Source organism: Hypomesus nipponensis, chromosome 19 (assembly GCF_054491055.1).
Source record: "Hypomesus nipponensis isolate SF chromosome 19, ASM5449105v1, whole genome shotgun sequence".
Classification (NCBI taxonomy): Eukaryota; Metazoa; Chordata; class Actinopteri; order Osmeriformes; family Osmeridae; genus Hypomesus; species Hypomesus nipponensis.
The window spans coordinates 20,627,501-20,746,590 of record NC_140379.1 but is presented as its reverse complement, the minus strand read 5'-3'; the positions used below and the strand labels follow the sequence as shown (position 1 = coordinate 20,746,590).

At 52.5% G+C, this 119,090-nt stretch overlaps 1 long non-coding RNA gene, 74 other non-coding genes and 2 pseudogenes across 75 annotated transcripts; 1 reads left to right on the top strand and 76 right to left on the bottom strand.

The window, feature by feature from the left end:
• Positions 1 to 15,411: 15,411 nt before the first annotated feature.
• Positions 15,412 to 15,602, bottom strand: LOC146250765 (U2 spliceosomal RNA). The gene has a single exon (XR_014734341.1). It is a non-coding gene; the product is annotated as a U2 spliceosomal RNA (small nuclear RNA).
• A 601-nt stretch (positions 15,603 to 16,203) lies between these two features.
• On the bottom strand, positions 16,204 to 16,322 carry LOC146250764 (U5 spliceosomal RNA). The gene has a single exon (XR_014734299.1). It is a non-coding gene; the product is annotated as a U5 spliceosomal RNA (small nuclear RNA).
• A 585-nt stretch (positions 16,323 to 16,907) lies between these two features.
• Positions 16,908 to 17,098, bottom strand: LOC146250763 (U2 spliceosomal RNA). The gene has a single exon (XR_014734340.1). It is a non-coding gene; the product is annotated as a U2 spliceosomal RNA (small nuclear RNA).
• Positions 17,099 to 17,736: 638 nt separating this feature from the next.
• On the bottom strand, positions 17,737 to 17,855 carry LOC146250762 (U5 spliceosomal RNA). Its single transcript, XR_014734298.1, has one exon. It is a non-coding gene; the product is annotated as a U5 spliceosomal RNA (small nuclear RNA).
• Positions 17,856 to 18,429: 574 nt separating this feature from the next.
• Positions 18,430 to 18,620, bottom strand: LOC146250761 (U2 spliceosomal RNA). Its single transcript, XR_014734338.1, has one exon. It is a non-coding gene; the product is annotated as a U2 spliceosomal RNA (small nuclear RNA).
• A 651-nt stretch (positions 18,621 to 19,271) lies between these two features.
• On the bottom strand, positions 19,272 to 19,390 carry LOC146250760 (U5 spliceosomal RNA). The gene has a single exon (XR_014734297.1). It is a non-coding gene; the product is annotated as a U5 spliceosomal RNA (small nuclear RNA).
• A 571-nt stretch (positions 19,391 to 19,961) lies between these two features.
• LOC146250759 (U2 spliceosomal RNA) lies at positions 19,962 to 20,152 on the bottom strand. The gene has a single exon (XR_014734337.1). It is a non-coding gene; the product is annotated as a U2 spliceosomal RNA (small nuclear RNA).
• A 634-nt stretch (positions 20,153 to 20,786) lies between these two features.
• Positions 20,787 to 20,905, bottom strand: LOC146250758 (U5 spliceosomal RNA). Its single transcript, XR_014734296.1, has one exon. It is a non-coding gene; the product is annotated as a U5 spliceosomal RNA (small nuclear RNA).
• A 550-nt stretch (positions 20,906 to 21,455) lies between these two features.
• LOC146250757 (U2 spliceosomal RNA) lies at positions 21,456 to 21,646 on the bottom strand. Its single transcript, XR_014734336.1, has one exon. It is a non-coding gene; the product is annotated as a U2 spliceosomal RNA (small nuclear RNA).
• A 655-nt stretch (positions 21,647 to 22,301) lies between these two features.
• Positions 22,302 to 22,420, bottom strand: LOC146250756 (U5 spliceosomal RNA). The gene has a single exon (XR_014734295.1). It is a non-coding gene; the product is annotated as a U5 spliceosomal RNA (small nuclear RNA).
• Positions 22,421 to 23,017: 597 nt separating this feature from the next.
• On the bottom strand, positions 23,018 to 23,208 carry LOC146250755 (U2 spliceosomal RNA). The gene has a single exon (XR_014734335.1). It is a non-coding gene; the product is annotated as a U2 spliceosomal RNA (small nuclear RNA).
• Positions 23,209 to 23,872: 664 nt separating this feature from the next.
• On the bottom strand, positions 23,873 to 23,991 carry LOC146250754 (U5 spliceosomal RNA). Its single transcript, XR_014734293.1, has one exon. It is a non-coding gene; the product is annotated as a U5 spliceosomal RNA (small nuclear RNA).
• Positions 23,992 to 24,565: 574 nt separating this feature from the next.
• On the bottom strand, positions 24,566 to 24,756 carry LOC146250753 (U2 spliceosomal RNA). Its single transcript, XR_014734334.1, has one exon. It is a non-coding gene; the product is annotated as a U2 spliceosomal RNA (small nuclear RNA).
• Positions 24,757 to 25,129: 373 nt separating this feature from the next.
• LOC146250752 (U2 spliceosomal RNA) lies at positions 25,130 to 25,320 on the bottom strand. Its single transcript, XR_014734333.1, has one exon. It is a non-coding gene; the product is annotated as a U2 spliceosomal RNA (small nuclear RNA).
• Positions 25,321 to 25,992: 672 nt separating this feature from the next.
• Positions 25,993 to 26,111, bottom strand: LOC146250751 (U5 spliceosomal RNA). Its single transcript, XR_014734292.1, has one exon. It is a non-coding gene; the product is annotated as a U5 spliceosomal RNA (small nuclear RNA).
• Positions 26,112 to 26,691: 580 nt separating this feature from the next.
• On the bottom strand, positions 26,692 to 26,882 carry LOC146250750 (U2 spliceosomal RNA). Its single transcript, XR_014734332.1, has one exon. It is a non-coding gene; the product is annotated as a U2 spliceosomal RNA (small nuclear RNA).
• Positions 26,883 to 27,504: 622 nt separating this feature from the next.
• Positions 27,505 to 27,623, bottom strand: LOC146250749 (U5 spliceosomal RNA). Its single transcript, XR_014734291.1, has one exon. It is a non-coding gene; the product is annotated as a U5 spliceosomal RNA (small nuclear RNA).
• Positions 27,624 to 28,208: 585 nt separating this feature from the next.
• Positions 28,209 to 28,399, bottom strand: LOC146250748 (U2 spliceosomal RNA). Its single transcript, XR_014734331.1, has one exon. It is a non-coding gene; the product is annotated as a U2 spliceosomal RNA (small nuclear RNA).
• A 672-nt stretch (positions 28,400 to 29,071) lies between these two features.
• Positions 29,072 to 29,190, bottom strand: LOC146250747 (U5 spliceosomal RNA). Its single transcript, XR_014734290.1, has one exon. It is a non-coding gene; the product is annotated as a U5 spliceosomal RNA (small nuclear RNA).
• A 586-nt stretch (positions 29,191 to 29,776) lies between these two features.
• On the bottom strand, positions 29,777 to 29,967 carry LOC146250746 (U2 spliceosomal RNA). Its single transcript, XR_014734330.1, has one exon. It is a non-coding gene; the product is annotated as a U2 spliceosomal RNA (small nuclear RNA).
• A 638-nt stretch (positions 29,968 to 30,605) lies between these two features.
• On the bottom strand, positions 30,606 to 30,724 carry LOC146250745 (U5 spliceosomal RNA). Its single transcript, XR_014734288.1, has one exon. It is a non-coding gene; the product is annotated as a U5 spliceosomal RNA (small nuclear RNA).
• Positions 30,725 to 31,313: 589 nt separating this feature from the next.
• LOC146250744 (U2 spliceosomal RNA) lies at positions 31,314 to 31,504 on the bottom strand. The gene has a single exon (XR_014734329.1). It is a non-coding gene; the product is annotated as a U2 spliceosomal RNA (small nuclear RNA).
• A 634-nt stretch (positions 31,505 to 32,138) lies between these two features.
• LOC146250743 (U5 spliceosomal RNA) lies at positions 32,139 to 32,257 on the bottom strand. Its single transcript, XR_014734287.1, has one exon. It is a non-coding gene; the product is annotated as a U5 spliceosomal RNA (small nuclear RNA).
• A 577-nt stretch (positions 32,258 to 32,834) lies between these two features.
• Positions 32,835 to 33,025, bottom strand: LOC146250742 (U2 spliceosomal RNA). Its single transcript, XR_014734327.1, has one exon. It is a non-coding gene; the product is annotated as a U2 spliceosomal RNA (small nuclear RNA).
• Positions 33,026 to 33,689: 664 nt separating this feature from the next.
• LOC146250741 (U5 spliceosomal RNA) lies at positions 33,690 to 33,808 on the bottom strand. Its single transcript, XR_014734286.1, has one exon. It is a non-coding gene; the product is annotated as a U5 spliceosomal RNA (small nuclear RNA).
• Positions 33,809 to 34,385: 577 nt separating this feature from the next.
• Positions 34,386 to 34,576, bottom strand: LOC146250740 (U2 spliceosomal RNA). The gene has a single exon (XR_014734326.1). It is a non-coding gene; the product is annotated as a U2 spliceosomal RNA (small nuclear RNA).
• Positions 34,577 to 35,210: 634 nt separating this feature from the next.
• LOC146250739 (U5 spliceosomal RNA) lies at positions 35,211 to 35,329 on the bottom strand. Its single transcript, XR_014734285.1, has one exon. It is a non-coding gene; the product is annotated as a U5 spliceosomal RNA (small nuclear RNA).
• A 577-nt stretch (positions 35,330 to 35,906) lies between these two features.
• LOC146250738 (U2 spliceosomal RNA) lies at positions 35,907 to 36,097 on the bottom strand. Its single transcript, XR_014734325.1, has one exon. It is a non-coding gene; the product is annotated as a U2 spliceosomal RNA (small nuclear RNA).
• Positions 36,098 to 36,714: 617 nt separating this feature from the next.
• On the bottom strand, positions 36,715 to 36,833 carry LOC146250737 (U5 spliceosomal RNA). Its single transcript, XR_014734284.1, has one exon. It is a non-coding gene; the product is annotated as a U5 spliceosomal RNA (small nuclear RNA).
• Positions 36,834 to 37,409: 576 nt separating this feature from the next.
• LOC146250736 (U2 spliceosomal RNA) lies at positions 37,410 to 37,600 on the bottom strand. Its single transcript, XR_014734324.1, has one exon. It is a non-coding gene; the product is annotated as a U2 spliceosomal RNA (small nuclear RNA).
• Positions 37,601 to 38,234: 634 nt separating this feature from the next.
• LOC146250735 (U5 spliceosomal RNA) lies at positions 38,235 to 38,353 on the bottom strand. Its single transcript, XR_014734283.1, has one exon. It is a non-coding gene; the product is annotated as a U5 spliceosomal RNA (small nuclear RNA).
• Positions 38,354 to 38,930: 577 nt separating this feature from the next.
• On the bottom strand, positions 38,931 to 39,121 carry LOC146250734 (U2 spliceosomal RNA). Its single transcript, XR_014734323.1, has one exon. It is a non-coding gene; the product is annotated as a U2 spliceosomal RNA (small nuclear RNA).
• Positions 39,122 to 39,738: 617 nt separating this feature from the next.
• On the bottom strand, positions 39,739 to 39,857 carry LOC146250733 (U5 spliceosomal RNA). Its single transcript, XR_014734281.1, has one exon. It is a non-coding gene; the product is annotated as a U5 spliceosomal RNA (small nuclear RNA).
• Positions 39,858 to 40,428: 571 nt separating this feature from the next.
• On the bottom strand, positions 40,429 to 40,619 carry LOC146250732 (U2 spliceosomal RNA). Its single transcript, XR_014734322.1, has one exon. It is a non-coding gene; the product is annotated as a U2 spliceosomal RNA (small nuclear RNA).
• A 613-nt stretch (positions 40,620 to 41,232) lies between these two features.
• Positions 41,233 to 41,351, bottom strand: LOC146250731 (U5 spliceosomal RNA). The gene has a single exon (XR_014734280.1). It is a non-coding gene; the product is annotated as a U5 spliceosomal RNA (small nuclear RNA).
• A 577-nt stretch (positions 41,352 to 41,928) lies between these two features.
• Positions 41,929 to 42,119, bottom strand: LOC146250730 (U2 spliceosomal RNA). Its single transcript, XR_014734321.1, has one exon. It is a non-coding gene; the product is annotated as a U2 spliceosomal RNA (small nuclear RNA).
• Positions 42,120 to 42,770: 651 nt separating this feature from the next.
• On the bottom strand, positions 42,771 to 42,889 carry LOC146250729 (U5 spliceosomal RNA). The gene has a single exon (XR_014734279.1). It is a non-coding gene; the product is annotated as a U5 spliceosomal RNA (small nuclear RNA).
• A 573-nt stretch (positions 42,890 to 43,462) lies between these two features.
• On the bottom strand, positions 43,463 to 43,639 carry LOC146250728 (U2 spliceosomal RNA; annotated as a pseudogene).
• A 6,274-nt stretch (positions 43,640 to 49,913) lies between these two features.
• Positions 49,914 to 50,044, bottom strand: LOC146250727 (U2 spliceosomal RNA; annotated as a pseudogene).
• Positions 50,045 to 50,649: 605 nt separating this feature from the next.
• On the bottom strand, positions 50,650 to 50,768 carry LOC146250726 (U5 spliceosomal RNA). Its single transcript, XR_014734278.1, has one exon. It is a non-coding gene; the product is annotated as a U5 spliceosomal RNA (small nuclear RNA).
• Positions 50,769 to 51,357: 589 nt separating this feature from the next.
• Positions 51,358 to 51,548, bottom strand: LOC146250725 (U2 spliceosomal RNA). Its single transcript, XR_014734320.1, has one exon. It is a non-coding gene; the product is annotated as a U2 spliceosomal RNA (small nuclear RNA).
• A 638-nt stretch (positions 51,549 to 52,186) lies between these two features.
• LOC146250724 (U5 spliceosomal RNA) lies at positions 52,187 to 52,305 on the bottom strand. Its single transcript, XR_014734277.1, has one exon. It is a non-coding gene; the product is annotated as a U5 spliceosomal RNA (small nuclear RNA).
• Positions 52,306 to 52,877: 572 nt separating this feature from the next.
• LOC146250723 (U2 spliceosomal RNA) lies at positions 52,878 to 53,068 on the bottom strand. Its single transcript, XR_014734319.1, has one exon. It is a non-coding gene; the product is annotated as a U2 spliceosomal RNA (small nuclear RNA).
• A 621-nt stretch (positions 53,069 to 53,689) lies between these two features.
• On the bottom strand, positions 53,690 to 53,808 carry LOC146250722 (U5 spliceosomal RNA). Its single transcript, XR_014734276.1, has one exon. It is a non-coding gene; the product is annotated as a U5 spliceosomal RNA (small nuclear RNA).
• Positions 53,809 to 54,405: 597 nt separating this feature from the next.
• LOC146250721 (U2 spliceosomal RNA) lies at positions 54,406 to 54,596 on the bottom strand. Its single transcript, XR_014734318.1, has one exon. It is a non-coding gene; the product is annotated as a U2 spliceosomal RNA (small nuclear RNA).
• A 668-nt stretch (positions 54,597 to 55,264) lies between these two features.
• LOC146250720 (U5 spliceosomal RNA) lies at positions 55,265 to 55,383 on the bottom strand. The gene has a single exon (XR_014734275.1). It is a non-coding gene; the product is annotated as a U5 spliceosomal RNA (small nuclear RNA).
• A 578-nt stretch (positions 55,384 to 55,961) lies between these two features.
• On the bottom strand, positions 55,962 to 56,152 carry LOC146250719 (U2 spliceosomal RNA). Its single transcript, XR_014734316.1, has one exon. It is a non-coding gene; the product is annotated as a U2 spliceosomal RNA (small nuclear RNA).
• Positions 56,153 to 56,791: 639 nt separating this feature from the next.
• Positions 56,792 to 56,910, bottom strand: LOC146250718 (U5 spliceosomal RNA). Its single transcript, XR_014734274.1, has one exon. It is a non-coding gene; the product is annotated as a U5 spliceosomal RNA (small nuclear RNA).
• A 589-nt stretch (positions 56,911 to 57,499) lies between these two features.
• Positions 57,500 to 57,690, bottom strand: LOC146250717 (U2 spliceosomal RNA). Its single transcript, XR_014734315.1, has one exon. It is a non-coding gene; the product is annotated as a U2 spliceosomal RNA (small nuclear RNA).
• A 656-nt stretch (positions 57,691 to 58,346) lies between these two features.
• LOC146250716 (U5 spliceosomal RNA) lies at positions 58,347 to 58,465 on the bottom strand. The gene has a single exon (XR_014734273.1). It is a non-coding gene; the product is annotated as a U5 spliceosomal RNA (small nuclear RNA).
• A 593-nt stretch (positions 58,466 to 59,058) lies between these two features.
• Positions 59,059 to 59,249, bottom strand: LOC146250715 (U2 spliceosomal RNA). Its single transcript, XR_014734314.1, has one exon. It is a non-coding gene; the product is annotated as a U2 spliceosomal RNA (small nuclear RNA).
• A 639-nt stretch (positions 59,250 to 59,888) lies between these two features.
• On the bottom strand, positions 59,889 to 60,007 carry LOC146250714 (U5 spliceosomal RNA). The gene has a single exon (XR_014734272.1). It is a non-coding gene; the product is annotated as a U5 spliceosomal RNA (small nuclear RNA).
• A 591-nt stretch (positions 60,008 to 60,598) lies between these two features.
• Positions 60,599 to 60,789, bottom strand: LOC146250713 (U2 spliceosomal RNA). The gene has a single exon (XR_014734313.1). It is a non-coding gene; the product is annotated as a U2 spliceosomal RNA (small nuclear RNA).
• Positions 60,790 to 61,445: 656 nt separating this feature from the next.
• LOC146250712 (U5 spliceosomal RNA) lies at positions 61,446 to 61,564 on the bottom strand. Its single transcript, XR_014734270.1, has one exon. It is a non-coding gene; the product is annotated as a U5 spliceosomal RNA (small nuclear RNA).
• A 590-nt stretch (positions 61,565 to 62,154) lies between these two features.
• LOC146250711 (U2 spliceosomal RNA) lies at positions 62,155 to 62,345 on the bottom strand. Its single transcript, XR_014734312.1, has one exon. It is a non-coding gene; the product is annotated as a U2 spliceosomal RNA (small nuclear RNA).
• Positions 62,346 to 62,996: 651 nt separating this feature from the next.
• On the bottom strand, positions 62,997 to 63,115 carry LOC146250710 (U5 spliceosomal RNA). Its single transcript, XR_014734269.1, has one exon. It is a non-coding gene; the product is annotated as a U5 spliceosomal RNA (small nuclear RNA).
• A 575-nt stretch (positions 63,116 to 63,690) lies between these two features.
• LOC146250709 (U2 spliceosomal RNA) lies at positions 63,691 to 63,881 on the bottom strand. Its single transcript, XR_014734311.1, has one exon. It is a non-coding gene; the product is annotated as a U2 spliceosomal RNA (small nuclear RNA).
• A 639-nt stretch (positions 63,882 to 64,520) lies between these two features.
• LOC146250708 (U5 spliceosomal RNA) lies at positions 64,521 to 64,639 on the bottom strand. The gene has a single exon (XR_014734268.1). It is a non-coding gene; the product is annotated as a U5 spliceosomal RNA (small nuclear RNA).
• A 593-nt stretch (positions 64,640 to 65,232) lies between these two features.
• On the bottom strand, positions 65,233 to 65,423 carry LOC146250707 (U2 spliceosomal RNA). The gene has a single exon (XR_014734310.1). It is a non-coding gene; the product is annotated as a U2 spliceosomal RNA (small nuclear RNA).
• Positions 65,424 to 66,078: 655 nt separating this feature from the next.
• LOC146250706 (U5 spliceosomal RNA) lies at positions 66,079 to 66,197 on the bottom strand. The gene has a single exon (XR_014734267.1). It is a non-coding gene; the product is annotated as a U5 spliceosomal RNA (small nuclear RNA).
• Positions 66,198 to 66,677: 480 nt separating this feature from the next.
• On the bottom strand, positions 66,678 to 66,868 carry LOC146250705 (U2 spliceosomal RNA). Its single transcript, XR_014734309.1, has one exon. It is a non-coding gene; the product is annotated as a U2 spliceosomal RNA (small nuclear RNA).
• Positions 66,869 to 67,523: 655 nt separating this feature from the next.
• LOC146250704 (U5 spliceosomal RNA) lies at positions 67,524 to 67,642 on the bottom strand. Its single transcript, XR_014734266.1, has one exon. It is a non-coding gene; the product is annotated as a U5 spliceosomal RNA (small nuclear RNA).
• Positions 67,643 to 68,237: 595 nt separating this feature from the next.
• On the bottom strand, positions 68,238 to 68,428 carry LOC146250703 (U2 spliceosomal RNA). The gene has a single exon (XR_014734308.1). It is a non-coding gene; the product is annotated as a U2 spliceosomal RNA (small nuclear RNA).
• Positions 68,429 to 69,046: 618 nt separating this feature from the next.
• On the bottom strand, positions 69,047 to 69,165 carry LOC146250702 (U5 spliceosomal RNA). Its single transcript, XR_014734265.1, has one exon. It is a non-coding gene; the product is annotated as a U5 spliceosomal RNA (small nuclear RNA).
• A 573-nt stretch (positions 69,166 to 69,738) lies between these two features.
• Positions 69,739 to 69,929, bottom strand: LOC146250701 (U2 spliceosomal RNA). The gene has a single exon (XR_014734307.1). It is a non-coding gene; the product is annotated as a U2 spliceosomal RNA (small nuclear RNA).
• Positions 69,930 to 70,568: 639 nt separating this feature from the next.
• LOC146250700 (U5 spliceosomal RNA) lies at positions 70,569 to 70,687 on the bottom strand. The gene has a single exon (XR_014734264.1). It is a non-coding gene; the product is annotated as a U5 spliceosomal RNA (small nuclear RNA).
• Positions 70,688 to 71,280: 593 nt separating this feature from the next.
• On the bottom strand, positions 71,281 to 71,471 carry LOC146250699 (U2 spliceosomal RNA). Its single transcript, XR_014734305.1, has one exon. It is a non-coding gene; the product is annotated as a U2 spliceosomal RNA (small nuclear RNA).
• Positions 71,472 to 72,109: 638 nt separating this feature from the next.
• On the bottom strand, positions 72,110 to 72,228 carry LOC146250698 (U5 spliceosomal RNA). Its single transcript, XR_014734263.1, has one exon. It is a non-coding gene; the product is annotated as a U5 spliceosomal RNA (small nuclear RNA).
• A 585-nt stretch (positions 72,229 to 72,813) lies between these two features.
• Positions 72,814 to 73,004, bottom strand: LOC146250697 (U2 spliceosomal RNA). The gene has a single exon (XR_014734304.1). It is a non-coding gene; the product is annotated as a U2 spliceosomal RNA (small nuclear RNA).
• A 638-nt stretch (positions 73,005 to 73,642) lies between these two features.
• Positions 73,643 to 73,761, bottom strand: LOC146250696 (U5 spliceosomal RNA). The gene has a single exon (XR_014734262.1). It is a non-coding gene; the product is annotated as a U5 spliceosomal RNA (small nuclear RNA).
• A 587-nt stretch (positions 73,762 to 74,348) lies between these two features.
• Positions 74,349 to 74,539, bottom strand: LOC146250695 (U2 spliceosomal RNA). Its single transcript, XR_014734303.1, has one exon. It is a non-coding gene; the product is annotated as a U2 spliceosomal RNA (small nuclear RNA).
• A 685-nt stretch (positions 74,540 to 75,224) lies between these two features.
• On the bottom strand, positions 75,225 to 75,343 carry LOC146250694 (U5 spliceosomal RNA). The gene has a single exon (XR_014734261.1). It is a non-coding gene; the product is annotated as a U5 spliceosomal RNA (small nuclear RNA).
• Positions 75,344 to 75,933: 590 nt separating this feature from the next.
• Positions 75,934 to 76,124, bottom strand: LOC146250693 (U2 spliceosomal RNA). Its single transcript, XR_014734302.1, has one exon. It is a non-coding gene; the product is annotated as a U2 spliceosomal RNA (small nuclear RNA).
• Positions 76,125 to 76,751: 627 nt separating this feature from the next.
• Positions 76,752 to 76,870, bottom strand: LOC146250692 (U5 spliceosomal RNA). Its single transcript, XR_014734259.1, has one exon. It is a non-coding gene; the product is annotated as a U5 spliceosomal RNA (small nuclear RNA).
• A 473-nt stretch (positions 76,871 to 77,343) lies between these two features.
• LOC146250691 (U2 spliceosomal RNA) lies at positions 77,344 to 77,532 on the bottom strand. The gene has a single exon (XR_014734342.1). It is a non-coding gene; the product is annotated as a U2 spliceosomal RNA (small nuclear RNA).
• A 1,157-nt stretch (positions 77,533 to 78,689) lies between these two features.
• LOC146250690 (U5 spliceosomal RNA) lies at positions 78,690 to 78,808 on the bottom strand. Its single transcript, XR_014734258.1, has one exon. It is a non-coding gene; the product is annotated as a U5 spliceosomal RNA (small nuclear RNA).
• Positions 78,809 to 113,346: 34,538 nt separating this feature from the next.
• LOC146250689 (uncharacterized) lies at positions 113,347 to 117,015 on the top strand. Its single transcript, XR_014732271.1, has 3 exons — positions 113,347 to 113,928; positions 114,772 to 115,817; positions 116,135 to 117,015. It is a non-coding gene; the product is annotated as an uncharacterized LOC146250689 (long non-coding RNA).
• Positions 117,016 to 119,090: the final 2,075 nt, after the last annotated feature.

Sequence of the window (119,090 nt, the reverse complement as noted above, 5' to 3'; positions counted from 1 at the left end):
ATATATATCCCTAACAGTGTGCCCTAACCCTAACCCTAACCCTAACCCTAACCCTAACCCTAACCCTAACCCTAACCCTAACCCTAACCCTAACCCTCCCTAACCCTAACCCTAACCCTAACCCTAACCCTAACCCTAACCCTAACCCTAACCCTAACCCTAACCCTAACCCTAACCCTAACCCTAACCCTAACCCTAACCCTAACCCTAACCCTAACCCTAACCCTAACCCTAACCCTAACCCTAACCCTAACCCTAACCCTAACCCTAACCCTAACCCTAACCCTAACCCTAACCCTAACCCTAACCCTAACCCTAACCCTAACCCTAACCCTAACCCTAACCCTAACCCTAACCCTAACCCTAACCCTAACCCTAACCCTAACCCTAACCCTAACCCTAACCCTAACCCTAACCCTAACCCTAACCCTAACCCTAACCCTAACCCTAACCCTAACCCTAACCCTAACCCTAACCCTAACCCTAACCCTAACCCTAACCCTAACCCTAACCCTAACCCTAACCCTAACCCTAACCCTAACCCTAACCCTAACCCTAACCCTAACCCTAACCCTAACCCTAACCCTAACCCTAACCCTAACCCTAACCCTAACCCTAACCCTAACCCTAACCCTAACCCTAACCCTAACCCTAACCCTAACCCTAACCCTAACCCTAACCCTAACCCTAACCCTAACCCTAACCCTAACCCTAACCCTAACCCTAACCCTAACCCTAACCCTAACCCTAACCCTAACCCTAACCCTAACCCTAACCCTAACCCTAACCCTAACCCTAACCCTAACCCTAACCCTAACCCTAACCCTAACCCTAACCCTAACCCTAACCCTAACCCTAACCCTAACCCTAACCCTAACCCTAACCCTAACCCTAACCCTAACCCTAACCCTAACCCTAACCCTAACCCTAACCCTAACCCTAACCCTAACCCTAACCCTAACCCTAACCCTAACCCTAACCCTAACCCTAACCCTAACCCTAACCCTAACCCTAACCCTAACCCTAACCCTAACCCTAACCCTAACCCTAACCCTAACCCTAACCCTAACCCTAACCCTAACCCTAACCCTAACCCTAACCCTAACCCTAACCCTAACCCTAACCCTAACCCTAACCCTAACCCTAACCCTAACCCTAACCCTAACCCTAACCCTAACCCTAACCCTAACCCTAACCCTAACCCTAACCCTAACCCTAACCCTAACCCTAACCCTAACCCTAACCCTAACCCTAACCCTAACCCTAACCCTAACCCTAACCCTAACCCTAACCCTAACCCTAACCCTAACCCTAACCCTAACCCTAACCCTAACCCTAACCCTAACCCTAACCCTAACCCTAACCCTAACCCTAACCCTAACCCTAACCCTAACCCTAACCCTAACCCTAACCCTAACCCTAACCCTAACCCTAACCCTAACCCTAACCCTAACCCTAACCCTAACCCTAACCCTAACCCTAACCCTAACCCTAACCCTAACCCTAACCCTAACCCTAACCCTAACCCTAACCCTAACCCTAACCCTAACCCTAACCCTAACCCTAACCCTAACCCTAACCCTAACCCTAACCCTAACCCTAACCCTAACCCTAACCCTAACCCTAACCCTAACCCTAACCCTAACCCTAACCCTAACCCTAACCCTAACCCTAACCCTAACCCTAACCCTAACCCTAACCCTAACCCTAACCCTAACCCTAACCCTAACCCTAACCCTAACCCTAACCCTAACCCTAACCCTAACCCTAACCCTAACCCTAACCCTAACCCTAACCCTAACCCTAACCCTAACCCTAACCCTAACCCTAACCCTAACCCTAACCCTAACCCTAACCCTAACCCTAACCCTAACCCTAACCCTAACCCTAACCCTAACCCTAACCCTAACCCTAACCCTAACCCTAACCCTAACCCTAACCCTAACCCTAACCCTAACCCTAACCCTAACCCTAACCCTAACCCTAACCCTAACCCTAACCCTAACCCTAACCCTAACCCTAACCCTAACCCTAACCCTAACCCTAACCCTAACCCTAACCCTAACCCTAACCCTAACCCTAACCCTAACCCTAACCCTAACCCTAACCCTAACCCTAACCCTAACCCTAACCCTAACCCTAACCCTAACCCTAACCCTAACCCTAACCCTAACCCTAACCCTAACCCTAACCCTAACCCTAACCCTAACCCTAACCCTAACCCTAACCCTAACCCTAACCCTAACCCTAACCCTAACCCTAACCCTAACCCTAACCCTAACCCTAACCCTAACCCTAACCCTAACCCTAACCCTAACCCTAACCCTAACCCTAACCCTAACCCTAACCCTAACCCTAACCCTAACCCTAACCCTAACCCTAACCCTAACCCTAACCCTAACCCTAACCCTAACCCTAACCCTAACCCTAACCCTAACCCTAACCCTAACCCTAACCCTAACCCTAACCCTAACCCTAACCCTAACCCTAACCCTAACCCTAACCCTAACCCTAACCCTAACCCTAACCCTAACCCTAACCCTAACCCTAACCCTAACCCTAACCCTAACCCTAACCCTAACCCTAACCCTAACCCTAACCCTAACCCTAACCCTAACCCTAACCCTAACCCTAACCCTAACCCTAACCCTAACCCTAACCCTAACCCTAACCCTAACCCTAACCCTAACCCTAACCCTAACCCTAACCCTAACCCTAACCCTAACCCTAACCCTAACCCTAACCCTAACCCTAACCCTAACCCTAACCCTAACCCTAACCCTAACCCTAACCCTAACCCTAACCCTAACCCTAACCCTAACCCTAACCCTAACCCTAACCCTAACCCTAACCCTAACCCTAACCCTAACCCTAACCCTAACCCTAACCCTAACCCTAACCCTAACCCTAACCCTAACCCTAACCCTAACCCTAACCCTAACCCTAACCCTAACCCTAACCCTAACCCTAACCCTAACCCTAACCCTAACCCTAACCCTAACCCTAACCCTAACCCTAACCCTAACCCTAACCCTAACCCTAACCCTAACCCTAACCCTAACCCTAACCCTAACCCTAACCCTAACCCTAACCCTAACCCTAACCCTAACCCTAACCCTAACCCTAACCCTAACCCTAACCCTAACCCTAACCCTAACCCTAACCCTAACCCTAACCCTAACCCTAACCCTAACCCTAACCCTAACCCTAACCCTAACCCTAACCCTAACCCTAACCCTAACCCTAACCCTAACCCTAACCCTAACCCTAACCCTAACCCTAACCCTAACCCTAACCCTAACCCTAACCCTAACCCTAACCCTAACCCTAACCCTAACCCTAACCCTAACCCTAACCCTAACCCTAACCCTAACCCTAACCCTAACCCTAACCCTAACCCTAACCCTAACCCTAACCCTAACCCTAACCCTAACCCTAACCCTAACCCTAACCCTAACCCTAACCCTAACCCTAACCCTAACCCTAACCCTAACCCTAACCCTAACCCTAACCCTAACCCTAACCCTAACCCTAACCCTAACCCTAACCCTAACCCTAACCCTAACCCTAACCCTAACCCTAACCCTAACCCTAACCCTAACCCTAACCCTAACCCTAACCCTAACCCTAACCCTAACCCTAACCCTAACCCTAACCCTAACCCTAACCCTAACCCTAACCCTAACCCTAACCCTAACCCTAACCCTAACCCTAACCCTAACCCTAACCCTAACCCTAACCCTAACCCTAACCCTAACCCTAACCCTAACCCTAACCCTAACCCTAACCCTAACCCTAACCCTAACCCTAACCCTAACCCTAACCCTAACCCTAACCCTAACCCTAACCCTAACCCTAACCCTAACCCTAACCCTAACCCTAACCCTAACCCTAACCCTAACCCTAACCCTAACCCTAACCCTAACCCTAACCCTAACCCTAACCCTAACCCTAACCCTAACCCTAACCCTAACCCTAACCCTAACCCTAACCCTAACCCTAACCCTAACCCTAACCCTAACCCTAACCCTAACCCTAACCCTAACCCTAACCCTAACCCTAACCCTAACCCTAACCCTAACCCTAACCCTAACCCTAACCCTAACCCTAACCCTAACCCTAACCCTAACCCTAACCCTAACCCTAACCCTAACCCTAACCCTAACCCTAACCCTAACCCTAACCCTAACCCTAACCCTAACCCTAACCCTAACCCTAACCCTAACCCTAACCCTAACCCTAACCCTAACCCTAACCCTAACCCTAACCCTAACCCTAACCCTAACCCTAACCCTAACCCTAACCCTAACCCTAACCCTAACCCTAACCCTAACCCTAACCCTAACCCTAACCCTAACCCTAACCCTAACCCTAACCCTAACCCTAACCCTAACCCTAACCCTAACCCTAACCCTAACCCTAACCCTAACCCTAACCCTAACCCTAACCCTAACCCTAACCCTAACCCTAACCCTAACCCTAACCCTAACCCTAACCCTAACCCTAACCCTAACCCTAACCCTAACCCTAACCCTAACCCTAACCCTAACCCTAACCCTAACCCTAACCCTAACCCTAACCCTAACCCTAACCCTAACCCTAACCCTAACCCTAACCCTAACCCTAACCCTAACCCTAACCCTAACCCTAACCCTAACCCTAACCCTAACCCTAACCCTAACCCTAACCCTAACCCTAACCCTAACCCTAACCCTAACCCTAACCCTAACCCTAACCCTAACCCTAACCCTAACCCTAACCCTAACCCTAACCCTAACCCTAACCCTAACCCTAACCCTAACCCTAACCCTAACCCTAACCCTAACCCTAACCCTAACCCTAACCCTAACCCTAACCCTAACCCTAACCCTAACCCTAACCCTAACCCTAACCCTAACCCTAACCCTAACCCTAACCCTAACCCTAACCCTAACCCTAACCCTAACCCTAACCCTAACCCTAACCCTAACCCTAACCCTAACCCTAACCCTAACCCTAACCCTAACCCTAACCCTAACCCTAACCCTAACCCTAACCCTAACCCTAACCCTAACCCTAACCCTAACCCTAACCCTAACCCTAACCCTAACCCTAACCCTAACCCTAACCCTAACCCTAACCCTAACCCTAACCCTAACCCTAACCCTAACCCTAACCCTAACCCTAACCCTAACCCTAACCCTAACCCTAACCCTAACCCTAACCCTAACCCTAACCCTAACCCTAACCCTAACCCTAACCCTAACCCTAACCCTAACCCTAACCCTAACCCTAACCCTAACCCTAACCCTAACCCTAACCCTAACCCTAACCCTAACCCTAACCCTAACCCTAACCCTAACCCTAACCCTAACCCTAACCCTAACCCTAACCCTAACCCTAACCCTAACCCTAACCCTAACCCTAACCCTAACCCTAACCCTAACCCTAACCCTAACCCTAACCCTAACCCTAACCCTAACCCTAACCCTAACCCTAACCCTAACCCTAACCCTAACCCTAACCCTAACCCTAACCCTAACCCTAACCCTAACCCTAACCCTAACCCTAACCCTAACCCTAACCCTAACCCTAACCCTAACCCTAACCCTAACCCTAACCCTAACCCTAACCCTAACCCTAACCCTAACCCTAACCCTAACCCTAACCCTAACCCTAACCCTAACCCTAACCCTAACCCTAACCCTAACCCTAACCCTAACCCTAACCCTAACCCTAACCCTAACCCTAACCCTAACCCTAACCCTAACCCTAACCCTAACCCTAACCCTAACCCTAACCCTAACCCTAACCCTAACCCTAACCCTAACCCTAACCCTAACCCTAACCCTAACCCTAACCCTAACCCTAACCCTAACCCTAACCCTAACCCTAACCCTAACCCTAACCCTAACCCTAACCCTAACCCTAACCCTAACCCTAACCCTAACCCTAACCCTAACCCTAACCCTAACCCTAACCCTAACCCTAACCCTAACCCTAACCCTAACCCTAACCCTAACCCTAACCCTAACCCTAACCCTAACCCTAACCCTAACCCTAACCCTAACCCTAACCCTAACCCTAACCCTAACCCTAACCCTAACCCTAACCCTAACCCTAACCCTAACCCTAACCCTAACCCTAACCCTAACCCTAACCCTAACCCTAACCCTAACCCTAACCCTAACCCTAACCCTAACCCTAACCCTAACCCTAACCCTAACCCTAACCCTAACCCTAACCCTAACCCTAACCCTAACCCTAACCCTAACCCTAACCCTAACCCTAACCCTAACCCTAACCCTAACCCTAACCCTAACCCTAACCCTAACCCTAACCCTAACCCTAACCCTAACCCTAACCCTAACCCTAACCCTAACCCTAACCCTAACCCTAACCCTAACCCTAACCCTAACCCTAACCCTAACCCTAACCCTAACCCTAACCCTAACCCTAACCCTAACCCTAACCCTAACCCTAACCCTAACCCTAACCCTAACCCTAACCCTAACCCTAACCCTAACCCTAACCCTAACCCTAACCCTAACCCTAACCCTAACCCTAACCCTAACCCTAACCCTAACCCTAACCCTAACCCTAACCCTAACCCTAACCCTAACCCTAACCCTAACCCTAACCCTAACCCTAACCCTAACCCTAACCCTAACCCTAACCCTAACCCTAACCCTAACCCTAACCCTAACCCTAACCCTAACCCTAACCCTAACCCTAACCCTAACCCTAACCCTAACCCTAACCCTAACCCTAACCCTAACCCTAACCCTAACCCTAACCCTAACCCTAACCCTAACCCTAACCCTAACCCTAACCCTAACCCTAACCCTAACCCTAACCCTAACCCTAACCCTAACCCTAACCCTAACCCTAACCCTAACCCTAACCCTAACCCTAACCCTAACCCTAACCCTAACCCTAACCCTAACCCTAACCCTAACCCTAACCCTAACCCTAACCCTAACCCTAACCCTAACCCTAACCCTAACCCTAACCCTAACCCTAACCCTAACCCTAACCCTAACCCTAACCCTAACCCTAACCCTAACCCTAACCCTAACCCTAACCCTAACCCTAACCCTAACCCTAACCCTAACCCTAACCCTAACCCTAACCCTAACCCTAACCCTAACCCTAACCCTAACCCTAACCCTAACCCTAACCCTAACCCTAACCCTAACCCTAACCCTAACCCTAACCCTAACCCTAACCCTAACCCTAACCCTAACCCTAACCCTAACCCTAACCCTAACCCTAACCCTAACCCTAACCCTAACCCTAACCCTAACCCTAACCCTAACCCTAACCCTAACCCTAACCCTAACCCTAACCCTAACCCTAACCCTAACCCTAACCCTAACCCTAACCCTAACCCTAACCCTAACCCTAACCCTAACCCTAACCCTAACCCTAACCCTAACCCTAACCCTAACCCTAACCCTAACCCTAACCCTAACCCTAACCCTAACCCTAACCCTAACCCTAACCCTAACCCTAACCCTAACCCTAACCCTAACCCTAACCCTAACCCTAACCCTAACCCTAACCCTAACCCTAACCCTAACCCTAACCCTAACCCTAACCCTAACCCTAACCCTAACCCTAACCCTAACCCTAACCCTAACCCTAACCCTAACCCTAACCCTAACCCTAACCCTAACCCTAACCCTAACCCTAACCCTAACCCTAACCCTAACCCTAACCCTAACCCTAACCCTAACCCTAACCCTAACCCTAACCCTAACCCTAACCCTAACCCTAACCCTAACCCTAACCCTAACCCTAACCCTAACCCTAACCCTAACCCTAACCCTAACCCTAACCCTAACCCTAACCCTAACCCTAACCCTAACCCTAACCCTAACCCTAACCCTAACCCTAACCCTAACCCTAACCCTAACCCTAACCCTAACCCTAACCCTAACCCTAACCCTAACCCTAACCCTAACCCTAACCCTAACCCTAACCCTAACCCTAACCCTAACCCTAACCCTAACCCTAACCCTAACCCTAACCCTAACCCTAACCCTAACCCTAACCCTAACCCTAACCCTAACCCTAACCCTAACCCTAACCCTAACCCTAACCCTAACCCTAACCCTAACCCTAACCCTAACCCTAACCCTAACCCTAACCCTAACCCTAACCCTAACCCTAACCCTAACCCTAACCCTAACCCTAACCCTAACCCTAACCCTAACCCTAACCCTAACCCTAACCCTAACCCTAACCCTAACCCTAACCCTAACCCTAACCCTAACCCTAACCCTAACCCTAACCCTAACCCTAACCCTAACCCTAACCCTAACCCTAACCCTAACCCTAACCCTAACCCTAACCCTAACCCTAACCCTAACCCTAACCCTAACCCTAACCCTAACCCTAACCCTAACCCTAACCCTAACCCTAACCCTAACCCTAACCCTAACCCTAACCCTAACCCTAACCCTAACCCTAACCCTAACCCTAACCCTAACCCTAACCCTAACCCTAACCCTAACCCTAACCCTAACCCTAACCCTAACCCTAACCCTAACCCTAACCCTAACCCTAACCCTAACCCTAACCCTAACCCTAACCCTAACCCTAACCCTAACCCTAACCCTAACCCTAACCCTAACCCTAACCCTAACCCTAACCCTAACCCTAACCCTAACCCTAACCCTAACCCTAACCCTAACCCTAACCCTAACCCTAACCCTAACCCTAACCCTAACCCTAACCCTAACCCTAACCCTAACCCTAACCCTAACCCTAACCCTAACCCTAACCCTAACCCTAACCCTAACCCTAACCCTAACCCTAACCCTAACCCTAACCCTAACCCTAACCCTAACCCTAACCCTAACCCTAACCCTAACCCTAACCCTAACCCTAACCCTAACCCTAACCCTAACCCTAACCCTAACCCTAACCCTAACCCTAACCCTAACCCTAACCCTAACCCTAACCCTAACCCTAACCCTAACCCTAACCCTAACCCTAACCCTAACCCTAACCCTAACCCTAACCCTAACCCTAACCCTAACCCTAACCCTAACCCTAACCCTAACCCTAACCCTAACCCTAACCCTAACCCTAACCCTAACCCTAACCCTAACCCTAACCCTAACCCTAACCCTAACCCTAACCCTAACCCTAACCCTAACCCTAACCCTAACCCTAACCCTAACCCTAACCCTAACCCTAACCCTAACCCTAACCCTAACCCTAACCCTAACCCTAACCCTAACCCTAACCCTAACCCTAACCCTAACCCTAACCCTAACCCTAACCCTAACCCTAACCCTAACCCTAACCCTAACCCTAACCCTAACCCTAACCCTAACCCTAACCCTAACCCTAACCCTAACCCTAACCCTAACCCTAACCCTAACCCTAACCCTAACCCTAACCCTAACCCTAACCCTAACCCTAACCCTAACCCTAACCCTAACCCTAACCCTAACCCTAACCCTAACCCTAACCCTAACCCTAACCCTAACCCTAACCCTAACCCTAACCCTAACCCTAACCCTAACCCTAACCCTAACCCTAACCCTAACCCTAACCCTAACCCTAACCCTAACCCTAACCCTAACCCTAACCCTAACCCTAACCCTAACCCTAACCCTAACCCTAACCCTAACCCTAACCCTAACCCTAACCCTAACCCTAACCCTAACCCTAACCCTAACCCTAACCCTAACCCTAACCCTAACCCTAACCCTAACCCTAACCCTAACCCTAACCCTAACCCTAACCCTAACCCTAACCCTAACCCTAACCCTAACCCTAACCCTAACCCTAACCCTAACCCTAACCCTAACCCTAACCCTAACCCTAACCCTAACCCTAACCCTAACCCTAACCCTAACCCTAACCCTAACCCTAACCCTAACCCTAACCCTAACCCTAACCCTAACCCTAACCCTAACCCTAACCCTAACCCTAACCCTAACCCTAACCCTAACCCTAACCCTAACCCTAACCCTAACCCTAACCCTAACCCTAACCCTAACCCTAACCCTAACCCTAACCCTAACCCTAACCCTAACCCTAACCCTAACCCTAACCCTAACCCTAACCCTAACCCTAACCCTAACCCTAACCCTAACCCTAACCCTAACCCTAACCCTAACCCTAACCCTAACCCTAACCCTAACCCTAACCCTAACCCTAACCCTAACCCTAACCCTAACCCTAACCCTAACCCTAACCCTAACCCTAACCCTAACCCTAACCCTAACCCTAACCCTAACCCTAACCCTAACCCTAACCCTAACCCTAACCCTAACCCTAACCCTAACCCTAACCCTAACCCTAACCCTAACCCTAACCCTAACCCTAACCCTAACCCTAACCCTAACCCTAACCCTAACCCTAACCCTAACCCTAACCCTAACCCTAACCCTAACCCTAACCCTAACCCTAACCCTAACCCTAACCCTAACCCTAACCCTAACCCTAACCCTAACCCTAACCCTAACCCTAACCCTAACCCTAACCCTAACCCTAACCCTAACCCTAACCCTAACCCTAACCCTAACCCTAACCCTAACCCTAACCCTAACCCTAACCCTAACCCTAACCCTAACCCTAACCCTAACCCTAACCCTAACCCTAACCCTAACCCTAACCCTAACCCTAACCCTAACCCTAACCCTAACCCTAACCCTAACCCTAACCCTAACCCTAACCCTAACCCTAACCCTAACCCTAACCCTAACCCTAACCCTAACCCTAACCCTAACCCTAACCCTAACCCTAACCCTAACCCTAACCCTAACCCTAACCCTAACCCTAACCCTAACCCTAACCCTAACCCTAACCCTAACCCTAACCCTAACCCTAACCCTAACCCTAACCCTAACCCTAACCCTAACCCTAACCCTAACCCTAACCCTAACCCTAACCCTAACCCTAACCCTAACCCTAACCCTAACCCTAACCCTAACCCTAACCCTAACCCTAACCCTAACCCTAACCCTAACCCTAACCCTAACCCTAACCCTAACCCTAACCCTAACCCTAACCCTAACCCTAACCCTAACCCTAACCCTAACCCTAACCCTAACCCTAACCCTAACCCTAACCCTAACCCTAACCCTAACCCTAACCCTAACCCTAACCCTAACCCTAACCCTAACCCTAACCCTAACCCTAACCCTAACCCTAACCCTAACCCTAACCCTAACCCTAACCCTAACCCTAACCCTAACCCTAACCCTAACCCTAACCCTAACCCTAACCCTAACCCTAACCCTAACCCTAACCCTAACCCTAACCCTAACCCTAACCCTAACCCTAACCCTAACCCTAACCCTAACCCTAACCCTAACCCTAACCCTAACCCTAACCCTAACCCTAACCCTAACCCTAACCCTAACCCTAACCCTAACCCTAACCCTAACCCTAACCCTAACCCTAACCCTAACCCTAACCCTAACCCTAACCCTAACCCTAACCCTAACCCTAACCCTAACCCTAACCCTAACCCTAACCCTAACCCTAACCCTAACCCTAACCCTAACCCTAACCCTAACCCTAACCCTAACCCTAACCCTAACCCTAACCCTAACCCTAACCCTAACCCTAACCCTAACCCTAACCCTAACCCTAACCCTAACCCTAACCCTAACCCTAACCCTAACCCTAACCCTAACCCTAACCCTAACCCTAACCCTAACCCTAACCCTAACCCTAACCCTAACCCTAACCCTAACCCTAACCCTAACCCTAACCCTAACCCTAACCCTAACCCTAACCCTAACCCTAACCCTAACCCTAACCCTAACCCTAACCCTAACCCTAACCCTAACCCTAACCCTAACCCTAACCCTAACCCTAACCCTAACCCTAACCCTAACCCTAACCCTAACCCTAACCCTAACCCTAACCCTAACCCTAACCCTAACCCTAACCCTAACCCTAACCCTAACCCTAACCCTAACCCTAACCCTAACCCTAACCCTAACCCTAACCCTAACCCTAACCCTAACCCTAACCCTAACCCTAACCCTAACCCTAACCCTAACCCTAACCCTAACCCTAACCCTAACCCTAACCCTAACCCTAACCCTAACCCTAACCCTAACCCTAACCCTAACCCTAACCCTAACCCTAACCCTAACCCTAACCCTAACCCTAACCCTAACCCTAACCCTAACCCTAACCCTAACCCTAACCCTAACCCTAACCCTAACCCTAACCCTAACCCTAACCCTAACCCTAACCCTAACCCTAACCCTAACCCTAACCCTAACCCTAACCCTAACCCTAACCCTAACCCTAACCCTAACCCTAACCCTAACCCTAACCCTAACCCTAACCCTAACCCTAACCCTAACCCTAACCCTAACCCTAACCCTAACCCTAACCCTAACCCTAACCCTAACCCTAACCCTAACCCTAACCCTAACCCTAACCCTAACCCTAACCCTAACCCTAACCCTAACCCTAACCCTAACCCTAACCCTAACCCTAACCCTAACCCTAACCCTAACCCTAACCCTAACCCTAACCCTAACCCTAACCCTAACCCTAACCCTAACCCTAACCCTAACCCTAACCCTAACCCTAACCCTAACCCTAACCCTAACCCTAACCCTAACCCTAACCCTAACCCTAACCCTAACCCTAACCCTAACCCTAACCCTAACCCTAACCCTAACCCTAACCCTAACCCTAACCCTAACCCTAACCCTAACCCTAACCCTAACCCTAACCCTAACCCTAACCCTAACCCTAACCCTAACCCTAACCCTAACCCTAACCCTAACCCTAACCCTAACCCTAACCCTAACCCTAACCCTAACCCTAACCCTAACCCTAACCCTAACCCTAACCCTAACCCTAACCCTAACCCTAACCCTAACCCTAACCCTAACCCTAACCCTAACCCTAACCCTAACCCTAACCCTAACCCTAACCCTAACCCTAACCCTAACCCTAACCCTAACCCTAACCCTAACCCTAACCCTAACCCTAACCCTAACCCTAACCCTAACCCTAACCCTAACCCTAACCCTAACCCTAACCCTAACCCTAACCCTAACCCTAACCCTAACCCTAACCCTAACCCTAACCCTAACCCTAACCCTAACCCTAACCCTAACCCTAACCCTAACCCTAACCCTAACCCTAACCCTAACCCTAACCCTAACCCTAACCCTAACCCTAACCCTAACCCTAACCCTAACCCTAACCCTAACCCTAACCCTAACCCTAACCCTAACCCTAACCCTAACCCTAACCCTAACCCTAACCCTAACCCTAACCCTAACCCTAACCCTAACCCTAACCCTAACCCTAACCCTAACCCTAACCCTAACCCTAACCCTAACCCTAACCCTAACCCTAACCCTAACCCTAACCCTAACCCTAACCCTAACCCTAACCCTAACCCTAACCCTAACCCTAACCCTAACCCTAACCCTAACCCTAACCCTAACCCTAACCCTAACCCTAACCCTAACCCTAACCCTAACCCTAACCCTAACCCTAACCCTAACCCTAACCCTAACCCTAACCCTAACCCTAACCCTAACCCTAACCCTAACCCTAACCCTAACCCTAACCCTAACCCTAACCCTAACCCTAACCCTAACCCTAACCCTAACCCTAACCCTAACCCTAACCCTAACCCTAACCCTAACCCTAACCCTAACCCTAACCCTAACCCTAACCCTAACCCTAACCCTAACCCTAACCCTAACCCTAACCCTAACCCTAACCCTAACCCTAACCCTAACCCTAACCCTAACCCTAACCCTAACCCTAACCCTAACCCTAACCCTAACCCTAACCCTAACCCTAACCCTAACCCTAACCCTAACCCTAACCCTAACCCTAACCCTAACCCTAACCCTAACCCTAACCCTAACCCTAACCCTAACCCTAACCCTAACCCTAACCCTAACCCTAACCCTAACCCTAACCCTAACCCTAACCCTAACCCTAACCCTAACCCTAACCCTAACCCTAACCCTAACCCTAACCCTAACCCTAACCCTAACCCTAACCCTAACCCTAACCCTAACCCTAACCCTAACCCTAACCCTAACCCTAACCCTAACCCTAACCCTAACCCTAACCCTAACCCTAACCCTAACCCTAACCCTAACCCTAACCCTAACCCTAACCCTAACCCTAACCCTAACCCTAACCCTAACCCTAACCCTAACCCTAACCCTAACCCTAACCCTAACCCTAACCCTAACCCTAACCCTAACCCTAACCCTAACCCTAACCCTAACCCTAACCCTAACCCTAACCCTAACCCTAACCCTAACCCTAACCCTAACCCTAACCCTAACCCTAACCCTAACCCTAACCCTAACCCTAACCCTAACCCTAACCCTAACCCTAACCCTAACCCTAACCCTAACCCTAACCCTAACCCTAACCCTAACCCTAACCCTAACCCTAACCCTAACCCTAACCCTAACCCTAACCCTAACCCTAACCCTAACCCTAACCCTAACCCTAACCCTAACCCTAACCCTAACCCTAACCCTAACCCTAACCCTAACCCTAACCCTAACCCTAACCCTAACCCTAACCCTAACCCTAACCCTAACCCTAACCCTAACCCTAACCCTAACCCTAACCCTAACCCTAACCCTAACCCTAACCCTAACCCTAACCCTAACCCTAACCCTAACCCTAACCCTAACCCTAACCCTAACCCTAACCCTAACCCTAACCCTAACCCTAACCCTAACCCTAACCCTAACCCTAACCCTAACCCTAACCCTAACCCTAACCCTAACCCTAACCCTAACCCTAACCCTAACCCTAACCCTAACCCTAACCCTAACCCTAACCCTAACCCTAACCCTAACCCTAACCCTAACCCTAACCCTAACCCTAACCCTAACCCTAACCCTAACCCTAACCCTAACCCTAACCCTAACCCTAACCCTAACCCTAACCCTAACCCTAACCCTAACCCTAACCCTAACCCTAACCCTAACCCTAACCCTAACCCTAACCCTAACCCTAACCCTAACCCTAACCCTAACCCTAACCCTAACCCTAACCCTAACCCTAACCCTAACCCTAACCCTAACCCTAACCCTAACCCTCTCTTTCACTCACTCACTCACTCACTCACTCACTCACTCACTCACTCACTCACTCACTCACTCACTCACTCACTCACTGTCTCCCCCATTCCAAGTCACTCACCTCACTTCAGGTTTTTTTTTTTTTTTTTTTATATCTAAAAGGGCGGGAAAACGCCGCCGGCCGACGGGGCTCCGCCGCCGCCGCCGCCGCCGCCGCCGGCGCCGCGCGTCAAACCCCTTTTTTCACCTCATCGCCACAAAAACCCAAGCCCCAACCCCAAAAACCCCAGCCCCAACCCCAAAAACCCCAGCCCCAACCCCAATCGCTCCCTCCCTCGTTTTTTTCTCCCTTTGACACGCTTAGAAAGAGTGCACCCTTCCCGGAGGCGCTGCAATACCGGGGCGATGCGCGGAGCGGACGGAGCGAGCCCCTGTTCCGACTCCCTGTGGCAAAAATCCGTTTAATATGTTGTCCTCGCATGGAGGACGTATCAGATATTAAACTGATAAGAACAGATACTACACTTGATCTTAGCCAAAAGGCCGAGAAGCGATGACCCGCACTGCTCCGCGCCCCCCGCGCGCGGGGCCTCCGTGCGCCGGCCGGGACGTTTGGGCGCCGGCCCCTCTGGCGACCGCCGGACCGAGAACGGCCCCGACGACGGAAGCCAAAAGGAAACGCCGACGCCGCAGAGGAAGAAGAAGAAGAGGCGGCGGCGGCGGCGGCGGGGACCGAGAAGACGGCAGCTAAAAGCAAAGGCCAAGCGGGCCACGGAAGAAGAAGCAGGGACCAAGAGGAAGCAGGGACCAAGAGGAAGCAGGGACCAAGAGGAAGCAGGGACCAAGAGGAAGCAGGGACCAAGAGGAAGCAGGGACCAAGAGGAAGCAGGGACCAAGAGGAAGCAGGGACCAAGAGGAAGCAGGGACCAAGAGGAAGCAGGGACCAAGAGGAAGCAGGGACCAAGAGGAAGCAGGGACCAAGAGGCCCAGCGGGCCACGGAAGGAGCAGGGACCAAAAGGCCAAGGGATGGGGATTAAGCAGAGGAAAAAGGAAGACAAAAAGACCTGCACGCACGCACGCACGCACGCACCCACCCACCCACCCACCCAACGCTAACCTTACCCTGCTTTTTTTCCTCACAAATCCATCAGGCTCTGCCCTCCCTCGGGCAAAGCCGACCAAAAATACCACGTCCCGCTCGTCGGCGCTCCCCTCCACGGAAGTCTTTAGTAAAAGGCGAAAGGCTTGTGCGTGCTGAAGGGGAGCCAGAGTGACCGTTTTTTTGAAACCGCCCAAACGGCCCGCTCCCGACCCCTCCGTTGGCCCTGGCTCGCTCGTCCGCGGCGGCGTCCTTCCTTTCCGGGAAAAGGCGTGGAAACGCCACCGGCCGCAAAGGGGCTTTCACTCTCTCTCTCTTTCACTCTCTCTCTCTTTCACTCTCTCTCTTTCACTCTCTCTCTTTCACTCTCTCTCTCTTTCACTCTCTCTCTCTCTCTTTCACTCTCTCTCTCTTTCACTCACTCACTCACTCACTCACTCACTCACTCACTCACTCACTCACTCACTCACTCACTCACTCACTCACTCACTGTCTCCCCCATTCCAAGTCACTCACCTCACTTCAGGTTTTTTTTTTTTTTTTTTTTATATCTAAAAGGGCGGGAAAACGCCGCCGGCCGACGGGGCTCCGCCGCCGCCGCCGCCGCCGCCGCCGGCGCCGCGCGTCAAACCCCTTTTTTCACCTCATCGCCACAAAAACCCAAGCCCCAACCCCAAAAACCCCAGCCCCAACCCCAAAAACCCCAGCCCCAACCCCAATCGCTCCCTCCCTCGTTTTTTTCTCCCTTTGACACGCTTAGAAAGAGTGCACCCTTCCCGGAGGCGCTGCAATACCGGGGCGATGCGCGGAGCGGACGGAGCGAGCCCCTGTTCCGACTCCCTGTGGCAAAAATCCGTTTAATATGTTGTCCTCGCATGGAGGACGTATCAGATATTAAACTGATAAGAACAGATACTACACTTGATCTTAGCCAAAAGGCCGAGAAGCGATGACCCGCACTGCTCCGCGCCCCCCGCGCGCGGGGCCTCCGTGCGCCGGCCGGGACGTTTGGGCGCCGGCCCCTCTGGCGACCGCCGGACCGAGAACGGCCCCGACGACGGAAGCCAAAAGGAAACGCCGACGCCGCAGAGGAAGAAGAAGAAGAGGCGGCGGCGGCGGCGGCGGGGACCGAGAAGACGGCAGCTAAAAGCAAAGGCCAAGCGGGCCACGGAAGAAGAAGCAGGGACCAAGAGGAAGCAGGGACCAAGAGGAAGCAGGGACCAAGAGGAAGCAGGGACCAAGAGGAAGCAGGGACCAAGAGGAAGCAGGGACCAAGAGGAAGCAGGGACCAAGAGGAAGCAGGGACCAAGAGGAAGCAGGGACCAAGAGGAAGCAGGGACCAAGAGGAAGCAGGGACCAAGAGGAAGCAGGGACCAAGAGGAAGCAGGGACCAAGAGGCCCAGCGGGCCACGGAAGGAGCAGGGACCAAAAGGCCAAGGGATGGGGATTAAGCAGAGGAAAAAGGAAGACAAAAAGACCTGCACGCACGCACGCACGCACGCACGCACCCACCCACCCACCCACCCACCCACCCACCCACCCAACGCTAACCTTACCCTGCTTTTTTTCCTCACAAATCCATCAGGCTCTGCCCTCCCTCGGGCAAAGCCGACCAAAAATACCACGTCCCGCTCGTCGGCGCTCCCCTCCACGGAAGTCTTTAGTAAAAGGCGAAAGGCTTGTGCGTGCTGAAGGGGAGCCAGAGTGACCGTTTTTTTGAAACCGCCCAAACGGCCCGCTCCCGACCCCTCCGTTGGCCCTGGCTCGCTCGTCCGCGGCGGCGTCCTTCCTTTCCGGGAAAAGGCGTGGAAACGCCACCGGCCGCAAAGGGGCTTTCACTCTCTCTCTCTTTCACTCTCTCTCTCTTTCACTCTCTCTCTTTCACTCTCTCTCTTTCACTCTCTCTCTCTTTCACTCTCTCTCTCTCTCTTTCACTCTCTCTCTCTTTCACTCACTCACTCACTCACTCACTCACTCACTCACTCACTCACTCACTCACTCACTCACTCACTGTCTCCCCCATTCCAAGTCACTCACCTCACTTCAGGTTTTTTTTTTTTTTTTTTTTTATATCTAAAAGGGCGGGAAAACGCCGCCGGCCGACGGGGCTCCGCCGCCGCCGCCGCCGCCGCCGCCGGCGCCGCGCGTCAAACCCCTTTTTTCACCTCATCGCCACAAAAACCCAAGCCCCAACCCCAAAAACCCCAGCCCCAACCCCAAAAACCCCAGCCCCAACCCCAATCGCTCCCTCCCTCGTTTTTTTCTCCCTTTGACACGCTTAGAAAGAGTGCACCCTTCCCGGAGGCGCTGCAATACCGGGGCGATGCGCGGAGCGGACGGAGCGAGCCCCTGTTCCGACTCCCTGTGGCAAAAATCCGTTTAATATGTTGTCCTCGCATGGAGGACGTATCAGATATTAAACTGATAAGAACAGATACTACACTTGATCTTAGCCAAAAGGCCGAGAAGCGATGACCCGCACTGCTCCGCGCCCCCCGCGCGCGGGGCCTCCGTGCGCCGGCCGGGACGTTTGGGCGCCGGCCCCTCTGGCGACCGCCGGACCGAGAACGGCCCCGACGACGGAAGCCAAAAGGAAACGCCGACGCCGCAGAGGAAGAAGAAGAAGAGGCGGCGGCGGCGGCGGCGGGGACCGAGAAGACGGCAGCTAAAAGCAAAGGCCAAGCGGGCCACGGAAGAAGAAGCAGGGACCAAGAGGAAGCAGGGACCAAGAGGAAGCAGGGACCAAGAGGAAGCAGGGACCAAGAGGAAGCAGGGACCAAGAGGAAGCAGGGACCAAGAGGAAGCAGGGACCAAGAGGAAGCAGGGACCAAGAGGAAGCAGGGACCAAGAGGAAGCAGGGACCAAGAGGAAGCAGGGACCAAGAGGAAGCAGGGACCAAGAGGAAGCAGGGACCAAGAGGAAGCAGGGACCAAGAGGCCCAGCGGGCCACGGAAGGAGCAGGGACCAAAAGGCCAAGGGATGGGGATTAAGCAGAGGAAAAAGGAAGACAAAAAGACCTGCACGCACGCACGCACGCACGCACCCACCCACCCACCCACCCACCCACCCACCCACCCAACGCTAACCTTACCCTGCTTTTTTTCCTCACAAATCCATCAGGCTCTGCCCTCCCTCGGGCAAAGCCGACCAAAAATACCACGTCCCGCTCGTCGGCGCTCCCCTCCACGGAAGTCTTTAGTAAAAGGCGAAAGGCTTGTGCGTGCTGAAGGGGAGCCAGAGTGACCGTTTTTTTGAAACCGCCCAAACGGCCCGCTCCCGACCCCTCCGTTGGCCCTGGCTCGCTCGTCCGCGGCGGCGTCCTTCCTTTCCGGGAAAAGGCGTGGAAACGCCACCGGCCGCAAAGGGGCTTTCACTCTCTCTCTCTTTCACTCTCTCTCTCTTTCACTCTCTCTCTTTCACTCTCTCTCTTTCACTCTCTCTCTCTTTCACTCTCTCTCTCTCTCTTTCACTCTCTCTCTCTTTCACTCACTCACTCACTCACTCACTCACTCACTCACTCACTCACTCACTCACTCACTCACTCACTCACTGTCTCCCCCATTCCAAGTCACTCACCTCACTTCAGGTTTTTTTTTTTTTTTTTTTTATATCTAAAAGGGCGGGAAAACGCCGCCGGCCGACGGGGCTCCGCCGCCGCCGCCGCCGCCGGCGCCGCGCGTCAAACCCCTTTTTTCACCTCATCGCCACAAAAACCCAAGCCCCAACCCCAAAAACCCCAGCCCCAACCCCAAAAACCCCAGCCCCAACCCCAATCGCTCCCTCCCTCGTTTTTTTCTCCCTTTGACACGCTTAGAAAGAGTGCACCCTTCCCGGAGGCGCTGCAATACCGGGGCGATGCGCGGAGCGGACGGAGCGAGCCCCTGTTCCGACTCCCTGTGGCAAAAATCCGTTTAATATGTTGTCCTCGCATGGAGGACGTATCAGATATTAAACTGATAAGAACAGATACTACACTTGATCTTAGCCAAAAGGCCGAGAAGCGATGACCCGCACTGCTCCGCGCCCCCCGCGCGCGGGGCCTCCGTGCGCCGGCCGGGACGTTTGGGCGCCGGCCCCTCTGGCGACCGCCGGACCGAGAACGGCCCCGACGACGGAAGCCAAAAGGAAACGCCGACGCCGCAGAGGAAGAAGAAGAAGAGGCGGCGGCGGCGGCGGCGGGGACCGAGAAGACGGCAGCTAAAAGCAAAGGCCAAGCGGGCCACGGAAGAAGAAGCAGGGACCAAGAGGAAGCAGGGACCAAGAGGAAGCAGGGACCAAGAGGAAGCAGGGACCAAGAGGAAGCAGGGACCAAGAGGAAGCAGGGACCAAGAGGAAGCAGGGACCAAGAGGAAGCAGGGACCAAGAGGAAGCAGGGACCAAGAGGAAGCAGGGACCAAGAGGAAGCAGGGACCAAGAGGAAGCAGGGACCAAGAGGAAGCAGGGACCAAGAGGCCCAGCGGGCCACGGAAGGAGCAGGGACCAAAAGGCCAAGGGATGGGGATTAAGCAGAGGAAAAAGGAAGACAAAAAGACCTGCACGCACGCACGCACGCACGCACCCACCCACCCACCCACCCACCCACCCACCCACCCAACGCTAACCTTACCCTGCTTTTTTTCCTCACAAATCCATCAGGCTCTGCCCTCCCTCGGGCAAAGCCGACCAAAAATACCACGTCCCGCTCGTCGGCGCTCCCCTCCACGGAAGTCTTTAGTAAAAGGCGAAAGGCTTGTGCGTGCTGAAGGGGAGCCAGAGTGACCGTTTTTTTGAAACCGCCCAAACGGCCCGCTCCCGACCCCTCCGTTGGCCCTGGCTCGCTCGTCCGCGGCGGCGTCCTTCCTTTCCGGGAAAAGGCGTGGAAACGCCACCGGCCGCAAAGGGGCTTTCACTCTCTCTCTCTTTCACTCTCTCTCTCTTTCACTCTCTCTCTTTCACTCTCTCTCTTTCACTCTCTCTCTCTTTCACTCACTCACTCACTCACTCACTCACTCACTCACTCACTCACTCACTCACTCACTCACTCACTCACTCACTCACTGTCTCCCCCATTCCAAGTCACTCACCTCACTTCAGGTTTTTTTTTTTTTTTTTTTTTATATCTAAAAGGGCGGGAAAACGCCGCCGGCCGACGGGGCTCCGCCGCCGCCGCCGCCGCCGCCGCCGGCGCCGCGCGTCAAACCCCTTTTTTCACCTCATCGCCACAAAAACCCAAGCCCCAACCCCAAAAACCCCAGCCCCAACCCCAAAAACCCCAGCCCCAACCCCAATCGCTCCCTCCCTCGTTTTTTTCTCCCTTTGACACGCTTAGAAAGAGTGCACCCTTCCCGGAGGCGCTGCAATACCGGGGCGATGCGCGGAGCGGACGGAGCGAGCCCCTGTTCCGACTCCCTGTGGCAAAAATCCGTTTAATATGTTGTCCTCGCATGGAGGACGTATCAGATATTAAACTGATAAGAACAGATACTACACTTGATCTTAGCCAAAAGGCCGAGAAGCGATGACCCGCACTGCTCCGCGCCCCCCGCGCGCGGGGCCTCCGTGCGCCGGCCGGGACGTTTGGGCGCCGGCCCCTCTGGCGACCGCCGGACCGAGAACGGCCCCGACGACGGAAGCCAAAAGGAAACGCCGACGCCGCAGAGGAAGAAGAAGAAGAGGCGGCGGCGGCGGCGGCGGGGACCGAGAAGACGGCAGCTAAAAGCAAAGGCCAAGCGGGCCACGGAAGAAGAAGCAGGGACCAAGAGGAAGCAGGGACCAAGAGGAAGCAGGGACCAAGAGGAAGCAGGGACCAAGAGGAAGCAGGGACCAAGAGGAAGCAGGGACCAAGAGGAAGCAGGGACCAAGAGGAAGCAGGGACCAAGAGGAAGCAGGGACCAAGAGGAAGCAGGGACCAAGAGGAAGCAGGGACCAAGAGGAAGCAGGGACCAAGAGGAAGCAGGGACCAAGAGGAAGCAGGGACCAAGAGGCCCAGCGGGCCACGGAAGGAGCAGGGACCAAAAGGCCAAGGGATGGGGATTAAGCAGAGGAAAAAGGAAGACAAAAAGACCTGCACGCACGCACGCACGCACGCACGCACCCACCCACCCACCCACCCACCCACCCACCCACCCAACGCTAACCTTACCCTGCTTTTTTTCCTCACAAATCCATCAGGCTCTGCCCTCCCTCGGGCAAAGCCGACCAAAAATACCACGTCCCGCTCGTCGGCGCTCCCCTCCACGGAAGTCTTTAGTAAAAGGCGAAAGGCTTGTGCGTGCTGAAGGGGAGCCAGAGTGACCGTTTTTTTGAAACCGCCCAAACGGCCCGCTCCCGACCCCTCCGTTGGCCCTGGCTCGCTCGTCCGCGGCGGCGTCCTTCCTTTCCGGGAAAAGGCGTGGAAACGCCACCGGCCGCAAAGGGGCTTTCACTCTCTCTCTCTTTCACTCTCTCTCTCTTTCACTCTCTCTCTTTCACTCTCTCTCTTTCACTCTCTCTCTCTTTCACTCTCTCTCTCTCTCTTTCACTCTCTCTCTCTTTCACTCACTCACTCACTCACTCACTCACTCACTCACTCACTCACTCACTCACTCACTCACTCACTCACTCACTCACTCACTCACTCACTGTCTCCCCCATTCCAAGTCACTCACCTCACTTCAGGTTTTTTTTTTTTTTTTTTTTATATCTAAAAGGGCGGGAAAACGCCGCCGGCCGACGGGGCTCCGCCGCCGCCGCCGCCGCCGCCGCCGGCGCCGCGCGTCAAACCCCTTTTTTCACCTCATCGCCACAAAAACCCAAGCCCCAACCCCAAAAACCCCAGCCCCAACCCCAAAAACCCCAGCCCCAACCCCAATCGCTCCCTCCCTCGTTTTTTTCTCCCTTTGACACGCTTAGAAAGAGTGCACCCTTCCCGGAGGCGCTGCAATACCGGGGCGATGCGCGGAGCGGACGGAGCGAGCCCCTGTTCCGACTCCCTGTGGCAAAAATCCGTTTAATATGTTGTCCTCGCATGGAGGACGTATCAGATATTAAACTGATAAGAACAGATACTACACTTGATCTTAGCCAAAAGGCCGAGAAGCGATGACCCGCACTGCTCCGCGCCCCCCGCGCGCGGGGCCTCCGTGCGCCGGCCGGGACGTTTGGGCGCCGGCCCCTCTGGCGACCGCCGGACCGAGAACGGCCCCGACGACGGAAGCCAAAAGGAAACGCCGACGCCGCAGAGGAAGAAGAAGAAGAGGCGGCGGCGGCGGCGGCGGGGACCGAGAAGACGGCAGCTAAAAGCAAAGGCCAAGCGGGCCACGGAAGAAGAAGCAGGGACCAAGAGGAAGCAGGGACCAAGAGGAAGCAGGGACCAAGAGGAAGCAGGGACCAAGAGGAAGCAGGGACCAAGAGGAAGCAGGGACCAAGAGGAAGCAGGGACCAAGAGGAAGCAGGGACCAAGAGGAAGCAGGGACCAAGAGGAAGCAGGGACCAAGAGGAAGCAGGGACCAAGAGGAAGCAGGGACCAAGAGGAAGCAGGGACCAAGAGGAAGCAGGGACCAAGAGGAAGCAGGGACCAAGAGGCCCAGCGGGCCACGGAAGGAGCAGGGACCAAAAGGCCAAGGGATGGGGATTAAGCAGAGGAAAAAGGAAGACAAAAAGACCTGCACGCACGCACGCACGCACCCACCCACCCACCCACCCACCCACCCACCCACCCAACGCTAACCTTACCCTGCTTTTTTTCCTCACAAATCCATCAGGCTCTGCCCTCCCTCGGGCAAAGCCGACCAAAAATACCACGTCCCGCTCGTCGGCGCTCCCCTCCACGGAAGTCTTTAGTAAAAGGCGAAAGGCTTGTGCGTGCTGAAGGGGAGCCAGAGTGACCGTTTTTTTGAAACCGCCCAAACGGCCCGCTCCCGACCCCTCCGTTGGCCCTGGCTCGCTCGTCCGCGGCGGCGTCCTTCCTTTCCGGGAAAAGGCGTGGAAACGCCACCGGCCGCAAAGGGGCTTTCACTCTCTCTCTCTTTCACTCTCTCTCTCTTTCACTCTCTCTCTTTCACTCTCTCTCTTTCACTCTCTCTCTCTTTCACTCTCTCTCTCTCTCTTTCACTCTCTCTCTCTTTCACTCACTCACTCACTCACTCACTCACTCACTCACTCACTCACTCACTCACTCACTCACTCACTGTCTCCCCCATTCCAAGTCACTCACCTCACTTCAGGTTTTTTTTTTTTTTTTTTTTTATATCTAAAAGGGCGGGAAAACGCCGCCGGCCGACGGGGCTCCGCCGCCGCCGCCGCCGCCGCCGCCGGCGCCGCGCGTCAAACCCCTTTTTTCACCTCATCGCCACAAAAACCCAAGCCCCAACCCCAAAAACCCCAGCCCCAACCCCAAAAACCCCAGCCCCAACCCCAATCGCTCCCTCCCTCGTTTTTTTCTCCCTTTGACACGCTTAGAAAGAGTGCACCCTTCCCGGAGGCGCTGCAATACCGGGGCGATGCGCGGAGCGGACGGAGCGAGCCCCTGTTCCGACTCCCTGTGGCAAAAATCCGTTTAATATGTTGTCCTCGCATGGAGGACGTATCAGATATTAAACTGATAAGAACAGATACTACACTTGATCTTAGCCAAAAGGCCGAGAAGCGATGACCCGCACTGCTCCGCGCCCCCCGCGCGCGGGGCCTCCGTGCGCCGGCCGGGACGTTTGGGCGCCGGCCCCTCTGGCGACCGCCGGACCGAGAACGGCCCCGACGACGGAAGCCAAAAGGAAACGCCGACGCCGCAGAGGAAGAAGAAGAAGAGGCGGCGGCGGCGGCGGCGGGGACCGAGAAGACGGCAGCTAAAAGCAAAGGCCAAGCGGGCCACGGCGCCGCCGGCGCCGCGCGTCAAACCCCTTTTTTCACCTCATCGCCACAAAAACCCAAGCCCCAACCCCAAAAACCCCAGCCCCAACCCCAAAAACCCCAGCCCCAACCCCAATCGCTCCCTCCCTCGTTTTTTTCTCCCTTTGACACGCTTAGAAAGAGTGCACCCTTCCCGGAGGCGCTGCAATACCGGGGCGATGCGCGGAGCGGACGGAGCGAGCCCCTGTTCCGACTCCCTGTGGCAAAAATCCGTTTAATATGTTGTCCTCGCATGGAGGACGTATCAGATATTAAACTGATAAGAACAGATACTACACTTGATCTTAGCCAAAAGGCCGAGAAGCGATGACCCGCACTGCTCCGCGCCCCCCGCGCGCGGGGCCTCCGTGCGCCGGCCGGGACGTTTGGGCGCCGGCCCCTCTGGCGACCGCCGGACCGAGAACGGCCCCGACGACGGAAGCCAAAAGGAAACGCCGACGCCGCAGAGGAAGAAGAAGAAGAGGCGGCGGCGGCGGCGGCGGGGACCGAGAAGACGGCAGCTAAAAGCAAAGGCCAAGCGGGCCACGGAAGAAGAAGCAGGGACCAAGAGGAAGCAGGGACCAAGAGGAAGCAGGGACCAAGAGGAAGCAGGGACCAAGAGGAAGCAGGGACCAAGAGGAAGCAGGGACCAAGAGGAAGCAGGGACCAAGAGGAAGCAGGGACCAAGAGGAAGCAGGGACCAAGAGGAAGCAGGGACCAAGAGGAAGCAGGGACCAAGAGGAAGCAGGGACCAAGAGGAAGCAGGGACCAAGAGGAAGCAGGGACCAAGAGGAAGCAGGGACCAAGAGGCCCAGCGGGCCACGGAAGGAGCAGGGACCAAAAGGCCAAGGGATGGGGATTAAGCAGAGGAAAAAGGAAGACAAAAAGACCTGCACGCACGCACGCACGCACGCACGCACCCACCCACCCACCCACCCACCCACCCACCCACCCAACGCTAACCTTACCCTGCTTTTTTTCCTCACAAATCCATCAGGCTCTGCCCTCCCTCGGGCAAAGCCGACCAAAAATACCACGTCCCGCTCGTCGGCGCTCCCCTCCACGGAAGTCTTTAGTAAAAGGCGAAAGGCTTGTGCGTGCTGAAGGGGAGCCAGAGTGACCGTTTTTTTGAAACCGCCCAAACGGCCCGCTCCCGACCCCTCCGTTGGCCCTGGCTCGCTCGTCCGCGGCGGCGTCCTTCCTTTCCGGGAAAAGGCGTGGAAACGCCACCGGCCGCAAAGGGGCTTTCACTCTCTCTCTCTTTCACTCTCTCTCTCTTTCACTCTCTCTCTTTCACTCTCTCTCTTTCACTCTCTCTCTCTTTCACTCTCTCTCTCTCTCTTTCACTCTCTCTCTCTTTCACTCACTCACTCACTCACTCACTCACTCACTCACTCACTCACTCACTCACTCACTCACTCACTCACTCACTGTCTCCCCCATTCCAAGTCACTCACCTCACTTCAGGTTTTTTTTTTTTTTTTTTTATATCTAAAAGGGCGGGAAAACGCCGCCGGCCGACGGGGCTCCGCCGCCGCCGCCGCCGCCGCCGCCGGCGCCGCGCGTCAAACCCCTTTTTTCACCTCATCGCCACAAAAACCCAAGCCCCAACCCCAAAAACCCCAGCCCCAACCCCAAAAACCCCAGCCCCAACCCCAATCGCTCCCTCCCTCGTTTTTTTCTCCCTTTGACACGCTTAGAAAGAGTGCACCCTTCCCGGAGGCGCTGCAATACCGGGGCGATGCGCGGAGCGGACGGAGCGAGCCCCTGTTCCGACTCCCTGTGGCAAAAATCCGTTTAATATGTTGTCCTCGCATGGAGGACGTATCAGATATTAAACTGATAAGAACAGATACTACACTTGATCTTAGCCAAAAGGCCGAGAAGCGATGACCCGCACTGCTCCGCGCCCCCCGCGCGCGGGGCCTCCGTGCGCCGGCCGGGACGTTTGGGCGCCGGCCCCTCTGGCGACCGCCGGACCGAGAACGGCCCCGACGACGGAAGCCAAAAGGAAACGCCGACGCCGCAGAGGAAGAAGAAGAAGAGGCGGCGGCGGCGGCGGCGGGGACCGAGAAGACGGCAGCTAAAAGCAAAGGCCAAGCGGGCCACGGAAGAAGAAGCAGGGACCAAGAGGAAGCAGGGACCAAGAGGAAGCAGGGACCAAGAGGAAGCAGGGACCAAGAGGAAGCAGGGACCAAGAGGAAGCAGGGACCAAGAGGAAGCAGGGACCAAGAGGAAGCAGGGACCAAGAGGAAGCAGGGACCAAGAGGAAGCAGGGACCAAGAGGAAGCAGGGACCAAGAGGAAGCAGGGACCAAGAGGAAGCAGGGACCAAGAGGCCCAGCGGGCCACGGAAGGAGCAGGGACCAAAAGGCCAAGGGATGGGGATTAAGCAGAGGAAAAAGGAAGACAAAAAGACCTGCACGCACGCACGCACGCACGCACCCACCCACCCACCCACCCACCCAACGCTAACCTTACCCTGCTTTTTTTCCTCACAAATCCATCAGGCTCTGCCCTCCCTCGGGCAAAGCCGACCAAAAATACCACGTCCCGCTCGTCGGCGCTCCCCTCCACGGAAGTCTTTAGTAAAAGGCGAAAGGCTTGTGCGTGCTGAAGGGGAGCCAGAGTGACCGTTTTTTTGAAACCGCCCAAACGGCCCGCTCCCGACCCCTCCGTTGGCCCTGGCTCGCTCGTCCGCGGCGGCGTCCTTCCTTTCCGGGAAAAGGCGTGGAAACGCCACCGGCCGCAAAGGGGCTTTCACTCTCTCTCTCTTTCACTCTCTCTCTCTTTCACTCTCTCTCTTTCACTCTCTCTCTTTCACTCTCTCTCTCTTTCACTCTCTCTCTCTCTCTTTCACTCTCTCTCTCTTTCACTCACTCACTCACTCACTCACTCACTCACTCACTCACTCACTCACTCACTCACTCACTCACTCACTCACTCACTGTCTCCCCCATTCCAAGTCACTCACCTCACTTCAGGTTTTTTTTTTTTTTTTTTTTATATCTAAAAGGGCGGGAAAACGCCGCCGGCCGACGGGGCTCCGCCGCCGCCGCCGCCGCCGCCGCCGGCGCCGCGCGTCAAACCCCTTTTTTCACCTCATCGCCACAAAAACCCAAGCCCCAACCCCAAAAACCCCAGCCCCAACCCCAAAAACCCCAGCCCCAACCCCAATCGCTCCCTCCCTCGTTTTTTTCTCCCTTTGACACGCTTAGAAAGAGTGCACCCTTCCCGGAGGCGCTGCAATACCGGGGCGATGCGCGGAGCGGACGGAGCGAGCCCCTGTTCCGACTCCCTGTGGCAAAAATCCGTTTAATATGTTGTCCTCGCATGGAGGACGTATCAGATATTAAACTGATAAGAACAGATACTACACTTGATCTTAGCCAAAAGGCCGAGAAGCGATGACCCGCACTGCTCCGCGCCCCCCGCGCGCGGGGCCTCCGTGCGCCGGCCGGGACGTTTGGGCGCCGGCCCCTCTGGCGACCGCCGGACCGAGAACGGCCCCGACGACGGAAGCCAAAAGGAAACGCCGACGCCGCAGAGGAAGAAGAAGAAGAGGCGGCGGCGGCGGCGGCGGGGACCGAGAAGACGGCAGCTAAAAGCAAAGGCCAAGCGGGCCACGGAAGAAGAAGCAGGGACCAAGAGGAAGCAGGGACCAAGAGGAAGCAGGGACCAAGAGGAAGCAGGGACCAAGAGGAAGCAGGGACCAAGAGGAAGCAGGGACCAAGAGGAAGCAGGGACCAAGAGGAAGCAGGGACCAAGAGGAAGCAGGGACCAAGAGGAAGCAGGGACCAAGAGGAAGCAGGGACCAAGAGGAAGCAGGGACCAAGAGGAAGCAGGGACCAAGAGGAAGCAGGGACCAAGAGGAAGCAGGGACCAAGAGGCCCAGCGGGCCACGGAAGGAGCAGGGACCAAAAGGCCAAGGGATGGGGATTAAGCAGAGGAAAAAGGAAGACAAAAAGACCTGCACGCACGCACGCACGCACGCACGCACCCACCCACCCACCCACCCACCCACCCACCCACCCAACGCTAACCTTACCCTGCTTTTTTTCCTCACAAATCCATCAGGCTCTGCCCTCCCTCGGGCAAAGCCGACCAAAAATACCACGTCCCGCTCGTCGGCGCTCCCCTCCACGGAAGTCTTTAGTAAAAGGCGAAAGGCTTGTGCGTGCTGAAGGGGAGCCAGAGTGACCGTTTTTTTGAAACCGCCCAAACGGCCCGCTCCCGACCCCTCCGTTGGCCCTGGCTCGCTCGTCCGCGGCGGCGTCCTTCCTTTCCGGGAAAAGGCGTGGAAACGCCACCGGCCGCAAAGGGGCTTTCACTCTCTCTCTCTTTCACTCTCTCTCTCTTTCACTCTCTCTCTTTCACTCTCTCTCTTTCACTCTCTCTCTCTTTCACTCTCTCTCTCTCTCTTTCACTCTCTCTCTCTTTCACTCACTCACTCACTCACTCACTCACTCACTCACTCACTCACTCACTCACTCACTCACTCACTCACTCACTCACTGTCTCCCCCATTCCAAGTCACTCACCTCACTTCAGGTTTTTTTTTTTTTTTTTTTTTATATCTAAAAGGGCGGGAAAACGCCGCCGGCCGACGGGGCTCCGCCGCCGCCGCCGCCGCCGCCGCCGGCGCCGCGCGTCAAACCCCTTTTTTCACCTCATCGCCACAAAAACCCAAGCCCCAACCCCAAAAACCCCAGCCCCAACCCCAAAAACCCCAGCCCCAACCCCAATCGCTCCCTCCCTCGTTTTTTTCTCCCTTTGACACGCTTAGAAAGAGTGCACCCTTCCCGGAGGCGCTGCAATACCGGGGCGATGCGCGGAGCGGACGGAGCGAGCCCCTGTTCCGACTCCCTGTGGCAAAAATCCGTTTAATATGTTGTCCTCGCATGGAGGACGTATCAGATATTAAACTGATAAGAACAGATACTACACTTGATCTTAGCCAAAAGGCCGAGAAGCGATGACCCGCACTGCTCCGCGCCCCCCGCGCGCGGGGCCTCCGTGCGCCGGCCGGGACGTTTGGGCGCCGGCCCCTCTGGCGACCGCCGGACCGAGAACGGCCCCGACGACGGAAGCCAAAAGGAAACGCCGACGCCGCAGAGGAAGAAGAAGAAGAGGCGGCGGCGGCGGCGGCGGGGACCGAGAAGACGGCAGCTAAAAGCAAAGGCCAAGCGGGCCACGGAAGAAGAAGCAGGGACCAAGAGGAAGCAGGGACCAAGAGGAAGCAGGGACCAAGAGGAAGCAGGGACCAAGAGGAAGCAGGGACCAAGAGGAAGCAGGGACCAAGAGGAAGCAGGGACCAAGAGGAAGCAGGGACCAAGAGGAAGCAGGGACCAAGAGGAAGCAGGGACCAAGAGGAAGCAGGGACCAAGAGGAAGCAGGGACCAAGAGGAAGCAGGGACCAAGAGGCCCAGCGGGCCACGGAAGGAGCAGGGACCAAAAGGCCAAGGGATGGGGATTAAGCAGAGGAAAAAGGAAGACAAAAAGACCTGCACGCACGCACGCACGCACGCACCCACCCACCCACCCACCCACCCACCCACCCACCCACCCAACGCTAACCTTACCCTGCTTTTTTTCCTCACAAATCCATCAGGCTCTGCCCTCCCTCGGGCAAAGCCGACCAAAAATACCACGTCCCGCTCGTCGGCGCTCCCCTCCACGGAAGTCTTTAGTAAAAGGCGAAAGGCTTGTGCGTGCTGAAGGGGAGCCAGAGTGACCGTTTTTTTGAAACCGCCCAAACGGCCCGCTCCCGACCCCTCCGTTGGCCCTGGCTCGCTCGTCCGCGGCGGCGTCCTTCCTTTCCGGGAAAAGGCGTGGAAACGCCACCGGCCGCAAAGGGGCTTTCACTCTCTCTCTCTTTCACTCTCTCTCTCTTTCACTCTCTCTCTTTCACTCTCTCTCTTTCACTCTCTCTCTCTTTCACTCTCTCTCTCTCTCTTTCACTCTCTCTCTCTTTCACTCACTCACTCACTCACTCACTCACTCACTCACTCACTCACTCACTCACTCACTCACTCACTCACTCACTCACTCACTGTCTCCCCCATTCCAAGTCACTCACCTCACTTCAGGTTTTTTTTTTTTTTTTTTTTATATCTAAAAGGGCGGGAAAACGCCGCCGGCCGACGGGGCTCCGCCGCCGCCGCCGCCGCCGCCGCCGGCGCCGCGCGTCAAACCCCTTTTTTCACCTCATCGCCACAAAAACCCAAGCCCCAACCCCAAAAACCCCAGCCCCAACCCCAAAAACCCCAGCCCCAACCCCAATCGCTCCCTCCCTCGTTTTTTTCTCCCTTTGACACGCTTAGAAAGAGTGCACCCTTCCCGGAGGCGCTGCAATACCGGGGCGATGCGCGGAGCGGACGGAGCGAGCCCCTGTTCCGACTCCCTGTGGCAAAAATCCGTTTAATATGTTGTCCTCGCATGGAGGACGTATCAGATATTAAACTGATAAGAACAGATACTACACTTGATCTTAGCCAAAAGGCCGAGAAGCGATGACCCGCACTGCTCCGCGCCCCCCGCGCGCGGGGCCTCCGTGCGCCGGCCGGGACGTTTGGGCGCCGGCCCCTCTGGCGACCGCCGGACCGAGAACGGCCCCGACGACGGAAGCCAAAAGGAAACGCCGACGCCGCAGAGGAAGAAGAAGAAGAGGCGGCGGCGGCGGCGGCGGGGACCGAGAAGACGGCAGCTAAAAGCAAAGGCCAAGCGGGCCACGGAAGAAGAAGCAGGGACCAAGAGGAAGCAGGGACCAAGAGGAAGCAGGGACCAAGAGGAAGCAGGGACCAAGAGGAAGCAGGGACCAAGAGGAAGCAGGGACCAAGAGGAAGCAGGGACCAAGAGGAAGCAGGGACCAAGAGGAAGCAGGGACCAAGAGGAAGCAGGGACCAAGAGGAAGCAGGGACCAAGAGGAAGCAGGGACCAAGAGGAAGCAGGGACCAAGAGGCCCAGCGGGCCACGGAAGGAGCAGGGACCAAAAGGCCAAGGGATGGGGATTAAGCAGAGGAAAAAGGAAGACAAAAAGACCTGCACGCACGCACGCACGCACGCACCCACCCACCCACCCACCCACCCACCCACCCACCCAACGCTAACCTTACCCTGCTTTTTTTCCTCACAAATCCATCAGGCTCTGCCCTCCCTCGGGCAAAGCCGACCAAAAATACCACGTCCCGCTCGTCGGCGCTCCCCTCCACGGAAGTCTTTAGTAAAAGGCGAAAGGCTTGTGCGTGCTGAAGGGGAGCCAGAGTGACCGTTTTTTTGAAACCGCCCAAACGGCCCGCTCCCGACCCCTCCGTTGGCCCTGGCTCGCTCGTCCGCGGCGGCGTCCTTCCTTTCCGGGAAAAGGCGTGGAAACGCCACCGGCCGCAAAGGGGCTTTCACTCTCTCTCTCTTTCACTCTCTCTCTCTTTCACTCTCTCTCTTTCACTCTCTCTCTTTCACTCTCTCTCTCTTTCACTCTCTCTCTCTCTCTTTCACTCTCTCTCTCTTTCACTCACTCACTCACTCACTCACTCACTCACTCACTCACTCACTCACTCACTCACTCACTCACTCACTGTCTCCCCCATTCCAAGTCACTCACCTCACTTCAGGTTTTTTTTTTTTTTTTTTTTATATCTAAAAGGGCGGGAAAACGCCGCCGGCCGACGGGGCTCCGCCGCCGCCGCCGCCGCCGCCGCCGGCGCCGCGCGTCAAACCCCTTTTTTCACCTCATCGCCACAAAAACCCAAGCCCCAACCCCAAAAACCCCAGCCCCAACCCCAAAAACCCCAGCCCCAACCCCAATCGCTCCCTCCCTCGTTTTTTTCTCCCTTTGACACGCTTAGAAAGAGTGCACCCTTCCCGGAGGCGCTGCAATACCGGGGCGATGCGCGGAGCGGACGGAGCGAGCCCCTGTTCCGACTCCCTGTGGCAAAAATCCGTTTAATATGTTGTCCTCGCATGGAGGACGTATCAGATATTAAACTGATAAGAACAGATACTACACTTGATCTTAGCCAAAAGGCCGAGAAGCGATGACCCGCACTGCTCCGCGCCCCCCGCGCGCGGGGCCTCCGTGCGCCGGCCGGGACGTTTGGGCGCCGGCCCCTCTGGCGACCGCCGGACCGAGAACGGCCCCGACGACGGAAGCCAAAAGGAAACGCCGACGCCGCAGAGGAAGAAGAAGAAGAGGCGGCGGCGGCGGCGGCGGGGACCGAGAAGACGGCAGCTAAAAGCAAAGGCCAAGCGGGCCACGGAAGAAGAAGCAGGGACCAAGAGGAAGCAGGGACCAAGAGGAAGCAGGGACCAAGAGGAAGCAGGGACCAAGAGGAAGCAGGGACCAAGAGGAAGCAGGGACCAAGAGGAAGCAGGGACCAAGAGGAAGCAGGGACCAAGAGGAAGCAGGGACCAAGAGGAAGCAGGGACCAAGAGGAAGCAGGGACCAAGAGGAAGCAGGGACCAAGAGGAAGCAGGGACCAAGAGGAAGCAGGGACCAAGAGGAAGCAGGGACCAAGAGGCCCAGCGGGCCACGGAAGGAGCAGGGACCAAAAGGCCAAGGGATGGGGATTAAGCAGAGGAAAAAGGAAGACAAAAAGACCTGCACGCACGCACGCACGCACGCACCCACCCACCCACCCACCCACCCACCCACCCAACGCTAACCTTACCCTGCTTTTTTTCCTCACAAATCCATCAGGCTCTGCCCTCCCTCGGGCAAAGCCGACCAAAAATACCACGTCCCGCTCGTCGGCGCTCCCCTCCACGGAAGTCTTTAGTAAAAGGCGAAAGGCTTGTGCGTGCTGAAGGGGAGCCAGAGTGACCGTTTTTTTGAAACCGCCCAAACGGCCCGCTCCCGACCCCTCCGTTGGCCCTGGCTCGCTCGTCCGCGGCGGCGTCCTTCCTTTCCGGGAAAAGGCGTGGAAACGCCACCGGCCGCAAAGGGGCTTTCACTCTCTCTCTCTTTCACTCTCTCTCTCTTTCACTCTCTCTCTTTCACTCTCTCTCTTTCACTCTCTCTCTCTTTCACTCTCTCTCTCTCTCTTTCACTCTCTCTCTCTTTCACTCACTCACTCACTCACTCACTCACTCACTCACTCACTCACTCACTCACTCACTCACTCACTCACTGTCTCCCCCATTCCAAGTCACTCACCTCACTTCAGGTTTTTTTTTTTTTTTTTTTTATATCTAAAAGGGCGGGAAAACGCCGCCGGCCGACGGGGCTCCGCCGCCGCCGCCGCCGCCGCCGCCGGCGCCGCGCGTCAAACCCCTTTTTTCACCTCATCGCCACAAAAACCCAAGCCCCAACCCCAAAAACCCCAGCCCCAACCCCAAAAACCCCAGCCCCAACCCCAATCGCTCCCTCCCTCGTTTTTTTCTCCCTTTGACACGCTTAGAAAGAGTGCACCCTTCCCGGAGGCGCTGCAATACCGGGGCGATGCGCGGAGCGGACGGAGCGAGCCCCTGTTCCGACTCCCTGTGGCAAAAATCCGTTTAATATGTTGTCCTCGCATGGAGGACGTATCAGATATTAAACTGATAAGAACAGATACTACACTTGATCTTAGCCAAAAGGCCGAGAAGCGATGACCCGCACTGCTCCGCGCCCCCCGCGCGCGGGGCCTCCGTGCGCCGGCCGGGACGTTTGGGCGCCGGCCCCTCTGGCGACCGCCGGACCGAGAACGGCCCCGACGACGGAAGCCAAAAGGAAACGCCGACGCCGCAGAGGAAGAAGAAGAAGAGGCGGCGGCGGCGGCGGCGGGGACCGAGAAGACGGCAGCTAAAAGCAAAGGCCAAGCGGGCCACGGAAGAAGAAGCAGGGACCAAGAGGAAGCAGGGACCAAGAGGAAGCAGGGACCAAGAGGAAGCAGGGACCAAGAGGAAGCAGGGACCAAGAGGAAGCAGGGACCAAGAGGAAGCAGGGACCAAGAGGAAGCAGGGACCAAGAGGAAGCAGGGACCAAGAGGAAGCAGGGACCAAGAGGAAGCAGGGACCAAGAGGAAGCAGGGACCAAGAGGAAGCAGGGACCAAGAGGCCCAGCGGGCCACGGAAGGAGCAGGGACCAAAAGGCCAAGGGATGGGGATTAAGCAGAGGAAAAAGGAAGACAAAAAGACCTGCACGCACGCACGCACGCACGCACCCACCCACCCACCCACCCACCCACCCACCCACCCAACGCTAACCTTACCCTGCTTTTTTTCCTCACAAATCCATCAGGCTCTGCCCTCCCTCGGGCAAAGCCGACCAAAAATACCACGTCCCGCTCGTCGGCGCTCCCCTCCACGGAAGTCTTTAGTAAAAGGCGAAAGGCTTGTGCGTGCTGAAGGGGAGCCAGAGTGACCGTTTTTTTGAAACCGCCCAAACGGCCCGCTCCCGACCCCTCCGTTGGCCCTGGCTCGCTCGTCCGCGGCGGCGTCCTTCCTTTCCGGGAAAAGGCGTGGAAACGCCACCGGCCGCAAAGGGGCTTTCACTCTCTCTCTCTTTCACTCTCTCTCTCTTTCACTCTCTCTCTTTCACTCTCTCTCTTTCACTCTCTCTCTCTTTCACTCTCTCTCTCTCTCTTTCACTCTCTCTCTCTTTCACTCACTCACTCACTCACTCACTCACTCACTCACTCACTCACTCACTCACTCACTCACTCACTCACTGTCTCCCCCATTCCAAGTCACTCACCTCACTTCAGGTTTTTTTTTTTTTTTTTTTTATATCTAAAAGGGCGGGAAAACGCCGCCGGCCGACGGGGCTCCGCCGCCGCCGCCGCCGCCGCCGCCGGCGCCGCGCGTCAAACCCCTTTTTTCACCTCATCGCCACAAAAACCCAAGCCCCAACCCCAAAAACCCCAGCCCCAACCCCAAAAACCCCAGCCCCAACCCCAATCGCTCCCTCCCTCGTTTTTTTCTCCCTTTGACACGCTTAGAAAGAGTGCACCCTTCCCGGAGGCGCTGCAATACCGGGGCGATGCGCGGAGCGGACGGAGCGAGCCCCTGTTCCGACTCCCTGTGGCAAAAATCCGTTTAATATGTTGTCCTCGCATGGAGGACGTATCAGATATTAAACTGATAAGAACAGATACTACACTTGATCTTAGCCAAAAGGCCGAGAAGCGATGACCCGCACTGCTCCGCGCCCCCCGCGCGCGGGGCCTCCGTGCGCCGGCCGGGACGTTTGGGCGCCGGCCCCTCTGGCGACCGCCGGACCGAGAACGGCCCCGACGACGGAAGCCAAAAGGAAACGCCGACGCCGCAGAGGAAGAAGAAGAAGAGGCGGCGGCGGCGGCGGCGGGGACCGAGAAGACGGCAGCTAAAAGCAAAGGCCAAGCGGGCCACGGAAGAAGAAGCAGGGACCAAGAGGAAGCAGGGACCAAGAGGAAGCAGGGACCAAGAGGAAGCAGGGACCAAGAGGAAGCAGGGACCAAGAGGAAGCAGGGACCAAGAGGAAGCAGGGACCAAGAGGAAGCAGGGACCAAGAGGAAGCAGGGACCAAGAGGAAGCAGGGACCAAGAGGAAGCAGGGACCAAGAGGAAGCAGGGACCAAGAGGCCCAGCGGGCCACGGAAGGAGCAGGGACCAAAAGGCCAAGGGATGGGGATTAAGCAGAGGAAAAAGGAAGACAAAAAGACCTGCACGCACGCACGCACGCACGCACCCACCCACCCACCCACCCACCCACCCACCCACCCAACGCTAACCTTACCCTGCTTTTTTTCCTCACAAATCCATCAGGCTCTGCCCTCCCTCGGGCAAAGCCGACCAAAAATACCACGTCCCGCTCGTCGGCGCTCCCCTCCACGGAAGTCTTTAGTAAAAGGCGAAAGGCTTGTGCGTGCTGAAGGGGAGCCAGAGTGACCGTTTTTTTGAAACCGCCCAAACGGCCCGCTCCCGACCCCTCCGTTGGCCCTGGCTCGCTCGTCCGCGGCGGCGTCCTTCCTTTCCGGGAAAAGGCGTGGAAACGCCACCGGCCGCAAAGGGGCTTTCACTCTCTCTCTCTTTCACTCTCTCTCTCTTTCACTCTCTCTCTTTCACTCTCTCTCTTTCACTCTCTCTCTCTTTCACTCTCTCTCTCTCTCTTTCACTCTCTCTCTCTTTCACTCACTCACTCACTCACTCACTCACTCACTCACTCACTCACTCACTCACTCACTCACTCACTCACTGTCTCCCCCATTCCAAGTCACTCACCTCACTTCAGGTTTTTTTTTTTTTTTTTTTATATCTAAAAGGGCGGGAAAACGCCGCCGGCCGACGGGGCTCCGCCGCCGCCGCCGCCGCCGCCGCCGGCGCCGCGCGTCAAACCCCTTTTTTCACCTCATCGCCACAAAAACCCAAGCCCCAACCCCAAAAACCCCAGCCCCAACCCCAAAAACCCCAGCCCCAACCCCAATCGCTCCCTCCCTCGTTTTTTTCTCCCTTTGACACGCTTAGAAAGAGTGCACCCTTCCCGGAGGCGCTGCAATACCGGGGCGATGCGCGGAGCGGACGGAGCGAGCCCCTGTTCCGACTCCCTGTGGCAAAAATCCGTTTAATATGTTGTCCTCGCATGGAGGACGTATCAGATATTAAACTGATAAGAACAGATACTACACTTGATCTTAGCCAAAAGGCCGAGAAGCGATGACCCGCACTGCTCCGCGCCCCCCGCGCGCGGGGCCTCCGTGCGCCGGCCGGGACGTTTGGGCGCCGGCCCCTCTGGCGACCGCCGGACCGAGAACGGCCCCGACGACGGAAGCCAAAAGGAAACGCCGACGCCGCAGAGGAAGAAGAAGAAGAGGCGGCGGCGGCGGCGGCGGGGACCGAGAAGACGGCAGCTAAAAGCAAAGGCCAAGCGGGCCACGGAAGAAGAAGCAGGGACCAAGAGGAAGCAGGGACCAAGAGGAAGCAGGGACCAAGAGGAAGCAGGGACCAAGAGGAAGCAGGGACCAAGAGGAAGCAGGGACCAAGAGGAAGCAGGGACCAAGAGGAAGCAGGGACCAAGAGGAAGCAGGGACCAAGAGGAAGCAGGGACCAAGAGGAAGCAGGGACCAAGAGGAAGCAGGGACCAAGAGGAAGCAGGGACCAAGAGGCCCAGCGGGCCACGGAAGGAGCAGGGACCAAAAGGCCAAGGGATGGGGATTAAGCAGAGGAAAAAGGAAGACAAAAAGACCTGCACGCACGCACGCACGCACGCACCCACCCACCCACCCACCCACCCACCCACCCACCCAACGCTAACCTTACCCTGCTTTTTTTCCTCACAAATCCATCAGGCTCTGCCCTCCCTCGGGCAAAGCCGACCAAAAATACCACGTCCCGCTCGTCGGCGCTCCCCTCCACGGAAGTCTTTAGTAAAAGGCGAAAGGCTTGTGCGTGCTGAAGGGGAGCCAGAGTGACCGTTTTTTTGAAACCGCCCAAACGGCCCGCTCCCGACCCCTCCGTTGGCCCTGGCTCGCTCGTCCGCGGCGGCGTCCTTCCTTTCCGGGAAAAGGCGTGGAAACGCCACCGGCCGCAAAGGGGCTTTCACTCTCTCTCTCTTTCACTCTCTCTCTCTTTCACTCTCTCTCTTTCACTCTCTCTCTTTCACTCTCTCTCTCTTTCACTCTCTCTCTCTCTCTTTCACTCTCTCTCTCTTTCACTCACTCACTCACTCACTCACTCACTCACTCACTCACTCACTCACTCACTCACTCACTCACTCACTGTCTCCCCCATTCCAAGTCACTCACCTCACTTCAGGTTTTTTTTTTTTTTTTTTTTATATCTAAAAGGGCGGGAAAACGCCGCCGGCCGACGGGGCTCCGCCGCCGCCGCCGCCGCCGCCGCCGGCGCCGCGCGTCAAACCCCTTTTTTCACCTCATCGCCACAAAAACCCAAGCCCCAACCCCAAAAACCCCAGCCCCAACCCCAAAAACCCCAGCCCCAACCCCAATCGCTCCCTCCCTCGTTTTTTTCTCCCTTTGACACGCTTAGAAAGAGTGCACCCTTCCCGGAGGCGCTGCAATACCGGGGCGATGCGCGGAGCGGACGGAGCGAGCCCCTGTTCCGACTCCCTGTGGCAAAAATCCGTTTAATATGTTGTCCTCGCATGGAGGACGTATCAGATATTAAACTGATAAGAACAGATACTACACTTGATCTTAGCCAAAAGGCCGAGAAGCGATGACCCGCACTGCTCCGCGCCCCCCGCGCGCGGGGCCTCCGTGCGCCGGCCGGGACGTTTGGGCGCCGGCCCCTCTGGCGACCGCCGGACCGAGAACGGCCCCGACGACGGAAGCCAAAAGGAAACGCCGACGCCGCAGAGGAAGAAGAAGAAGAGGCGGCGGCGGCGGCGGCGGGGACCGAGAAGACGGCAGCTAAAAGCAAAGGCCAAGCGGGCCACGGAAGAAGAAGCAGGGACCAAGAGGAAGCAGGGACCAAGAGGAAGCAGGGACCAAGAGGAAGCAGGGACCAAGAGGAAGCAGGGACCAAGAGGAAGCAGGGACCAAGAGGAAGCAGGGACCAAGAGGAAGCAGGGACCAAGAGGAAGCAGGGACCAAGAGGAAGCAGGGACCAAGAGGAAGCAGGGACCAAGAGGAAGCAGGGACCAAGAGGCCCAGCGGGCCACGGAAGGAGCAGGGACCAAAAGGCCAAGGGATGGGGATTAAGCAGAGGAAAAAGGAAGACAAAAAGACCTGCACGCACGCACGCACGCACGCACCCACCCACCCACCCACCCACCCACCCACCCACCCAACGCTAACCTTACCCTGCTTTTTTTCCTCACAAATCCATCAGGCTCTGCCCTCCCTCGGGCAAAGCCGACCAAAAATACCACGTCCCGCTCGTCGGCGCTCCCCTCCACGGAAGTCTTTAGTAAAAGGCGAAAGGCTTGTGCGTGCTGAAGGGGAGCCAGAGTGACCGTTTTTTTGAAACCGCCCAAACGGCCCGCTCCCGACCCCTCCGTTGGCCCTGGCTCGCTCGTCCGCGGCGGCGTCCTTCCTTTCCGGGAAAAGGCGTGGAAACGCCACCGGCCGCAAAGGGGCTTTCACTCTCTCTCTCTTTCACTCTCTCTCTCTTTCACTCTCTCTCTTTCACTCTCTCTCTTTCACTCTCTCTCTCTTTCACTCTCTCTCTCTCTCTTTCACTCTCTCTCTCTTTCACTCACTCACTCACTCACTCACTCACTCACTCACTCACTCACTCACTCACTCACTCACTGTCTCCCCCATTCCAAGTCACTCACCTCACTTCAGGTTTTTTTTTTTTTTTTTTTTTTATATCTAAAAGGGCGGGAAAACGCCGCCGGCCGACGGGGCTCCGCCGCCGCCGCCGCCGCCGCCGCCGGCGCCGCGCGTCAAACCCCTTTTTTCACCTCATCGCCACAAAAACCCAAGCCCCAACCCCAAAAACCCCAGCCCCAACCCCAAAAACCCCAGCCCCAACCCCAATCGCTCCCTCCCTCGTTTTTTTCTCCCTTTGACACGCTTAGAAAGAGTGCACCCTTCCCGGAGGCGCTGCAATACCGGGGCGATGCGCGGAGCGGACGGAGCGAGCCCCTGTTCCGACTCCCTGTGGCAAAAATCCGTTTAATATGTTGTCCTCGCATGGAGGACGTATCAGATATTAAACTGATAAGAACAGATACTACACTTGATCTTAGCCAAAAGGCCGAGAAGCGATGACCCGCACTGCTCCGCGCCCCCCGCGCGCGGGGCCTCCGTGCGCCGGCCGGGACGTTTGGGCGCCGGCCCCTCTGGCGACCGCCGGACCGAGAACGGCCCCGACGACGGAAGCCAAAAGGAAACGCCGACGCCGCAGAGGAAGAAGAAGAAGAGGCGGCGGCGGCGGCGGCGGGGACCGAGAAGACGGCAGCTAAAAGCAAAGGCCAAGCGGGCCACGGAAGAAGAAGCAGGGACCAAGAGGAAGCAGGGACCAAGAGGAAGCAGGGACCAAGAGGAAGCAGGGACCAAGAGGAAGCAGGGACCAAGAGGAAGCAGGGACCAAGAGGAAGCAGGGACCAAGAGGAAGCAGGGACCAAGAGGAAGCAGGGACCAAGAGGAAGCAGGGACCAAGAGGAAGCAGGGACCAAGAGGAAGCAGGGACCAAGAGGCCCAGCGGGCCACGGAAGGAGCAGGGACCAAAAGGCCAAGGGATGGGGATTAAGCAGAGGAAAAAGGAAGACAAAAAGACCTGCACGCACGCACGCACGCACGCACCCACCCACCCACCCACCCACCCACCCACCCAACGCTAACCTTACCCTGCTTTTTTTCCTCACAAATCCATCAGGCTCTGCCCTCCCTCGGGCAAAGCCGACCAAAAATACCACGTCCCGCTCGTCGGCGCTCCCCTCCACGGAAGTCTTTAGTAAAAGGCGAAAGGCTTGTGCGTGCTGAAGGGGAGCCAGAGTGACCGTTTTTTTGAAACCGCCCAAACGGCCCGCTCCCGACCCCTCCGTTGGCCCTGGCTCGCTCGTCCGCGGCGGCGTCCTTCCTTTCCGGGAAAAGGCGTGGAAACGCCACCGGCCGCAAAGGGGCTTTCACTCTCTCTCTCTTTCACTCTCTCTCTCTTTCACTCTCTCTCTTTCACTCTCTCTCTTTCACTCTCTCTCTCTTTCACTCTCTCTCTCTCTCTTTCACTCTCTCTCTCTTTCACTCACTCACTCACTCACTCACTCACTCACTCACTCACTCACTCACTCACTCACTCACTCACTCACTGTCTCCCCCATTCCAAGTCACTCACCTCACTTCAGGTTTTTTTTTTTTTTTTTTTTATATCTAAAAGGGCGGGAAAACGCCGCCGGCCGACGGGGCTCCGCCGCCGCCGCCGCCGCCGCCGCCGGCGCCGCGCGTCAAACCCCTTTTTTCACCTCATCGCCACAAAAACCCAAGCCCCAACCCCAAAAACCCCAGCCCCAACCCCAAAAACCCCAGCCCCAACCCCAATCGCTCCCTCCCTCGTTTTTTTCTCCCTTTGACACGCTTAGAAAGAGTGCACCCTTCCCGGAGGCGCTGCAATACCGGGGCGATGCGCGGAGCGGACGGAGCGAGCCCCTGTTCCGACTCCCTGTGGCAAAAATCCGTTTAATATGTTGTCCTCGCATGGAGGACGTATCAGATATTAAACTGATAAGAACAGATACTACACTTGATCTTAGCCAAAAGGCCGAGAAGCGATGACCCGCACTGCTCCGCGCCCCCCGCGCGCGGGGCCTCCGTGCGCCGGCCGGGACGTTTGGGCGCCGGCCCCTCTGGCGACCGCCGGACCGAGAACGGCCCCGACGACGGAAGCCAAAAGGAAACGCCGACGCCGCAGAGGAAGAAGAAGAAGAGGCGGCGGCGGCGGCGGCGGGGACCGAGAAGACGGCAGCTAAAAGCAAAGGCCAAGCGGGCCACGGAAGAAGAAGCAGGGACCAAGAGGAAGCAGGGACCAAGAGGAAGCAGGGACCAAGAGGAAGCAGGGACCAAGAGGAAGCAGGGACCAAGAGGAAGCAGGGACCAAGAGGAAGCAGGGACCAAGAGGAAGCAGGGACCAAGAGGAAGCAGGGACCAAGAGGAAGCAGGGACCAAGAGGAAGCAGGGACCAAGAGGAAGCAGGGACCAAGAGGAAGCAGGGACCAAGAGGAAGCAGGGACCAAGAGGCCCAGCGGGCCACGGAAGGAGCAGGGACCAAAAGGCCAAGGGATGGGGATTAAGCAGAGGAAAAAGGAAGACAAAAAGACCTGCACGCACGCACGCACGCACGCACCCACCCACCCACCCACCCACCCACCCACCCACCCAACGCTAACCTTACCCTGCTTTTTTTCCTCACAAATCCATCAGGCTCTGCCCTCCCTCGGGCAAAGCCGACCAAAAATACCACGTCCCGCTCGTCGGCGCTCCCCTCCACGGAAGTCTTTAGTAAAAGGCGAAAGGCTTGTGCGTGCTGAAGGGGAGCCAGAGTGACCGTTTTTTTGAAACCGCCCAAACGGCCCGCTCCCGACCCCTCCGTTGGCCCTGGCTCGCTCGTCCGCGGCGGCGTCCTTCCTTTCCGGGAAAAGGCGTGGAAACGCCACCGGCCGCAAAGGGGCTTTCACTCTCTCTCTCTTTCACTCTCTCTCTCTTTCACTCTCTCTCTTTCACTCTCTCTCTTTCACTCTCTCTCTCTTTCACTCTCTCTCTCTCTCTTTCACTCTCTCTCTCTTTCACTCACTCACTCACTCACTCACTCACTCACTCACTCACTCACTCACTCACTCACTCACTCACTGTCTCCCCCATTCCAAGTCACTCACCTCACTTCAGGTTTTTTTTTTTTTTTTTTTTATATCTAAAAGGGCGGGAAAACGCCGCCGGCCGACGGGGCTCCGCCGCCGCCGCCGCCGCCGCCGCCGGCGCCGCGCGTCAAACCCCTTTTTTCACCTCATCGCCACAAAAACCCAAGCCCCAACCCCAAAAACCCCAGCCCCAACCCCAAAAACCCCAGCCCCAACCCCAATCGCTCCCTCCCTCGTTTTTTTCTCCCTTTGACACGCTTAGAAAGAGTGCACCCTTCCCGGAGGCGCTGCAATACCGGGGCGATGCGCGGAGCGGACGGAGCGAGCCCCTGTTCCGACTCCCTGTGGCAAAAATCCGTTTAATATGTTGTCCTCGCATGGAGGACGTATCAGATATTAAACTGATAAGAACAGATTTTTTTCTTTTGAAAGAATTTATTGATCATTTGCAGCAAGACAGAGCGTTAAAAACACATTTCAAAATTTTAGCATTTACCAATTAGCATGTCTTAAAACACTTTAAAAGGCATACATTTGGATAAAAGACACATGTGCTCGATCAAATTTTAAAAGTATGTATGTTAAAAGACAATACTTAAAACAAGACAATACTTTAAAACACAGTGTTATAAAAGCCATAAAAAGTGTCACATCAATACGGGGTTAAGACATGTTTGAGAAATGTGTGTAAAAGTTTTAAAAGTCTCTGTTGTGCAATGATAGGGGGGCTCGGAGTCCATGAACGGGGCCGATTCCTCCCGCTCCACCGAACCGGTCACCGCTCCGTTTCACCTCTGGGGCCCAGCGGAGATCCTCGACCACGGCAGCCATTCCGGCGCAGTCAGGCCGCGGCCGCCCGGACCACTTCACGTGGGTGGGGGCCCCTTCCGAATGGCGCGTGGGACGTACCACCCTAGGGTCCCTGTAGCCAGCATCGCCACTGCCTGGGTGGCCGTCTCCACGCGCTTCCCCACCAGCAGGTTTCTGGAGGTCCAAAGTGCCTCCTTGTAGCATGTCAGGGTGAGCCAGAGCTGGCGGAATTGTCCCGATGGTATGGGTCTCTGACTCACCCCGTAGAGCACCAGCTGTGCTGTTAGGACCTCCCCTGCCGGCAGGCTCGGGGTTATCAGGGGCCCCGCTTGGATCCACAGGTCCCGGGCGGCCCTGCACTCCCAGAGCAGGTGCCGCACGGTCTCGTCTCCGCCACAACTCGGCCGTGGGCACCTCGATGTTCGTCCCATGCCCCGGGAGTGCATGACGGCTCTGACCGGGAGGATCTCATGGGCCACCATCCAGTTGAGGTCGCGGTGCCGGTTCAGCAGAGCAGGATGGGCCACGTTGCGCCAAACCGTGGAGGGCTCGCCTAGCGCGAGCCCGCGCACTGGACTCACGGGCTCCCCTTCCTGCACAACAGAGAGAATAAAACGGTGATTAGTTAAAACTCGCTCTGTCTGCTGTTCAAGATTAAAATCTTTCAAAAACTTCTTTAAAACTGAGTAGGCCGGTGGGAGGTCGAAGGCCACCGGCACTCTCAGGTCGATGGGGAGGAGCCTCAGTGCTCGCAGGTACCCGCCCATCCAGAATTTTACCAGCAGGCCCGTCTTGGTGTCCTTGCTCGCCAGGCCCACGTGGAGGGCGGTGTACCTGCTTGTTAGAAATAAAGCAAAGTTGGGGAGGCTCCTCCCCCCATTAAAAAGGCTGCGCTTCATGACCTCTCTTTTCAGCCTTTCCCACTTGGACTTCCAAACGAAATAAAAGACCAAGCGGTCCAAGGCTAAAAGCACTTTTCTTGGGGGGATAAAAACAGCTGAAACCAATAAGAACAGGGGTAAAATCACAGTTTTTATGATTAAAATGCGTCCTTCGATGGTCAAGTCGCGTAGTCCCCAGAAAGCCAGTCGTTGCCTAGTCTTCCCCAGTAGACCACCCCAGTTCCCGCTGCCTAGCCCTAACCGGTCGAATTTAACCCCTAGAACCCTCAAGTCTGTTTGTGTGGTGAGTGGCAGTCCTGTCAAGTCCTGTGTGCGCCAGGGGCCGTGAAACTGGGCCTCTGTCTTGTTTCTGTTCAGTTTGGCCCCTGACGCCAGTCCGAACCAGTCAGTCCTGTCCAGAGTCCTGTCGATGGAGGGTCGGTCGGTGCATAAAACATTGACGTCGTCCATATATAAAACGCATGTGGCTGAGAGTCCCCCGCTCCCCGGGACTCCCAGCCCAGTGATCCGTTGGTCCCTTCTCAACACCTGCGCCAAGGGTTCGATGCAGGAGACAAAGAGAAGGGGAGATAACGGACAACCCTGACGGACGCCGCAGTGGACATTGACTGCGTTTGTGAGTTTCCCGTTAACCATAAATCTACTGTGTATACCCCTATACAACAGGCCCACCCACGCTATAAACCTGTCCGGATAGCCCATTTTTTTCAGTACCTGAAACAGGTACTGGTGCGAGACCCGATCAAAAGCTTTTTCAAAATCTAAGTTAAGTACTGCTAAACGAATGTTTCTGTCTCTCGCAAGACAGATGGCGTCTCTAATCAGTACGAGGCTGTCGGTGATCTTCCTTCCCGGGATGGCGCAGGTTTGATCCGGGTGGATCACTGAGCCTAAAACCGTGGACATCCTGTTGGCTAAAAGTTTACTAAAAAGTTTCAAATCAAAATTTAAAAGCGTGATGGGTCTCCAGTTCTTCAGGTCGGTCCTGTCGTCTTTTTTATGGAGTAATGACACTATCCCTACTCTGAAACTGTCCGGAAGTCTGTCGAGGTCCTCTAGGTCTTTAAAAACAGTCAGGAGGTCGTGTGCTAAAATGTCCCAAAAGGTCAGGTAAAACTCCAGAGGCAGCCCATCTGCCCCCGGAGACTTCCCTCCCTTAAAACCCTTAACACACCTGTTTAATTCTTCAATGTTAAAATCCTCCTCTAGTTGGCCCGTGTTTTCGACTGTTTTCTCTAAAAACCCTAAAACCTCTTTCGTTCGCTCCCTTAAAATGTCTTTTTCCCCAAACAGTTCCCCATAAAAAGTCTCTACTACTTTTAAAATGTCATCTGTTTCCTCCATTATTTCTCCTTCCTTGTTTTTAAGTTTTGACATAGTCCCACTCCTGCTTAAAATTTTCTTAAAAAAGTACCTAGTGCACTTTTCTCCTTCTTCCAGATCCCTTTCCTTGCTCCTTAAAATGATCCCCTTGCTTTTTTCCAACGATAAAATAGTCATTTCTTGCTTTACCTCTTTAATCTCGTAGTTAAAATCAATGCCCTGGTTTCTTAAAATAAAATATCTTTCCAAACGTTTCTGCAGTCCCACCATGCGCCTATCTGCTTTCTTTTTCCTGGCTCTCCCTAACTGACTAAAAAAGGCTTTGGTCCTACCCTTCACCATCTCCCACCACTGTGCTCTGGTGTCAAAACAGTCCTGGAGGGTCTGCCAGTCCCTGAACTGCTCCCTGTACTGCCTCGCGGCCTCCTCATCCTCCAACAGGGAGCAGTTCAGTTTCCACAGACCCTTCCCTACAGTCACACCCGAGGATAGTGAAAGGGTGCAGGACAGCATAGAGTGGTCCGAGAAGAAAACCGGGGTCAATCTAGCATCGGTTGGGGGGGCGTCCCGGGTAAAACAGTAGTCAATGCGAGAGGCTTTGGTGCCGTCATCACTGAACCAGGTGAGGCCCTCCTCTCTGGGATGCAAGGTCTTGAAACAGTCAGTCAGTCTAAAATCCCTAACAGTACTGTTTAAAAGAGTCGATGCCTTGTCTACCTTAAAATCAACCCCTGCACCTCTCCTGTCAGCCCTAGTTAAAACACTGTTAAAATCCCCTGCTAAAATCAGGGGAGCCCTACCTAGCAGGTGGGACTGCAGGTCTTCTAAAAGCGTAAAACGTTCATGCTTATCACTAAAACCATACACATTGATTACTTTAAAATCCTTCCCTAAAAAGGTCAAATTTAGTAAAAGCACCCGTCCATTTCTAAAAGCAGTGCACCCCTTCACCAACACATGTGGATTCCTTATTAAAACCGCCACTCCGTCGTTTTTATTCTCATTGGAGCCGCTCCAGTAGGAGGGCCCGTGGCTCCACATTTGTTCCCACTTAAAATAGGAGTTTTTAAAAGGCAGTCCACATTCCTGTAATAAAAACACATCGCTTTTCACAGTACTTAAAAATGTTAAAACGGACTGCGCCCTAAAAGTGGTTGTGATACATCTGACATTTATGGTGCTAAAAGTGAGCGCCATTAGAAGGGTAAAAGGGGTTAAAAGGACGTGCATAAGACTAAAAACGTGGGGGGGATCTTACAAAGAGTAAAACAATAAAACAATAAAACAAGTGTTAAGAACATAAAACTATGCTTACCTCCTCACTCTTCATCTCTTTCTTCTTCTTGGAGGGGCGTTTGGGGAGGCCTGAGCTCTCCTTGGGGGTGGATGCCGTGATGTTCATCGTTAAAAAGGCCACTTGGTTAGGAGAGCTGGAAGGAAATACCCTAGGAGAGGAATCTGACTCTCCAGAGCTCACTTCCGGCCTCCCCTTTTTACTGGCTGGATCGATGTCAGCGGACAGATCTCTATCTCGTTTGCCAAGTAAAAGCTGCCCACACTGCATAGACTCTTCGCTGGCCGCCGAGTCACTGGTGCTGGGAGAGGAGCTGGAGGCTCCTGTCTCCTCAGAGCTCCCAGCCTCCTCTCCCCCGCCCTCTCTCGCTTCCTCGTGCTCGGCGGCCACCTGATTAAAAGGGGTAAAAACAGGGTCCGCCACCACTTCCTCCGCCACTCCCACTTCCTCCGCCTCCTTTTCCGTCTCTCCCTCCGCCCTCTTTTCCTCGGGTCTCTCCTTTGCCACCTCAGGTTCTGCGGGCGCCCTGCTCGCCCGGACCTTGTTGGCGAAGGACTGAGGACAGTCTCTGAACAGGTGGGAGAGCTCGCCGCACAAGTTGCAAGCCCTCCCATTGGGGCACTCCGCGAAGACGTGCCCAATCTCCCGACACTTGCCGCACACCACCTCCTGGCACGCCTCCGCGAGGTGCCCCTGCTTCATGCACTTTCTGCATAACTTTGGCTGTCCCACGTAGTGCACGAAGCCCCTGTTCTCCCCCAACACTATGATTGAGGGTAACTGCCTCAGTCCTTCAAAACCTGTCGAATCTGGAACCTGCTGGATGGGCACCCGCCAAGCTCCGTTCCATATGCCATCCAGATCCTTCACTCTAACTGGAACCCCTTTAACTGTGCAGTACCTTTTCAACCAGACACAGATATCCTCGGGGTTCACAGTCTCATTAAACATCCTGACAATCACCACTTTCAAGGTGTTGTCAGTCAGTTTTTCCACGCGAAACGTTTGGGTCACTTGATCTTTGCTTACTTCGAAACGTGTCCAGAATTCCTTCAGCCCCGCAGCCACGCTGAAACTGACATCGAAGCCCTGCCCGGCAGGCAAGGCCACGATGCAGTTCAGGTCGGCCGGGGTGAACCTGAGCAGTCTCTGCAGCACCTTCCTGGAGAAGTCCAGCCTGGACATCTCCACCTTCACTCCTCCCACCACCTTGAACATGAAACGGACACTGTTGTGCCTCCTCATGCCAGCACGAGCGGCCGACATTTTGGAGGCACAAACAACACTCAACAAAGGTCAATACACTTAGGGGGGGGGGGTGACACAGCGAGAGGTAACGGGGGGGGGGGGGGGCACACCAACACAACAGGGTAGGGGAAGACACAAACACAGGTCAGGGGGGAGGGGGTAGGGTAGGGGGGGGGTAGGGCTAGGGAATGACTTACAGAACAAAAGTGAGGGGGTGACAAACAGCAACTGGACTATACACAAACCACCACCAAAAACACCTAAATGAAATTTCCAAAAATAAGGGGCTTAAGGGACCGGCTGGGGAAAATTAAACCAAAACACTTAACAAGGACTGAGGACAAACAAAGACCGAGTAACAATTAAATAAATCCAAAAAACAAAACAAAACAAAAAACAGCCACAAGATGGAGACAAACACTCACAAGACACGGAAAAACACTGACACCAACCAGACAGGACACACCTGCCACCAATCTAGGATTGGCGGCTAGGCTATGCCAACAACACTAACACTCACAAAGGACTAAAAACAAAATACACTTAAGACAACACTTAATAGGCCCAAAAAAGGGGGGGGGGGGGGACAAGAAAAAAAAGACCAAACAACACTTGACTAAACAAAAGCTAAATAAATAAACGGCCACAAGATGGAGACTCACACTCAACGGAAAAATACTGACAACACCTAACCAGACACACCTGCCACCAATCGAGCAATTGGTGGCTAGGCTACACCAAACACTACAAAACACAAGACTATAACACCAAAAACAACACTAAAGACAACAAAGTAGGCCCCAAATGGGGGGGGGACAGACAAAAACAGCTAACAAGCTACACAACCAAAAAGGGGGAACTAGACAGAAAACAGGCTAAAACACAGAACAAACACAATACAAGCACAAGACAAGGCCCACAGAGGGACCGGAAAAGTACTGGCCTTGGAGGCACTCACCTGGCCCAGCACTGGGCTGGGCCAGTGGAAGATGGAAATTTCCGGTGAGTGACTCCTCCTCCAGCACTGGCTCCGGCACCCGGCTGTGGACCTGTGAACAAAAGGGAGACAGAAATCTGGGTCAGTGAAAATGCAAATCAACACAAAAACACACAAAAATAATTGGACACCAACTGAAAAGGGGTAACGCCCACCGGCCGGTCGATCGCTCTCTAAACCAATTGAGTCACTGATATGAGCCAAAAGGCCGAGAAGCGATGATAAGAACAGATACTACACTTGATCTGAGCCAAAAGGCCGAGAAGCGATGACCCGCACTGCTCCGCGCCCCCCGCGCGCGGGGCCTCCGTGCGCCGGCCGGGACGTTTGGGCGCCGGCCACTCTGGCGACCGCCGGACCGAGAACGGCCCCGACGACGGAAGCCAAAAGGAAACGCCGACGCCGCAGAGGAAGAAGAAGAAGAGGCGGCGGCGGCGGCGGCGGGGACCGAGAAGACGGCAGCTAAAAGCAAAGGCCAAGCGGGCCACGGAAGAAGAAGCAGGGACCAAGAGGAAGCAGGGACCAAGAGGAAGCAGGGACCAAGAGGAAGCAGGGACCAAGAGGAAGCAGGGACCAAGAGGAAGCAGGGACCAAGAGGAAGCAGGGACCAAGAGGAAGCAGGGACCAAGAGGAAGCAGGGACCAAGAGGAAGCAGGGACCAAGAGGAAGCAGGGACCAAGAGGAAGCAGGGACCAAGAGGCCCAGCGGGCCACGGAAGGAGCAGGGACCAAAAGGCCAAGGGATGGGGATTAAGCAGAGGAAAAAGGAAGACAAAAAGACCTGCACGCACGCACGCACGCACGCACCCACCCACCCACCCACCCACCCAACGCTAACCTTACCCTGCTTTTTTTCCTCACAAATCCATCAGGCTCTGCCCTCCCTCGGGCAAAGCCGACCAAAAATACCACGTCCCGCTCGTCGGCGCTCCCCTCCACGGAAGTCTTTAGTAAAAGGCGAAAGGCTTGTGCGTGCTGAAGGGGAGCCAGAGTGACCGTTTTTTTGAAACCGCCCAAACGGCCCGCTCCCGACCCCTCCGTTGGCCCTGGCTCGCTCGTCCGCGGCGGCGTCCTTCCTTTCCGGGAAAAGGCGTGGAAACGCCACCGGCCGCAAAGGGGCTTTCACTCTCTCTCTCTTTCACTCTCTCTCTCTTTCACTCTCTCTCTTTCACTCTCTCTCTTTCACTCTCTCTCTCTTTCACTCTCTCTCTCTCTCTTTCACTCTCTCTCTCTTTCACTCACTCACTCACTCACTCACTCACTCACTCACTCACTCACTCACTCACTCACTCACTCACTCACTCACTCACTCACTGTCTCCCCCATTCCAAGTCACTCACCTCACTTCAGGTTTTTTTTTTTTTTTTTTTTATATCTAAAAGGGCGGGAAAACGCCGCCGGCCGACGGGGCTCCGCCGCCGCCGCCGCCGCCGCCGCCGGCGCCGCGCGTCAAACCCCTTTTTTCACCTCATCGCCACAAAAACCCAAGCCCCAACCCCAAAAACCCCAGCCCCAACCCCAAAAACCCCAGCCCCAACCCCAATCGCTCCCTCCCTCGTTTTTTTCTCCCTTTGACACGCTTAGAAAGAGTGCACCCTTCCCGGAGGCGCTGCAATACCGGGGCGATGCGCGGAGCGGACGGAGCGAGCCCCTGTTCCGACTCCCTGTGGCAAAAATCCGTTTAATATGTTGTCCTCGCATGGAGGACGTATCAGATATTAAACTGATAAGAACAGATACTACACTTGATCTTAGCCAAAAGGCCGAGAAGCGATGACCCGCACTGCTCCGCGCCCCCCGCGCGCGGGGCCTCCGTGCGCCGGCCGGGACGTTTGGGCGCCGGCCCCTCTGGCGACCGCCGGACCGAGAACGGCCCCGACGACGGAAGCCAAAAGGAAACGCCGACGCCGCAGAGGAAGAAGAAGAAGAGGCGGCGGCGGCGGCGGCGGGGACCGAGAAGACGGCAGCTAAAAGCAAAGGCCAAGCGGGCCACGGAAGAAGAAGCAGGGACCAAGAGGAAGCAGGGACCAAGAGGAAGCAGGGACCAAGAGGAAGCAGGGACCAAGAGGAAGCAGGGACCAAGAGGAAGCAGGGACCAAGAGGAAGCAGGGACCAAGAGGAAGCAGGGACCAAGAGGAAGCAGGGACCAAGAGGAAGCAGGGACCAAGAGGAAGCAGGGACCAAGAGGAAGCAGGGACCAAGAGGAAGCAGGGACCAAGAGGCCCAGCGGGCCACGGAAGGAGCAGGGACCAAAAGGCCAAGGGATGGGGATTAAGCAGAGGAAAAAGGAAGACAAAAAGACCTGCACGCACGCACGCACGCACGCACCCACCCACCCACCCACCCACCCACCCACCCACCCACCCAACGCTAACCTTACCCTGCTTTTTTTCCTCACAAATCCATCAGGCTCTGCCCTCCCTCGGGCAAAGCCGACCAAAAATACCACGTCCCGCTCGTCGGCGCTCCCCTCCACGGAAGTCTTTAGTAAAAGGCGAAAGGCTTGTGCGTGCTGAAGGGGAGCCAGAGTGACCGTTTTTTTGAAACCGCCCAAACGGCCCGCTCCCGACCCCTCCGTTGGCCCTGGCTCGCTCGTCCGCGGCGGCGTCCTTCCTTTCCGGGAAAAGGCGTGGAAACGCCACCGGCCGCAAAGGGGCTTTCACTCTCTCTCTCTTTCACTCTCTCTCTCTTTCACTCTCTCTCTTTCACTCTCTCTCTTTCACTCTCTCTCTCTTTCACTCTCTCTCTCTCTCTTTCACTCTCTCTCTCTTTCACTCACTCACTCACTCACTCACTCACTCACTCACTCACTCACTCACTCACTCACTCACTCACTGTCTCCCCCATTCCAAGTCACTCACCTCACTTCAGGTTTTTTTTTTTTTTTTTTTATATCTAAAAGGGCGGGAAAACGCCGCCGGCCGACGGGGCTCCGCCGCCGCCGCCGCCGCCGCCGCCGGCGCCGCGCGTCAAACCCCTTTTTTCACCTCATCGCCACAAAAACCCAAGCCCCAACCCCAAAAACCCCAGCCCCAACCCCAAAAACCCCAGCCCCAACCCCAATCGCTCCCTCCCTCGTTTTTTTCTCCCTTTGACACGCTTAGAAAGAGTGCACCCTTCCCGGAGGCGCTGCAATACCGGGGCGATGCGCGGAGCGGACGGAGCGAGCCCCTGTTCCGACTCCCTGTGGCAAAAATCCGTTTAATATGTTGTCCTCGCATGGAGGACGTATCAGATATTAAACTGATAAGAACAGATACTACACTTGATCTTAGCCAAAAGGCCGAGAAGCGATGACCCGCACTGCTCCGCGCCCCCCGCGCGCGGGGCCTCCGTGCGCCGGCCGGGACGTTTGGGCGCCGGCCCCTCTGGCGACCGCCGGACCGAGAACGGCCCCGACGACGGAAGCCAAAAGGAAACGCCGACGCCGCAGAGGAAGAAGAAGAAGAGGCGGCGGCGGCGGCGGCGGGGACCGAGAAGACGGCAGCTAAAAGCAAAGGCCAAGCGGGCCACGGAAGAAGAAGCAGGGACCAAGAGGAAGCAGGGACCAAGAGGAAGCAGGGACCAAGAGGAAGCAGGGACCAAGAGGAAGCAGGGACCAAGAGGAAGCAGGGACCAAGAGGAAGCAGGGACCAAGAGGAAGCAGGGACCAAGAGGAAGCAGGGACCAAGAGGAAGCAGGGACCAAGAGGAAGCAGGGACCAAGAGGAAGCAGGGACCAAGAGGCCCAGCGGGCCACGGAAGGAGCAGGGACCAAAAGGCCAAGGGATGGGGATTAAGCAGAGGAAAAAGGAAGACAAAAAGACCTGCACGCACGCACGCACGCACGCACCCACCCACCCACCCACCCACCCACCCACCCACCCACCCAACGCTAACCTTACCCTGCTTTTTTTCCTCACAAATCCATCAGGCTCTGCCCTCCCTCGGGCAAAGCCGACCAAAAATACCACGTCCCGCTCGTCGGCGCTCCCCTCCACGGAAGTCTTTAGTAAAAGGCGAAAGGCTTGTGCGTGCTGAAGGGGAGCCAGAGTGACCGTTTTTTTGAAACCGCCCAAACGGCCCGCTCCCGACCCCTCCGTTGGCCCTGGCTCGCTCGTCCGCGGCGGCGTCCTTCCTTTCCGGGAAAAGGCGTGGAAACGCCACCGGCCGCAAAGGGGCTTTCACTCTCTCTCTCTTTCACTCTCTCTCTCTTTCACTCTCTCTCTTTCACTCTCTCTCTTTCACTCTCTCTCTCTTTCACTCTCTCTCTCTCTCTTTCACTCTCTCTCTCTTTCACTCACTCACTCACTCACTCACTCACTCACTCACTCACTCACTCACTCACTCACTCACTCACTCACTCACTCACTCACTCACTCACTGTCTCCCCCATTCCAAGTCACTCACCTCACTTCAGGTTTTTTTTTTTTTTTTTTTTATATCTAAAAGGGCGGGAAAACGCCGCCGGCCGACGGGGCTCCGCCGCCGCCGCCGCCGCCGCCGCCGGCGCCGCGCGTCAAACCCCTTTTTTCACCTCATCGCCACAAAAACCCAAGCCCCAACCCCAAAAACCCCAGCCCCAACCCCAAAAACCCCAGCCCCAACCCCAATCGCTCCCTCCCTCGTTTTTTTCTCCCTTTGACACGCTTAGAAAGAGTGCACCCTTCCCGGAGGCGCTGCAATACCGGGGCGATGCGCGGAGCGGACGGAGCGAGCCCCTGTTCCGACTCCCTGTGGCAAAAATCCGTTTAATATGTTGTCCTCGCATGGAGGACGTATCAGATATTAAACTGATAAGAACAGATACTACACTTGATCTTAGCCAAAAGGCCGAGAAGCGATGACCCGCACTGCTCCGCGCCCCCCGCGCGCGGGGCCTCCGTGCGCCGGCCGGGACGTTTGGGCGCCGGCCCCTCTGGCGACCGCCGGACCGAGAACGGCCCCGACGACGGAAGCCAAAAGGAAACGCCGACGCCGCAGAGGAAGAAGAAGAAGAGGCGGCGGCGGCGGCGGCGGGGACCGAGAAGACGGCAGCTAAAAGCAAAGGCCAAGCGGGCCACGGAAGAAGAAGCAGGGACCAAGAGGAAGCAGGGACCAAGAGGAAGCAGGGACCAAGAGGAAGCAGGGACCAAGAGGAAGCAGGGACCAAGAGGAAGCAGGGACCAAGAGGAAGCAGGGACCAAGAGGAAGCAGGGACCAAGAGGAAGCAGGGACCAAGAGGAAGCAGGGACCAAGAGGAAGCAGGGACCAAGAGGAAGCAGGGACCAAGAGGAAGCAGGGACCAAGAGGAAGCAGGGACCAAGAGGAAGCAGGGACCAAGAGGCCCAGCGGGCCACGGAAGGAGCAGGGACCAAAAGGCCAAGGGATGGGGATTAAGCAGAGGAAAAAGGAAGACAAAAAGACCTGCACGCACGCACGCACGCACGCACCCACCCACCCACCCACCCACCCACCCACCCACCCAACGCTAACCTTACCCTGCTTTTTTTCCTCACAAATCCATCAGGCTCTGCCCTCCCTCGGGCAAAGCCGACCAAAAATACCACGTCCCGCTCGTCGGCGCTCCCCTCCACGGAAGTCTTTAGTAAAAGGCGAAAGGCTTGTGCGTGCTGAAGGGGAGCCAGAGTGACCGTTTTTTTGAAACCGCCCAAACGGCCCGCTCCCGACCCCTCCGTTGGCCCTGGCTCGCTCGTCCGCGGCGGCGTCCTTCCTTTCCGGGAAAAGGCGTGGAAACGCCACCGGCCGCAAAGGGGCTTTCACTCTCTCTCTCTTTCACTCTCTCTCTCTTTCACTCTCTCTCTTTCACTCTCTCTCTTTCACTCTCTCTCTCTTTCACTCTCTCTCTCTCTCTTTCACTCTCTCTCTCTTTCACTCACTCACTCACTCACTCACTCACTCACTCACTCACTCACTCACTCACTCACTCACTCACTGTCTCCCCCATTCCAAGTCACTCACCTCACTCCAGGGTTTTTTTTTTTTTTTTTTTTTTTTATATCTAAAAGGGCGGGAAAACGCCGCCGGCCGACGGGGCTCCGCCGCCTCCGCCGCCGCCGCCGCCGCCGCCGCGCGTCAAACCCCTTTTTTCACCTCATCGCCACAAAAACCCAAGCCCCAACCCCAAAAACCCCAGCCCCAACCCCAAAAACCCCAGCCCCAACCCCAATCGCTCACTCCCTCGTTTTTTTCTCCCTTTGACACGCTTAGAAAGAGTGCACCCTTCCCGGAGGCGCTGCAATACCGGGGCGATGCGCGGAGCGGACGGAGCGAGCCCCTGTTCCGACTCCCTGTGGCAAAAATCCGTTTAATATGTTGTCCTCGCATGGAGGACGTATCAGATATTAAACTGATAAGAACAGATACTACACTTGATCTTAGCCAAAAGGCCGAGAAGCGATGACCCGCACTGCTCCGCGCCCCCCGCGCGCGGGGCCTCCGTGCGCCGGCCGGGACGTTTGGGCGCCGGCCCCTCTGGCGACCGCCGGACCGAGAACGGCCCCGACGACGGAAGCCAAAAGGAAACGCCGACGCCGCAGAGGAAGAAGAAGAAGAGGCGGCGGCGGCGGCGGCGGGGACCGAGAAGACGGCAGCTAAAAGCAAAGGCCAAGCGGGCCACGGAAGAAGAAGCAGGGACCAAGAGGAAGCAGGGACCAAGAGGAAGCAGGGACCAAGAGGAAGCAGGGACCAAGAGGAAGCAGGGACCAAGAGGAAGCAGGGACCAAGAGGAAGCAGGGACCAAGAGGAAGCAGGGACCAAGAGGAAGCAGGGACCAAGAGGAAGCAGGGACCAAGAGGAAGCAGGGACCAAGAGGAAGCAGGGACCAAGAGGAAGCAGGGACCAAGAGGAAGCAGGGACCAAGAGGCCCAGCGGGCCACGGAAGGAGCAGGGACCAAAAGGCCAAGGGATGGGGATTAAGCAGAGGAAAAAGGAAGACAAAAAGACCTGCACGCACGCACGCACGCACGCACCCACCCACCCACCCACCCACCCAACGCTAACCTTACCCTGCTTTTTTTCCTCACAAATCCATCAGGCTCTGCCCTCCCTCGGGCAAAGCCGACCAAAAATACCACGTCCCGCTCGTCGGCGCTCCCCTCCACGGAAGTCTTTAGTAAAAGGCGAAAGGCTTGTGCGTGCTGAAGGGGAGCCAGAGTGACCGTTTTTTTGAAACCGCCCAAACGGCCCGCTCCCGACCCCTCCGTTGGCCCTGGCTCGCTCGTCCGCGGCGGCGTCCTTCCTTTCCGGGAAAAGGCGTGGAAACGCCACCGGCCGCAAAGGGGCTTTCACTCTCTCTCTCTTTCACTCTCTCTCTCTTTCACTCTCTCTCTTTCACTCTCTCTCTTTCACTCTCTCTCTCTTTCACTCTCTCTCTCTCTCTTTCACTCTCTCTCTCTTTCACTCACTCACTCACTCACTCACTCACTCACTCACTCACTCACTCACTCACTCACTCACTCACTCACTCACTCACTCACTGTCTCCCCCATTCCAAGTCACTCACCTCACTTCAGGTTTTTTTTTTTTTTTTTTTTATATCTAAAAGGGCGGGAAAACGCCGCCGGCCGACGGGGCTCCGCCGCCGCCGCCGCCGCCGCCGCCGGCGCCGCGCGTCAAACCCCTTTTTTCACCTCATCGCCACAAAAACCCAAGCCCCAACCCCAAAAACCCCAGCCCCAACCCCAAAAACCCCAGCCCCAACCCCAATCGCTCCCTCCCTCGTTTTTTTCTCCCTTTGACACGCTTAGAAAGAGTGCACCCTTCCCGGAGGCGCTGCAATACCGGGGCGATGCGCGGAGCGGACGGAGCGAGCCCCTGTTCCGACTCCCTGTGGCAAAAATCCGTTTAATATGTTGTCCTCGCATGGAGGACGTATCAGATATTAAACTGATAAGAACAGATACTACACTTGATCTTAGCCAAAAGGCCGAGAAGCGATGACCCGCACTGCTCCGCGCCCCCCGCGCGCGGGGCCTCCGTGCGCCGGCCGGGACGTTTGGGCGCCGGCCCCTCTGGCGACCGCCGGACCGAGAACGGCCCCGACGACGGAAGCCAAAAGGAAACGCCGACGCCGCAGAGGAAGAAGAAGAAGAGGCGGCGGCGGCGGCGGCGGGGACCGAGAAGACGGCAGCTAAAAGCAAAGGCCAAGCGGGCCACGGAAGAAGAAGCAGGGACCAAGAGGAAGCAGGGACCAAGAGGAAGCAGGGACCAAGAGGAAGCAGGGACCAAGAGGAAGCAGGGACCAAGAGGAAGCAGGGACCAAGAGGAAGCAGGGACCAAGAGGAAGCAGGGACCAAGAGGAAGCAGGGACCAAGAGGAAGCAGGGACCAAGAGGAAGCAGGGACCAAGAGGAAGCAGGGACCAAGAGGAAGCAGGGACCAAGAGGAAGCAGGGACCAAGAGGAAGCAGGGACCAAGAGGCCCAGCGGGCCACGGAAGGAGCAGGGACCAAAAGGCCAAGGGATGGGGATTAAGCAGAGGAAAAAGGAAGACAAAAAGACCTGCACGCACGCACGCACGCACGCACCCACCCACCCACCCACCCACCCAACGCTAACCTTACCCTGCTTTTTTTCCTCACAAATCCATCAGGCTCTGCCCTCCCTCGGGCAAAGCCGACCAAAAATACCACGTCCCGCTCGTCGGCGCTCCCCTCCACGGAAGTCTTTAGTAAAAGGCGAAAGGCTTGTGCGTGCTGAAGGGGAGCCAGAGTGACCGTTTTTTTGAAACCGCCCAAACGGCCCGCTCCCGACCCCTCCGTTGGCCCTGGCTCGCTCGTCCGCGGCGGCGTCCTTCCTTTCCGGGAAAAGGCGTGGAAACGCCACCGGCCGCAAAGGGGCTTTCACTCTCTCTCTCTTTCACTCTCTCTCTCTTTCACTCTCTCTCTTTCACTCTCTCTCTTTCACTCTCTCTCTCTTTCACTCTCTCTCTCTCTCTTTCACTCTCTCTCTCTTTCACTCACTCACTCACTCACTCACTCACTCACTCACTCACTCACTCACTCACTCACTCACTCACTCACTCACTCACTCACTCACTGTCTCCCCCATTCCAAGTCACTCACCTCACTTCAGGTTTTTTTTTTTTTTTTTTTTATATCTAAAAGGGCGGGAAAACGCCGCCGGCCGACGGGGCTCCGCCGCCGCCGCCGCCGCCGCCGCCGGCGCCGCGCGTCAAACCCCTTTTTTCACCTCATCGCCACAAAAACCCAAGCCCCAACCCCAAAAACCCCAGCCCCAACCCCAAAAACCCCAGCCCCAACCCCAATCGCTCCCTCCCTCGTTTTTTTCTCCCTTTGACACGCTTAGAAAGAGTGCACCCTTCCCGGAGGCGCTGCAATACCGGGGCGATGCGCGGAGCGGACGGAGCGAGCCCCTGTTCCGACTCCCTGTGGCAAAAATCCGTTTAATATGTTGTCCTCGCATGGAGGACGTATCAGATATTAAACTGATAAGAACAGATACTACACTTGATCTTAGCCAAAAGGCCGAGAAGCGATGACCCGCACTGCTCCGCGCCCCCCGCGCGCGGGGCCTCCGTGCGCCGGCCGGGACGTTTGGGCGCCGGCCCCTCTGGCGACCGCCGGACCGAGAACGGCCCCGACGACGGAAGCCAAAAGGAAACGCCGACGCCGCAGAGGAAGAAGAAGAAGAGGCGGCGGCGGCGGCGGCGGGGACCGAGAAGACGGCAGCTAAAAGCAAAGGCCAAGCGGGCCACGGAAGAAGAAGCAGGGACCAAGAGGAAGCAGGGACCAAGAGGAAGCAGGGACCAAGAGGAAGCAGGGACCAAGAGGAAGCAGGGACCAAGAGGAAGCAGGGACCAAGAGGAAGCAGGGACCAAGAGGAAGCAGGGACCAAGAGGAAGCAGGGACCAAGAGGAAGCAGGGACCAAGAGGAAGCAGGGACCAAGAGGAAGCAGGGACCAAGAGGAAGCAGGGACCAAGAGGAAGCAGGGACCAAGAGGCCCAGCGGGCCACGGAAGGAGCAGGGACCAAAAGGCCAAGGGATGGGGATTAAGCAGAGGAAAAAGGAAGACAAAAAGACCTGCACGCACGCACGCACGCACGCACCCACCCACCCACCCACCCACCCAACGCTAACCTTACCCTGCTTTTTTTCCTCACAAATCCATCAGGCTCTGCCCTCCCTCGGGCAAAGCCGACCAAAAATACCACGTCCCGCTCGTCGGCGCTCCCCTCCACGGAAGTCTTTAGTAAAAGGCGAAAGGCTTGTGCGTGCTGAAGGGGAGCCAGAGTGACCGTTTTTTTGAAACCGCCCAAACGGCCCGCTCCCGACCCCTCCGTTGGCCCTGGCTCGCTCGTCCGCGGCGGCGTCCTTCCTTTCCGGGAAAAGGCGTGGAAACGCCACCGGCCGCAAAGGGGCTTTCACTCTCTCTCTCTTTCACTCTCTCTCTCTTTCACTCTCTCTCTTTCACTCTCTCTCTTTCACTCTCTCTCTCTTTCACTCTCTCTCTCTCTCTTTCACTCTCTCTCTCTTTCACTCACTCACTCACTCACTCACTCACTCACTCACTCACTCACTCACTCACTCACTCACTCACTCACTCACTCACTCACTGTCTCCCCCATTCCAAGTCACTCACCTCACTTCAGGTTTTTTTTTTTTTTTTTTTTTTATATCTAAAAGGGCGGGAAAACGCCGCCGGCCGACGGGGCTCCGCCGCCGCCGCCGCCGCCGCCGCCGGCGCCGCGCGTCAAACCCCTTTTTTCACCTCATCGCCACAAAAACCCAAGCCCCAACCCCAAAAACCCCAGCCCCAACCCCAAAAACCCCAGCCCCAACCCCAATCGCTCCCTCCCTCGTTTTTTTCTCCCTTTGACACGCTTAGAAAGAGTGCACCCTTCCCGGAGGCGCTGCAATACCGGGGCGATGCGCGGAGCGGACGGAGCGAGCCCCTGTTCCGACTCCCTGTGGCAAAAATCCGTTTAATATGTTGTCCTCGCATGGAGGACGTATCAGATATTAAACTGATAAGAACAGATACTACACTTGATCTTAGCCAAAAGGCCGAGAAGCGATGACCCGCACTGCTCCGCGCCCCCCGCGCGCGGGGCCTCCGTGCGCCGGCCGGGACGTTTGGGCGCCGGCCCCTCTGGCGACCGCCGGACCGAGAACGGCCCCGACGACGGAAGCCAAAAGGAAACGCCGACGCCGCAGAGGAAGAAGAAGAAGAGGCGGCGGCGGCGGCGGCGGGGACCGAGAAGACGGCAGCTAAAAGCAAAGGCCAAGCGGGCCACGGAAGAAGAAGCAGGGACCAAGAGGAAGCAGGGACCAAGAGGAAGCAGGGACCAAGAGGAAGCAGGGACCAAGAGGAAGCAGGGACCAAGAGGAAGCAGGGACCAAGAGGAAGCAGGGACCAAGAGGAAGCAGGGACCAAGAGGAAGCAGGGACCAAGAGGAAGCAGGGACCAAGAGGAAGCAGGGACCAAGAGGAAGCAGGGACCAAGAGGAAGCAGGGACCAAGAGGAAGCAGGGACCAAGAGGAAGCAGGGACCAAGAGGCCCAGCGGGCCACGGAAGGAGCAGGGACCAAAAGGCCAAGGGATGGGGATTAAGCAGAGGAAAAAGGAAGACAAAAAGACCTGCACGCACGCACGCACGCACGCACCCACCCACCCACCCACCCACCCAACGCTAACCTTACCCTGCTTTTTTTCCTCACAAATCCATCAGGCTCTGCCCTCCCTCGGGCAAAGCCGACCAAAAATACCACGTCCCGCTCGTCGGCGCTCCCCTCCACGGAAGTCTTTAGTAAAAGGCGAAAGGCTTGTGCGTGCTGAAGGGGAGCCAGAGTGACCGTTTTTTTGAAACCGCCCAAACGGCCCGCTCCCGACCCCTCCGTTGGCCCTGGCTCGCTCGTCCGCGGCGGCGTCCTTCCTTTCCGGGAAAAGGCGTGGAAACGCCACCGGCCGCAAAGGGGCTTTCACTCTCTCTCTCTTTCACTCTCTCTCTCTTTCACTCTCTCTCTTTCACTCTCTCTCTTTCACTCTCTCTCTCTTTCACTCTCTCTCTCTCTCTTTCACTCTCTCTCTCTTTCACTCACTCACTCACTCACTCACTCACTCACTCACTCACTCACTCACTCACTCACTCACTCACTCACTCACTCACTCACTCACTGTCTCCCCCATTCCAAGTCACTCACCTCACTTCAGGTTTTTTTTTTTTTTTTTATATCTAAAAGGGCGGGAAAACGCCGCCGGCCGACGGGGCTCCGCCGCCGCCGCCGCCGCCGCCGCCGGCGCCGCGCGTCAAACCCCTTTTTTCACCTCATCGCCACAAAAACCCAAGCCCCAACCCCAAAAACCCCAGCCCCAACCCCAAAAACCCCAGCCCCAACCCCAATCGCTCCCTCCCTCGTTTTTTTCTCCCTTTGACACGCTTAGAAAGAGTGCACCCTTCCCGGAGGCGCTGCAATACCGGGGCGATGCGCGGAGCGGACGGAGCGAGCCCCTGTTCCGACTCCCTGTGGCAAAAATCCGTTTAATATGTTGTCCTCGCATGGAGGACGTATCAGATATTAAACTGATAAGAACAGATACTACACTTGATCTTAGCCAAAAGGCCGAGAAGCGATGACCCGCACTGCTCCGCGCCCCCCGCGCGCGGGGCCTCCGTGCGCCGGCCGGGACGTTTGGGCGCCGGCCCCTCTGGCGACCGCCGGACCGAGAACGGCCCCGACGACGGAAGCCAAAAGGAAACGCCGACGCCGCAGAGGAAGAAGAAGAAGAGGCGGCGGCGGCGGCGGCGGGGACCGAGAAGACGGCAGCTAAAAGCAAAGGCCAAGCGGGCCACGGAAGAAGAAGCAGGGACCAAGAGGAAGCAGGGACCAAGAGGAAGCAGGGACCAAGAGGAAGCAGGGACCAAGAGGAAGCAGGGACCAAGAGGAAGCAGGGACCAAGAGGAAGCAGGGACCAAGAGGAAGCAGGGACCAAGAGGAAGCAGGGACCAAGAGGAAGCAGGGACCAAGAGGAAGCAGGGACCAAGAGGAAGCAGGGACCAAGAGGAAGCAGGGACCAAGAGGAAGCAGGGACCAAGAGGCCCAGCGGGCCACGGAAGGAGCAGGGACCAAAAGGCCAAGGGATGGGGATTAAGCAGAGGAAAAAGGAAGACAAAAAGACCTGCACGCACGCACGCACGCACGCACCCACCCACCCACCCACCCACCCACCCACCCACCCAACGCTAACCTTACCCTGCTTTTTTTCCTCACAAATCCATCAGGCTCTGCCCTCCCTCGGGCAAAGCCGACCAAAAATACCACGTCCCGCTCGTCGGCGCTCCCCTCCACGGAAGTCTTTAGTAAAAGGCGAAAGGCTTGTGCGTGCTGAAGGGGAGCCAGAGTGACCGTTTTTTTGAAACCGCCCAAACGGCCCGCTCCCGACCCCTCCGTTGGCCCTGGCTCGCTCGTCCGCGGCGGCGTCCTTCCTTTCCGGGAAAAGGCGTGGAAACGCCACCGGCCGCAAAGGGGCTTTCACTCTCTCTCTCTTTCACTCTCTCTCTCTTTCACTCTCTCTCTTTCACTCTCTCTCTTTCACTCTCTCTCTCTTTCACTCTCTCTCTCTCTCTTTCACTCTCTCTCTCTTTCACTCACTCACTCACTCACTCACTCACTCACTCACTCACTCACTCACTCACTCACTCACTCACTCACTGTCTCCCCCATTCCAAGTCACTCACCTCACTTCAGGTTTTTTTTTTTTTTTTTTATATCTAAAAGGGCGGGAAAACGCCGCCGGCCGACGGGGCTCCGCCGCCGCCGCCGCCGCCGCCGCCGGCGCCGCGCGTCAAACCCCTTTTTTCACCTCATCGCCACAAAAACCCAAGCCCCAACCCCAAAAACCCCAGCCCCAACCCCAAAAACCCCAGCCCCAACCCCAATCGCTCCCTCCCTCGTTTTTTTCTCCCTTTGACACGCTTAGAAAGAGTGCACCCTTCCCGGAGGCGCTGCAATACCGGGGCGATGCGCGGAGCGGACGGAGCGAGCCCCTGTTCCGACTCCCTGTGGCAAAAATCCGTTTAATATGTTGTCCTCGCATGGAGGACGTATCAGATATTAAACTGATAAGAACAGATACTACACTTGATCTTAGCCAAAAGGCCGAGAAGCGATGACCCGCACTGCTCCGCGCCCCCCGCGCGCGGGGCCTCCGTGCGCCGGCCGGGACGTTTGGGCGCCGGCCCCTCTGGCGACCGCCGGACCGAGAACGGCCCCGACGACGGAAGCCAAAAGGAAACGCCGACGCCGCAGAGGAAGAAGAAGAAGAGGCGGCGGCGGCGGCGGCGGGGACCGAGAAGACGGCAGCTAAAAGCAAAGGCCAAGCGGGCCACGGAAGAAGAAGCAGGGACCAAGAGGAAGCAGGGACCAAGAGGAAGCAGGGACCAAGAGGAAGCAGGGACCAAGAGGAAGCAGGGACCAAGAGGAAGCAGGGACCAAGAGGAAGCAGGGACCAAGAGGAAGCAGGGACCAAGAGGAAGCAGGGACCAAGAGGAAGCAGGGACCAAGAGGAAGCAGGGACCAAGAGGAAGCAGGGACCAAGAGGAAGCAGGGACCAAGAGGAAGCAGGGACCAAGAGGCCCAGCGGGCCACGGAAGGAGCAGGGACCAAAAGGCCAAGGGATGGGGATTAAGCAGAGGAAAAAGGAAGACAAAAAGACCTGCACGCACGCACGCACGCACGCACCCACCCACCCACCCACCCACCCAACGCTAACCTTACCCTGCTTTTTTTCCTCACAAATCCATCAGGCTCTGCCCTCCCTCGGGCAAAGCCGACCAAAAATACCACGTCCCGCTCGTCGGCGCTCCCCTCCACGGAAGTCTTTAGTAAAAGGCGAAAGGCTTGTGCGTGCTGAAGGGGAGCCAGAGTGACCGTTTTTTTGAAACCGCCCAAACGGCCCGCTCCCGACCCCTCCGTTGGCCCTGGCTCGCTCGTCCGCGGCGGCGTCCTTCCTTTCCGGGAAAAGGCGTGGAAACGCCACCGGCCGCAAAGGGGCTTTCACTCTCTCTCTCTTTCACTCTCTCTCTCTTTCACTCTCTCTCTTTCACTCTCTCTCTTTCACTCTCTCTCTCTTTCACTCTCTCTCTCTCTCTTTCACTCTCTCTCTCTTTCACTCACTCACTCACTCACTCACTCACTCACTCACTCACTCACTCACTCACTCACTCACTCACTCACTCACTCACTCACTCACTGTCTCCCCCATTCCAAGTCACTCACCTCACTTCAGGTTTTTTTTTTTTTTTTTTTTATATCTAAAAGGGCGGGAAAACGCCGCCGGCCGACGGGGCTCCGCCGCCGCCGCCGCCGCCGCCGCCGGCGCCGCGCGTCAAACCCCTTTTTTCACCTCATCGCCACAAAAACCCAAGCCCCAACCCCAAAAACCCCAGCCCCAACCCCAAAAACCCCAGCCCCAACCCCAATCGCTCCCTCCCTCGTTTTTTTCTCCCTTTGACACGCTTAGAAAGAGTGCACCCTTCCCGGAGGCGCTGCAATACCGGGGCGATGCGCGGAGCGGACGGAGCGAGCCCCTGTTCCGACTCCCTGTGGCAAAAATCCGTTTAATATGTTGTCCTCGCATGGAGGACGTATCAGATATTAAACTGATAAGAACAGATACTACACTTGATCTTAGCCAAAAGGCCGAGAAGCGATGACCCGCACTGCTCCGCGCCCCCCGCGCGCGGGGCCTCCGTGCGCCGGCCGGGACGTTTGGGCGCCGGCCCCTCTGGCGACCGCCGGACCGAGAACGGCCCCGACGACGGAAGCCAAAAGGAAACGCCGACGCCGCAGAGGAAGAAGAAGAAGAGGCGGCGGCGGCGGCGGCGGGGACCGAGAAGACGGCAGCTAAAAGCAAAGGCCAAGCGGGCCACGGAAGAAGAAGCAGGGACCAAGAGGAAGCAGGGACCAAGAGGAAGCAGGGACCAAGAGGAAGCAGGGACCAAGAGGAAGCAGGGACCAAGAGGAAGCAGGGACCAAGAGGAAGCAGGGACCAAGAGGAAGCAGGGACCAAGAGGAAGCAGGGACCAAGAGGAAGCAGGGACCAAGAGGAAGCAGGGACCAAGAGGAAGCAGGGACCAAGAGGAAGCAGGGACCAAGAGGAAGCAGGGACCAAGAGGCCCAGCGGGCCACGGAAGGAGCAGGGACCAAAAGGCCAAGGGATGGGGATTAAGCAGAGGAAAAAGGAAGACAAAAAGACCTGCACGCACGCACGCACGCACGCACCCACCCACCCACCCACCCACCCACCCACCCACCCACCCAACGCTAACCTTACCCTGCTTTTTTTCCTCACAAATCCATCAGGCTCTGCCCTCCCTCGGGCAAAGCCGACCAAAAATACCACGTCCCGCTCGTCGGCGCTCCCCTCCACGGAAGTCTTTAGTAAAAGGCGAAAGGCTTGTGCGTGCTGAAGGGGAGCCAGAGTGACCGTTTTTTTGAAACCGCCCAAACGGCCCGCTCCCGACCCCTCCGTTGGCCCTGGCTCGCTCGTCCGCGGCGGCGTCCTTCCTTTCCGGGAAAAGGCGTGGAAACGCCACCGGCCGCAAAGGGGCTTTCACTCTCTCTCTCTTTCACTCACTCACTCACTCACTCACTCACTCACTCACTCACTCACTCACTCACTCACTCACTCACTCACTCACTGTCTCCCCCATTCCAAGTCACTCACCTCACTTCAGGTTTTTTTTTTTTTTTATATCTAAAAGGGCGGGAAAACGCCGCCGGCCGACGGGGCTCCGCCGCCGCCGCCGCCGCCGCCGCCGGCGCCGCGCGTCAAACCCCTTTTTTCACCTCATCGCCACAAAAACCCAAGCCCCAACCCCAAAAACCCCAGCCCCAACCCCAAAAACCCCAGCCCCAACCCCAATCGCTCCCTCCCTCGTTTTTTTCTCCCTTTGACACGCTTAGAAAGAGTGCACCCTTCCCGGAGGCGCTGCAATACCGGGGCGATGCGCGGAGCGGACGGAGCGAGCCCCTGTTCCGACTCCCTGTGGCAAAAATCCGTTTAATATGTTGTCCTCGCATGGAGGACGTATCAGATATTAAACTGATAAGAACAGATACTACACTTGATCTTAGCCAAAAGGCCGAGAAGCGATGACCCGCACTGCTCCGCGCCCCCCGCGCGCGGGGCCTCCGTGCGCCGGCCGGGACGTTTGGGCGCCGGCCCCTCTGGCGACCGCCGGACCGAGAACGGCCCCGACGACGGAAGCCAAAAGGAAACGCCGACGCCGCAGAGGAAGAAGAAGAAGAGGCGGCGGCGGCGGCGGCGGGGACCGAGAAGACGGCAGCTAAAAGCAAAGGCCAAGCGGGCCACGGAAGAAGAAGCAGGGACCAAGAGGAAGCAGGGACCAAGAGGAAGCAGGGACCAAGAGGAAGCAGGGACCAAGAGGAAGCAGGGACCAAGAGGAAGCAGGGACCAAGAGGAAGCAGGGACCAAGAGGAAGCAGGGACCAAGAGGAAGCAGGGACCAAGAGGAAGCAGGGACCAAGAGGAAGCAGGGACCAAGAGGAAGCAGGGACCAAGAGGAAGCAGGGACCAAGAGGAAGCAGGGACCAAGAGGCCCAGCGGGCCACGGAAGGAGCAGGGACCAAAAGGCCAAGGGATGGGGATTAAGCAGAGGAAAAAGGAAGACAAAAAGACCTGCACGCACGCACGCACGCACGCACCCACCCACCCACCCACCCACCCACCCACCCACCCACCCAACGCTAACCTTACCCTGCTTTTTTTCCTCACAAATCCATCAGGCTCTGCCCTCCCTCGGGCAAAGCCGACCAAAAATACCACGTCCCGCTCGTCGGCGCTCCCCTCCACGGAAGTCTTTAGTAAAAGGCGAAAGGCTTGTGCGTGCTGAAGGGGAGCCAGAGTGACCGTTTTTTTGAAACCGCCCAAACGGCCCGCTCCCGACCCCTCCGTTGGCCCTGGCTCGCTCGTCCGCGGCGGCGTCCTTCCTTTCCGGGAAAAGGCGTGGAAACGCCACCGGCCGCAAAGGGGCTTTCACTCTCTCTCTCTTTCACTCTCTCTCTCTTTCACTCTCTCTCTTTCACTCTCTCTCTTTCACTCTCTCTCTCTTTCACTCTCTCTCTCTCTCTTTCACTCTCTCTCTCTTTCACTCACTCACTCACTCACTCACTCACTCACTCACTCACTCACTCACTCACTCACTCACTCACTCACTCACTCACTCACTCACTGTCTCCCCCATTCCAAGTCACTCACCTCACTTCAGGTTTTTTTTTTTTTTTTTTTTTTATATCTAAAAGGGCGGGAAAACGCCGCCGGCCGACGGGGCTCCGCCGCCGCCGCCGCCGCCGCCGCCGGCGCCGCGCGTCAAACCCCTTTTTTCACCTCATCGCCACAAAAACCCAAGCCCCAACCCCAAAAACCCCAGCCCCAACCCCAAAAACCCCAGCCCCAACCCCAATCGCTCCCTCCCTCGTTTTTTTCTCCCTTTGACACGCTTAGAAAGAGTGCACCCTTCCCGGAGGCGCTGCAATACCGGGGCGATGCGCGGAGCGGACGGAGCGAGCCCCTGTTCCGACTCCCTGTGGCAAAAATCCGTTTAATATGTTGTCCTCGCATGGAGGACGTATCAGATATTAAACTGATAAGAACAGATACTACACTTGATCTTAGCCAAAAGGCCGAGAAGCGATGACCCGCACTGCTCCGCGCCCCCCGCGCGCGGGGCCTCCGTGCGCCGGCCGGGACGTTTGGGCGCCGGCCCCTCTGGCGACCGCCGGACCGAGAACGGCCCCGACGACGGAAGCCAAAAGGAAACGCCGACGCCGCAGAGGAAGAAGAAGAAGAGGCGGCGGCGGCGGCGGCGGGGACCGAGAAGACGGCAGCTAAAAGCAAAGGCCAAGCGGGCCACGGAAGAAGAAGCAGGGACCAAGAGGAAGCAGGGACCAAGAGGAAGCAGGGACCAAGAGGAAGCAGGGACCAAGAGGAAGCAGGGACCAAGAGGAAGCAGGGACCAAGAGGAAGCAGGGACCAAGAGGAAGCAGGGACCAAGAGGAAGCAGGGACCAAGAGGAAGCAGGGACCAAGAGGAAGCAGGGACCAAGAGGAAGCAGGGACCAAGAGGAAGCAGGGACCAAGAGGCCCAGCGGGCCACGGAAGGAGCAGGGACCAAAAGGCCAAGGGATGGGGATTAAGCAGAGGAAAAAGGAAGACAAAAAGACCTGCACGCACGCACGCACGCACGCACCCACCCACCCACCCACCCAACGCTAACCTTACCCTGCTTTTTTTCCTCACAAATCCATCAGGCTCTGCCCTCCCTCGGGCAAAGCCGACCAAAAATACCACGTCCCGCTCGTCGGCGCTCCCCTCCACGGAAGTCTTTAGTAAAAGGCGAAAGGCTTGTGCGTGCTGAAGGGGAGCCAGAGTGACCGTTTTTTTGAAACCGCCCAAACGGCCCGCTCCCGACCCCTCCGTTGGCCCTGGCTCGCTCGTCCGCGGCGGCGTCCTTCCTTTCCGGGAAAAGGCGTGGAAACGCCACCGGCCGCAAAGGGGCTTTCACTCTCTCTCTCTTTCACTCTCTCTCTCTTTCACTCTCTCTCTTTCACTCTCTCTCTTTCACTCTCTCTCTCTTTCACTCTCTCTCTCTCTCTTTCACTCTCTCTCTCTTTCACTCACTCACTCACTCACTCACTCACTCACTCACTCACTCACTCACTCACTCACTCACTCACTGTCTCCCCCATTCCAAGTCACTCACCTCACTTCAGGTTTTTTTTTTTTTTTTTTTTATATCTAAAAGGGCGGGAAAACGCCGCCGGCCGACGGGGCTCCGCCGCCGCCGCCGCCGCCGCCGCCGGCGCCGCGCGTCAAACCCCTTTTTTCACCTCATCGCCACAAAAACCCAAGCCCCAACCCCAAAAACCCCAGCCCCAACCCCAAAAACCCCAGCCCCAACCCCAATCGCTCCCTCCCTCGTTTTTTTCTCCCTTTGACACGCTTAGAAAGAGTGCACCCTTCCCGGAGGCGCTGCAATACCGGGGCGATGCGCGGAGCGGACGGAGCGAGCCCCTGTTCCGACTCCCTGTGGCAAAAATCCGTTTAATATGTTGTCCTCGCATGGAGGACGTATCAGATATTAAACTGATAAGAACAGATACTACACTTGATCTTAGCCAAAAGGCCGAGAAGCGATGACCCGCACTGCTCCGCGCCCCCCGCGCGCGGGGCCTCCGTGCGCCGGCCGGGACGTTTGGGCGCCGGCCCCTCTGGCGACCGCCGGACCGAGAACGGCCCCGACGACGGAAGCCAAAAGGAAACGCCGACGCCGCAGAGGAAGAAGAAGAAGAGGCGGCGGCGGCGGCGGCGGGGACCGAGAAGACGGCAGCTAAAAGCAAAGGCCAAGCGGGCCACGGAAGAAGAAGCAGGGACCAAGAGGAAGCAGGGACCAAGAGGAAGCAGGGACCAAGAGGAAGCAGGGACCAAGAGGAAGCAGGGACCAAGAGGAAGCAGGGACCAAGAGGAAGCAGGGACCAAGAGGAAGCAGGGACCAAGAGGAAGCAGGGACCAAGAGGAAGCAGGGACCAAGAGGAAGCAGGGACCAAGAGGAAGCAGGGACCAAGAGGAAGCAGGGACCAAGAGGAAGCAGGGACCAAGAGGCCCAGCGGGCCACGGAAGGAGCAGGGACCAAAAGGCCAAGGGATGGGGATTAAGCAGAGGAAAAAGGAAGACAAAAAGACCTGCACGCACGCACGCACGCACGCACCCACCCACCCACCCACCCACCCAACGCTAACCTTACCCTGCTTTTTTTCCTCACAAATCCATCAGGCTCTGCCCTCCCTCGGGCAAAGCCGACCAAAAATACCACGTCCCGCTCGTCGGCGCTCCCCTCCACGGAAGTCTTTAGTAAAAGGCGAAAGGCTTGTGCGTGCTGAAGGGGAGCCAGAGTGACCGTTTTTTTGAAACCGCCCAAACGGCCCGCTCCCGACCCCTCCGTTGGCCCTGGCTCGCTCGTCCGCGGCGGCGTCCTTCCTTTCCGGGAAAAGGCGTGGAAACGCCACCGGCCGCAAAGGGGCTTTCACTCTCTCTCTCTTTCACTCTCTCTCTCTTTCACTCTCTCTCTTTCACTCTCTCTCTTTCACTCTCTCTCTCTTTCACTCTCTCTCTCTCTCTTTCACTCTCTCTCTCTTTCACTCACTCACTCACTCACTCACTCACTCACTCACTCACTCACTCACTCACTCACTCACTCACTCACTCACTCACTCACTCACTGTCTCCCCCATTCCAAGTCACTCACCTCACTTCAGGTTTTTTTTTTTTTTTTTTTTATATCTAAAAGGGCGGGAAAACGCCGCCGGCCGACGGGGCTCCGCCGCCGCCGCCGCCGCCGCCGCCGGCGCCGCGCGTCAAACCCCTTTTTTCACCTCATCGCCACAAAAACCCAAGCCCCAACCCCAAAAACCCCAGCCCCAACCCCAAAAACCCCAGCCCCAACCCCAATCGCTCCCTCCCTCGTTTTTTTCTCCCTTTGACACGCTTAGAAAGAGTGCACCCTTCCCGGAGGCGCTGCAATACCGGGGCGATGCGCGGAGCGGACGGAGCGAGCCCCTGTTCCGACTCCCTGTGGCAAAAATCCGTTTAATATGTTGTCCTCGCATGGAGGACGTATCAGATATTAAACTGATAAGAACAGATACTACACTTGATCTTAGCCAAAAGGCCGAGAAGCGATGACCCGCACTGCTCCGCGCCCCCCGCGCGCGGGGCCTCCGTGCGCCGGCCGGGACGTTTGGGCGCCGGCCCCTCTGGCGACCGCCGGACCGAGAACGGCCCCGACGACGGAAGCCAAAAGGAAACGCCGACGCCGCAGAGGAAGAAGAAGAAGAGGCGGCGGCGGCGGCGGCGGGGACCGAGAAGACGGCAGCTAAAAGCAAAGGCCAAGCGGGCCACGGAAGAAGAAGCAGGGACCAAGAGGAAGCAGGGACCAAGAGGAAGCAGGGACCAAGAGGAAGCAGGGACCAAGAGGAAGCAGGGACCAAGAGGAAGCAGGGACCAAGAGGAAGCAGGGACCAAGAGGAAGCAGGGACCAAGAGGAAGCAGGGACCAAGAGGAAGCAGGGACCAAGAGGAAGCAGGGACCAAGAGGAAGCAGGGACCAAGAGGAAGCAGGGACCAAGAGGCCCAGCGGGCCACGGAAGGAGCAGGGACCAAAAGGCCAAGGGATGGGGATTAAGCAGAGGAAAAAGGAAGACAAAAAGACCTGCACGCACGCACGCACGCACGCACCCACCCACCCACCCACCCACCCACCCACCCACCCACCCAACGCTAACCTTACCCTGCTTTTTTTCCTCACAAATCCATCAGGCTCTGCCCTCCCTCGGGCAAAGCCGACCAAAAATACCACGTCCCGCTCGTCGGCGCTCCCCTCCACGGAAGTCTTTAGTAAAAGGCGAAAGGCTTGTGCGTGCTGAAGGGGAGCCAGAGTGACCGTTTTTTTGAAACCGCCCAAACGGCCCGCTCCCGACCCCTCCGTTGGCCCTGGCTCGCTCGTCCGCGGCGGCGTCCTTCCTTTCCGGGAAAAGGCGTGGAAACGCCACCGGCCGCAAAGGGGCTTTCACTCTCTCTCTCTTTCACTCTCTCTCTCTTTCACTCTCTCTCTTTCACTCTCTCTCTTTCACTCTCTCTCTCTTTCACTCTCTCTCTCTCTCTTTCACTCTCTCTCTCTTTCACTCACTCACTCACTCACTCACTCACTCACTCACTCACTCACTCACTCACTCACTCACTCACTCACTCACTCACTGTCTCCCCCATTCCAAGTCACTCACCTCACTTCAGGTTTTTTTTTTTTTTTTTTTTATATCTAAAAGGGCGGGAAAACGCCGCCGGCCGACGGGGCTCCGCCGCCGCCGCCGCCGCCGCCGCCGGCGCCGCGCGTCAAACCCCTTTTTTCACCTCATCGCCACAAAAACCCAAGCCCCAACCCCAAAAACCCCAGCCCCAACCCCAAAAACCCCAGCCCCAACCCCAATCGCTCCCTCCCTCGTTTTTTTCTCCCTTTGACACGCTTAGAAAGAGTGCACCCTTCCCGGAGGCGCTGCAATACCGGGGCGATGCGCGGAGCGGACGGAGCGAGCCCCTGTTCCGACTCCCTGTGGCAAAAATCCGTTTAATATGTTGTCCTCGCATGGAGGACGTATCAGATATTAAACTGATAAGAACAGATACTACACTTGATCTTAGCCAAAAGGCCGAGAAGCGATGACCCGCACTGCTCCGCGCCCCCCGCGCGCGGGGCCTCCGTGCGCCGGCCGGGACGTTTGGGCGCCGGCCCCTCTGGCGACCGCCGGACCGAGAACGGCCCCGACGACGGAAGCCAAAAGGAAACGCCGACGCCGCAGAGGAAGAAGAAGAAGAGGCGGCGGCGGCGGCGGCGGGGACCGAGAAGACGGCAGCTAAAAGCAAAGGCCAAGCGGGCCACGGAAGAAGAAGCAGGGACCAAGAGGAAGCAGGGACCAAGAGGAAGCAGGGACCAAGAGGAAGCAGGGACCAAGAGGAAGCAGGGACCAAGAGGAAGCAGGGACCAAGAGGAAGCAGGGACCAAGAGGAAGCAGGGACCAAGAGGAAGCAGGGACCAAGAGGAAGCAGGGACCAAGAGGAAGCAGGGACCAAGAGGAAGCAGGGACCAAGAGGAAGCAGGGACCAAGAGGCCCAGCGGGCCACGGAAGGAGCAGGGACCAAAAGGCCAAGGGATGGGGATTAAGCAGAGGAAAAAGGAAGACAAAAAGACCTGCACGCACGCACGCACGCACGCACCCACCCACCCACCCACCCACCCACCCACCCACCCACCCAACGCTAACCTTACCCTGCTTTTTTTCCTCACAAATCCATCAGGCTCTGCCCTCCCTCGGGCAAAGCCGACCAAAAATACCACGTCCCGCTCGTCGGCGCTCCCCTCCACGGAAGTCTTTAGTAAAAGGCGAAAGGCTTGTGCGTGCTGAAGGGGAGCCAGAGTGACCGTTTTTTTGAAACCGCCCAAACGGCCCGCTCCCGACCCCTCCGTTGGCCCTGGCTCGCTCGTCCGCGGCGGCGTCCTTCCTTTCCGGGAAAAGGCGTGGAAACGCCACCGGCCGCAAAGGGGCTTTCACTCTCTCTCTCTTTCACTCTCTCTCTCTTTCACTCTCTCTCTTTCACTCTCTCTCTTTCACTCTCTCTCTCTTTCACTCTCTCTCTCTCTCTTTCACTCTCTCTCTCTTTCACTCACTCACTCACTCACTCACTCACTCACTCACTCACTCACTCACTCACTCACTCACTCACTCACTCACTCACTCACTGTCTCCCCCATTCCAAGTCACTCACCTCACTTCAGGTTTTTTTTTTTTTTTTTTATATCTAAAAGGGCGGGAAAACGCCGCCGGCCGACGGGGCTCCGCCGCCGCCGCCGCCGCCGCCGCCGGCGCCGCGCGTCAAACCCCTTTTTTCACCTCATCGCCACAAAAACCCAAGCCCCAACCCCAAAAACCCCAGCCCCAACCCCAAAAACCCCAGCCCCAACCCCAATCGCTCCCTCCCTCGTTTTTTTCTCCCTTTGACACGCTTAGAAAGAGTGCACCCTTCCCGGAGGCGCTGCAATACCGGGGCGATGCGCGGAGCGGACGGAGCGAGCCCCTGTTCCGACTCCCTGTGGCAAAAATCCGTTTAATATGTTGTCCTCGCATGGAGGACGTATCAGATATTAAACTGATAAGAACAGATACTACACTTGATCTTAGCCAAAAGGCCGAGAAGCGATGACCCGCACTGCTCCGCGCCCCCCGCGCGCGGGGCCTCCGTGCGCCGGCCGGGACGTTTGGGCGCCGGCCCCTCTGGCGACCGCCGGACCGAGAACGGCCCCGACGACGGAAGCCAAAAGGAAACGCCGACGCCGCAGAGGAAGAAGAAGAAGAGGCGGCGGCGGCGGCGGCGGGGACCGAGAAGACGGCAGCTAAAAGCAAAGGCCAAGCGGGCCACGGAAGAAGAAGCAGGGACCAAGAGGAAGCAGGGACCAAGAGGAAGCAGGGACCAAGAGGAAGCAGGGACCAAGAGGAAGCAGGGACCAAGAGGAAGCAGGGACCAAGAGGAAGCAGGGACCAAGAGGAAGCAGGGACCAAGAGGAAGCAGGGACCAAGAGGAAGCAGGGACCAAGAGGAAGCAGGGACCAAGAGGAAGCAGGGACCAAGAGGAAGCAGGGACCAAGAGGAAGCAGGGACCAAGAGGAAGCAGGGACCAAGAGGAAGCAGGGACCAAGAGGCCCAGCGGGCCACGGAAGGAGCAGGGACCAAAAGGCCAAGGGATGGGGATTAAGCAGAGGAAAAAGGAAGACAAAAAGACCTGCACGCACGCACGCACGCACGCACCCACCCACCCACCCACCCACCCACCCACCCACCCAACGCTAACCTTACCCTGCTTTTTTTCCTCACAAATCCATCAGGCTCTGCCCTCCCTCGGGCAAAGCCGACCAAAAATACCACGTCCCGCTCGTCGGCGCTCCCCTCCACGGAAGTCTTTAGTAAAAGGCGAAAGGCTTGTGCGTGCTGAAGGGGAGCCAGAGTGACCGTTTTTTTGAAACCGCCCAAACGGCCCGCTCCCGACCCCTCCGTTGGCCCTGGCTCGCTCGTCCGCGGCGGCGTCCTTCCTTTCCGGGAAAAGGCGTGGAAACGCCACCGGCCGCAAAGGGGCTTTCACTCTCTCTCTCTTTCACTCTCTCTCTCTTTCACTCTCTCTCTTTCACTCTCTCTCTTTCACTCTCTCTCTCTTTCACTCTCTCTCTCTCTCTTTCACTCTCTCTCTCTTTCACTCACTCACTCACTCACTCACTCACTCACTCACTCACTCACTCACTCACTCACTCACTCACTCACTCACTCACTCACTGTCTCCCCCATTCCAAGTCACTCACCTCACTTCAGGTTTTTTTTTTTTTTTTTTTTTATATCTAAAAGGGCGGGAAAACGCCGCCGGCCGACGGGGCTCCGCCGCCGCCGCCGCCGCCGCCGCCGGCGCCGCGCGTCAAACCCCTTTTTTCACCTCATCGCCACAAAAACCCAAGCCCCAACCCCAAAAACCCCAGCCCCAACCCCAAAAACCCCAGCCCCAACCCCAATCGCTCCCTCCCTCGTTTTTTTCTCCCTTTGACACGCTTAGAAAGAGTGCACCCTTCCCGGAGGCGCTGCAATACCGGGGCGATGCGCGGAGCGGACGGAGCGAGCCCCTGTTCCGACTCCCTGTGGCAAAAATCCGTTTAATATGTTGTCCTCGCATGGAGGACGTATCAGATATTAAACTGATAAGAACAGATACTACACTTGATCTTAGCCAAAAGGCCGAGAAGCGATGACCCGCACTGCTCCGCGCCCCCCGCGCGCGGGGCCTCCGTGCGCCGGCCGGGACGTTTGGGCGCCGGCCCCTCTGGCGACCGCCGGACCGAGAACGGCCCCGACGACGGAAGCCAAAAGGAAACGCCGACGCCGCGGAGGAAGAAGAAGAAGCGGCGGCGGCGGCGGCGGCGGCGGGGGACCGAGAAGACGGCAGCTAAAAGCAAAGGCCAAGCGGGCCACGGAAGAAGAAGCAGGGACCAAGAGGAAGCAGGGACCAAGAGGAAGCAGGGACCAAGAGGAAGCAGGGACCAAGAGGAAGCAGGGACCAAGAGGAAGCAGGGACCAAGAGGAAGCAGGGACCAAGAGGAAGCAGGGACCAAGAGGAAGCAGGGACCAAGAGGAAGCAGGGACCAAGAGGACCAAGAGGAAGCAGGGACCAAGAGGACCAAGAGGAAGCAGGGACCAAGAGGCCCAGCGGGCCACGGAAGGAGCAGGGACCAAAAGGCCAAGGGATGGGGATTAAGCAGAGGAAAAAGGAAGACAAAAAGACCTGCACGCACGCACGCACCCACCCACCCACCCACCCACCCACCCACCCAACGCTAACCTTACCCTGCTTTTTTTCCTCACAAATCCATCAGGCTCTGCCCTCCCTCGGGCAAAGCCGACCAAAAATACCACGTCCCGCTCGTCGGCGCTCCCCTCCACGGAAGTCTTTAGTAAAAGGCGAAAGGCTTGTGCGTGCTGAAGGGGAGCCAGAGTGACCGTTTTTTTGAAACCGCCCAAACGGCCCGCTCCCGACCCCTCCGTTGGCCCTGGCTCGCTCGTCCGCGGCGGCGTCCTTCCTTTCCGGGAAAAGGCGTGGAAACGCCACCGGCCGCAAAGGGGCTTTCACTCTCTCTCTCTTTCACTCACTCACTCACTCACTCACTCACTCACTCACTCACTCACTCACTCACTCACTCACTCACTGTCTCCCCCATTCCAAGTCACTCACCTCACTTCAGGTTTTTTTTTTTTTTTTATATCTAAAAGGGCGGGAAAACGCCGCCGGCCGACGGGGCTCCGCCGCCGCCGCCGCCGCCGCCGCCGGCGCCGCGCGTCAAACCCCTTTTTTCACCTCATCGCCACAAAAACCCAAGCCCCAACCCCAAAAACCCCAGCCCCAACCCCAAAAACCCCAGCCCCAACCCCAATCGCTCCCTCCCTCGTTTTTTTCTCCCTTTGACACGCTTAGAAAGAGTGCACCCTTCCCGGAGGCGCTGCAATACCGGGGCGATGCGCGGAGCGGACGGAGCGAGCCCCTGTTCCGACTCCCTGTGGCAAAAATCCGTTTAATATGTTGTCCTCGCATGGAGGACGTATCAGATATTAAACTGATAAGAACAGATTTTTTTTTTTTTCTTCTAAAAAAAAAGAAAAAGAAGTATTTATCAATTCTAAAAACGTTTCTAAAAGACACATCAACAAAGACAGTCAATACATACAATCCCACAAGAGGGTACAGGACAAAAACCGCCGAGGCGGTGCACATTTCAATTACCCCACTAGGGGGTTTACAAAGGGGAGTCCGAGTTTGACGGGCATCCAAGCTGTCGCCTCGATGTCTCCGTCTCCCTCTCCTCCCTCGACGTCCTCGCCAGTCGAGTCGAGCGACTGGCCCACTGCCCTCAATCGCGACGGCCCCTGGGAAGGCCCATCCCTGCGCCACTGCTCCCAGGCTGCCCATCGGCGAGGACTTCCATCCTCTTGCGAGGATTCCAAATCCCGGTCGTCCGGCACTCCGTCCATCCGACCGTCCAATCCCTCTAGCAGCCTGGCCTGCTTCTCGGGTTACCAGCAACGTTGGATGCCAAGGTATCCAACGCTCTGAAAAAGGGGACAAGTCCCCGCCTGGCGTCGGGGCCGAAACCCCCAGGCAGGCGACCGCTCCGACCCGCCCTCGTCACCGGATCCCAGTACCGGCGATCCGGTATCGACGGGGGGAGGGTCAATACCTGTCCAATCAAGGACAGGTACTCACTTGGTCTTAGCCAAAAGGCCGAGAAGCGATGACCCGCACTGCTCCGCGCCCCCCGCGCGCGGGGCCTCCGTGCGCCGGCCGGGACGTTTGGGCGCCGGCCGCTCTGGCGACCGCCGGACCGAGAACGGCCCCGACGACGGAAGCCAAAAGGAAACGCCGACGCCGCAGAGGAAGAAGAAGAAGCGGCGGCGGCGGCGGGGACCGAGAAGACGGCAGCTAAAAGCAAAGGCCAAGCGGGCCACGGAAGAGGAAGCAGTGACCAAGAGGAAGAAGAAGCAGGGACCAAGAGGAAGCAGGGACCAAGAGGAAGCAGGGACCAAGAGGAAGCAGGGACCAAGAGGAAGCAGGGACCAAGAGGAAGCAGGGACCAAGAGGAAGCAGGGACCAAGAGGAAGCAGGGACCAAGAGGCCCGCTGGGCCACGGAAGGAGCAGGGACCAAAAGGCCAAGGGATGGGGATTAAGCAGAGGAAAAAGGAAGACAAAAAGACCTGCACGCACCCACCCACCCACCCAACGCTAACCTTACCCTGCTTTTTTTCCTCACAAATCCATCAGGCTCTGCCCTCCCTCGGGCAAAGCCGACCAAAAATACCACGTCCCGCTCGTCGGCGCTCCCCTCCACGGAAGTCTTTAGTAAAAGGCGAAAGGCTTGTGCGTGCTGAAGGGGAGCCAGAGTGACCGTTTTTGAAACCGCCCAAACGGCCCGCTCCCGACCCCTCCGTTGGCCCTGGCTCGCTCGTCCGCGGCGGCGTCCTTCCTTTCCGGGAAAAGGCGTGGAAACGCCACCGGCCGCAAAGGGGCTTTCTCTCTCTCTCTTTCACTCTCTCTCTTTCACTCTCTCTCTTTCACTCTCTCTTTCACTCTCACTCACTCACTCACTCACTCACTCACTCACTCACTCACTCACTCACTCACTCACTGTCTCCCCCATTCCAAGTCACTCACCTCACTTCAGTTTTTTTTTTTTTTTTTTTTTTTTCTAAAAGGGCGGGAAAACGCCGCCGGCCGACGGGGCTCCGCCGCCGCCGCCGCCGCCGCCGCCGCGCGTCAAGCCCCTTTTTTCCCCTCATCGCCACAAAAACCCCAGCCCCAACCCCAAAAACCCCAGCCCCAACCCCAAAAACCCCAGCCCCAACCCCAAAAACCCCAGCCCCAACCCCAATCGCTCACTCCCTCCCTCGTTTTTTTCTCCTTTTGACACGCTTAGTGTCAAACGCTGACCTTACCCTGCTTTTTTTCCTCACAAATCCATCAGGGGCAAATCCATCAGGGGCATCCCCGACCGCCGCACGTCGACCCCCACCCTCCCCCTTAAACTATCCTCCACCCTTTTGACACACCTCCACCCCCCAGTCCACCCCCCGCTGCACCCACTCCTTCCTCGCCTGCCACAACACCCGTTTAAACAAGCTGATGATCAGCCACAGGAGGAAGCGGTTACGCCTACCCCCGACCACCCCACACCCCTCTCCACCCTCACCCATGTGAGCCTAAACCCCGTGACCACCCTACCCAGCAACACCCCCGCCCTGGCCCACACTACCCCAGCATAAGGACAGTCCCACTTCACGTGTCTTATGGACTCTTCACCGCTGCAGGTGGCCTGCGGGCACACCGGGGTCCGTGCCAGGCCATGCCAGTACATGATCTCACGCACCGGCAGGCCGTAAAAGGGCGGGTCCGAATATGTTGTCCTAAGAATAGATACTGTTTTGAAATAATTTATTGATCTTTTTCAGCCAGACAGTGTTAAAAACACATTTCAAATGTTACATTTTCAATTGCTCAGTATGGCAGAGGGCCTGAAGGATTGCAATGTCACGTGTGACAACTTATTCACCTCTTGCGAACTCGGACGCAACCTCATGACCATGGTTGGCACGGTCCGAAAGAACAGGTCTGAGCTCCTGTCTGAGCTGCTAGCAACGAAGAGGCGACGGGTGCTGTCGTCGCAGTTCACCTTCACTCCCACGACCGCTCTTGTTTACTACCTCACCGAGAAAAACTAGAACGTTTGACTTATGAGCAGATGCCAAAATCGTTGACAGAGACAACGGTAAACCGACCATCGTTCTAGACTACAACTGCAACAAAGGAGGTGTAGACGATCTAGGTAAGGTTGTCACATACTGCCCGCTGGCCCCTCGTCATCTTCAACAACATGATTGACTTCTCCTCCAACAATGCCTGTGTGATATGAAGAAGTTAACCCCAACTGGGTGCCTCGCAAGTGCAACATTTTGAGTTTTTTCCTCAAGCAGCTTGGCAGGGTACTCGTGACTCTGCTGATTGAAAAAAGACGATGTCTCCCCACACAGAAGAGGCGCCGGCGATTGTGAGAGGTCTCCATGATCGCTGTCGCGATCCACCTCTTCAACGGCAATTTGAAGAGGCTGATGATGACAACAACTAAGTAAAGTGAGTAAGAGGGGTCTGCTTAAGTCACACAGTGCTGTTACCACATGCATTGGGTGTATAGACAATGTATTGAGGCGGCGTTAGGAGGGTTATCCCTGGCGCTGTCTCCAGATTGTGCATGGTGCGACCACTTTTCATAATTCAAAAATAAAGTTAAACATTTTCTTATGACCCTTGCGTTGTCTATCTAGTCTGTTATGTCACTCTCGTGCCGTATCCAAGTTGTAACTCGCCGAGCCTGGTCTGGTCTAGTACACCACTCTAGTGCGGTATCCACATTGATGTGATGTTGTGAAAACTTTTCACAATAAAAATAAAGTTAAATATTTGTAATACTTACCTTTTCTACCTAGTTTGTTACGCCACTCTCGTGCAGTATCCAAGTTGTTGAGACTCACCACACCTAGTCTGTTATGACACTCGTGTTTTATCCAAGTCATTGTCCCAACATTTTCTTTCATACCATTACAAAGTCACAGTCTCAATCTTGTCAGCAGTATGTGGCTAGAACAACAGAAGAGAACATCTGAGTACATTGGATCGGCGTTTCCTCTGAAGTCAGACAGTGCCAGCTTGTGGGTTAAGGGAAGGGGCTCAGATTGGTGGGAATCTTAAATAGACCAAGGTCAATAAAAACTTCCCAGCCATCATCATGTTTGACCCATTGTTTACCTATAAAAACTATATACATATTTATGAATGTTAAACAGAGGGTATGAAATAAACAACAAATGAAATATGTATAGTAAACATAGGATATTATATAAAAGAGGAAATGGAACCCTAACCCAACTATATACAAATATAGCTGCAAGCAGCAATGAGGTGGCCAAGCAGGTAAAATTAACAAAATACATTTTTGACATTCTCAGAACAAGGTTCTGTATCCTTCACATCTATAACAAATGTAGTTTTTAAACAAATTATGCTAGCAAGTATTACTGTACAACTGTAATTACTGCTTAATACAAGGTTACAAGCTACAATTATTGCAACACAATGGGAAAACTTTCTCCAACATTTATTTTGATAATTGTTGTCTAGCACATTTTCACTATTACTGTATTTACAGAAGTAGACTTACCCCCCTATATTGACGATCTGAAACGCAAGTATCAAATCGCAAAGCGCAAGTAACTTTGAGGGAGCGACTTCCGCTTGGTTGTTATTTTGCCAGCGGGATAAATGACTTTGCGCCTAGCGCAAATCTAAAAAGGGTTGGTCTGAAGTAGCTACATTACTAATGGGTGTGGTTTGGGCGTAACGTGCAATCAGAGCATCATCTCACATTCCCTTTAAGAGCAGCGCTTGTTCCATGGCGAATTGCCATTATAATGGCGTATTTGCCAGGCACACGCCAGGAGCGGTTCACAGGAGGAGACCGACGTTCTCGTCAGAGCTGTTAAAGATAGAGAAATGACATAGTATGGGAAATTAGCTTTGGTTAAACAGTCATGGGAGGAAATTTCCACAGTTGTTACAAATAAAGTTCACATACATAGACATTTCATTTATAATCATTGAAGAAATGTAACACGCCATAAATCAAAAATGTAACATAGCTTCGCAGAAAGAAGACCCTGGCCTTGCCAGCAGTGCGCACGGACCAAGGTTGCGCACTTAAAATAGCATTGGAATAATGCGCCATTGACTTGAGACCACGTTTTCCCTGGTCAATAGCGGAATTGTTTTTCGGAAACTGCAAGATAGCACCTGGGATTGTTTGCGCCGGAACACGCCTCCTTTTTCACTGAACTGCCCATGGGAGCGCAAAGTCATTTCGATGTGCGTCTGTGGAGGGAAAAGTCGCCTTTGCGTTGAGTGCAAACTAGGAATGACACTTGCGTCGTTGACTCAATTGCGGTGGGTGCAAGATAGGGCCCTTAGACTGCAAGGTGAACCACAAAGAGTATTTTAGAAAATGATTCCCGCTCCACAGTCTGGAATCTACACAATCTTTAGAGTTTTTTAGAATCTTTAGAACGATCCGTGCTAACCTACCAAAAAACAGTTTGTCGCTGAAATTCCAGTCGATGCGTACGCATGCCTAGTTCCTCCAGGGAGTAATAGGATTTTGGTGGCACGGTTCGACACGTGATCGTTCTACACCACTACAGTAGATGCTTTTTGTCAATATGGATGGCAAATAGAGGATGGGACCTTGCACGTCACCTGGATGACCTTGAATTTGGCCCCGACAGTGTTTTGCATGTGATACACTGTGGCTGCAAAAGTGCCTGTGAGACAGGCAGATGTTAATTTTCTGCAGGAATGTTTTGCACAAACTTATGTTGTTCGTTTAACCCTGTATGACCCCTTGTAATAAAATTACAATGTCACCTTTAGCTCTTTAATTGCTGATTTCCTTTTATTTGGAAAGACAACATTTATCCAATAGCTTTGGAAGGCAAGACAATAAGACCCATTGGTTATGTATGTGTGGTCGTTCAAAAATAAATATGATTTGCAAATGGGTTTTTTGGAGACCTAAAGGAAATGTTGAAATTTGTATTCAGGCCTTACAGGGTTAAGTGTTGGCTATGCTTAGCTCCATCTCAGAAGGGACTAACCTTCCAGCCAGTTAGACAAAATATTAACAGATTAAGACCGTCTTTGACTCACTTATACCGGTAGAAATCTATAGTAATAATAATTTTCAAAAAATAAAAACAGTCTTTATTTTTGCACTGACAGTCTGTGTTCAACACACGTTGTCTTTCACCTTTATTGTAAACCCTTTACTATTGTACAAGACTGCTCACATACAAGTAATTATCCCACCAGGCTGTTTAACAGCTAGGTCTAGCCCTATACACCCCTCAAGTACAATATATTAAACTCTAGACAATAACAGTGACTTAACGTGTTGTTGCATTTAGCACTAACAAAGGCTTGTTTAAAAACCACTGTGAAAACAGAATGGAGGCTCTTTCCCTATACTCAAACTGTACATTACCTATGACCACCAACACGCGTTAAAGGCAAACAGTCAAACAAGCCTGTCCTGTGCAGCAAAGGAGAACATGTCCTGGCATGAAGGGGTCAGTCTTGCTAAATCCCAAATCTAAATCCAGTCCTTTGCAGGAGAGACAATTTGTGTTGGTCAAAATTTCCTGGGGGGTATTCCAGGTAGTAGGTTTAGTAAAAACTTTGAGTTGTTTAACCCTGAAAAGAGGCTTTCTCCAAGGATTTCGTTCCAGAAAGAGAGTTAACAAAACCTTTTGGTAAGTTTCCATGGTAACCTACTCTGTGAAACTAACCTTCTCGCTAGCAGGTTTTCCATGCCAAACTCTGCGTTTCTACCTATCCCTCAGTGTTGCCAAATTAGTGACTTTGTCACTAGATCTGGCAACTTTCAAAACCCTCCTGGGGACTTTTGGTGTCAAAAGCAACTAGCGACAAATCTAGCGACTTTTTATGGTGTTGTTGAAGACTTGCTGGAGTTTTCTTTTCTTGCATGGATAGTAGCACGGATAGCAGTTTACCTCACACAGCCTCAGTCGCTTACTCACCTCTATCGTGAAACCCTTGGTAGTTAGCGATGTTGTCAAAGTCAAAATTATATTCACAATAATACAGTAATTATTGGGAATCTAACACAGAGTTTAAAGGCTGGTTGAAGCTGTTTATTGTGGATGATACAGGGGCACACTGTCTGTATTAAAAGGCTGAGTTATACACCAATCATTAAGACATTAAAAACCACTTGGCAACTCAGAAACACTCAAGGGTCAAAACCCTACAATACTTCCACTCAAAGGAAGCTGCCATTAATGATTTTTTTTTAAATACACTGCAAAAAAGGCTGAATCTACCATGGCATTAGGTATTGCTGAACACTGTTCCATGCTAGCATGTGACCATATTGGGGAAGCATGCAAAGCTGCCTTCTCTGACTCCGCTGGTGTTCATTTTAAAATTAGAGAATTTATAATATATTACAGTACAATTCATGAACTGTCCATCACCAGCTGTATCACGGGCACGGCACTATCCATAATTCCAGTTATTAATATTTGTGACATCTTAATCACCGAATGCATCACAGGCACTGTACACTTGTGAATATAGCAACAGGAACAATGCTCGTACGACTTTATAAAGGAAGCATGTATTGTGCTTATTAAATTGATGTCTTATGAACTTTGACGTGTGCTTAGGCTTAAACATTGTCTCACACAGGGTCTGGGAAATAGGCTGTATATTGTGTCGTTATATCTCCCTTTCAGAAGCAACCTTGAAACCAGGCTGAGACAACACCCGAGCAGGTGGGACGTGTAGGCAAGAACAACTCCCTACTACACAGGAGAACAAGCTTAACCCTCTTCTTGTGTTTTTTGTTTTACTGCACTGTATAATAAATGTTGGGACAGGGACAGATAGTTCGTTGGACTTCGTGAACCAGCCCAAACTCTGTTGTGGGTAGGGAAACGTAGACGACCCCAGAGCTCTGTACTTGTTGATTTCCAACTGCTGCATTAAAGCTGATATTATTGGACCTCTGCGACTCCAGGCCACTCTTTCTAGAACACAGATTTGTGTCATTGAATACCATCATTAAATATTTGAATAGACACAATAATTTTAAATCCTTCAAAATGCACAGGATAAAGTGTACTGAAATGATTAATGGTTCTCTAGCACCATACTTTCAAAAAAAAATTGTAGCAGATGTGGGTGACCAGTGTTTCAGCCTCCTTCTGGATGAGTCCACAGACATCAGCGTTTCCAAGTACCTGGGGATAGTGATAAGGTACTTAAGTGAGTAGGGGGTACCTGCAGAGCCGGACACCCCGGACAGCTGGAGAGCTGCAGTTTTAGGACCGCAGTTCTAGGACCCTTGTTTTATCTGACAGCGCCATGTAGCGAATGGGATAAACATGGACCGGAACAAGATAATATTTTCCTGCAGTAGTGAATATTATAGGATTACAGCTCAGAACAAGACGGACTAGAATCAGAATGTAAGTAGCTAATGTGAATCGCGTCTGGTTATGTATAAAACAATTCTGGTGTCTTTAATTGGACAACGTTAGCTAGCTAACTTCAACTTTGCTGTTGAAATAATTTCAAGACACTGGAGTGGTTTTCAACATCAAACTACTTTATTAGCTAGAGCTAACATTCAGTAGTTATAGCGCTAGCTCTCCACACATAGCTTCCTTAAAAACCAACTGTAAATTGTTACTCTGTTTATTTGTTTAATGAAACAGTAGCCCGATGTAGGTTATGTAAATCAAGTATTGGTCAACATATTTAAGTTAGCTAAACGTTCAAAACAATTCTGGTACAATTATCTGTTCACTTATGTACCTTGAGCTACAATTCTTGTATGAAATGTCCTATATAAATAAAGTCTTACTTACTCATGATAATTTTATGAAATACGAACTTAGAGACTATTTGTTTTGTTTTATTGAAACCAAGCCCAACTACTGTATGTGTCTTATGATAAAGCCAGCACATTAATAAAACTTCAAAAAAATGATAGGTTAAAAGTAAGATTGGATGGTTGTGGATTGGATCTGTCAGCTAAACGAAATCTGCAGCATACTGTCTTAAAAATTAACCATATAATTTTTGTTGGCCGTCATATAGGCTACGGCCTGAGTATGCTGAGGAATATGTCCCTGCAGGATGCAGAAAAGGTCTTAATATCTGGACCAGTTTATCATTGGAGGTAAGTAGAGAATGTACCTTTTCTGCACAATGTCATACAACTTTATAATCTACTATTAATACCTTTATTATCAACCACTTAAGTAATGCTAATTAATGTACACTACTTTGTTAGGCTAACTGATATTTATGCTTACCTAGAAGTAATATTGTCTGTACCATTTCAGTGAAGTGGAGGAGTTTGATAGGGGGATATCTGAACAATTGCGCACTGAAGGGAGACCATTCAAGTAGTAGCGTTAAGTAGTGCTGTTACCGACTTCACAATATGTGTATATTTGGTTTTCTTGCTTTTATCTCTCATTGAAGGATGAAGTTGTATGGAGGTCTAGATGGAGTGATGTGGAGGGGTGATTGTTTATTTTGAATAATTGTCAAACAATGACAATGTATATCTTGAATCTGCCCTGAGTCAACCTTGTGTCTTGCCTCTCTAACATTACACATTTGTGGTTGAGATTGAGTGACTGCAAATGCCATAGCAAATAGAATAGAACTTCACTTTTCCAGAACTTTGGACGTGTCAGACACATCCAAAATGTAGCATGCACACAGGCATGTGTAGTATTAACAGGAATATGAAAGTTGATCTGATCCACTGATGTGATCAATGTTTTGAGTCATGTCCAATACAAAACATCATCTAGCATGCCCATCAGAGAGGTTCACCACCAGCAGCAGAGAAGGAAGCGGCGGATCCTCCGCAGCACAACCATCCCACATCACTCAAAGAAAATGTTTTTTTTGTCATGATGACATTAAATAAACTAGAGAGGGTACAATTTCTGGGGAAATTGTAGGGTGTGCTTGCTTGCTTGCTTCAGTTGCAGGTGGGTCAGTTTTCCCTTCTAGTGATATTACAAGCATTTAGCCTACTCATATTGCATAATTCACTAAGAACACCCTTTGAAACAAGGAACCCCCTTTGAAACAAGCTACTGTTACGGTGCGTGTCCATTACAGCGGAGCAGCGCGGAGCGTCGGCTTCCAATCAATTTTCAATGAAACCGCGCGTCGACGCTGGTGTAGGGCATTGTGGGAAGGCGAGCGGGGCGTCAACGCTTGCGTAGGGTATTGTGGGAAGGCGAGCGGGGCGTCGAAAGTTGGATTTTCTCAACTTTATGTATGTTAACAAGTGTGCTCTCAACTTGTATTATATTTCTGTTTTGTTTCGTTCATTTATTGAATACTGACACCTGTGGTTGTTAATGTGGGTGTGTACCTGTAGTGTCATTGGAGTGTTAACCTCTTAGGCATCCTGTTAAATGTGCCTAAAAATGCCTAAACAGCATACCCAAAGTAAATTGAAAGCTGTTCTTGAACCATTTGGAGTACATGCATGTAAATGGTCTCTTTTGAAAGCTGACACTCTGAAGTTTTGTCCCCTGTTGTCAGGACCCATGTTAGTCCTACTGGTGTTGAGTAATAGAAGCTTGAACACAAGGAAATTGAAAGAATCAATTTCCGCCTAGATTTTGTTTTGAAAACAATAGCCTGAAGAAGCCTAGAAGTGGTAGGTATTAGCTGGAAGACAACATTGGACACTAGCCTGAAGCCTGACCCAATACAACTCAAAAGTAAATCATAAAACCATAAAAAATTAATGTTATATAGATGTCTTTCTAAGGGTACATCCAGGCGTTTTCTGAAAGTGCCCTTTGGAGACTCCAAAAGGACCCTTGGTAACCATGGCCACATACCTAGAATAAAAAGCTACAACTTTTGAACTCTTTCACGTACAGTCATATGTTTGGGCTCTAATGAAAGGTGACACTTAGAGCTATAATATCCCATATTCAGATTCACCATTAGTGGTGTTGAAACAGAGTAACTGAGGCATAAGAGTGCTTTTTACCTTGAACAAAGTAAACGTTGTGCAAATAAAGAGTCAAAACAAGAGCTATCGTGGAAAAACTAGTTTATATAAAGAAAAACACACCAAACTATTTACAAACAGTGAATTGTTCACACTCATTTACAATTTCACAAAATGTTTTGGGCGACATGCCAGTCATTGTAGCAGTCACGTTTGGGAACAAAGCACAAAGCCACATCGCAGGTTGAACACTTCACTGGTGTCAGTGAACCACAGTTTTTGCACCTCAACCGACCAGCGGTGCTGTGTCCACTGATATGCACTGGCCTGTGACTAGCTGTGGGTTGAGGCACGATGGAAGATGAGGGACCGGGTAAGGGTTGAGACCTCAACTCTGCCAGCTCAGCAGCTAGGGTCTCTCTGAAGGCCTTGTGGGACAAAGGTACCTGCCCTTTTCCTTTTGCAATGTCTTTGTGAAGGAGGAAAGCGTTCACAATCCCAATGTCCAAGAAAGGATAAAAGAAGGTTTTTGTACCATCTCTGGGTCTTGTGGAGTACTTTGTAGTATCCGATTAATGCATCAGAAAGGTCCACTCCACCCATGCACTGGTTGTAGTTCTTGACCACTGGCGGAACTGGGATGTCTGTCAGTACCCAGCGCTGATCTGCACCTTTGACCCTCCTCTGCACCGTGTCCTGTCCATGTGCCGTGTGGAGTGTTGAACAAAAGAAGACGTCCCTTGTGTCTCGCCACTGGACAAAGATGAGGGGGTCGTTCCTTATCCAGCGAATGCTGCCGCGGGGAGATTTAGAGTCCAGACTGTTTTCTTTTGTTTTTGGGAATCCAATTCTGTTTGTCTGGATGGTTCCGCATGCCCAGATCCTCTTCTGAAGGAGGTCTTGGAAAAGGGTGGGACTTGTGTAAAAATTGTCAACAAAGAGTTTGTAGCCAGTGCCCAGCAACTGTGTGTCTATTAGCTCCATCACTGATTCATAGCTGAGACCCTTGCCAGTGTTTCCTTGGAGCTTTCCTTCATACACAAAAAAGTCCCATGTGTATCCGCTTTTCGAGTCAGCCAGAACAAACAGTTTGTATCCCCAGCGAACAGGCTTATTTTTCATATATTGTTTTAGTCCAATGCGAGCTTTAGAGGCAACCATCCTCTCGTTAATGGCAATATCCTGGCCGGGGTGATAGTTCCTTTTGCAGGCTTGTCTCATCTCCTGATAAACTGGGTTGATCTTGCAAAGACGGTTGAAGGCTGCTGTGCCTCTCCTCTGCTCATTAGCAGCATCGTCCGCCATGCTACTCAGATGAAGGGATCTGGAGATTTGGAGGAACTTCTTCCCGGTCATTACTTGTTTTGGGAAAGGGAAGCTGTGGAGTTTGTCCTTTCGCCAGTAATCAGTAAATGCAGAGCACTTTACTAGACCCATGTAGATTACCATAGAAATGAAGGTAAACATGTCCTGCAAAGTCAGATCAATCCAGGGACGAGTGGGTGTGGAGTGGTGAGTCGAGCCAAACTCATTGGTGTTTAGCAGGATCGTTTGTAAAACTGAGTATGTCCAAAACAGTTGGAAAAGCTGCAGGGCTGTGCAGGTCGCTGTCTGAATTAGCTGGGGTCCAGGTGGGTTCGTCGGCCTGAAAGTAGGCTGAGGTGGAGTGATGTCAGCAATGTCAACATAATTCCATCTCTCTCCAGATGGGCTTGTTGACGCTCCAGCTTTGGTTCTGCTGCTGCCTCTGCCTCTCCCCCTTCCTCTTGGCCTTCTCGTGCCGGCAGAACCTTTCTGTAGAGTTTGAGGCTCATCACTGGACGAGCTGCTGCTGCCCCCCTGTCCTGCTGCTGTACGGGGCCGCTTGCTAACTTGAGCAGGAATATCCGGCTCGTAGTCCTCATCAGATGTTTTCCTATAATGACGAAATAAACAGCCAGTTACAATCCATTCCCATATTTTCTGTATTCTACTTTTCACAGGTTTACTGCCTCAAACATCAGCAGTACACACACTGAAACAAAGAGAAACACACCTCCCCGAAATACAGTCCAAACACTGAAACACGCACATGAACTTCTGTGGTAAATCATTATACACAAATAGTTTTTCTGGTGCTAGAAGAAATACTGGGTGCTTTAGCTATGTAAAAGCAATGTTATACCATGACAAATGGAGCTATCTTATTCAGTGAAACAATATAAAACAAAACTTACTTATCCAGGGTAATATCTCCTCCTTCCAGAAATAAATCCTCAGCTTCTGAATCAAAGTCCGAAAAATCAGTGTTTGACTCTGATAAATTGTCCGATAAATCACTATCATGTCCAGTTACTTCTTCCAAAACTTCTGCGAGACAATACTTGTTTCCTGTGTCTTCTTCGCCATGTTGAAATCGATATCAAACTGCGTAAATTAGCTCCGTTACCACAGCGCGCACAACAAATGAACATATGCAGCTCTTTGCGCAGAGACGAAAGCTTTTCAATGTTTTTACTTACCTGGCAAGTCCCATATCATTGTTTTCAGAATGCGATTGGCTAAAAGACGTGTCATTCCATGATTGGTTTTGATTGGGCTGAAATTCAAACAAAGAAAACCCAGGTGGGCTGTAATGGCCCATCAATTCAGATGAGTCGTTAGCTGGCTGTTCAAGGCCTCGGACAAACAATGGAAGCTCCCAATAGGTCAATCTTGGTGCCAATCAAAGTGGGAGGATTCAATGGACATTTTGATGCCTTTGGATAGTAAATAGGCCGTTGCTAACCGGAGAAAAGTCCACTTTTATGTAAACAAGTTGTTTCTTCCATCGGCTATCTTGCATAATGAAACAAAGGATAATGGCTATATATGAATGTGATACATTTTTGGGAACAAACTACTTGATATGGTTAGATACTTTGGACCTTTGGGAATGTAAGCAGATCAAGTTTTGATGGCATGTTTTGCATACCTGGACCTATTTGAACCGTTTAGGGTGAGTACAACTTTTTTCTTTGGCATTGTTGAAGGAACGGTCACCGGACAACGACGTTGACGGTACTTGCTATTGCGACTTGATCTTGAATTGGTTTATTTCAATGGAACCATAATAATCGTAGCTTTCCAACAAGGTATCATATGTGTAGCCGTCTAAAAAATTTTTTTTTATTGAGTGCGTTCTCACTGAGGAAGGGGGGTGCAGCATTTCTGTATCGCGGGCGATACAGGACCTCTAAGAGGTTAATGAATAAATCTCATTGAGTGAGCGCAGCTGTTGCTGTGTGTTCGAAGTCAGTCACGTCATTGTGTTTACTCTGTGAATAGGTTATGGGCCCAGAGTAAGTCGAGATACACCGCGTTAGCGTGCTGAAGTATAGCACCATGAGTAACACTAGAAGATCAGGAGAATCTAGCGGTCGCGGCTTGTGTGTGACGGGGATGAAAAGAATTGGGAACTCTGGGAGACTAAGTTCTTGGGCCACCTCCGGCTGCAAGGGCTGAAAGGGATTATTACTACGGAGCCCGTGGGTGTGGAGACAGAGGAGGAAGTGATGAAGTGTTTTGTCCGTCTCTTCATAAACGGAGTGACTAAGTTCAGTTGAGTTCTGGATTTTAATAAGTATTTATCAATCTGCAGATTGGGAGAGAAAACCAGACCTCTGACAATAAATGACAACACCAGGCTTAGGTCTCAATCAAGTCTCTCTCTGCGCTGAAGGACAGAGGACCATCTTTTATAGGTCACAAGAATGTAAACATAGATAGTGACAGTCAGGCAGTAATGACGTTACAACAGTCTCAGAGAAAGAGATTAACAGCTCCCAACACATGACCACTCAAACTACAGAGTTCATAGTTGGAGCTCTCCTTGTAGTCATGACAAGGACCATTTAGCCAGTACTTTCTCCTGATTTCAAACATCTATTAACCCTGACACATAGACACAATCTACTCTTATTAATAGCAAGCGTACATGAGAAAATACTAACTAGTATCCAATGACTAGTTCTCTTGATTAGTGAATAATGTAAGCACACAGGAAATCTACATTTCTTCCACAGAAGCGGCCTCAAATGCTGAGGCATATGCTGAATTGATTCAATTCTTGGATGACAAGAGTTTACTGCTGGTAATGCGAGAGGCAGGGGATGATGGGTGCGCAGCGCTAAAGATTTTGAGAGACTATTATGCAGGTAAAGGAAGCAAGAGTAATAAGCCTGTATACTGAGCTGACCTCGCTTCAAAAGTCAAGCAGCGAGAGTGTGACAGAATATGTTATTTTAGTGGAAACCGCTATCACGGCATTACGAAATGCTGGAGAGACTTTAGGTGACAGGCTACTTGTAGCTATGGTTCTGAAGGGGTTTCCTGAGTCTTTTAAGCCTTTCTTCATCCATGTAACGCAATCGGATGAGACAATGAGGTTTGCCGATTTCAAAACAAAGCTTAGAAGTTACGATGACATCGAAAAGATGCGTCCCCCAGCCGCTGAGGAAAATGTAATGACGGTGCGGCCGCGACAAAGAGCTGCGAGTCCCGCCAGTGCAGGCCCAACTGAACGTGGGGCTGAACGGGCTGCTCAAGCAGCCAGGGTGTCTGCATGAAAGGCCTGATGGTCGACTGCGGGGCAACCTCCCATATCGTCACAGACATCGCCAAGTTCAGGAGGTTTGACGACGAGTTCCAGGCCGGGACACATTGCATAGAGATGCAGAGGTCTTCTTGATGGACAGCCGAGGACACCACCTCAAAACAGTGCTGAGACGGGCGCTGTACATTCCCTCTTACCCGCAGGACATATTCTCGGTGCAAGCAGCAGCTGACAGCGGGGCGACCGTGACTTTCCAGAAATGCAAGGACACTCTGGTGCTCAAAGACGGTACACAATTTTCCATTCATGTACATGATAGACTATATTACTTGCATACAATACCTGATGGATGTGATGACCGAGTTAAGGGATGTTATGATTTAAAGATACTGGGTCACTGTTTACGCAAACTAGAAACAGAAAGCCTGATGCAAGGGCTAAAAGACCTCTAGAGCTAGTGCACACAGATTTGGCAGGTCCAATTCACACTGAGTCCAGAGAGGGGTACAAATATGTTGTGTCATTTACTGATGATTTTTCCAGTGCAGTGTTTGTATATGCCCTTAAGAGTAAAAGTGACACATTGCAAGCAACAGAGAGGTTTCTTGCAGATATGGCCCCTTGTGGTAGAATTCAACGTATTAGATCTGATAATGGAACTGAGTTTACAGGAAAGCATTACAAAACTGTTTGTCAGGAATGGTATTAGACACGAGACTTCTGCACCATATTCCCCCCATCAAAATGGTACAGCCGAGCCAAATTGGCGTACACTTTGTATGTCTGTACGTTTGTACAGCCTATTTCCATGAATATGCTTCTCAACGGGCATCCAATGAGGAAACTGATCAGGCGCAGATGAACATAGATAACTGTTAGAGTAACATGTAGCATACCTGTAACTTTCACAGGAGCTGTAACCTCAGACAAAGCAAAAGAATGGGTTGCTGCAATGGATGAGGAGATGCAGTCACTTATAGAAAATAACACATTTACTTTAAGTAGCTTGCCTGAGGGTAAGAAAGCAGTGGGGGGTAGATGGGTTTATGCAGTCAAGAATAACCTGGATGGATCTGAAAAGTGCAAAGCAAGTTATGTGGCAAAAGGATACAGTCCGATGAGAGGTGTGGATTATGAGGAGACATTTTCCCCTACAGCTAACTTGACGAGTATCCGAGTGGTCATACAAAAAGCAGCGCAAGAAAACCTGATTCTGCACCAAATGGATGTTAAAACTGCCTACCTGAACGCATCAATAGATCATGAAATTTACATGGAACAGCCAGAGGGCTATGAGGTGGAATCTGGCACAAGTGAAAAATTGGTCTGTAAGTTGGAGAGATCATTGTATGGGCTAAAACAATCGGGCTGAAACTGGAACAAGGTGCCACTTGAGTACCTAACCAAAAACCATTTTGAGCAGAATCAAGCAGACAACTGTGTTTACACATGGGAAACAGAACATGCAAAAGTGATCATTGTAATATGGGTTGATGATTGCTGCGAGTGCTAAAAATGTTCTCAGAGATGTGAAGAACATGCTTACAGAGAGATTAAAAATGAAGGATTTAGGCAAACTACGGCATTTTCTAGGTATTGATTTTAACCAGAGTGACAACTGTGTGAGAATGTCACAAACAAAATATGTGGGGAACATTTGACAGGTTTAAAATGCAGGATTGCAAACCTAGATCGACGCCCTGTGAACAAAAATTAGACTATACTGATGGTGCCGAAAAGATGACTGATGTGAAAAAATATAGAGGCAGTGGGAAGCCTCATCTATCTGAACATCTGTACTAGGCCTGATATAAGTTTTGTGGTAAGCAAACTGGCACAGTATTTCACAGAGCCAACTGTTGAGCAATGGGCCACAGTTAAACATGTACTGAGGTATCTTAGAGGTACAATTGACAAAGAGCTGTAATTACAGAAAATGTAATAAGACACTGGGAATAAATGCATACAGTGATGCACATTGGGCGGCCAGTAATGACAGACGTAGTACAACAGGCTATTGTGTCTTCAAGACCAAGAAACAGCCCACTGTCGCACTGTCTACTTGTGAGGCAGAGTATATTGCCCTAGCCACTACCATACAAGAGGGTCTATCTTAAACAGCTGTTGGAGAATCTTAAGTGTCAGTACTCAGCACCTAGGGTATATGAAGACAACCAAGGTACAATTGCCTTAGCAAAAAATGCCGTAAGCAGGCAAAGATGCAAACATGTAGACATCAAGTATCATTTTATTAGGTCTACTGTAAATAATGGCACAGTTATGTTGGAGTATCGTCCAATTAATGAGATGGTAGCAGATATATTGACAAAGCCTGCAACCAAGATTAAGTTTATTAAGTTTGCTGCATTTATTTTGGAAGATGATGTTGCATATTGACAATGTGAGATCAAGTGGGGGTGTTACAAGTGTGCTCTCAACTTGTATTATATTTCTGTTTTGTTTCGTTCATTGATTGAATACTGACACCTGTGGTTGTTAATGTGGGTGTGTACCTGTAGTGTCATTGGAGTGTTAATGAATAAATCTCATTGTGACTACGGATGGAGTTAAAGATGGGGTAATAACGGAGTGATGGATGGGGTACTGCAGCAAGGCCCTGGGAAAGTTCAGGGTTAGGAGGGGGGAGGATACAGGATACGAACCCGGTGTAGGCTAAGGGAGAGGATTCGGGGGGAGGAGGGGGATAGGAGGGGGAGTGACTCTATTGCAGGTTGTGTGTGTCTGTTGCCTGTATTTGGAATGTCTGTGTGTGTGACGTGTGTGTGTTTGTTGTGTGTGTATCGTTGTTTGTTGTGTTCGCTGTTTGTGTGGGCTGAGTGGAAGAGAGAGCTGCCAAAGTGTCGTTTTTGATGGTGCGCAGAAACCTCTTGGAGTATCCCCTTTGTCTGAGTGAGTGAAAGAGTAGGACACTTTGACAGTGCTTCCCTCTCCCACTCAGCCATGTAAATGTTTGCATGTGGGGGCGAATTTCTTGCCCATAGCCGTTCCCATTGTTTGTAGATAGTGTTTATTGTTAAATAAGATAATCATTTGTCTAAACTAATTTGTAGTAATTGTAAAATGTCCTGATCTGGGGTCTCATTTATAAAGCTTGCATACGCACAAAACGGGGCTGAAAATGTGCGTATGCCACTTTCCACGCAAAGGTTGTGATTTATAAAGAACAAACTTGACGGGAGAATGAGCGGTCCTCCACGCAAACTCTGACCCTCCCGTAGGCCTACGCACATTTTGAAAACAGTTCGAATTGGCGACGCAGATGACTGTACTGTAGTCAGACTGCAGAAATTGAATGTGGAAAGAACATTACTCTCAATATTTATATATTTTGTTTTCCTGACACACATTTTTTTCATTCAGTTTCATGATTATCATGAAGATTACATCCAGCAGTGTTATGTGCGCTTGTACTGAGTGATTCTTGTTCCATAAACACCTTGTACAATCCAACTCAAATTTTAAATAAAAATTCAGCGCTTCCTCATCATCAGATTGTCCACTACGGGAGTTCAGGAGGGGGAGATTCCCCGACTGCATGAAATACAGGATGACATCACATATCCTACCTTTAGATGACTGCAGAACACAGTGTATAACTAAATATATTTATTCAATACTGTGCAAATATCCTCATGTCAAAAACTGGAATTACAGTCGTCAAGCTCCCGTGCAATCGCTACACTCTACGTCCTCGTTATCAGTCCAGAATTTAATAGATTACTGTTCATAACAAAACGCTTCTGTTTTCAAATTGTATCTCGACCTGCAGTATCACTGCCACAGTTGACTGCCACAGTTTTTTTTAAATTGGTGATCTACCGGCCACCACATTTTCTGAGTTATCGGGCTCCACCAATAGGCTAACAGTGTCTGAGAAGGTGTCATGCGCTATGATTCACCGTAAAGAACAATCGTATGCACGGGCCATGATGAGATACTAGATTAGCATTCATGAGGTGCTTTGCATTGACTATTTATGGTTAAAAATGGGCGTGTTCAGGGTGGGGTACAATGCTGATTCACGTACACACACTTGTGGGTAATCTGAGATTTATAAAAGGAACATTGCGTACAGGTGTGCGTACATACGGTTTTATAAATCTGAATTTTTGTGTGCGTACGCCATTTTAGGCTTTTGGGCGTACGTACACTTTTAGTAAGAATCCTACGCACAGTTTTATAAATGAGACCCCTGGTCTATTGTTATCTAGGTGTTTTTGAAACAAGGATTTGACAGCCTGCACACCCATTGTGGTGTTGATGTTGGTGTACAGGCTGTCAACATTGATGGTAAAAATGTGCGTGTGGGAGGGAACGGCTATGGGCTTGAGCATCTCTAAAAAATGATATGTGTCTGTAAGGTAACTGGGATGACGGGTAGGGCTGTCGCGATAACTACTTTTTCTTGTGCGATATATTGCACCAAAATTAATTGCGTTAAACGATATTATTGCACACACGTCAATTGTAATTTTCAATCCATTTTATGCCACTGATTACATAATGCCCCCCCCCCCCCAGTGTTCACGGCTGTTTGCGCGTCTATGTCACTTCACTCCATCATCCCTTATTGTTTTGCCTACAACATTAACAGGGCTACTTGGTTGGCGTTGTCTTTTCAACTTGAGATATACAAGTGAAATGGTTGAAATGCGTGTCTCACGGTTTTTTCGACCGTGTTTAATGGCTGCATCTCGTTGGCTATATAGCGAGTTACGCTATCCGTTAGTGTGGGCCATTTCGCGCTGTCATGTTTATATTTGGGAAAAGGCATCTGTAACAGAACTGTATGGAAGAACCTTTTCCAGCCCCAGCTGCAGTTGTTGTTCAAAGGTTGAAAAACTGGGTGGGATAGTTATGTATTGCTAGGTGAGATGTTAGGTTAGTTGCCTCTTTTAGTTTCCACAGTTTTTAAACAAAGTTGACATAACGGCTCGTTCACGTTAATTGGCTCTCATCTCATTTGGCTTAAAGACAAAATGTTCCCACACCGGAGCTGAAGATAGCGGCTTTGAAACCAAGTAAATTTTGACTTGTTCTCCCTAACTAGCTGACTGTAGATGTCACGAAACAGAACACTTTAACACAGTGAGTTCACGCCTTCTTTTCACCTGTCGGTGTCCGCTCTGTGTGTAGAGACGCTAGTCCCGTCTACGCTTTCGACACAGACAGCAAACAAGATGACTAGCAACAGGATCGCCCTAAAATGTTGGTGACATTCCTTCTTATGTAAAAAATTAATAGAATCATTATTTCTTATTATAAAAATTATCAGTTGCAATATATCGCGGCACCAAAAATTATTGCGCTCATTTCCATATACCGTGCGATAAGTCAATGTATTGACTATCAAGACAGGCCTAGTGACTGGTGGATAAGGGGTTGATGTAGTGATCAATGTATTCCGATATGTTGTAGGACTCGCTGTTACAATCCGATACTATGGGTCTACCAGGAGGAACTTCAAAGGGGATGGTCCAGGTGTCCGGTTCTTTATGGATCTTGGGAAGTAAGTAAAAGAGTCTTTGTCGTGTGGTGTCAGGTCCGTATAGATAGTCCCGTTGTTTGGCTGTAATGTAGCGTCTTTCATAAAGTGATTTGATGATCGCCCTGAGTTCCACCTGTGTCTGTGGTTGTATGCTATCCGGTATGATTTTGTAATGTCTGCTGTTGTTTAATTGCCTGTTTGCCTCAAAAATGTACTGGTGGTTGTCTAAGATGACTATTTTGGATCCTTTGTCCGCTGGTTTGATGACAATGTGTGGGTTGTTTTAAGTGTTTGTAGTGATTCTCGGAGTTTGGTGGTGAGGTTGTCCTGTCTGTCCATCTGTGTGTTGTGGTCTCGTTAAGTCCTTCTGTCCGTCCTGATGTGGTGGTCCACCTGGGAGTCTAAACTCTCCCAGGTGGAAGGATTGATGAAGGGCAAGTGGTTGTTGCTCTCTGTGTAGTCAAAATAGTCCAGTATTTTAAGTCGTCTATGGTATTTATGGATGTCCCTTTGAAGTTCCTCCTGGTCAAAAGTGGTGGGGCGGGGCACAAAGGTGAGGCCTCTCTCCAGTAGTGCTACTTGTGTTTGTGATGGATGAAATGTTTTGGATAGGTTCAAAATATTGGAGTTGGGTGGTAGTGGTGTGTGAGAGAGCTGGGGGGCGGGGAAAGGGGGGGCAGTAGATGTGTGTGTCGTTGGTGAATGTGTAGTACTGTTGAAGGTGTCTGGGTTGTGAGTAAGAGTGGTTATAAATGTAATTGTGCACACCAGTGAGAGAATATTGCTGTTGCTGTTTCCGGTGTCCAGTGATCCTAGTGGTGCGGAATGAGTCCTGAGGTATTTCGAAAAGTGTAGGTAAATGTGTGGTGATATATCCATTTATTATCTTAATGTTTTGTTTCTGTTGTGGGTTGAGAAGTGGTGAATGGTTCATGATGGGGACATAGATGGTAGCGTTGGGGAAGGTGGTTTTCGCTTCCCTGTGTATTCTGGCTAGTTGTTTCAGTGATGTCTGGTATGGGTCGTGGTCCTTATTGTTAAGACCCACTGAGAGGACCACCACCTTTGTGTGTGGATGTACCGCTGTTTTTTCCAGAATTTGTTGGAAGTAGTAGAAATTGGCCCCAGGGTAGCTATCCACCTGTACCATGGGGTTATGGAAGGAGGGGATTCTATTGAGATTGGAATCCCTAAGGAATAGGTGGGACTTGATGCCCTTGATGGTCCAATCCGCCACCTTGGGTTCTGGCTAGACCTAAACTACATTTTGTTGCCTTGTACCTGTACTTGTGTAATGACAATAAAGTTGAATCTAATCTAATCTTTGGTTCTCTAGGTTGGAATGCAGAAGAAAATCAACAGGAACCACATTTAAAAAAGGACCAGGAGCCGTTGTCATCGTTGTTACCTGTTGGGATGTCCTGAAACTATGAACGCCAACGCAGGTAAGTAATACACAAGGTAAGTGATGTACAAGAAGTAACATACAAATAGGAAAAGGTTCATATTTATATTTATTCAACACTAACATGGCACTACGAGACAATCAGGAGCAGCACAGCCTTCATGGGCTCCCTGCAGACTGGACACTGCTTGTTGCCCCTCTGCAGCTTGCGAGCGCATCGATAGCAGGAAATAAGGTGGATGGTGGCCCCGTGCACGATGCATCCGTTCTTGGGCCGGCTCTGACACATGAAGCAAGGGTCCAGTAAGCTGGGGGGTAGGTCGGCCTGCAGACACACGCACACCCACACACACATTGATATGCAGATTTTCTATACTCCTATGCTCCTTCACAGAGAACGTGTCGATCCCCAGCACGGCCCCCAGAGGATCACTGCCTAGGTTGATAATGTGGTGCTGCTTCTGGTCGTACAGCTTTTTCTGAAAGATGTACTGGCCCAGGTAGAAGATCACCTGCAGGGACTTAAACGGTCAAAGCCGGCCAGCACCCTGTTGCCCTAAACCAGTGGTTCTCAACCCTGGTCCTCGGGACCCCCTGCCCTGCATGTTCCGCACCCTATCTGCAGTCTCTCGAATCTGTCTTAGACCCGAGCTGCCACTTGCAGTTTCCACACACATAACAACCCAGACAAGCCGCACTCTATCTGCGGTCTCTCGAATACGTCTTGGATCCGAGCTGCCACTTGCAGTTTCCACACACATAACAACCCAGACAAGCCGCACTCTATCTGCCGTCTCTCGAACCCGTCTTGGATCCGAGCTGCCACTTGCAGTTTCCAAACTTATAACAACCCAGACAAGCCGCACTCTATCTGCGGTCTCTCGAATCCGTCTTAGATCCGAGCTGCCACTTGCAGTTTCCACACACATAACAACCCAGACAAGCTGCACTCTATCCGCGGTTTCTCGAATCCGTCTTGGATCCGAGCTGCCTCATGCAGTTTCCAAACATATAACAAACCAGACAAGCCGCACTCTATCTGCAGTCTCTCGAATCCGTCTTAGATCCGAGCTGCACTTGCAGTTTCCAAACATAAAACAAAACACATGCACTCTTGCAGTCTTTGTCGTTTCTCAATTAAAATAAAACTAAAATAAAAACAAAAATAAAGTAAAATTATAATAATAATAAAAACTACAGAATAACAAAATACACTAACTCAACAAAATGGATAAAATGTAACACATCAATAGTGCAAGTCAAACACAAGCCGCAATCTTTGCAGGAATACAAAGCAAATCTGTAAAAACAATAATATAACTACTACCAGTTGTAAGGCCCTTCTGAGATAACAATTAGTTAAATGCTTTGGTAAAAAGGTAGGTTTTAAGCTGTCTTTTAAAAATGTCTAGCGTATTTGCTGCTCTAATATTTATGGGTAATTTATTCCATAGTTTTGGGGCGTAATTGGCAAAGGCAGCTTCACCAATCTTCTTATGGCTGCTTCCGGCGACCTCTAATAGGCCTGCATTTGATGATTGCAGTGTTCTAGCTGGTGTGTAGTTTATAAGAGAGTTAGCAATGTAGCTAGGTCCTTGTCCGTGTAGAGCTTTGTATGTGAGGAATAGGATCTTAAAGTCAATTCTGAAGGTAACAGGGAGCCAGTGTAAAGTAGCTAGGACAGGACTAATGTGTTCTCTCCTTTTAGTTTTGGTTAATAATCTAGCTGCAGAATTTTGAATGAGCTGTAGTCTTTCAGTGGACTTCAGTTTTGTCTTCATTTAATTTAAGAAAGTTATCATTCATCCATTTGTTTATTGCCAACAGGCAGCTGGTAATGGAATTGATGGCCGTTGCATCGTTGGGTTCAGTGGATATATATAGTTGTGTGTCGTCTGCATAAGTATGGAAATTCATGTTATGTTCTCTGATTATGTCACCGAGTGGTAACATATAAAGAGAGAAAAGTAATGGACCTAGGCAGCTTCCTTGAGCAACCCCGTAGCAGTTCTCATGTTTCTTAGACCTATGGTCTCCTAAACTAACATAAAACTTTCTTCCTGTGATATATGATTTCATCCAGTTCAATACACCATCCGTGAACCCAACAAGTTTTTCCAGTCTATTGATTAGGATGTTGTGATCAATGGTATCAAATGCTGCACTGAGATCTAAAAGGATAAGGATAGAGACTTTATTTGCATCAGAGTTTAGTCTGAGGTTGCTAATTATTTTGGTGAGAGTGTAGTAGAAAAAAAAACATCACACTGCTGTAATTATGAAGTTGAAATGATTATGGATTATATGATTTAGAATGAACCTCTTAATCACCTTTATTACTTTTATATGCTCTCGCGTCTCTCTCGTCATCTGCCACTTGTCCGGGGATCGGGTCGCGGGGGCAACGACCTAAGCAGGGAGGCCCAGGCTTCCCTCTCCCCGGCCACTTCCACCACCTCTTCCTGGGGGACCCCGAGGCGTTCCCAGGCCAGCCGAGTGACATAGTCCCTCCAGCGTGTCCTGGGTCTTCCCCGGGGCCTCTTCCCAGTGGGACGTGCCCGGAACACCTCACCAGGGAGGCGTCCAGGAGGCATCCTAATCAGATGCCCGAGCCACCTCAGCTGGCTCCTCTCGACGCGGAGGAGCAGCGGTTCTACTCTGAGCCCCTCCCGGATGACCGAGCTTCTCACCCTATCTCTAAGGGAGAACCCGGAGACCCTGCGGAGAAAGCTCATTTCGGCCGCTTGTATTCGCGATCTCGTTCTTTCGGTCACTACCCATAGTTCGTGACCATAGGTGAGGGTAGGAACGTAGATCGACTGGTAAATAGAGAGCTTCGCCTTTCGACTCAGCTCCTTCTTCACCACGACGGACCGATGCAGAGCCTGCATCACTGCGGACGCCGCACCGATCCGCCTGTCGACCTCGCGCTCCATTCTTCCCTCACTCGTGAACAAGACCCCGAGATACTTGATATCCTCCCCGACCCGGAGATGGCACTCCACCCTTTTCCGGTCGATAACCATGGCCTCAGATTTGGAGGTGCTGATTCGCATCCCAGCCGCTTCACATTCGGTTGCGAACCGCTCCAGTGAGAGCTGAAGGTCACGGCCCGATGAAGCCAACAGGACCACATCATCTGCAAAAAGCAGCGACCCGATCCTGAGGTCACCAAACCGGACCCCCTCAACACCCTGGCTGCGCCTAGAAATCCTGTCCATATAGGTAATGAACAGAATCGGTGACATAGGGCAGCCCTGGCGGAGTCCAACCCTCACCGGAAACAAGTTCGACTTACTACCGGAAATGCGGACCAAACTCTGGCACCGGTCGTACAGGGACCGGACAGCCCCGATCAGGGAATCCGGTACCCCGTACTCTCGGAGCACCCCCCACTCAGCCCCCGAGGGACACGGTTGAACGCCTTTTCCAAATCCACAAAACATGTGTAGACTGGTTGGGCGAACTCCCATGTACCCTCCAGGACTCCGCGGAGGGTATAGAGCTGGTCCACTGTTCCACGGCCAGGACGAAAACCACATTGCTCCTCCTGAATCCGTGGTTCGACAATCCGGCGGACCCTCCTCTCCAGGACCCCTGAATAGACTTTCCCAGGGAGGCTGAGGAGTGTGATCCCCCTAAAGTTGGAGCACACCCTCCGGTCCCCCTTTTTAAAGAGGGGAACCACCACCCCGGTCTGCCAGTCCAGAGGCACTGTCCCCGATGTCCACGCGATGTTGCAGAGTCGTGTCAACCAAGACAGCCCTACAACATCCAGAGCCTTAAGGAACTCCGGGCGGACCTCGTCCACCCCAGGGGCCCTGCCACCGCGGAGCTTTTCAACCACCTCGGCGACCTCGGCCCCAGAGATAGAAGGGCCCCCCCCGATGTCCCCAGACTCTGCCTCCACGTCGGAAAGCGTGTTGGTGGAATTAAGGAGGCCTTCAAAGTATTCCTTCCACCGATCCAGGACGTCCCCCGTCGAAGTCAGCAGCGCACCGTCCCCACCGTATACAGTATTGACAGAGCACTGCTTCCCCCTCCTGAGTCGCCGGATGGTGGTCCAGAACCTTTTTGAAGCCGTTCGGAAGTCATTCTCCATGGCCTCGCCGAACTCCTCCCATGCCCGGGTTTTTGCCTCCGCGACCGCCAGAGCCGCGTTCCGCTTGGCCTGCCGGTACACATCAGCTGCCTCAGGAGTCCTACCAACCAATAAAGCCCGATAGACCTCCTTCTTCAACTTGACGGCATCCCTCACCTCCGGAGTCCACCACCGGGTCCGAGGGTTACCGCCGCGACATGCACCGACCACCTTGCGGCCGCAGCTCCGGTCAGCCGCTTCAACAATGGAGGCCCGGAACATGGCCCATTCGGACTCAATGTCCCCGGCCCCCCCCAAGACATGATCGAAGCTCTCCCGGAGGTGGGAGTTGAAGCTCCTTCTGACAGAGGGTTCCGCCAGCCGTTCCCAGCAGACCCTCACATTACGTTTGGGCCTGCCAGGCCTGACCGGCGTCCTCCCCCACCATCGGAGCCAACTCACCACCAGGTGGTGATCAGTTGACAGCTCCGCCTCAAGTCCGACGACACGACTACGAAGTCGATCATCGAACTGAGACCTCGGGTGTCCATGTGCCAGGTGCACAAATGGACACCCTTATGCTTGAACATGGTGTTCGTTATGGACAAACCGTGTTTAGCACAGAAGTCCAACAACAGAACACCACTCGGGTTCAGATCGGGGGGGCCGTTCCTCCCAATCACGCCCCTCCAGGTCTCACTGTCATTGCCCACATGAGCATTGAAGTCCCCCAGGAGGACGAGGGAATCCCCGGGAGGAGTGCTTTCCAGCACCCCCTCCAGAGACTCCAAAAAGGGTGGGTAATCTGAGCTGCCGTTTGGTGCATAAGCACAAACGACAGTGAGGACCCGTCCCCCCACCCGAAGGCGGAGGGAGGCTACCCTCTCATCCACCGGGGTGAACCCCAATGTACAGGCACCGAACCGAGGGGAAACAAGTATTCCCACCCCAGCTCGACGCCTCTCACCAAGGGCAACTCCAGAGTGGAAGAGAGTCCAGCCCCTCTCAAGGAGACTGGTTCCGGAGCCCGTGCTGTGCGTCGAGGCGAGGCCGACTATATCTAGCCGGAAACTCTCTACCTCGCGCACCAGCTCAGGCTCCTTTCCCGCCAGCGAGGTGACGTTCCACGTCCCTGAAGCTAGCTTCTGCAGCTGAGGATCGGACCGCCAAGGCCCCCGCCTTCGGCCGCCGCCCGTCTCACACTGCACCCGACCCCCATGACCCCTCCTGCGGATGGTGAGCCCACTGGAAGAGGGTCCCACGTTGTCTCTTCGGGCTGTGCCCGACCGGGCCCCATGGGAAAAGGCCCGGCCACCAGGCGCTCGCCATCGAGCCCCACCCCCGGGCCTGGCTCCAGGGGGGGGCCCCGGTGATTCGCTTCCGGGCAGGGGCAACTGGGAACCATTGTTGTGTTTCTTCATGGTTGGTTTTTTGAGCCACGCTTTGTCTGGTCTTTCACCTGGAACCTGTTTGCCTTGGGAGACCCTACCAGGGGCATAAAGCCCCCGACAACATAGCTTCCAGGATCACTAGGACACGCAAACCCCTCCACCGCGGTAAGGTGGTGACTCATGGAGGGGCTTTTATATGCTATATTACTGAAAACCAGATGCAAAGCTGTTGACTGATTAGTATTACCACTAAAACGTTGAAGATATAAAGGCCACAATGTGGAAGACCAGATAGATAGAGTTTGAGAGCAACAGAGAGAAGTGTGTGTAGGCCTCTCCCATGAAAGACTACAAGGCCCAGATATTGAGAACAACAAGCGCCAGACATCAGGGGACAGATTTATGTCCTTAAACTCTGTATGACTGTGCAGCTGGGCTGCAAAGCCCCACGTGGGCACTGGATGGGAGAAAGTTAGGGAAAGTCCAGGCTATGCAAATTCTGTGACAATGGACCAACCGAGTGTGAAAATGCATACATGAATCTGTGACCACATATAATGTACCAATGATAAAATAGCATAAAATAATGTAGGAAAAATATATAAGCAAATGTCCGGAGAAAGGTTGCAGTCAGACTCCGGGGTCTACTCGCGTTTATTGGAATCAATCCTTTGTGTTAGATTCGAATAAACACTTTGCATCAAACTTTGCTGCCGTTTCCGTGCTGTTTTACTTTTTGATATTGGTTAAAAACTTATTTTTTCGACTACAAGAGCAGTTTCAGTACTGTGATATTTCCTGAAACCTGACTGCGAGACTTCCAGAATGTTATTTTCTTCAAGAAAAGAATTTAGTTGGACTGAAACTATCTTTTCCAGTACTTTACTAATAAATGGAAGGTTTGATATTGGTCTGTAATTTGCAAGTAGACTGTTATCCAATTTGGGTTTCTTTAATAGGGGCTTTACAACAGCTGTTTTGAAGGCATCTGGGAAGACGCCAGTTCTAAGGGATGTGTTTATAATCTCTAGCACCGGACCTGAGACACCATCAAACACTCGCTTAAAGAATGTTGTGGGTATAGGATCAATATCTGAGGTTGTGGAGTTAGATTCACTGACAATTTTTGAAAGTTCATTCAGTGATACAGGTAAATGTGCTCATGTTTATGTTGCAGAATCTACTGATGTCAGTTTCGACCCCACTATTACTAGTACTAGCTCTGATCAAAGTTATTTTGTTCTTGAAGAACAAAGCAAGCTCTTCACATTTAACTGCTGAGGATGGGGGGGGGGGGGGGGGGGTAGGGACAGTGTTTAGCAGCTTGTCAATGGTGGAGAAAAGAACTCTGGAGTTTCTGGCATTTTCTGTAATAATGTTGGAAACATATTCTCTCCTCGCTAGAGGGATGGTTTTGTTGTAGGTGGTTAGTGTATCTTTACAGATATTGTAGTGGATAGTGATCTTTGTTTTCCTCCATTTTCTCTCTGCTACACGGCATTTTCTTTTCGTTTCACTAACATTTTTATTTCTCAGCCATGGGGAGGTTCTGCTTGTGGACTTCTTTTTGGTTTTCAGTGGTGCAACAGAGTCTTACACAGATAATAGTGCATCATTGAGGTTCTCTACCATTTCATTCAGAGAGCAATCATGATGAGTTGGTTCATATAGAGCAAATTCTTCAGAACATTTCATCATAGCTGTATCGTCTAAATATCTTCTTTGGACTAAGAATTCTTTTGTGGTTTTTGTTGGGATAATTTCCACAGTAAAAAGTATACAACGATGGTCTGAGAGGTGGGTAGAGGTGGATCAGTTATTGAGATATTATTGATATTTAGTCCAGTTGTTATCACTAGATCTAGTGTGTTTCCGTGCCGGTGTGTTGGGTCTGTTATGTTTTGAGTTAGATTGAGACTGTCTAGGAGATTTAAGAGCTCAATAGTTCTTGGGTAGGCTTTTTTATTTACTTGGAATTTAAGTCTCCGTTTAAAACTACTTTGTCATATCTAGTGACACAGAGTGATAATAGTTCAGAGAATTCTTGTATGAATATTGGCGAGTGCTTGGGTGGCCGATATATAATGACAAAAAGTATTGATTCGGTTTTGAGCTCTATAGCAAGATATTCATATGAGTTGAATTCACCTAGCTCAGTGATTTTGAACAATAGTTCAGAGAAGATAGCTGCGACTCCTCCACCTTTTTTGGATTTCCTAGAAACTTGGTGGAAGCTGTAATCTGGTGGACACGCTTCTATCAAAGTTGCTGTTGCCGTGTCGTTGTTTAGCCAGGTTTCTCTTAAACAGATGCAGTCTCATTTGTTTTCTTTGACCAGATCATTGACTAGAAATGTTTTGTTATTTAGTGATCTAACATTTAGAAGGGCCAGTTTCATCTGTGGGGTATTAACAGATAAAACAGGGGTTGATAAATCTGTTTGAAGAATATGGATAGTTCGGTGACTTCTAACACTAGTTTCAGGTTTGTAACCATGCATTTTACCATGCCATTTTCTGTTTGTGATGATGATCCAAGGTGGATCACAGAAGTGTACAATTAGGAGGGGGGATTCACACACTTATGTTTTTCTTAATAAACGGAAATACATTGAAAATAAATAAGACATAAGACCGATCCATTGACTGGGTTCATAAAAACAGAACATATATTTTACATATTTTCTGCTGTATATTGGGGAGGACAGATTGGTATTTGCTCAATATTGGGGGGGACACGACCCCCTCAAAGAATGCATGGTTACGCCCTTGATACTGGGTATGAAGACACATACGATGAGTTGCTCTTCCATCTTGAAATTGTTAAACCTATAAATTTTTACCATTACCAACAGTTGCTACGTTACAAGAAACAAGAAACCAACCCGATTGGCCAACGCCAGCGTTTTCACGCTCCTCATTTACATAAAGTTGAGAAAATCAAACTTTCGACGCCCCGGTCGCCTTCCCTTAATGTGAGCGTCAACGCCTGGTTTAATTGAAAATGAATTGGAAGACGACGCCCCGCTGCAGTGTGAACGCACCGTTACAGTAGCTTGTTTCAAAGGGGGTTCCTTGTTTCAAAGAGTGTTCTTAATGAATTATGCAATATGAGTAGGCTAAATGCTTGAAATATCACTAGAAGGGAAAACGGACCCACCTGCAACTGAAGCAAGCAAGTACACCCTACAATTTCCCCAGAAATTGTACCCTCTCTAGTTCTAATTAGGGTTCCTCCGGTAGGAGGAAACCTATCATTGGGGTGTGCTTGCCTTCGGCAAGCACAAACCATTGTTATCTCACATATATATTATTATTATTATTTCTTTTTGCCCCCCTAAAACTTTGTTAATATTTGGACTACATAGACAACCTCGGTGTCAAACGTTTCGTTTTGGTAGCCATTGAGTTGCCTGTATTGGGATTTTTTGGGGTGAAAAGTGAAGCTAACGGTGGCTAACTTGCTATCCACAGTCACTGACGTTGCTAACGTCACTAACACACGCGTGACTACCTGTTGCAGAACATTAGTTTAACAGCTTGTTAACTTCTGGGAGATGATAGGCTAACTAGAAACGCGACAAGCAAAGAGGCCAGGGTGAACTATTTACTCATTTAACATTGTCATAAAACAAAATTATGAAATGTAGTGTATAATATGATGTACGCATTGTTATTAAGCTAGTACATCTATTTTCGGAAAGAGTGGTCTGCGGCTGATGCGTTAGCATCATGAGTCATCATGACATAGCCTCTGTTGCCCGGGTGACACAGGGCATACATACAACATAATGCTACATCTGTTTTCAATCGTTAATTAAACATTCCTCACAAATACATTTTCGTTTTTGGATTTATTATTTTATTACATTACAAGTAAACGATTTGACTAGCCATGGTGATAACCATTTCAATCAGGAGAGACCTGGGATGAGTGAAAGATGTTTATTTACAGAATGATAAATGTACTAAAGTGTTTGGAGCTTAGACCCCAGGGAATTATAGATCAATGGGCGCCTGCCCAACATCCGAAGAAGAATCCCCCATGGAGTCCAGACACTGGTGGCAGTGGCGGCAGCCGACGACCAACGGGTGGCGATGGGGAGGTGGAGGGTCGCGCGCATGATAGCATGGACAAACTACACAGGGAGAGACTCGTATTTAAAAGGCACAGGATCATGTGACAGCGTTAATTGATAGATGGGAGGCAACTCGAAATGAACCCGAAAGAAAGCCCGACTTAGGAACAGAGGAAGTAGAGCGCTCTTAGCGGGAGGAGTGAGTAGTGGACATTATCGAGTATGCCCGAGTGCAGGGATTGGTCTTGCCTGACTGAACTTGCGCTATGCTTCATTTACTCATTTAAAATTGTGATACGAAACACTTGTGAAATATGTATGCTGATGATTATAGCTACTGTAGAGCTAGCTAGCTAGTCTAGCTCTACTTTCGTAAACGGTGTAAACGGTCTCCTATTTTCACAGAGAAGTTAGCTCTAGCTGTTACACCGGCACATCTCTGCTACTATCTGTTACCAAAGGTGTTAGACCGTAAGTTAGAGCTAGAGCTAACTTGCGACCTTGTAGTCTTCCGTTCCAGATCGCTTTGGCCTGGGGAGGTAGCCTACAGTATAACGACAAATTAGTTAGCCTAGCTGTTAATCCTACAGCTAATTTTCTACCTTTCGTCGTCCGTTCCAGACCGCTTTCGGGAGGTTACTTTACAATTCGTCCAGCCACCAGATAGTGCCGTACTGTAGTAGCCAGATATATATAGCACTATATATATTACATCTCGTCAGCTTTGTTGTCTTTGCGCTGTTGGTCAGCTAGAATACAAAGTCATTCTTTACAGTCAAGTAAGTTAAATGTTCGGTTTACATAGTTATAGGTTACACATTACAACAGATCAGAGTGGTTTACAAATATGCCTTTTACATTCATACGTTTCTGAGTTTACTTTTAAATAACATAAAACATGTAGTAAGATGCTTTTATTAATCAGAATGACCTACACCAGCTTGCGATCGACTTTTGGGTCGGGACCCACCACTTGAGAAACACTGCCCTACACATAGACGAATGCAATAGACGTCCCATCGCTTACACGGGACCCTTTCAATACAGCAAAGATGGGTGTTCATTTTTGAATCATTTATGTGTTGTGTAAAATTGCATTAAATTCGATGTGTTTCTAACCAGGTGCAACTAAATTTATCTTCCAGATCTGCCTTTAAAAAAATCCACTCTTCCCGGACAAGGCTAAGCTACATGGCTAGACTGTTGATACAGATCAGAATCCATCATATCTTGGACACTCAAAATCAGCGAATCTTGCAGCCAAATCAAGTAGCCTATATATATAGGCCTTTATATGGCTACAAACTTTTCTAGCTGGCTACTTGTTACCAAGTTACAACTTTGTTGCACGAGCATTCTTTGTCTACATTGCAAGCTAACAGTGTCCGGTAATGATGTCACTATAAATAATGATGTTAAACCGAGACCACTAAGCCCTCAAAGAAAATGTAAGGTCAAAGAAACAAAAGAAAGGTTTGAGGTTACTCTGACAATTATTAATAAAATAGGCTTGTAATAATAAAACTGCTAAATCCTTCTCTAACTAGGCTCCACTATCATGCATAATGAACACGGTTTTTAAGTAATCAATAAGCCTGTGCTTGCCCTCATTACTCAAATGATGCCATTCACGGCGTTAAAATTACATAATAGGACGGGTGTCTCAGAAATAATATACAGCTATATTTGTCTTCAAGGCCAACCAATGAGAATATTGTGAATAAAAACAACACAGGCGGCAAATAAACAGGCAGATGTTAGCCTTGCATTGTTTGAAAAAGAAGAAGCGGGAAGCCAGCTAGTATATAAGAGGCAAATGTTGGATCATATCACACCATGGAAAACCAAAGTCGTTCCCACGTCTGGATCGTTGGCAGCTCGTTGGTCTACTGGTTTGCGCGGCACGCGGAGGTCGGACTGTACCCCGATCTTGCACTGGAGTGCCATATTGAATGGGTAGGGGTGAGGGGCATGAGGTGGGCAGACCTTGTGTCTAAGCTCCGTGAGAAGCGTGGCATGCTTCCCAGCCCGGACATAATGGTGCTCCACGTCAGGGGAAACGACCTCGGCCAACTGACCGGGGTAGACCTGACGAGGCAGATAAAGCGAGACCTGGGGGCCATCATGGAGATGTTCCCAAACACTCTGCTGGTGTTTTCGGATATCCTGGAACGCTGCGTCTGGAGGTATCAGAGGAGCTGATACCCGCTTTGCGTTGTGTCGCACAGCATTTTCACCCCTTGTTCCGCACATTAAAAATGCTGTGCTATACAGCACAAAGAGGGACAGGTGGTCAACCGACTTGACACACGCGCGAGCTTGGCGAGACGCACACACATCCTTTCTGGAAATGGTGTGCTGAACAAGCCCCACCTTCACCCTCATTTCGCTTCCAATTGCTGCTCGCCGGTACAAATATTTAATTTTTTGGCGGCCATTGTTGTTTTCAACTGGAATCACCTGATAGCCGGCTTTGAGGCAGCCACGTTCGGTAAGTCCTATTTTTACACATTTTAAGCTAGAATCAATGATTGGGTTTGTGAAAGTACACTACTCTTGAATGATGGTGAAGGTTTCAGCACTTTGAGACCTTTAAATCGTGCGTTTGAAGTGACGGAAAACCGAACTCGAAAAGTAGCGAGCTTTTTCCCTCTGTGTAATTACTGAATCATGTAGGTTACTGTAGCATCTCGGCGAATTCATCAAAAAGCTAGAGTAGGGCAGCTTCTAGGAGAACAAGCAATTCCCCACAGACCTGTCAACTCAGAATTTTGATTTGGGTCGAGAAAGTCTTTGTAATAAGCCTATGCGCCAGGGAGACCGCTTAGGCGGCAGCCATGTTTTGGTCGCGTCATGTTCACAAGTTCACCATTTCACAGTTTGGTCGACACCAAAAATGTTGAGGGCAGCCTTTAGGAGATGTGGGAATTGTGCTTTTAGCCAGATGCTCCGATTAGTTTTGTGATTTGTGGAAAACTTGCAAGTGGAGTGAGACTGTGTCCCGGGGGTACATTGTTAATTAGAAGCTCTGGGGTAAATTTTCACTGTTATGCAGATGATACTCAGCTATACATGTCCATAAAGCCTGGAGAATTTCTACATGCTATGGAAAAATGTGTTTCCGGGTTGAGAACTTGGATGACAGCAAATTTCCTTCTTCTTAATTCGGATAAAACCGAGGTTCAAATTTTTGGCCCTAAAAAATACAGAAATAATTTATCCAATCTGACCTTAAACTTAGATGGTGTCAAAGTATCTCAAAGCCAGTTGGTAAAAAATTTAGAAGTCACATTGGACCCAGACCTTTCGTTTGAGTACCATATTAAACAAATCACCAGAACTGCATTTTTCCATCTACGTAATATTGCCAAAATACGAAAATTCCTCTCAAAGGATGATGCTGAAAAACTAATACATGCTTTTGTTACGTCCCGATTGGACTACTGCAATGTGTTGTTCTCTGGCCTCCCAATTACCTACTTGAAAAATGTACAGCGGGTACAAAATGCTGCTGCTAGACTATTGACAAAAACAAGAAAGTTTGATCATATAACCTCTACTCTTATCTCTTTACACTGGCTCCCTATCCAAGCCAGAGCTGATTTCAAAGTTTTACTACTAACTTACAAATCTCTACATGGATTGGCACCACTGTACCTCTCCGGTCTCCTTGCACCCTATTGCCCCGCAAGGACTCTAAGATCTCAAGATGCCGGCTATCTGGTAATACCCAAAATTAAGAAAAAAACTGCTGGAGGTAGGGCATTCTCATATAGAGCACCTCTTCTCTGGAACAAATTACCTGTCTCAATTAGGGAGGCTGATACTGTTTCGACATTTAAAACTAGATTAAAAACGTTCCTGTTTAGTCAATCCTATGATTGTTAAATGTGTGTACTTTCTATGTAAACCTGGGGTGTGCGTTTGCCTATGTGTGTATCACATGTAACTTTTAAATTGTAATTTTAGCTTATGTTCACACTGCCCATTTAAATGTTACAAATAAAGTAAACCTGTTATTGTATATTGTTACTGTAGGAGCCATTTATGATTTGTTAGAAATTCTTTGATTTCAAGTCGAGATTATGACCCTGCTGGCAGAACCAAGTAATGGCACCTAGAACAGTTAATTGATCGCCTCACCTGTGTTAATCGTGTTTAATTAGGAGGTGAATCCCTACAAGAAGATGGCATTGTGTGTTGCGTTTGGTAGAGAGCCTGTTGTGGAAAGTTGGAGTTTAGAGACGCTAGCAGGCATATGGTTTTTCAATTTTTTCTGAATCTGTTTTTGCACCTTTTACTTTACCATTGATATTTTGTGACAACACCTAAGTTTAAATAAACAAATTCAATATTGAAAACTCCTACGGCGTCAAGATGGAAGTGACTGATTAGAGGACACTACAGTTACTGTAATAGTTCCGTTGCTGTATATTTTAATTGTTATAGTTTACTAGTTGGAGACAACGGGGGGCTGGTTGTTTTCATCCTTATTCGTATAAATATAACCTATTTTAGAGTTGTTTCCCCTGGAACAGATTTCATGTTCCAACCAAGGGGGGCTGTTGCTGTCTTGGTGTGTGGGGCTGCATCAAATACCCTCTTAGCTTTGTTAAATTGCTGCACTAGTCCACACTTGACCGGTGGGGATCTCATTCTATTACGACTGAAACTGTTAGCTGCTCCTGGCATTCTCTAATCCCTGTTCTCCTCTCTGTCCCCCCCACTCATCCCTTGTGGTGTGGGGGGTCTGAGCTGTCAGGACCTGCCTGGTCGTCGGTCTACCAACGCTGGACCAGGTCGTCAACTGGAAACCAGCCTCCATGACGGCCAACAGCGAGTTTCCAGGTCCCATCCAACGTCTATAAAGCCGAACAATGGATTTTTGATGTTTCAAAACCCATTGACACTGTATGACTATGTTTAGCTTGTGTTCTGCTCCTCTCTCTTGCCAACCGTCTCTGGAGGAGGGGATCCCTCTCTGAATTGCTCCTCCCAAGGTTTCTTCCATTTTTTCTCCCGTTGGGAGTTTTTCTGGGAGTTTTTCCTTGTCTTCCTTGAGGGTTTAGGTTGGTTGAGGGGCAGTTCTATGGGCGTATGTGAAGCCCTCTGTGACATGCTTGCGTGTAAAAAGGGCTATACAAATAAATTTGATTTGATTGTTTTGACTTAGCCTCAGTGACAGACTTGGCTCGCTCACTCACTGGCAGTGTGTAAACGATATTGGAGTTCACTCAATTTTACTCCTAAAACGTCAGGGAGGGCTGCTTTTTGTAGACAAGAGTCTGCTGAAAATAGCCAGTATATAGGATCTTTCCAAACAAGCCTATTTCATTTGTCATTTTCCTGAGAAAGCGACCTACGTTAGCCAGGCTAGTTTCACTCGGTCAGTGTATTTAAAGGTCTCTGACAGTCAGAATCACTGTTTACAGGCAAAGGGCGAGTTGGTCTTTGGTCAGATGTGTATATTGACCAGTTTAGAGCTAAATACTCTTGCCAGAGCCTGGAATTGAGCCAAATGTTTGGAGTGACTTTGCATGGCCGGGTCTCCATCAGTTCAACACATTTGAATTTAAGTTCAAGTAATGCCATTGCATTTCACAGTCAAAACTGTAGTTTATGTCAAGTGTAGATGTAAAAAGCTTCATTTTTCACAACTGACATGGATCTTTTCTTCACTTTCTGAATAAGGTCTGCAGAGGCCTGCTCAACAAAAAATACGGAGTGTAACAGAGGATGCCCCGCAGCCTTCACCCCCACCAGTTTGCCTACAGAGCGAACAGATCCACAGGAGACGCAGTGGCGGCAGCACTCCATGCCGCTCTTTCACACCTGGAGCAGCAGGGGAGCTATGTGCGAATGCTCTTTGTGGATTACAGCTCTGCATTCAACACCATCCTCCCACACAAGCTAGTGATTAAGCTTGGGGACCTCGGGCTCCCTTATACCACATGCAGGTAGATCAGCAGCTTCCTCTCTGGCCGCAGACAGTCAGAGTGGGCCATCACACATCCACAGCCCTTAGCCTCAGCACTGGCTCCCCCCGGGGCTGTGTGCTCAGTCCCCTGCTCTACTTCCTCTACACACACGACTGCACCCCTGTCCATCACAGTAACACCATTGTAAAGTTTGCAGATGAGACCACAGTGGCGGGGTTTATCTCTGTGGGGGATACAGAGAAGAAGTGGAGCGGCTGTCGAATTGGAGCACGGCCAACAACCTTCTCCTTAACACTACAAAGACAAAATAACTCATAATATAATACAGGAGAAAGAAGATTGAGATCACACCATTGACCATCAGCTGGATCAATGTGGAGAGGGTGGCAGACTTTCGCTTCCTGGGGGTCCACATACAGGACAGCCTATCCTGGAGTGTGGACACCTCTGAACTGCTGAAAAAGGCCCAGCAGAGACTGTCCTTCCTGAGACTACTCAGGAATTGAGGAGTAACATCACACAAAGACTGCTGGTGTTCTTTTACTGAGCCTCCATTGAAAGTGTACTCACATACTGCATAGGCATTTGGTATACCAGCTGTACAGTGGCTCAGAGGACAATGCTCCAGAGGGTCATCAACACAGCTCAAAAGATTGTTGGCTGCCAACCTCCCCGCACTGGGAGACCTACACAGATCCAGTTGTCTCAAGAGCCCAGAACATCATAAAAGACACTTCACATCCTGGGCACTCCCTGCTTGAAATGTTGCCGTCAGGCAGATGGTACAGATCAATCAAGGTAAGGACAAACAGACTCAAACACAGTTTTTATCCAACTGCAATAACCACTGTCAATGCTGCCAAAAAATTATGTGCACAATGTCATGTTATGTTTTATGTGATGACTGTGGATGTATGACATGGGTGTGTTGTTTATGGTACTGTCTCAGGTATATTTATTCTGATTTATTAGTTATTGTTGTTTAATTTAGTAGTTTTAGTACTTTAGTAATTTTATCCTTTTATTGATTTTTAGGCCAATGAATGTTGCACTGACTGGAAGCACATTAATTTTGTTGTACCTGTGACAATGACAAATAAAGATTTATCTATCAGGATGCAACAGAGGTTGCTGTGAGCAACACAGACCCCTTGCTGGACTACCCCTCTCTAGCTGGACAGCTTCTCTTCAGCCTTGACCCCAGGATGGCTTCATCCAGCTGGCCTGCTCTGCCTGCCTGCAGGCTCTGCTTGCCACTGCCTGCCAGCCCTCCAGAGACGGACAGTACAATACAAAATGGCTGACAGGGGTGTTATTACAGATTTAGTACAAGTTATACTAAATCTAAATCTTTTTCATTTAACTGGCAAGTTTTCCTTTTACATGGTAGTTGCTATGCCTCAGGGGTATTGACACTTGCGGTGGACATTTGAGAATAAATACACCCAAAGCTGCTAGAATGTAGTAAGTATTTATTGAATATAGCTTTTTGCAGAAAGGACCTGACACACACAGCGTACATTGGGTAGTCTGTCGTCATCTGATGAACAGTTTTCTCAGAAACTTTCTAGAAAGTCACTAAATTATATATATTCACTACAACAGCTTGATTGATGGAAAGATTAACATTTCTTGTTTAGAACAGGCAGTAAGTCAGTCTTTTCAAAGATATGCAATTTACTTAAATGTTTAGTTTAATTGTTTATTTTATAGTTAATATAAAGGTGAATTGCCTTTCGTAATTAACAACTATAAAAGTCATGATTTGCTTGCTCTATAGAAAGTCAACACAATTGATCGTTGATTTCACTTGTTGCTTGTCTACCCTTTTGGTTTGCCATCTACTATGTAGTCTACTGTTGGTATTATAGGCTTGTGTGCTGTCAGTTATGTGTTTACTGCCTTTTTTCTTACTGTGCTGCCACATGCCAAAGAAAAATGTAATGTATGCATTTGATGAATAATAAAGTTTTGTTGTTTTACTATGTCTGGCCATTAAATCCATAGACATAATAAAGAATGTCTATGATTAAATCATTGAGTGACCTAAAAACAGGTGTGAAGCCTGGTAATTTCCGGTTATTTTCTGCCACGAGATACGAAGGCAAACAAGCATCTAAGAGAAGCAATTACTAAATCAAAGTAACTCATCACAAATTATGCATACAACTTAAATATATTATATATAGTCAACAGTGAATGAGTTTGTTAGGCTACTAGCGTAAAGTTAAGTTTGGTAATAATTTCAGTAGACCCTAACCGTTGTTTGGCCAAACGAGAACTGAATGTCAGCGAGCCTAGCATAGCTGTTGTCAGGTTCAGTTTTTCATGTTTTTTCCACAAGATCGTACACTCTCAACGTTTCATATGTTAAAGATATAACTGAAAGAGGCACATAGTAGTACTATATAAATGTATTTGAAGGGTAGTGAGTTAGGTAGTCTGCGTTAGTCATTAAACTGAGTAGGATACCTGTTTAGTAGGCTGTGCATACACATGTGCCATCGAAACCCAGAAATTACAGAGCCCCCCGATATATCAAACCCCAATTGACCCCCTGATTGTAACTTATGTCATAGAGTTATATCCGTGATTCAGACTGTAGCCTGTTGCAACATTTCTTAAACGGTCTTAACAGCAGAGGTATTGTAGTCGAAAGGGAATGGGTTTCAATTGTTTCGTTACCTGGGCTTGCATGATTAAGTTAATGACTCGTGTATAGCGTTAGCTAGCTTGTAGCCGTGGACTGCATTTCATTAACACAGTGAATGAACAAGTTAGTAATGTTTAACCAACACGGTTGAATATAGTAGGTTTAGTTTGGTTTGTTGCCAACGTGGGACAACTGCACAAGACTTCTCAGACATCACTCATGGTTCCCAACTGTTGTTGTGTAGCAGAGAGGATAGAGAGACTGACTTGTAACCTTATGCTCATGAGTTCAAATCCCCATACAGCCTATTGTTGTTAGCCAAACATGAAATCGTTTTGCTTGTATATTTTTATAATATTTTGCCATTTTGAGGAGGAACCCGCATCGCTGCTTGCAGCTATATTTATTGTTGTAATCCTTAGAGTCTTGATCCCTATGGGGTCACGGTAAACGTCCTCAGATTATAATAAGGTTAGTGGTAATAGTAGATGATCGGGTATGTTGTCTAACAGGAGTGTGAGTGCCTTGATCAGTACAGGGTCCAAGCATTGAAATTATCCCTGTGGCACTCATTCTCCAAATGAGGAAAATGTCACATACTCAGGTGCGGACGTTAAGGCCCCCAGGATATAAGGAGGAAAGCCTACATATCAATTTTCTCTCGCCAGCCTGCCTTTGTCTACGTGTCCACTCTGGGTTGTGTTCCAGGCCGCTTATGTTAAGAGATTCGGCTCCATATCTCAGGAAGTGGGGGACTAGGTGTGAGTCTAGGTTGCGGCAGTTATTGATGTTATAGAGATGTTGGGTGAGGCGTTGTTGGAGAGAATGACCCATCTTGCCGACATAGTGCAGGCCGCAAGCACTGCACGTGATCACATACACTGCGTTACAAGTCGACAGCGGCAGGGAGGCTACTGAAAGTCTGACCTGGAGCGTTCGACAGTGAATGGTAGCGAGGGGTGAAAAGTGTGTGTGCGACGGCTGTGGAACCTGGCTGAGTGGTCTAAGACCACTTCTGACCAGGAACTCTCCAACACTGCAGTTTTTCTTATAGGCCAAGATGAGGGTGGCTCCCTCCAATACGCCAGAGCCTCTCAGGTGCTGAACAAGGTTCTGTTTCAGTCTACGGTTTAGTAGCCGAGTACGGCGTCCGAACGTCGTCACCAGAGGGATAGTGAGTGTGTCATCACGCGGCGTGACTTCCAGAAAGGTCCACCGTGCCAGCTATGGCGTGACGGTCGTGGTGTCAGTCGCCCGTGTAACTGGAGCAGCATTGAGAGGGGCTATTCTCTGGGCCCCCAGTAGGGAGGACCCAGGTGCGGGCGTCGTAGTAGCTGCCTACGCGTGTACCGGCCGAGAGCTGGAATTGGACGGATTTATGCTCCGGGCCTCCAGAGGGAAGGAGCCGGGTGCTGGCA